The 144,179-nt window shown below is 36.5% G+C and overlaps 1 protein-coding gene and 1 long non-coding RNA gene across 2 annotated transcripts; both read left to right on the top strand.

Moving 5' to 3' along the window:
• The first annotated feature begins 37,356 nt into the window (after positions 1-37,356).
• Positions 37,357-51,048, top strand: ZWINT (ZW10 interacting kinetochore protein). Its single transcript, XM_004583575.2, has 8 exons — positions 37,357-37,465; positions 38,208-38,298; positions 38,767-38,890; positions 39,046-39,212; positions 39,370-39,426; positions 39,818-39,960; positions 40,041-40,186; positions 50,911-51,048. The coding sequence occupies exons 1-8, from the start codon at positions 37,425-37,427 to the stop codon at positions 51,003-51,005; spliced, it is 864 nt and encodes a 287-aa protein (XP_004583632.2). The 5' UTR covers positions 37,357-37,424; the 3' UTR covers positions 51,006-51,048.
• A 6,529-nt stretch (positions 51,049-57,577) lies between these two features.
• Positions 57,578-136,270, top strand: LOC131481788 (uncharacterized). Its single transcript, XR_009246564.1, has 4 exons — positions 57,578-57,694; positions 99,292-99,399; positions 107,232-107,340; positions 136,210-136,270. It is a non-coding gene; the product is annotated as an uncharacterized LOC131481788 (long non-coding RNA).
• Positions 136,271-144,179: the final 7,909 nt, after the last annotated feature.

The raw sequence follows: 144,179 nt of genomic DNA, 5'->3' as shown, positions 1-144,179 counted from the left end.
TGGTAACTGTTTTTTATACTGAAGTATTATTTCTTTCCCTGAAAAAAAAAAAGCAATTCCTTTTTTATTCTTCTTTGTACTTTAAAAAAATATGTAAAGGGAACAAATTTGATGTATTTCATATATACAATTTTAAAGGCATACTGCTTGGGCCTGGCAGGGTAACCTAGCCGCTAAAGTCCTTACCTTGCATACACCAGGATCCCATATGGGGGCTGGTTCTAATCCCAGTGGTCCCGCTTCCCAGCCAGCTCCCTGCTTGTGGTCTGGAAAAGCAGTCAAAGACGGCCCAACGCATTGGGACCCTGCACTCACATGGGAGACACAGAAGAGGCTCCAGGCTTCAGATCAGTGCAGCTCTGGCCATTGCAGCCACTTGGGGAGTGAATCAGTGGATGGAAGATCTTCCTCTCTGTCTCTCCTGTTTGTGTATCTGACATTCCAATAAAAATAAAATAAATCTTAAAATAAAAAAGCATAATGCTATTTCTCACCTTACTCTTGTTCCTTCTATTAGTATCAACCTCCCAACTCCCGCTTGGTTTTTTCATAGATATATATATATAGATAGATAGATATATAATATAATATAATATAATATAATATAATATAATATAATATAATATAATATAATATATACAGAGTTTATATATATATAAATTACCATTTAAATATTTAAATATGTTTATATATTTAAAAGGCAGATTTCCACCCATTATTTCATTCACAATTGACTACAATGGCAAGACGTAGACCCTCCCAGGAGCCAGGGAATTCTTTTGAGTCTCCAAAGTGATTATAGGCACATAAGCACTTGAACCATGTCCCATTGTTTTCATGGGCAGGTTAGCATGGAGCTGGATGAGAAGGGAGCAGCCAGGACATACATGGTGCTCATATGGGATGCCAGTGCTGGAGGCAGTGGCTTTAGCCACTATGCCACAGGGCTGGCCCCTCTTTTATTTTTTTGTAATGCCATGTTTTCAATTTATATTCAGAAACTTAACCATTCACAATGGACAAGGGTTTTAAACAGTAATTCAATCTCAGAAAGAATACTGTAATCATCTTAGAGCTATAATGGATTTCCAATAATCATTCTCACTTTTTCTTTGATGATATTCTGGGAGTGTTTCTAATAAGAGAAAAGGCTTATGATTATTTCAACCATTTATGCACACACAGTAGCATACTGAATGCATTCTTTCATTACCATCAAAGAGAGTGCAAGTTTAATGGTACTAAAACAAGAAAATAACAATTGTAGTTGAGATAAATAGGTTTTCAAATATCATTCTGATGGCTATACTCATTAACAGGGCAGCAGCCATGCCAACTGGTTCTATGTGAAGTAAAAAACTGTGGAAGAACTAAGGTTCAAAGGGAGTTTTCTATATTCTCCTGAAAGTACTTGGCGTACTTGCTTCCTTCCTCCAACCCTTCATCTTCCCTAGCCACAAAACCTGGTGAAACAGACACAAGAGCTACAAAATCTGAGAATGCCCACAAAAGTGGTATTACGAGAGAGAATGAGTTGGACCTAGCACAATAGCCTAATGGCTAAGTCCTTGCCTTGCATGTGCTGGAATCCCATACGGGCGCCGCTTCTAATCTTGGCAGCCCTACTTCCCGTCCAGCTCCCTGCTTGTGGCCTGGGAGAGCAGTTGAGAATGGCACAATGCATTGGTGCCCTGCACTCACATGGGAGACCCAGAAGAGGCTCTGGGATCCTGGCTTCAGATCGGTGCAGCTCTGGCCGTTGTGGTCAGTTGGGGAGTGAATCATCAGATGGAAGATCTTCCTCCGTCTCTCCTCCTCTCTGTATATCTGCCTTTCCAATAAAAATAAAATAAAACTTTTTTTTTAAAAAAAGAGAGAATGAGTCATATTTTGGATGAAAAAAGTCATTAATGTCTTTTTTTAGTTTTAATCTTGAAAAATTACTCAATTGTAGAAAAATTTTTTTAAATTAATTTTCTGGAACAATATAGGTGGAATGAATAATTATTGCATCCACAGAACACTGTGGAGGATAAGGAAAACTGACAAGAGTCCTCTACTTATAAGCTTAGTCTCCTTCCAAAAAAGAGTCTGTCAACATCATCAAAAGGCTTTCTTCTTCCTAAGACAGAATGCAATGGACTTTCAATCATATGGCCAGTGTGGTAACCGGTGATTTTGAAACTGATATTAAATGTGGAATTATTAGACACTGGTAGAATATTTCACCTGCTAATTCTATGTAGAGTTCTGTTCACAGAAGATGTTAGGGTATTTACTCTAATATCCTAAGATATGGCACCAAAACTCACCCATAGGGGTCTTCCTGCTATTCCAAACAACATCCCTATCTGTTACTTCCATTTCAAATACTGTATGATCTACTGGATTATATTTCCTGAGTGGAAGACAATGTGAAGTTTGAGCCAAAGATGGAAACTTTTAGCATCACCTGATAAATGAGTTGGAATAATATACCCAGTTGAGAAATACGTTGTGTTCCAAATCTATGGAAGCTCATGAGGTACATGCTTCTTTGTGGCTTATAAGAGGCCGGCTGCAGCAACACACATATCCTTCAGAAGAAATATCTTAGTATGCCTTTGTGCCTGTGGTTCCCTAAAAATTTCCCTAAAACAGAAGGTTCCTAAAGTATTATTGCATTTATTTCCTAGCCTCTTATATGCAGCCATTAAATCTGGAATTGTATCTAATGCTTGCTCACTTGTTCTAAACATCATAATATAATCAAGGGAATAGACAAGAGTGATATCTTCTGGAAAGGGATCAGCAAAAAGGATTTTTGATAGCTAAAATATGACAGAAAGTTAGAGTTGGTACATTTGTGAGTGAAATAGCAGGAGGGTTCCTGATTGTGTCAGCTGAAAACAAGGTGCTTTGAGTACTTACAATGGACAGGGATGGATGAAAAGTCACTTGCTAGATGAATAGCTACATACCAGGGCCAGAAGATGTATAAATTTACTAAAGAATCACTATTGGGTTAAGCTTACAATAAGCCACTGTCTTCCTCCAAGATGCATTGTCTTCTGTACAGGCTAAATAAATGAACTGAATGGGATGTGGTGAAATTCACAAATCTTGTATCTTTCAAGTTCTTAAGAGTAAATCCATTCCCCCTTCTTACTCTACCTCTGCCAATTCCTCCAGTATGGTATTTTTATTTACAATTTAACTGAGTGGAGGTAGTTCTAGTAACTTCCATTTAACTTTATCCACCAAAGTAACCCTCACTTCATAGATTAAGGAACCAATGCAGACATTTGAATAGCTGATAACTGTATTCCAATTATGCATTTCACAACTGGGGAAACAACTGATCACAGAATGGATTTGGGGAGTTGCTGGATCTGTTAAGAGATGAATCTGAACAAAGTATCCAGTGCTTACCTAACCTCCATAAATCATTCCTCTGGCTTTGGAACTATGGTGACAGTCTAGATCTGCTGAAATTAACATCAGCTCAGGGCCAGTATCCAGCAGTTCAACAAAGGTCTGATTGCTTCCTATTCCTCAATGTTCACTTTCCCTGTAAGATGGAGACATAGGGAGAAAGATTAATACTATAAAATGTTAGTGGTATATTTGTTTTTCCTGAGGTAAACAGCCTCTATTCAAGAGGTTATGGATTTGTGAGCTGAATTTATTTTGGTAATTTATTGAGGAACTGTGCGTCTAATTTTATGATTCAGATGCTTTTTTTTACTTGACCTCAACTTTTCTTGTTTCTCTAGATGATCTAATAATTTAATAGGCATTCCATCTATTTCACTTCTAGAAACATCATGATCAACTAGTTAACCTCGTAAGTCTGCAGGTGGCACAGTTGTCAATTGCTGTTTTGATTGTGCTGCTTATTACAGTAATCATACCCAACCTGCCCTTGGGTTGAGTGATACCACTTGTCCTCTACTGCCCCCAAGATCCAATTACTTCCACTGTGTTGAGGTCTTTCATTTCAGGGACTGCAGTGCACAGTGTAATATGTGACTTACAGAAAAGAATGGACATAGAATTTCAAGGTTGTTGGAGCTTCTCTTGTAAATTTATTTTCCACAGGAATCATGAAATATATGCTTTCTGGGCCCCTTCCAGAATGGGTAAATATGTTTTAAATGAAAAACCCACTCTAATATTCCAATTTTGCTAAGCCTTTGAATTTCAGAAATTTACATTACCCCAAGCAAGTCGGGCATTTCCAACCTGCTCTCTGTGAACTGTCTTTTGGATTCTTTTAACTGATCAACCAAATAAACTGCTATTAGAACTTTTCCTGACTCTCTGAGCTGCAATGTTATGTGGAGGATAACTGCTTGGTGAGCCTCCAGCAATAAATTCAGCCTGGTCCACATTTATGCTGCTTCCACCATTATTCCACTCTTACAGTGTCCATTCTGATGCCCAAGTTTTTATCTGTATGAATCAGAAAGCACAAGGAATTGTTTTTGGGTGTAGTTTGCTTGCTCCTGGATTATACTATGTACCTCACCTTCAGGCACTGCTGTGATCTGAGTTGGGCTCTATTGGTTAAACAGAAAGAATGACAGAGTGGACCCTAAGGAGGCTTACTATTGTTTTGCATCCCATTGGCCTGAGAAGCCATTACAATTTCCTCAGACAATCCTTTCACAAGGAAAGAGAGGCAGCTCGCATTGTAGTATTGTAATGGGGAGAAGCACACCGTAAGAGCTGTCATTTGAGCTAAATGATAATGGAGGAGATTGAGATTTAGCACTCTGAGAGTGTTCCACATAAATAACAGTATGTGCAAAGGCCCTGAGGTAGGAGTGGAATCTGGCATCTTTGGAAGAAGAGAAAGGTGCAAATACTATTTTCTTGTCTCGGTGTTTGTTGATATGGAGTTAAAGTTAAGAAACAAATCTAAATATCTTACCCCAGAAGATCAACTCAGGTGATAATTTAGCAAAGTTTTAATTTTAATATTAATTAAATATCAATTTAATTAGCAAAGACTTTTTCTCCACTGTGAACTTGTTTGCTGAATGGTTTTTGTTTAATACTTGTCTTTTTTTAGTTGAAGCCATATTATTTTATACTATTTCTGTAATGAGTATTGTAATGATCTTATTCAGTCATATTTATGGTATCATATTCTTTACTAGTTCTGTTCGTTTCTACAAAAGATATGCTTTCTGCAATAATTTCTACAATTACTTTATTTGAAAGAACAAACCAGAGACAGATATTGAATAATCTGTCTACTAATTTATTTTGTAAATACCTGAAACAACTGGCTCTAAGCTAAGCTGAAATCAATGCCCAAAACTATTCTGGGTTTCTGACATGAATGGAAAGGCGCAAGTATTTGAGCCATTACCCACTCCTACCCTGCTAATTAGCAGTAAGATGGAATTAGAAATGAAGGAAGGATGTAAACTTCTGGGTTTATGTTATAAAGGCACTGCAGTCATCATTTTTAAAATATGGAGAATACTTCTTCCTACAGATGATCTAAATACCAATATATAGTACTGTATGTGTTTATATTAGCAATTCCAACATTTTTAAAAAATAAAAATCTAGAAAGAATAAAACATTACCATTATGATTTTTGACATGGGAATTATTATGTTTTTTGTCAAGATTTGTAAATTTATATATACCCACAAGAGAAGATTTTCCCCAACCAAAGAGCAGTTCTTTCATTTCACAGCTTTGTATCTTCCTAACCTTAGATTTTGTTATCCTCCATCAGACACACAATGTAATACTCATATTCACCAATGATCTCATTCCACTTGCTATTTGAAAGACAGCCCAAATAAGCAAGTGGATATGACAGAAATATTTTACAAGACTTGAAAAAGAAATGATAGAATCAAAATATATTTTTCTTCCTTATTTTTCCTCCTTACTTCTTTCTGAACATTTGCCTTAGTTTAGTCATTGCTGACTTTCTCTGTTTTATATTATTTATAACATTTTCATTTTATATAACATTAATTGTATATATAACTTATGGTTTTCATGCTGCTTAAATTGTGTATATTACTGATTCATTAATGCACCTACAAAATTTCCTAGTATGAAGCAAATAAAGTCATTAGCTTCACTTACTGAGCTCGTAATAATGAACAGATAAACATGGAAATCATGATTGCAAAGTCATTTATACAATGCTTCTCAGCCTAAACATTTTTTGCGGCTTCCTGTGTATTTATACATAGATCTATTAGCAGATAAAATGAATTTATCTAAGTATAAAATACTGAAACAGTTTCTCTAGCCCCAGATAACTTATTGATAATATGTTAGGATGTGAAAAATGGTTATCAGTGTAGGTTTACATTTAGTGAGCACTGAGATAGAAGGAGAACTTATGAATATTGGGATTCAGGAATAAACCATGACTTAGAAATGGCTACGTATGATCAAGGGTAATGTCTGTGTAGTTATGACTTTTAGAAATGAAGACTTGTCAGCCAAGAAAATGAAAGAAAATATCATGAGAAAGTATAAGTAGGTATTGGTTTTTCAATATGCACTTTAAAAAACCCCTTTCATTTTGTTTGAAACGGAAGGAAAGAGCTGGGAGGGATGAAGGGGAGCAGGGAGGAACAGAGGGAGTGAGAACAACAGGAGAGCGAGAGCAACAGGGTGAGGGAGGGAAGGAGAGAGAGAGAAAGAGAGAGAGGTGTTCATGTGCAGGTTCTCTACCCAGATACAGGAAGTAACTGGACCTTGGCAGACCAAAGCCAGGAAACAGGAATTAATTCTGACCTTCTCACACAAACGGCATGAGCCCAGCTACTTGAGTCATATCGGCTTTCTCTCAGGTTGAAAATTATCAACCTGAAGATATATTCAGAAGTGAAGTCAGGACTCAAGCTTAGGCTCTCCAATATGGATACACATATCTGAGGTAGGATCTTCTAACTATGTAAAATTTCCACACTTAATAAACACATACACATCTACCCGCATACATACTACAAGTAAGATGTCATTTATGATCTAAAATAGAGGTATAATCAGATATTCAGAGAAGGAGATAATGTGTGCATGTAAAGTTTCTTTTTGATTCTTTTAAAAAGATGGCTACTGCAGTAGTAGTTCAGAAATTTTGAAATGCGAACTTCCAAATACAATTCATTTTTACTACTTAGGAGGCTTGGGTACTTAAAACAAGAAAATTTTTAAAGCCATTGGAACACAGAATATTGAATACTAGTGACTTGGAGGGATAGGAGGTAAGACATTTGTAAAAAAAGAAAGTAGAATTTGGGTATGGTTCACTGGTTCTGGACCATGTACTAGTAAGAGATGTTAATAGTGAAAGTGTGGTGAGAATATATGGAAACTTTTTGCATAAGCACCTTACAATTTAAGAAAGAAAGAAATAACAAATTTGTTCATTTTTGACTGATTCTCCTTGAAGATAGGAATATGATATGTTTTGCATAATTACTTCCATGTATCTGTTACAAGGGAATTTCAGTTTTTACTTTTTTAAAAAAAAGATTTATTTATTTTTACTGGAAAGACAGATATACAGAGAGTAAGACAGAGAAGAAGATCATTTGTCCAATGGTTCATTCCACAAGCGGCTGCAATGGCTGGAGCTGTGCCAATCCAAAGCCAGGGGCCTCTACCGGGTCTCCCATGAGGGTGCAGGGACCCAAGGCTTTGGGCCATCCTCAACTGCTTTTCCAGGCCACAAGCAGGCAGCTGGATGGAAACGCGGCTGCCGGGATTCGAGCCAGTGCCCATATGGGACCCTTACACGTTTAAGGTGAGGACTTAGCCACTAGGCTATCGCACTGGGCCCTCAGCTTTTACTTTTAAGAAATAGCACACAAAGTAATGTTTATTATTATTATTATTATTATTAATTACATTGCATTATGTGATACAGTTTTATAGGTACTGGGATTTCCCCCATCCCTCCCAAAACCCTCCCCCAATGGTGGATTCCTTCACCTTGTTGCATAACCACAGTTCAAGTTCAGTTGAGATTCTTTCATTGCAAGCATCTACCAAGCATAGAGTCCAGCATCTCATTCTCCAGATAAGTTCAACGGCTTGTTGGGGAGTAAAAAAAGTAATCTTTTTCAGTTTTTTTTTCCAGAGAGTCATCATCTATATCATGATGCCAAAATAGCATATTTTAACACAATCAAAGAAAGTATTTTGTAAAAATAATTACCCTTTGTACAAGTTATGAAGTTCTAGGATTGAAAAAGAAAAGAGTTGTTGGTGTACCAGTAAAGTTACAAAGTTCGTTTTATATATTATTCAGTATCATTATGGTAACAATAAATTTTCTTGTCCATGCAGTAATTTCTAAAATTTAAAGAGGGAAGAACAGGCGCTTAACTAGTCAGAACATCAAGGCAACATTTACAAATGGAATCTGCCCAGAGCAAAATAAATACTAGGATATCCTATACCAAGGCAACTGATTCCTCTTTGTGTATTTACTTCCTGCTGTAATGCTGTGGTGTGTTAAGAATCATTCTGAGTGGCATCTCAATCTGAAATCTACTGATAACTCAGAAGCTTCTCTCTTCTTTATTATCTGTGTTTCTTCTGTGTTGCCTATCGTATCATCCTGTCAACCACTCATGCATGGCACACATCAGGACATTCAATTGTCTCTTTCTGATTAGAAGACTGATACATTTTCTATCAGAGTGAGCTTGTTTGTTTCCACTTGTTAAAAAGAAAGACACTGGAAAAAGGAATCAGAGAAAAATGTGGTTACATATTTTCTCTACATAGCAAGGGCTATAAATGTAACACTCTACATTTTGTAGAACAAAATAAAAGCAAATACTTACATTTGTATTATCGGAAATTCTGTTACCATCCTCTCTAAACTGAATCTCAAGAATGCCCTTTTTAAACAGATAATAGCATATATTTTGATCTCAGGGTCTCTTGAGACAGAGAGAGAAATTAGTTGTTCAACACTGCACGTGAATGTCTCACCCAAATATAGTCTGATAAAATTAATTTTCCTTTTTCCTATAGGGTACATTGTTTAGATGGAAGATTTTTTTTAAATATTAATAGTGAATTATTGCAGCCTGGATGAACTGATCAAACATTGATTTGTTAACAAATGTCATTTTTAAAACTTCCTTTTGGTGAATACTGAAGTCTTGCCACCTTTTCTGAAGAGAGATACCTGAGTCTTCTGAGGCTCTATTAGTGAAAGATTTCCACTCACATTAGTAGCTGTAGTCCAGAATACAGAATTACAGCTTTAAGTAAATATTTCAATTCTCAGTCCTTTCCAAATTTAAGCAGTAAAAATCTGGAAAAACCTGAGATTAATAAACAATTTACAACTTTCACAAAATATACAGACAACAATATGAAAAAGAATGTAAGTTGGAGTAGCTGGAATTTTTTTAATACATGTTTTTTCATGTCCTTTTCCTAGTTCAAATCACTTATTGATGGCTGATGCATGGATCTTTAAAAAAAAAACTTTTCTTAAATTTACTGAAAAGGCAAAGTTAGAAAGGAGAGAGAAAGAGGAGAGAGAGAGAGAATTTATTCACTCACTGGTTCATTCCCCAAATGGCCATAGCAGGCAGGACTAGGCCAAGCTAAAACCAGGAGCACGATGCTTATGATGCTTTATATATGTCTCCCAGATGAGTTCAGGAGCCTAAGACTCAGTCTGGGTCCCTAAACGTACGGCAGAGATGCCACTACTTGAACTATCACCTACTGCGTCCCAGGGTGCACATTAGCAAGAATCTGTGTCAGAATCCAAGCAGCAGAGCCTTGAAACAGGCACTCTACATGGCATGAAGGCTTCCTCAGAGGAGACGCAAAAATTGCACCACATGTTCACTCAAGTCTATGAGTTTTAAACTCAAAAACATATACAAAGTTGTCCTGCCAAACTGCTTGTGGTTATGTAAATCCTCTGTAGATTTTATATCCTTTATTTGGTAATGTTGGGCCTGCTTTAAGCACATATATGTGCTACTGCAATTACTCATTCACATGCAAAGTATTTCTTAGGCATCCTCATTGTTTGCACAGATGTGTTTGAACCAGGAGGAGAACAATGAATGAGGCACTTCCAGGACTTTTGCTCAAGATAATGTGTTTTCCACATTTACTGGGTTAAATCTTCCCCTGGAGTTCCCAAGATATACCTCAATCTAAACTCATGTCAAAATGCAGTGGAATTTCATGTTTATTCTCTTTTGAGCCTGAAGTACTGTGAGATCCCTAGGGGCAGTTTCTAAATTATTTGCATCTTCATTCCCCCTACCACATGACATGTTTTAGTAAAATGAATTTGCAAGTAGCTATCTGGCATTTTGAGGATTGATACTGACAGTTCATCTGCACTAAAACTGTGAATTATAAACTATAAAAAGTTATTAGGATTTAAAATAAAACCCAGAATCCATATAAAATTTGAGAAGCTTGGAGTATAGAATATATACATTAGTATAAGAAAACCATTCTACACTCAAAATGAGATACACCAGAGAAATAATGTGAAATGTTGACACCGTCAGGAATTGGAGATGAAATAATTAAAATGTAAACCCCACTGAGAATCTACTTCCTGCATAAGCCAACTAGAGGTGTGAACATGAAACGTGCAGGGTGATGAATGCTAATGAGAAATGGTGATGTATCATCAGTCACTGAGAGAGAAATGATAATCTAGAAGGACATTAAGAATAAAAACATTCTTTTTTTAACAAAAGAGATTTATTTATTTTACTTGGAAAGTCAGTTACACAGAAAGAAAGAAATATAGAGTTAAGAGAGAGCTTCTACCTGCTGGTTTACTTCCCAAATGGCTGCAATGGCCAGAGCTGGGCCAGTCCAAAGTCAAGAGTCAGGAGCTTCTGCTATGTCTCCTGTGTGGGTGCAGGAGCCCAATGATCTGAGCCATGCTCTGATGCTTTCCCAGCCCATAATCAAGAAACTGGTTTGGGAAGTGGAGCAGCTGGGATGTGAACTGGTGCCCATATGAGATGCAAACGCCAGCAGGCAGAGGATTAGCCTGTTATGTCATTGCACCAACACAAGGCATACAAATTCTTAAATGAAACTATGGATATTTGAGTTAGGTTGAAGTATATAAAAGGAAAATTGTTCATAATTTTTTTTTAAAGTCTGCTGAAAAGATGTTACTCAAGAGGCTATAGACTAACCATATACATTAGCTGGTACTACATACTGTTCAAGTTCTGAAGTGATAGTTTTAAGTGTAAGGCTGGGGTGAGAGCAGCACTTAAGTAAACAAATATAATTGGTTCTGTACAAACAAGATGTATCAGAGCATTTTGTGGATCAAAACTATTCAGTCAGTTGGTCAGCAAGGAAGTGCAGTATTCATGTATTATACACGAGAAAGAACCTAAGGCCAGCCAGCCAGAGATGAAGACAAAGTTGAACACCCAGGGGGAAGTCAGCTTACGATATAGGAGAGTTTTAAAAAAAAATAGCAGCTATGTCAAATGGCTTGGAGAACTGACATTTCCAGTCTTTTAACTGGAACTTCACATCTGGCTTCAGGGAAAATGGAAAACCATACAATTGTCCCACTCTTTGTTGCTGGTTGGATTTTCAGTTTTATAATCACAATGGGGTGAAAAGGAACCTGTACAGGTGAGAAAACATTTTCTGGTTCCAGTAAAAAATACACTCAAGCAAATAAGAGAGGACTTGTCAGCATAATCAACAATGCACACTGATAGCATAAGAATATAAAGTACAGAACATTGGTTTATAGAAAATGATGACTAAATAGTGGTATCACTACTTAAAACTATTTAAAAACAGGCAACTCCAACCTACTATTACAATCCCTATGAAAATAATTATGCAAAAAGTAGAAAACTGAAAATACATTCAAAAGGTAAATAAACAGAAGTTTATCTATCTATACCTAGATATTTAGTTATCAAAAATAAAAATGTCCTGTGTTTTAAAAAATACTCCAAACTGTGCTACATACATGTGTGTTCTCATTTTGTAACAACTCATTTTCACAAGAACTAATCCAGTGACAAGAAACTTATTCTCAGTTCATTCCCTGGGATGTTATTAAATCCCTCCTGCAGCTGAGATTTTCATGACATAATCACCTTCCATCTTATAGTTCTCACCATCTGAATACCATTACACTGGGCAGCAAGGTTCCATTTTATGCACTAAAGCCTTAACGCATCCAATACAGAAACTGCTGTCAGACCAAGAGAAGATGATTTTGCCCATCTTCCTGTTACATCCATTTGAAAATAAGCAGGGGAAAGATTATTTTCTAGGATACAAGTGAAGCTGAGTATGGAGCCTGTAACAGAGGGTAAGGGAACACAGATGAAGGTGTAAAAATAATTAGTAACAATGTAGTGTGCAGGCATATCAAACTGAACAGAAACAGCAGTGACAAAAAGAGTGAAAAGCCAATTTGACAATAGTGATATGCACAGTGAAACTTGAGACAAAGTGATAGCTTTCTAACACCATTAATGTAGCTCCCAAGAACATTTAATGGTATGTTTAAAATACTAAAGAAATCTAGTGACAACTACTGCTTTAACATGTCTTGTTCTTTGTATTTACTTATCATTTTTGAAATACCCCTGGTTGGGAGGGGGAAACCTAGATTTTATCTGTCTAAGCATTAAAAATAATAATAATAATACATATGGTATCTTTATATACACAGTTTGGAATCATTTTGCTTTGAAAAATAATCTCTATTCTGAGAGTCGGCATTTAGGTATTTGATTGGGGGAGCTGTGTTATCACATTAAAATCTAAAGGTCAGACATCTGTGAAATTTTGTGTTAGAAGCCAAGGAACTGAAGTTGAAAACTTATTTCTGCTTCATCTTAGTATAAATTACAAATCCAACAGTGATTTCGATTGACAACGACCTTCCAATCTGCAAAGAATTTTATTCTGTTTAACATCTAAAATATCATCCTTGGCACCACATGTAGTTTTAATTTTCAGGTGCCCACTCTTGTTCTTGGTACCTGTGCCTTCTGTAATATGCGTTTGACCTTCAGATGTTAGACTTTTATATTTTGAAAAAAGAATTAAAATCTTTTTCATACTGTTTTGTGATTTTTTAAAAAAGATTTATTGATTACAAAGTCAGATGTACAGAGAGGAGAGACAGAGAGGAATATCTTCCGTCCGATGGTTCACCCCCCAAGTGAGCCACAACGGGCCGGTGCTGCGCCAATCCCAAGCCCGGAACCTGGAACCTCTTCTGGGCCTCCCATGCAGGTGCAGGGTCCCAAGGCTTTGGGCCGTCCTCTCCTGCTTTCCCAGGCCACAAGCAGGGAGCTGGATGGGAAGTGGAGCTGCCGGGATTAGAACCGGCGCCCATATGGGATCCCAGGAGTGTTCAAGGCGAGGACTTTAGCCGCTAGGCCACACCGCCAGGCCCTGATTTGTAATTTTTTTTATTTGTTCACATATTTTGTAAAAGTTTTACTTTATGAATGAACAATAAAAAATAGAATTATAACTGAATTGTCTTAGTTGATGGTAACATACAAGGAATTTTTCAGCATTCTGTATAATGAGAATTAACTGAAAATGCAAACTGCTTTTCTCTGCAGAATAGGAGTTAACAGATACAACTGTAAACATTGGCACAATATATTACCTCAGAGAAGTAGTTATCTTTTACATAGGGAGATTCCATTAGATTGCTCAGAGAACGCACTGTAATCAAAAGGGTCCATTTAAGATGGAGGCAGTAATACAGCCAGACAAAAGGGTCCATTTAAGATGGAGGCAGTAATACAGCCAGACAAAAGGGTCCATTTAAGATGGAGGCAGTAATACAGCCAGACAAAAGGGTCCATTTAAGATGGAGGCAGTAATACAGCCAGACAAAAGGGTCCATTTAAGATGGAGGCAGTAATACAGCCAGACAAAAGGGTCCATTTAAGATGGAGGCAGTAATACAGCCAGACAAAAGGGTCCATTTAAGATGGAGGCAGTAATACAGCCAGACAAAAGGGTCCATTTAAGATGGAGGCAGTAATACAGCCAGACAAAAGGGTCCATTTAAGATGGAGGCAGTAATACAGCCAGACAAAAGGGTCCATTTAAGATGGAGGCAGTAATACAGCCAGACAAAAGGGTCCATTTAAGATGGAGGCAGTAATACAGCCAGACAAAAGGGTCCATTTAAGATGGAGGCAGTAATACAGCCAGACAAAAGGGTCCATTTAAGATGGAGGCAGTAATACAGCCAGACAAAAGGGTCCATTTAAGATGGAGGCAGTAATACAGCCAGACAAAAGACAATGTGATGACAGAGCAAAAGGACAGAGAGCAAGGGCATGAGTCAAACAACACACCTGGCCTCGAAAAACTTGAAAACACAATGAAAAAAAATTTCCCATAAGACCTTCAGAAAGAATACAGAAGAGCTGACAAAGTTCAGACTTTTCATCTTCAGAACTGAGAAACACAATTTGTGTAAGCCACTGTGTTTGTGGTAATTTGCTACAATGGCAATAGGAAAGGAAGATAATATGCCCTGGAAAAATCTAGAAATTATGAGCCATCCTTTTGCAATGAGTCCAGTAACCACTTAGACTGTAGCATCTGAAAGTAATTTTTTTGCCAAAAGAAATCAATCAGGAATCTTTACAAAGATGGCTGATTGGAGTGTGAATCAGAAAAAGTGAAAGCCATTTTTGAAAAATATTATAAAATTATATGACAAGAATGATATGAAACTATTAGGGTCATGTCAAGAAGTCCCAGAGCCCAGTATGTAGAATATGTTCCTGGATACAGTTTATATGATTTGAACATCAGTAAAATAAAAACTGTAGTAGGCTGGAATTCTCCAAAGGGGCACTTAAATCTGAATAAATAGTGATTTCAAAATAAGTCCAAAACCAATCAACTAAACAAAGCAAGACAAAAACATAAAAATCTGTTATATGATGATATATAATTAATTGTGTTAAATATGAATAATAGAGGGAAAGAATTAAAAGTTTCTCAAAATAATAATTATATCAAATTAATGATTGGAAGTTATGTTCAATAAAATTACTACTTTTAAAATTATTCTATTTATTTGAAAGGTAGAAAGAGGCAGAGACACTGACAGAGAGAAATCTTCCATTCTGCAATTCATTCCCCAGATGCCTGCAACTTACAAAGCTGAGCGAAGCCTTGAGTCCAGCACTCAACTCGGGTTTCCCAAGTGCAAGGATGGAATCCATATACTCCAGGATCACCTCTGGCTCCCAGGGTGTGTACTAGCAGGAAGGTGTAATTGTTAGTGAACCCATAACTTGAATCCAATCACTGGAACATGGGATACAGGCAGCAGCATCTTAATAATTATTCAAAATGCCTTTTCCACCACTTCTTAAAAATATAACACCATTATTATCTGATTCCCAACAACACAGAGTCCTAGAAAGAACATCAATGGTTCCAGAAACCACATGTAAAGAGTCAGCCACATATTATATTTTGTTTATCACATAAGAAAACCTCAAACAAAAGTTTAAATCCTTAAATACAATTTCTATTTTTTCCCAATATATAGGAAACAGTTTATCATTATAAAGAAACCTATTAGATTGCACTTAACACACACCTTCTGGAAGATTATACAAGTTACCTGAATTGAATACCTCATCAATCTAAGATAATATAAGAATATGTTTATTATTATTCTATTAAAGGTTGAGTTATGGGTAGTGAATGAAGTTATAGTGTTTTGTAACAAAGAATAGCTACATATATAACGATATAAGATATATATTTCTGTAAAGAAAAGCTAGAAGAAAGGATTTTGCAAGTCTTCACCATAAAGAAATGAGTTATGATGAACAAAATATGACACTGAATCAAATACAAAAGAAAATGAGGCAATCAAGGCAATCAAATGATTTATAAAATATAAGATGTATGAGGCAGCAGCCAGGTTTAATATGGCATATTGTTTTATAGTAAGCATTTGTTTGCTAAGTAGAAAGAATAAGATATACAATAGTGATAGATACAAGCATTTAATGCAGTGGTTGAGATGCCAGTTGACGTTCCTGTATTTCACATCAGAATGTCAGTTTACTCTCAGGCTCAGGCCCCTAATAACTTCTGGCAACTCCAGGCCCTGGGATGCACTAGTGTTAGCTCAAGTGCTGGGGCTCCTTCCACCAATGTGGGCTGAGCTGTTGTTTGGAGCTGTAACCAGTTGCAGGCCTGGTTGTTGCAAGCATCTGGATAGTGAATATGTAGATAGGAGCTTTCCAGCTGTCTGCTTCTCAGGCAGATAAATAAGTAAATACTAGAAATACTTATAAAAAGTATACTATAGGGCCCAGCACGGTAGCCTAGTGGTCAAAGTTCTCACCATGCACATCAGCATCCCATACGGTCGCCAGTTCATGTCCCAGCAGCCCTGCTTCTCACCCAGCTCCCTGCTTGTGGCCTGGGAAAGCAGTCGAGGACAGCACAAAGCCTTGGGAGACCTACGTGGGAGACCCAGAAGAAGCTCCTGGCTCCTGGCTTTGGGTTGGCTCAGCTCTGGCCGTTGTGACCAATTGGGAAGTGAATTAGCAGACTGAAGATCCTCCCTTCTGTCTCTCCTCCTCCCTGTATATCTGACTTTCCAATAACAATAAATAAATTTACTATAGTAAGTACATAAACAAATAATGTAGATCTTTGTTATTGTATTCGAGAATTATGTTCTGTAGAAAACGCTGTGTATTGCGCTTTCATATGATGAGTAGTGCAGCTGATTTGTTTGTGACATCAACACAGGCACACCTTGAACAATGAGTTACTCCAGGATGTTACCACAGTTACAGTGCCAACAGAAAGGATTTCTCAGTTCCAAGACGGTCTCATGTGACCATCTATCTAATACTCCTTCAGTTGTCAAAAGAAATATAGTCATTATTCATGAATGACTATACTCGTTAATAAAAATTCCTTCATATAAAACATATGTCTTCATACCCTATTTTAAGCATGAATGAATTTTAATGTATTTTTTCTCAATATGTAAAAGAATAATTTGCTTTAAAATAGCATGTCAAAGGAGCAGATGTTAGTTTGGCGACCAAGACATATTTTAAGAAATGTGTTCAGTATCAGAGTGTGTAGGGCTGATACCTGGCCCTGGCTCCAGTTTCCTTTCAGTGTGAGCCTTTGGAGGCAAAACTGGTGACTCATGTGCTGGGCTTTCGCCTGCTATGAAGGAGTTCCCTGACACAGCTTTGGCCTAGTTCAGTCCTGGCTGATGCAAGTGCCTGGGGAATGAGCCTGCAGATGAGAGTTCCATCTTTATGTCTCTCTACTGGCCAAATGAATAATTTAAAACATTAAAGTGCTAAAAAATTAAATAATTGGAGTACAATTCACTTGTGTATTTTGTCAAACATTAATCTCAAAAAAAAATCATATTTTTGCTCACAACTCAATGGCTTGCTTTAGAGACTTAACAATTGCAGAATGTTTTCTTACATCTATTCTTCTGTGTAAGATAAATGTTGGTAGCACAAAATAAGGCAAACGACAAATTAATTGACCACAACTAAGAACAAGAACTACACAACTGCAATACAGGTGCATAATGCTTTCCCAGTCTTAATTTTTGCAGTGAAAACCCATCATTTCTGAAATTATATTGCAGACCTATTTATAAATGGGTAATGATTTTCTTGATAGCCTGCAAAAGCATATTATAGACAAGGGACAACTATTTTGATTTACCATCCTAGCATATGTAATTAGTAATTTAAAGTATTTGCTCCTAATTTTCTACCAATAACTAGGTAATAAACTCTAATTCAATTTAGTTATTATAAGAATTCTGTGTTTTGCTTGAGGAAGATGACTGAACCTCCCATTTGCTGTATCCTGTGCCAAGATCTAACAGAAGGACTTTGGATCCTGGCACATATTCCCTCTGTCACTTACTAAGGTAGGAAATATTGAGCAGTTTTCAACTTCTCTGATCAATAATTTGCTCTAGCAGGGTAGCTAAACTAAAAGGTTAAGTAGATCATCCAATATTGATAAATGTACAATTCATGATTTTTTATTTCAATTATTCATCTATTTAATTAGCACAGATTTATTTGATGCTTTCTATATTCAGGTCATATACTAAATGTTAAATACAAAGTACTGAGTTAAACAGATGCTTTCTTCTACTAAATTTATTTTACATACTAGGTGGAGATATATACTAAATGAATGTGAGCAAACCTAATTTATAAAAGCATGAATGAAAAAAAAGGTTGCATTAACTCACACTTCTCTAGAGAGAGGCTGTGCAGCTTTTTATTGAAAGAAAGAAGCAGATTATAAGGAGTTGGCTCATGCAGTTACACAGGCTGATAAATCCCCCAATCTGCCATCTGCAGACTATAAGTGTGAGTGCTAATGCTGTGGTTGCTGCCTGAGTGCAGGAGAGCATAATGTCTCAGTTTCTAAACAGTTAGGCAGATAGAATGAATTTTCCCTCACCCTGCTTCAAACGTTCTTTTTGAAGCCCCAGCACATCTGATGAATAAGGCCCACGCAAAGAGGTAAGGGCAATCTGTGTTATTCAGTGTACGGATTCAAATGTTAATGGTTTCCAGAAATAGTCACAACCAGGTATAATGCGTTTGTTTTTGTTTTCTTGTTTTCAAATATACGGCTACCACATGGCCCAGTAAAGTCGGCACATAAAATCAAACATTAGCTTAAGTGCTTTAAAAGCAATTGAAATTCCTGTATTGAGAGTGCGGAGATACAAAGGAAGCAGGCAAGTGAAGAACAAGAAAAGTCCTCTAGGCAGGAGGAACATCCATTTGAAGGCCTTCACACTGCACTCTAGTGTCGCTCAATACTGTTAGTGGCACTGTGTGTGCGTGTCTGAGGGCGTGAAAGAATCCTCCAGGTCTGTGTCATAAATCTTATTTCCTCTGAGCATGAGCTTCTCCTACTCAGGTTTCCTGTGAACCTTTTGTAAGATTGTACACTGAATAGGCCTGGAAGTGAAAAGAAATAGGAAATTGGTAATACATGAAGTATTGAGCAACATATTCAGGACGTCTCAAATCCAGGAATCTTCCCTCCATTCTGTAGGACCTTGCCATGGCTTTGCTGAACCAAACTTCCCAGGGTGAAGAAAAGGGACACAACAATATTTTTCATGATGTGATGGCTCATTTCTCTCTTGTTAATGTGACGGTCACTAAGTTCTTTTCTATCACAGCGGGAAGCAAGGTGTGCCTCCACCGGCTTTGCTAAGAGGCAGAGTTGTCCTTTCTTAATGAATTTAATGGTCCTGTTTGTTTCTACCAAGTATATTCCGCATTAAAGAAGTCTCTTCGACTTTTCTTAAAATCACTGAAAATGTGTGTAAGTGCTTAGAAGTTACAAAGCCAGTCTCATTTGCCATGTAACAGTTTCCCCACTGAGGAAAGATTAAAGTATTTTATGCCTAAATGAGAGATAGAAAAATGAAAAGAACCACTTAAAAAAGGTGCCTCATTCTCATGCCAAATAATCAACATTTCCATAAGTACTTGATTTCAAAGGAAGTTATATCAAAGGAACCAGAGAGAAATTTATTAAAATGATTATGGATTTCCAATAGGCCTCATCTCCAATTGCAAGTTAATGTAAGCTGATGAAATTATGACTACAGCAGCATTTTATGTTATTGAGACCGATTTTGGGATTTGAAATTCTAGTGTATCAAACCTAGGGAGATTAATTCTATGGTAATAAAGTATGGGACAAGTGCCTCTTATTCGCTACATAGCCATTTTTGCATTTAGAATTTCAGGTCTGGTGACTGAAAAATGGTTTTGGCTAATTCCCAAATAAGAGCCTACTGACACGATTACAGTGGATATTTTCATAATTGAAAAAATGTTGGGGAAAAAATATGGCATTAACGGTAACTTCTAGTACAAACACAAAATCGGATTCTTACCCATGTTTTTTTCTATGCCAAGAAGTTTTGGCCTGTTTAGGTGCTCTCTTGCGCCTTGTGCATATATTGTGTGTGTACACACAGACACTTACCTCTTAGAAGTAAGTTAAAGAATTACCTTTGTTTGGTAAGCAACCATCACAAGTAAGAGAAAAGAATTTGTGGTTGTTAATTGTACTTGAAGGACAACGGGGGATGCACTGACACACAAAATGGTGAGATCTGATAGGCATGTGGGCCTCCATAATGGGGCTGACCTCATCCAATCAGTTGAAAGCTTGATTAGAACATTAAGTGCAGTGCAGCCTCTTAGACTGCCCTCAGGCTTCCTGTGCACATTGCTTATACTGAATTTTAAACTTCCTTGCTTGGACTTCAGATTCTGGACTTCACAACCTCCTGAATTAGAAGAATCAATTTCTATGGCAATCTCTCCACACATACATACGCACATTCCACCTATGAACATTCTATTGCTTTGTAAAATACTATTATCTGATGCAATAAACATAGATAGAAAAAATCATTTTGCTTCTGTAACTGCAGTTTATTTCTAACAAAATTTTCATTCTGTTAAACATATGGAAATTAACCCATGCCAATCCAAGTGAATTCCCTTTACCTAAGGATTTGTGTGGCCAACTCAGGATTATCTCCACATCTTCCTTCTACAGATTGATTTTATTGATGATGGAAGAGAGATATTGTTGAATATCTATTATTTGCCTTTTGAATATATATTATTTAACATTTCAAATTTACCATCCAAATCACTTTGAATAAAATAGCTTCCTAAGAAACACAGCATTTAGTAAGATATCTGAGATCTTTCTTAAAACTCATTTTTCTAGTTTTGCATTTCTTAATTTTCTAGGTAGTCAAATCACAAGTTAAAAATAACATTAAAAAATGGAAACTTGAAATACCAAAATAAAACATTTCTGTTAACAAAATGGATAATTTTTACAAGTGTGGAATTGAGTATGCTCTGGTAGTGATTTTCATAATGTAGTGGCAATTACAGTAACATTTATGAATTACATATGACTACAAATTTCAATATGATATTTTTCTTCTAGAAAAAAATGTTAATAAAAAACTGAATTACAACAAAAATATTTCATAAATAATCTTGAATTTAACTTGTTTTTAAACATCTCTTATATGAATAGTTTCTTAATTTGATATCTACTGACACATTTTACTTTTTTATATTATGTTTATTTTTTATTTTTAAAATATATACTTATTTGTGTCCAGCATGGTAGGTTAAATTCTTTGCCTTGCACACACCAGGGTCCCACATGGGCTCTGGTTCTAATCCTGGCAGCTTTGCTTTCCATCCAGCTCTCTGCTTGTGGTCTGGGAAAGTAGCCAAAGAAGGCCCAAAGCCTTGGGACCCTGTACTGGCATGGGAGACCCAGAAGAAACTCTTGGCTCCTGGCTTTAGACTGGCTCAGCTCCAGCTCTTGTGGCCACTTGGCGAGTGAACCAACCATAGGATGGAAAATTTCCCTCTCTGTCTCTCCTCTTCTCTGTATATCTCATTTTTCAATAAAAATAAAGCTTTTTAAAAAATTAAAAAAATATATTTACTTATTTGAAAGTTATAGTTACCGAGAAAGAGGAATCTTCCATTCACTGTTGCACTCCCCAATAGCAACTGCTGCTGGCCTAGAAGTCAGGCGCTGCCTCTGGGTCCAAACACTTAGGCCATCTTCTGCTATTTTTCCAGGCTATTTTCAGGGGCTAGATTGAAAGATAAACATCAGGAAATTAAATGGAAGGGACTGAGACTTTGTCTCTTTTCCTCTTTAACATTTAGTGTCAGTAAATGCCTGCCTACTGGTTCATGAACACCCACTTTTCACACCTACTCTCCTATGCCAGAAGTAAATTAACTATTTTGGGGGTTTCTAATCCCACTTGATCTAATTACCCCCCAAAGACACACATCCTCATAAATTTCAAGTTAAGCCTCCATCTAGAATGTGTGTAACCCTCATGGAGGTGTCCAGCATCCAGTCTTGTTTGCATTACGGTTGAGCTTCCTGTCAGCGTGCACTCTGGGAGAGAACAGAGGTTGTCTTGGGAGCTTGGGTCCTTGCCACCCATGTGGTCAACTCAAATGGAATTCCTACCTCTTGGGTTTGACCTGACCAAGCCCTGGTTATTACACTGTTGTGGGCATTTCAAGAATGAACCAGCTAGAAGTTTTTTTTGTTTTTTTTTCTCTCTCTCCCTTTCTGTCATGCTGTTTTTCATAAACAAACAAGCGAACAAGCAAGCTTAAGAATTTAGTTATGGGGGATAACACTGTGGCATAGTGGGTTAAGCAGCTCATTGTGGTACAGTTCTAGCCCCAAAACTCTGCTTCTGGTTCAGTTACCTGTTAATGCACTGAGGACAGTAGCAGAGGATGGGCCAGGTTCTTCAGTCCCTGACGCCCATGCAGAAAGAATGGATGTCCTGGCTCCTTAGCCTGACCCAAACTGGACTGTTGCAGCCATTTACAGTGTGGACCAGCTGATAAATGATTCTCTCTCGCTCTCTCTCACTCTGCCTTTCTATAAGTAAATACATCTTTTAATAAAGAATTGCTATTCCCATTTCAGACACATGATCTACCAATAGCTAGTGACTCAGATATTGGAAGCAAGTCATCACTTAAGGTCTAGAACACCTAGTTCCATTTTCTACTTTGTTGTTTGATCAGTGTGTTACTTTTATGCACTTCATTCCATAACCAGAAATATTAATTCTATATGGGTACTTTGGGGAACAGTTATATGCTGAATGAACATGCAAGTTGGAATAATTACAAAAATTGTGTGTACATTCTGTCTTTTCCTAAAAGAATGAAAGTTGTAAATTTTATGACATCTAAGGGACATGGTCAGTAATTTACTAGTAAACTTTTCCCAAGTACACAGAATATTCCCTACATCCAAGTACAATTTCTGTTTGACAAATCTTAATAGCTACAGGCCCTCTAGAGACAAGCCCAACAGCCTAACATATAAGAAAATTATAATGAAAACATTATTAAAAATACACTTCAATAATTTTCATTTCATATTTGTGAAGATAGTAATGACATAAATTGCTTGTAGGATAAGAGCATGAAAAAAGTAGAGGTAAAATTAAGATTTAAAAGTCATTTTCTTTTTATAGAAAACAATAGGAGAGCACAAGAACAGATATCACATTAATGTCCTCCAGTGATGTTTATATTTGGAACTATTTCCCAAACTTTGTTGCATAGCACCAAGAACAGTACACTTTTTATCTGTGTTCCTTTGTGTTGATGACATTTTTTAGCAGATGTCAAGTGATCACAATGTTAATTGAAGGGCCAATTGCTGATTTTTCCAGAGCTCTGGACTGATATAATGGGAATGATTTCTTTTAAGCACTAATAATAAAACTGCTTTTGCACAGATAAAAATTAAAGGCACTAAACATGCACTTAACATTGCATCTGTAAAGTACAAGCTTTTCAGCAGACAAATTTGTGCTGTGTGATTTGAGCTCTACAGTAACTTCACTAGTTTCAGAATTTAATTTTCACTGCACTTTTCAGGATACATTCTGACATTTCTGAATAAGAATTGCCATCATTATAAAAGAAAAGAGTGAAGGATAGTAAAATTATCAGCTGTTTGCATCTAATTAAGCTGCTTTACAATCTTTAGACCTAGTCCTTTCATTTTATTCTTAAAGGTGCTTCATCCTATACTGTGAAGTGACTCATCCAAAATCATGCAACTGTGTGAAGGTGGATCCAGAATTAGGAGCCAGTCTCCTGATGATGTATCTGCTTCTGTTTTGTGCCCACTTCCCATCCCTTACAATAAAAGTCTGTTCTAGAAACAGGTGATCCTGTCTTTTTCTGTTCTCTGAATACTAATATATGCTTCCTTGGATTTTTTTCTCACTCTAATCCTGTTTTTATTGATGTGGAAGCCTATAAATGAGACATATTAAAATATAAGCTGTCCTTCTCACCCAAATACAAAACAGATCAATATAGAATCATAACATTTTATTGCTGGAAAGTGAATAGTTACAAATTACATATTGAATTTCAGTTCAAAGATATTTTCCCCCCTTGGGATTGGGGAGAGAAATACACACATCTACTGCTTGTCTACTTTATTGCTAATTTAGGTGCTATTATATGTGTTCTCTACATTTCAATATACTTTTAATGGTAAACATAGTCACTTCAATATTTAGCTTTATTACATATTTTTAAATTTAAAATTATAATCTGTGTTTTAAACTTCTATTTAAGTAAATAGCTCAGATTCAGGAACATACACAAGTGCCGTTCCTTCTTATTGAGCAATTGAGTCTAGGTATGCAGACTTATTTTTTAATAAATAAAAATAGCAATTAAATAGGCTGAAATTTTTAATGCAATGTATGTTGTATCTTAAGATACAAATAATTCCTTGCATGTGTTGTTATTTAATTTTAATGTATTCCTAAGATTCATTTTCCTGGATGGAGCAACAAGATAAAAGCATTGCAGTTATCTGTAATAGGAGATGTAATTTCAGTCTCCAACAACAAATAAGGAATGAAGACAAAATGATACAGGAGAGTGTAATGATGATCAGTTATTACATAAAGGCACATGACCTGGAGCAGGAGGATAGCACCTCTGCTTAGGTAATTATGGATGGTTCTAACACGTGGAAGCACACTGCGTTTCAAATTGACAAATGTGTGTGTAAGTCATTTTGTGTTGCTGTAACAAAATACTACAGACTTGGGTAATTTGAAGAACAGGAGAGTGTTTTCTCACAATTTTGTAGCCTACAGGTCCAAAAGCCATGTGTTGATGGTGTTGGTCTTTGGTACCACCTCTCCCCTCAGCCCAGCCTGCCTCTTTCTTGGTGTGTCCTCACCCGGCCTTTTCTGCATACGTGTATGCTTCTTATGAAAACATCTATTCTGGGCCCGGCGGCATGGCCTAACGGCTAAAGTCCTCGCCTTGAAAGCCCCGGGATCCCATATGGGCGCCGGTTCTAATCCCGGCAGCTCCACTTCCCATCCAGCTCCCTGCTTGTGGCCTGGGAAAGCAGTTGAGGACGGCCCAATGCATTGGGACACTGCACCCACGTGGGAGACCTGGAAGAGGTTCCTGGTTCCCGGCTTCGGATTGGTGCGCACTGGCCCGTTGTGGCTCACTTGGGGAGTGAATCATCGGATGGAAGATCTTCCTCTCTGTCTCTCCTTCTCTGTGTATGTCTGGCTGTAATAAAATGAATAAATCTTTAAAAAAAAAAAAAAAAAAAAAAAAAAAGAAAACATCTATTCTTCTGGATTAGGGATTCATGTTTAAACTTCATTACCATTTAAAGGCTTTAGCTTCAAAAATAGTCACCTTAGGGAATAGATATTTATTGATAAGAATTTGAAAATTGCTGAGGCCAAAAATTCAACTCCAAACATTATAGACTTACATAGATAAATGGCAGTGATTCCCTCTCAAATTTAAAATCAATCTTCTTGGATTATATGTATAATGATATAACAGTTGAATATCATACATAAATATATAACATGTGATTTAAATCCTTTCTAATTTAGTGGATTATTTTTATATATTTGCTCCCAGAATCATGCCATTATAGACAGCATAAGTACCTAATGTGAAGGAATTCAAACTCTCATTGGCTGATTGATATGCATGTAATGACATTAGTATTTTATATTAAGGACTAAACTCTAGGTTATTTGCTAATGTATCTATATTCATTGTCTTGATCCTTTTAATCTATGAATTCTATGGAGTAGATTTATTCTCAGTGATTTATATAGACACTAAATCCTTTGTCAAAACAACCACCTCTACTTCCTTATGTACTGTGCATTTTAGAGCTTTTTCAGATGCTACAATTTTGCTGAAGCACTTGTCAGATAGATCAGCAGGTGCATTCTAATTAGTAAGAGGTGAGAAGAAGGAGCCAGACCAAATCTCTTTCTGTCCTTCCAAATTCATCAGATTAATAACAACATCTTCTTTGAAGTGCAATCTATGTGGAAAGAAGGCAGCAAAGAAATTGTTAGTGTTCACAGGCAAAGGAAAATCAGATATGACTGATACTCATTCTTCCCCCCAAACATGCTGAGGTAGTAAACATAATGATTTATATACATTTGTTTATTTGCTCTAATAAAAATTGAAATTTAACTAGCAATACAAAATAGACCATAAAATTGCATGTGCGATTTTTGTTAGTGTATATGTATATATGTGTGTGTAGTGATACTATACACGTGAATTGGATCTTTTCTGCAATTGATAAATATGAAATAATGTTAGTGTTTGGAAAATAGATGTAAGCATAAGCTACATAGGTGATGGAGAGTCACAGGAAACAGGTCAAAATAAATTTTTTTCCAAGAAAGAAAACTCAGGGGTAGAGGAATGTACTTGCTAGTACAATATCTCATTTCTTTTTTTAAAAAACTTGTGTGATTACTGCATAGACATAAGTTTAAAATATCATGGAACAGTGATATCAACAAAATTTACTCTTTGGTGTCTGATACAGAAATGCAGTCAAGCAAATAGAATTCAAAGAGTGAGCATGCTGTGACACAGTGGGTTAAGACAGTTTGTATGATTCTGGCATCCCATACTGGAATGGTGGTTTGAGCCGTAACTATTGTACTCTATATCCTGCTTCTTGCTATTATGTCTGAGAAGGCAGTGGACAACAACTGAATACTTGGGTCTCTGATACCATAGTGGGAGATGAGGATGGCATTCCTGGTTCCTGATATCAATCTTGCCCAGACCTGGCTGTTTGGGCCATTTTGCAGAGTGAGATGGTGGAAGAAAGATTCTATCTCCCTTTTTTTCTGTTGCACTTGCAAATAAGAAAAAAAATGTAAATATATATATTTTAAGATCTATCCTAAGACAGTTTATAAAGAGTGAAATGATGGCCCGGCACAATGGCTTAGTGGCCAATTCCTTCTCTCATGCCTCAGGATCTCATATGGGTGGCAGTTCTAACCTGGAAGCCCTGCTTCCCATCCAGCTCCCTGCCTGTGGCCTGGGAAAGCAGTAGAGGATGGCCCAAAGCCTTGGGACCCTGTACCCAAGTAGGAAACCTAGAAGAAGCTCCTGGCTTCTGGCTTCAGACTGACTCAGCTCCAGCCATTGCAGCTTGTTGGGGAGTGAACCAGTGGATGGAAGACATTTCTCTCTGTAAATCTGACTTTCAAAAAAAGTAATTCCATAATGATGTAAATTTTTGCTGATGGTATGTTGGAGCTTTCAATTGACTGGGATGATACTCTGCTGGCTCTGTCATCAGACCAGAGAGGGTATACCTAAGAAGCCGTTGAACTTGACTGGACAATAAGATGTTGGACTCTATGTTTGGTATACGCTTGCAATGGGGGAATCTCAACTGAACTTGAGCTGTGGTTATGCAACAAGGTGGAGGAATCCACCATGGTGGGAGGGTTTGGGGAGGGGTGGGGAGAACCCAAGTATCTATGTAACTGTGTCACATAATACAATGTAATTAATGAAGTTAAATAATAAATAATTTAAAAAAAGTACATCTTAAAAAAAAAGTGAGATGGCAGAGTAGAAGAGCACTTAGGTAATATTTGTGCAATGATTGTTAGGGTTGCCAGAAGAGACCTTGCAGGATAACCTATATTAAAGCTAGAGATGAAAAATGAATATTATGCACCTAAGAGTGAAGATATTAGAAGATAACATGGTATTTGAGTCAAAAAGAAAAAGTCTGTGAAAAAGATAAGGGCAATGTAAACCATGCATTGGGGGGGGAGTGGAGTAGGAATGAGAGTAGATAGAGAAAAAGAGGAAAAAGTCAAGGTTAAAGCATAATCAGAAGTTATATACAAATTTCATGTAACATAGGAAGTAACAAGTTAGTGAGTTCATCTGCTGGTTCACTTAGTAAGCACCAAAAGTGGAGTTGGCTGTACTGGGCTGGATCGAGCAGCCAAGAATCACATAGGTGGCAAGAATCCAATTACTTGCACCATCAACACTGCTTCTCAAGGTCTGCATTAGCACACAGCTAGAGTAAAACTGCGGAGGTATGAACTGAATGTAGATACTCCACTGGGGACTCAGACATCTTTTTTTAAAAGAATTATTTATGGATTTGAAAATTAGAGTTACAGAGAGAGGGAGGCAGAAATAGATTTGGTAGAGGTCTTCCATTTACTGATTCACTCCCCAGATGGCTTGTCATGGCCAGAACTGGGACAATCATAATCCAGGAGTTTCTTCCAGGTCTCCTTCAGGGCTGAAAATCACTTTGGCCACCTTCCTCTGCTATTTCCAGGATATTAGCAGGGAGCTATTCTGAAATCTGAGCATCCAGGACACAAATGGGTTGTTACTGTGACATGTGTGGCTTTGCCTGCTTTGTTGGCTGTAAGATCTAAACATCTTAATCAGTTTCTTAACTGTAAAGATAAAATTTCTCCTTAACAATAATGTGTAAACAAAGACCTTATACACTTTCCTATAGCCTTTGACCCTTTCTGCCCTAATCAACTAAGCAAAGATTGTCAAAATAAAATAATTACAAAAAAATTTCTCCTTAACATATTTATATATTCTCTTTGGTGACAGTTTTAGCCCAAATTCCAAGATTTGTTTGGCTGACACTGTGTATACTCACTAGGGTGTTTGGGCCCAAGAGAGTAATCTGATGTTCTCTCAGTGTATACCTAGTGATTTCTTAACATTAAAAGTTTAGATGTTAATGGTGCATCAAGACAGTACATCTATTAAGTGAAATATACTTTGGAATGTGAACAGAAGTTGCAACAAAGGAACAGACTGCATTAACAGTTGGAAGGGCATTAGCTGTGACATGCTTGTCCTTAGCATACAAAGATAATAGCCACTGGATGGATTTCTTTCAATGTCTGAACCTATTTGGAAAACTGAAAGTGTGTGACCAGCTGCTCACAGGTGAAAGCTCTGTGGAGCTTTTCATTTTTGGCAGTTCAACCTCTTTGACTCAAGTCCCACATATGGCACTGCTTGGGAAAATGTACAAAATCCCCTATTGTTTTACACCAATTCAATTGACTTGCTACTGTTTCCCACTACTGCACAGCTGTGTCAAAGGGCTTGAATGCTGCCTCATGGGCTGCATCTATAAGCTTCACAGCATAACCCTTTTAAGTAGAACATCAATTACAGCTTCCACAGAAACTGTTTAAGAACCAGAGCATTCATGACTGAAAGGGATCACAAATGTTAAGCCTTGGTTTTTTATGTTATGCATAAGAAATTATGCTGATGAAATTTAAATTCTTTGCCAAAAAGGCATGTGTTGGCTGTGAACATAAGCGAGGCCAGTGTTCTTTACAATACACTGATATAATTTTATTACATGTTTTTATCGTTTGTTCCTGCTCTCCTCCTCTCCCAAGTTTCTTTCTTCTTTGTTCTCTTTTCCCCCTTCATTTGTGTTTATTTCAGTATCCAGTTGTTTTTTAATTCTTTTATTTGTAATTTTGTCTTCCATGCCTCCATAGTATGTTTTAAAATTTTTGCTATTATGTTTTAATATATTTACATATTAATAAACACAATAAAAATAATGAGCAATATATATTTAATGTATATTTTAATATATGAAGAAATTGCTAATTTCCATTGGTATATAATATGTTGCAATAATAGTCATAAAAACAGGGCCCGGCGCAGGAGCCTAGTGGCTAAAATCTTCACCTTGAACATGCTGGATCCCATATGGGCGCCAGTTCTAATCCCGGCAGCTCCACTTCCCATTCAGCTCCCTGCTTGTGGCCTGGGAAAGCAGTCGAGGACAACCCAAAGCCTTGGGACTCTGCACCCGTGTGGGAAACCTGGAAGAAGTTCCTGGATCCTGGCTTGGGATCGGCATAGCACCGGGCATTGTGGCCACGTGGGCATCACACGGAAGATCTTCCTCTCTGTCTCTCCTCCTCTCTGCATATCTTTGTGATAAAAATAAATAAATGAAATAAATAAAATAAACACAACTACAGCAATTGAGACTATGGCATTTTTATATAACAACACATAAGCTGAATGAAACACATAGGAAATCAAGAAGATTAATAGATCGATTTTAGTTACTAAAAAGATTCCAAAGTAAGTCAAAGATAAAGCATAATTTCAACAAATTATGTCTAAAGGATTAGAAAGAGGTATAAAAATGATCATCAATACTAACTTCATGCCATAGCCAAGAACCATTTGAAATGGATCATAAGCCTAAGATTAAGATATGAAATTAGTAAATTCTGGCAGAAACATGTGAGAAAAATCAGGGTTAGACATTGGTTATGAAGGTTAAAGCACCACTTGACTCAAAAGGATTGGCTTTGCTTCTAATGGAAGCTTCTTGCTAATGAAAACTGTGCATTGCAGCTGAATGATGTCATAATCAGTTGGGTCTGCACCTCCTTGTGGAGGACTCAGGTTGAGTTCCAGTTTCCTGGCTTTGATTTGCATCCCCTCCTGGCTACATTAGGCATTTGGGGACTGAAGCAGCAGATAGATCTTGGTCACTGCATCTTTTCAAATAAATAAAAATAAGATTTTAAATTTTAAAGTCAAAATTATACAGTACAATTGTGATATATAGAATTACCACTGATTTTCTTTGTAAAAAAGTTTTCTGGTTTTCTTATTTGAAAGGTAGAACAGTAGAAAAAGGAAGAGGGAGAGCAAGAAAGAGAGAGAAATATTGAACATCATGTGCTGACTTACTCCTCAAATGCTTCCAAAAGTTGATGTTGGACCATGTTGAAGCTGGGAACTTGGAGCTCTATCTGTGTCTCCCGCATGTGACATGAATTTATGTACTTTGGGGCATTTTCCGTTGCCTTCCAGGAGAATTAGCAGGAAGCTGCATTAGAATAAGAGGTGAGACTTGATCCTAGGTACTGGGATATGGGATCAGACATGCAAAGGAGGAACTGAACCCTGTTTATTACAATGCCCACTCCACAGGTACTTATTTAAGTTTTCTCTCTGTTAGGTACCATTAAGATGAAATGTTACATATACATTAAGAGAATATTTTGCAAAACATATCTGATGTTTTCTGTCTAGAACAGAAATAGAACCTACATAAATTAATAAAATCAAACTCCGTTTTTGAAAATGATTTAAATTTTTGATCAGACATTTCACAAAGATCCTATGCCCTTCGCAGTTCTGCAGATGTCCCAATTAGCTGCTACAAAACTATTAACATAGTTTAGAAAATATGTTTAACTTCAACAGACATTCAAGGAAATAAAATTAAGAAATAATAAATAGTAACTGAAGAATTTAATGAGTGGAGAACTTTTTGATATATGTTATTTGATTTAAAAATTTGATACAAATTTCTTTTGTTCCTCAGAAAAAGTCCACATCTAAATTTTTAAGAAACTGCCAATAAAATATGAAACTATCATGAAAACACTCTTTTTACAAAAGCATTATACATTGTGACAATGAAATAATGACAGCCAATAGTATAATCAGCAGGATTTTTTTAAACAACTTGCCTAGAAAAGTAAAATAATCTTATGTCAGTTTGGAACATAGGGTATTTATGCACATACAGACTCATATAGGGATCAATGTTGTGGCATAACAGGTTAAGCTGTTGCCTACAATGCTAAGAACAAATATGGACACTGATCTCAAGTCACAGTTGCTCCATTTCCAATCCAGTTTCCTGCTATTGCACCTGGAAAAAGCAGTAGAAGATGACCCAGGTCCTTTGAACCCTGCACCTATGTGGGAGACATGGGTAAAGTTCCTGGTTCTCCCTGGCCCCGTCCTGGCTGCTATGGCTATTTGGGGAGTGAACAAGTGGATCTAATGTCTTTCTCTTCCCTGGAATTCTTTCAGATAAATAAAATAAATCTCTCTTTTTATCTTATAGAACACATATAAAGGGGAACACACATAAGTACGTTTTTACTTTTATGTGTACTTTATTTAATGGAAATACAAAGTTACAAAGGATTTTTTTCACTTGTTTTCCCGATCCCGTTGAAGTAACAATTTTCAAAGAGATTAGTGAGTTCAATAAATACTATCATACAATAAATGGTTATGAACAATACGGGGGAGGTGGTAATCAACAAATCGCACCTATGTTTTTTTCTTTTCCAAGCCACTCACTCTGTCTCTGTGAAATGCTGGCTCTCCCTGAGTGAATCTTCATGGCTATTGATGTGAATAATTCAAATCAGCTTTGTGATTAGGAGTAACAGATAACTCTCCTTGCACTGAAACAAAAATATTATACAGATAAGGAGGAATTATCTCCCTAGAAAATCAGGTTGAGGCAATGAGAACAACCTAAACATGACTGAACATGCCACAGATACACTTAAAAAATTTATGAGTTTAGGATTTGAAAACAATCCCTTCAGCTTTCAGGCTTCTATAGTGGTATTTTGGCTCACTGACGTCAGAAAACAAGCACTAAGGAGCTGGAAGGTGAGACTCTGATGAGAGGAGATTCAAAAGGCTTCCATGGGCATTTGCTCCTGGTGAGACATCTCTTTCCGTGAGTGCCTGGCAATTTAATTCAGATGGCCTGTGTCCAAATTGCATGGATGGTGAGCACTGTTAGAGAAATGAGACTAAAATAGGGAATTGAGCAGCATGTAAGTCAGAATCTATCCATCTGGAACTAGCAAGCCAATGCAAGAACTGCCTTATGATCTGCAATTTTGATGCTAAACATGAAGATCCTTCTGAAATGAAATGTAATATCTTGATTTGAAAATTCCAGCAAAGCACAGCTGTAGCTAACCTCATACTAGCTCCAGAATCAAAGCTCATGGAAGAATTGTAATAATTTTCTGAGCTAAATGTTAAGGCTCTGAAATGATACTCCTGAACTGTTGTTTCAGTTAAACCCATAATTAGGGTTTTAAGTTTACTGACCAAGCTGGCACTGAAAAATGTATGATGGGAAAATGTGAAAAGTAAAGATCATACATCAGACAAGCATTAGTATAACTGGAGAGACACATCTTATTGGAAGACTAGTATAGTCTATGTTGTATGTTTTTAAACATTTACTAAATTCTGTGGCAGATTATTCCAAATTATTTCTGAATTAATCATGTTCTGACTTTATATAAATATGCATCCAAAAAGAAATGATGTAAGCAAATATAAAATGTCAGTAATATTCAACTTGTGTCAAAGATGTAGTGAAGCATTTACAAATTTTCTTTTATAATTTTTCAGAATGATTTTCATCATTGTTATCCGTACATAACAAATGATAAAATGGAATGAAAAAATATTTGAGAAGCAGAGCAGTAGGAGGGGAAGGGAGGGAGGGACAGAGAGAGAAAATATTGAGAGCGATCTTTCATCTACCGGTTCATTCCTGGACCAGGGGGAACCCAGCAGCCAAGAATGTTAAATAATTCTACATAAATTGTTAAAATGATGTGGCACTAGAATGCCCTTAGAATTTTAAGAGTCTACATAAAGGATGTTTGATATACATGTATAAAAGAGAAGGAAGCATTGATATTGTCTGAAAAATGTGAACAGAAATGTATGGGAAGACTTAATGATTTAATTACCAAAAAAGACTACATGATACAGTACAACAGTCAAAATTCAACACATGTAGAAATTGCTCAAATCTTTTACATGCCACAAAACATATTTTGCATGTTGCTATTCATTTACATTCACTAATTTACAGCCCATGAAATGGGTTTCTTTGATTGTTATGCACAAGAAAGGACAAATGATCCTCCACTAGATGTAATGCTTTATCAGTTGCAGCAAGCGGTTTTTAGAAATACCAGCTGTAACTAAGGATTTCTCTGTTTCCCTGTTCAGTTCACTGAGTTTTGATTCATTAGTTTTCATGGTTTGCATTATATAGGGATAAACTTTGTTTTAAAATTTTGTTTGTTCATTTGAATGGTGGAGTTGCAGAGAGGGAGGCAGAGAGTGGGAGAGTGGGAGAGTGGGGGGGAGAGAGAGAGAAAGAGAGAAAGAGAGACAGGGAAAGAGAGAGAGATTTTTCATCTCTGGTTCATTCCCTAAATGGGGCAATAACAGCTAGTCTTGAACCAGGCTGAATCCCGGAACCAGGAGATTCATCCAGGTCTCCCACTTGGGTGACGGGGTAATAAGCACTATCTCAGGCACACTAGTAGGGAGCTGGTGGAAGTAGAGCAGCCAGGATTTGAACCTATGCCAATATGTGTTGCTGATATCAGACACTGGCTTAATCCATTTATCACATCACAATGCCAGTCCTGGATAAACTTTTACAATTGTTAATTTTGTATGATTAATCGACCCCTTTAAGATTACAACATCATCTTCTGATGATACTCCTTTGTTTGAACTTAGATATCTATATTAGAATAGCAATTCAATCTAATTAGTGATAGTACTGCATAGATTTTCCATTGTTTTAATTTTCTCATGGAAAATTTCCCTATTTAAAAGGTATAGAGTTAGAGTAAGAAAGAAAGAGGGAACTCATGCACTTGTTCATTTTGAAATGCCTACAATGGCCATGAGGAAAAACCAGAATTTCAGAATTCCATCAAGGTCTCCCGAAGTGGGGGGCGAGGGGATAAGAACTCCACTGCTTGAGCCATCACAACCTCCTCCAAGCATCTGAATTAGCAGGGAGTTGAGATGAGAGCCACAGTTAACAATCAAAACCAAGTATACCAACATGGGTTTTGGCCATTCTAATCAGCATCTTAAATGCCTTTCCTGCACTTTTATCTTCAGTGCAGTTTTCAATATAACTGTTTGAGTCACTAGAAAATATTTATTTATTTGAAAGGTAGAGATACAGAGATGGAAAGAAAGATACAGGAGAGAGAAAGAAAGCCTTCCATCATCTGCTGGTGGTTACTCCCTGAATGTCTGCACTGGTCAAGCGTGGGTCAAGCAGAAGTCAGGAGCCAAGTGCTTCACCCTGGTCTTCCACATAGGCACAGAGGTGCAAGCACCAGGGCCATCCTCTGCTGTCTTCTAAGGCGCATTAGCAGAAATCTGGAATGGAACCATAATCAACAGTGCTCACATGGAACGCCAGTGCTGCAGGCTTAGGTCCATCCTACTATGCTACAGTGGTAGCCTCTGTGTTTTGATTTCTGCATACAATCTGATCATTCGTAATTTCTAATTGAACAATTCATTGTGATTATTCATGGTTACACATAAGTGTATTGCTATGCTATTTATTTTCTGCTCACCCCCCTTGTTTACTCCTGTTCTTTTTCTTTCTTTCAGATTTGTTCAGTATTACCTGAATTTTATCTTATCCCTATTATTGGGTTATAAGCTCTACTTCTTTAGTACCAGCTATAGAAGTTACTTACATTAGTTTTCTTTTTTCTTTTTCTTTTAATATTTACTTATTTACTTGAAAGGCAAAGTTAGGGATGAAGGGAGATACTTGATCCACTGGTTGACTCCCCAAATGGCTACAACAGCTGGGCTGGGCCAGGATAAAGCCAGTAGCCTAGAACTCTATTCAGGTCTCTCATTGGCTTTAGGGGCTCAAGAACTTGGGTCGTCTTCCCACTGTGTTTCCAAGTGTATCAGCATGGAACTGACTGGGTAGTGGATCACCTAGGATTCTAACTGATGCTTATATGATATGTTGGTATTGCAGATGACCGTATAACCCCAGTGGCACTGACCTTGTATTAGTTTTCTATTGCTATGTAACAAATTAACATCTTAACAACACAGACTTATTGCCTCATGGTTTCTAGTTTGGGATTGTGAGCAATGTCCACAGGCCAGAATTTGCTATTCTACTCAGGGTCTCAGGATGCAATCGAAATATTAACTGGTCATAATCTATTCTGGAAGCTCAATCAGGGAAACATTTGCTTCAGACTGTTAGCAGATCTTGTGGCTGTTTTACTAAGGACCCCGCCTTCTTACATGCTATCCGCAAAGGTCCAATCTCTTAAGTCCTGACTTAGAAGAACCATAATCTGCTTGAATCAGAAGCAAAACCAGGACTTGACACTGGCTGCTCCAAAATGGGTTATGGGCATCCCTAGCTGCTTCTGAACCACTGGGACAGACTTGATTATGGCTCTACTTTTTATATTATTTTGAGCCTATGGGTCATACTTGTAACATGTTCTGTGGTGTTTTTAACACTTTTTCAATTGATAAATGATTTTTTCCTTGTTTATTTTCTCTTGTTTGCAGGCTTGATGTTTCTCTGTATTTTCAATTATTAAATTATGTATTTACCGATCTGAAAGGCATAGTTAGAGGCAAATGGACAGAAAGAGATCTTCCATCTGCTGGTTCATTTCCCAAATGGTCTCAAAGGCAAGGGCTGAGACTAAAACCGGCAGTCTAGGACTTCATCAAGGTCGTACACAGAGTACTGGGGCCATCTTCTGGGGCCTTCTCAGATACATTAGCGGCGAACTGGATGAACCACAACTCCAGGCCCAAGCTCCACTGTTTTTAATTGGATGCCAAACACTGTAATTTGAACTTGAAGTTACAATAAAGTTCATCAGGAATAATAAAGTTCCAGAAACTCACTCCAATTGTCATACCTGGGTGCCAGGAGCCCAACTTGTTGAACCTGCTGCCTCCCAGAGGGTCAACCGGCCGGAGTGCAGCCTCAATCGGGCACAGGGGTATGTGGTTACAATTCCCAAACAGCATCTTCACCTTCTAACCAAATGCGTGTCCTGGACTTAATTAATAGCTATTACGAAAGCAGTATGTTCCCCACGCATAACGACGTTACCTGATTAGTAGAAACAGTCACCATTACTACGCTGTGTGATCTCCACGGATAGACAAAAACTTCTAAAAAACTCAAGAAACTACAGAACGCTAAGTACTTTTTCCCCCTATAGTCTGCATAGAGCAGCACATTTCCAGAATTTCGGCTTTGTCTTGTCAAGGCTCTACTTTTGTTCTCTCCACATAATAAAACTTAAAAGGCAGTATTCCTGAGCGGATGCCATTGACTCAGGCACACCACTGAGAAAAGAGCGCTTTTTGTGTTTTCCTTACCACAGTGCTGAATTTTTTAAAGAAACTGCTGTGAAGTCTTAAAGACCGAAACTCCGAGCTGCACGCCACCACTCTCCCTAACAGTAAGGAAATGAGAGAACGCAAGCCTCTGCACCAAAAGACGAAAGTCTCAGTTCTTACTCTGGTGTTGCTCCCGGGCTGCCGCGCAGGCGCACCGGAACCCTGACTCAACTGCGCCTGCGTCAAAGAGAGCCCGCGAGAGAAGCGTGCTGATGCGAGTTTGGAGCCAATCAGAGGACTAGAGGATTCTTTATTCCCGCCCACTGAACCAGCGGCCAATCGGCTGCCCTGGCGCGCAGTCCGCTGTGAATCCAAAGCGGTGGGCTGTGAGGAGAGTCACAGGTGCGCGACATGGAAGCGGCCGGGAGTCAGGCGGAGGGCGCCGTGCTGGAGTAGGTGCAGAGGGACCCCGCAAGGAGTGGGTGCAGCGGGCCGCCGCAGGGAGTGGGTGCAGCGGACCGCCGCAGGGAGTGGGCTGGGGAGGGCGCTGTGTCCCCGCAGCCCCCGTGGAGCTGCCGGGGTTTGGCTTCTGACGCGGCTTTGGGTGCCTGAGTTGGTCGTTCGTCCTCCCAGCGCCGTGCCCTGCCTCGGGGTGTGTTTTACCGGGTGGCAGTTCATCTCTCCCTGTGTGTCTGTTCTCTCCCTTGGCCTCCACCTCACCCCGGCGACCTGCCAGACGGGCCTTTTAGTTGCTTCCCCTCCTTTCTAAACGCTCTCCCAATGCATTATCGCATTTGCCATTCTGCCCCCTAGTAGCGTGCTCTTGCCCCTAAGCTGGAAAACCTGGAAACCCCTCTCCCGCACCCAATCCAAGGCTGCCCCGGAGGCCGCTGCGGCCTGCCTTTGCCCTTTCCCTGTAGATCTCCCTTTTCACTTTTTACTCATACTATGTGTGGTTCCATGTAGATAGTCTCTACTGAACATCTTGCCACCTTTCCCACACTCTTTATTCCCCTCGTTTCTGACTTTGCTCCTGGCATTACTGCTACTGTAGGTTTTCCATTCGTAGTCTGTTCCTGGTCCCAGGCTGTAGGCTGCTCTTGAGGCAATTTGGTCAGGAGGAGACTCAGAACTGGTAACAGTCATCTGTGCACACACGCTTTAGAGCCAGCATCTCTTCTGTTGCTTCTTCAGGGTACTTGCAGAAGTAACAGACATTCTGGAGCCTGTAGGCCTGCAAGAAGAGGCTGAACTGCCGGCCCAGATGCTGGCGGAGTTTGAGAGGGTATGTACAATGTGGGAACCAGCCTTTAAAGAGCCGGAGGTCAGGCCTGGTGCAATGGCTCAAAAGCTAAATCTTCACCTTGCCTGTGCTGGAATCCCATGTGGGCTCTGATTCCTCTCCCAGCTGTTCTGCTTTCCCATCCAGTTCCCTGTTTGTGTCCTGGGAGAGCAGTCAAGGATGACCCAAAGCCTTCTGGGAGTTCCTGGCCACGGGCTACTGGCTTTGCTTCAGCTCAGCTGTGGCAATTGTGACCACTTGGGGAGTGAACCAGCAGATGGAATGTCTTTCATTCTTTTTCTCTTCTGTAGTCTGGCTTTCCAATAAAAATAAAGAAATAAAAAAGAAAAAGAAAGCCAGGTGCTATCCTGTCAAGACCCCAGGCAGCACTGATGGACTGCTTACTGAAAGGCTTCCTTGAGCCTGTGGTGAGGGGATAGTCATTTTGCCTGCCTCTTTCCTTTGGAACAGAACTCACGGAAGAAAGACAAGCTATTGTGCAGCCAGCTTCAGGTAGCCGACTTCCTACAGAACTTCCTGGCCAAGAAGGATACAGCCCAAGGACTGGACCCCTTGGCTTCTGAAGATACTAGCCGTGAGTAAACAGTAGGTTAAAATGTGTGCCTTCCTGGGGAGGGCACGAGGATGCTGTTCAGGTCCATTTTGGGCTGATGGGAAGATTGAGGCTGCATGTTGCTGAGTGGTGGGCTGGGAGTGGTCTTTAAGCCCTTAAATCTGGTGACTTTTCAGGACAGAAGGCAGTTGAAGCCAAGGAGCAATGGAAAGAGCTGAAGGCCACCTACCAAGACCAGGTGGAAGTCATCAGAAATAGTGTGACCCAGGCTGTAACCCAGTTGGAGGAGGCCCAGAGGAAGCGAACACAGCTTCAGCAGGCCCTTGAGCAGCTCCAGGTCAAGGTACTTCTTGGCTTCTTGAATGGGATGAGGGAAGGGAAGGAAGAGAGGAAGAAGAAAAGGCTGAGTAAGCAGTGTTGAATGCACTTGTTGTCTTCCAAAATTCAACCAGAAGAATAAACATCTTTATTCCTCAACCACTTTCTTTCCTTATCCACAGAAGAGGGTGGCCATGGAGAAACTCCAAACAGCCCAAAAGCAGTGGCAGCTGCAACAGGTACGTCTGGAATATCCCTTGTCACCACCTTCTCATCATCTTGATCATATGATCTTGCTAGAAAATCTTCATTTCTCATCTGAGTTCTTTGGAGACACCACCATGGGCTTGAAGTTTAGTATCATTCAACACTGTGTGATATTAGAAGATCACCTAACACACATGTTTGTGAAATGGAGGCAGTGTTATGTCTTAATCCTATACAGTTGTTAAGATGAGTATTACTGTGAGTACATAAAATGACAAGCTATCCTTCCTTTTCTATGCTCATTTGTTTTGTCTGTAATTACCTGTGTTTTAGCTCTGAGCTGGTTTTAGGCGAGAGGGCTGGGAGGATGGGTTTAAGATTTCAGGATCTGATGAACTGTGTGTGTACCCTCATTGCTGGCAGGCGAAGCATCTGCAACATCTAGCAGAGGTTTCAAAAGAGATCAGGGAACAGAAGACTGGAACACAGCAGGAGCTTGAACAGCTGTCTCAGGAACTTGGAAACCTGAAGCAGCAGGCAGCACTGGTGCAGGACCAGCTTCAGAGGTGACTATGGGAACATGAACTGCAGACCTAGACTGGTCCATCTGAGATTCCCTCCACTCATACCTATGTTTTCTGTCCAGGCACCAGAACTTCCTTCAACTCCTGTTTACCCTGCAAGGGAAGGTACCATGCCCTGAGGCTGATACTCAGGCCAAAGCCAAGGCTGAGCTACCAGCAGAGCTGCCCGTTTACCTGAATTTCCTTGGGAACACTATGGAGAAAGAAGGTAAATGAGAGATGGGACAGGCGGTCAGCAGGTGCAGAGAGAAGCTGAGAGACTGGCCTTATCTACTGCTGAGATGTTTTTCCAAGTTTAGTAGCACAGATCTTGCTGTATACATGAGCTTACCATGGCTTCTTGGGGCATAGAAGCATGGGGAGGGATCCTAGAGTGTAGCAGAACCCAACTCAGTTGTACTGTCCCTCTCATATATGTAAGAAAGAATACAGGATCTGTCATCTCCCTTTTGTTTACATGTAACATCTGCCCATGGAATCAATTGCAAGGGGAAAGGAGATGGTTGAAGCTTAGCACTGAGCCCTATACTCTACTCAACCCAGGGATAAACCCTCTTCTTTTCTAGCAAGATGGTCTGTGAATTCCTGAATGCAGTCCGATTGGTGACCATAACTAATGTGGGGGTAAAAAGTCTTATCTAAAAAGCCCTGAAGCTCTGCCAGTTACCATTTTATTTGTTGATTTTTATGTGCTTGTGGGAGGAACTACATGACAGGAGTTTTGAAAGGGTTCTTGGCCTGTGTAATATTCTTTGCTTGTCCAGATTCACGTGGTGCAGATATGCTGAGCTTGATGGAAGGAAGGGAAGAATGTCTATGCAGTTGGTTAGATGTGGTTCAGATGGTTGTTGAATTCTTGGCTTTGTGCTAGGCCTGTTACTGTAACCATAGTAACATATTTACATGTTACATATCTGACCCTGCTTTCGGATAACCTGATGCTTCATTCCTTATTTGTGTGTGTTTGTGTATGTGTACCTTATCCAAATACTTTCTGTGACCACTACTTCATATCTTCATTTTTGAAAATATTGTCAAAGATGAACAAAGATTAGCTTATGTAAGTCACCATTGATACCTTGAGGTCATTTTCTGCTTTCTGTTTTTGAATGAAAAAGAGTTACTGCTTATGTAAACTGTTTTTTTTTTTTTCCAAAAATAACCTTGTGTATTTAGATCTTTGCATTTTCAAATAAACATTTAAGGCTAAAATTTCTTCTGACTTCCTCTATCTTCACATGCAAAAGACTGAGAAGCAATGGTCACATTTTGTAACATTTTTTATTTTTGTTGTAATCATTTCTTTGATTCATGTGTTACTGAAAAATAATTTTTACATTTCTGCTACAAATGTGTGAGAATACTGTTTCAAAAGTTTATTGTAATTTAGGCAATATCAGCAATGTAATAAAAATTTGGTGAGAAGCAACTGTAGTTTTGATATGGAAGGATAATGTATTTTATAATTGTCTTTAATGTTTTCTAAATACTTGTTGGGTTATGTTTGTGATTTTTTTCTTAATCAGCTTATATCTTGTAAAAATTTCAGTGTTTGTTGTCTGGTATTAGATTGTCAGAGATGTGTTTTGAAATCTCCAACTATGATGGCGGATTTACTGCTTTTTCTTGATTTGAAAAGATTTATTATGTAGGCTGACTTATATAGAGAGAAAGAAATCTTCCATCTGCTGGTTGCTCCACAAATGTCTACAAAGGCCAAGGCTGGACCAAGATGAATCCAGATGCCTCAACTAAACTGGGTCTGCTAGGAGGGTGGGCAGTGGCTCAAGCACTTGGGTCATCTTCTGCTGTTTCCCCAGGCACATTAGCAGGAAGCTGGATCAGAAGGATAGCGTACTGGACTTGAACAGGTGCTCATACGGGATGCCACCATCACAGCAGCTTAAATATCTGTGCCATGATGCCAATTTTTTCTGTATTTCTACTGGATTTTACATTCTTTTCAGATTTTTTTTAAGATTTATGCATTTTTATTGGAATGACAAATTTACAGAGAGAATGAGAGAGAGATCTTTGTGTGCTGGGTCACTCCCCAAGTGGCTGCAGTAGCCGGAGCTGAGCTGAGCTGAGCTGATCTGGTCTGAAACCAGGAGACAGGAGCTTCTTCTGGGTCTGCCCTGTGGGTGCAGGGTCCCAAGGCTTTGGGCCATCTTCTGTTGCTTTCCCAGGCCGCAAGCCGGGAGCTGGTGGGAAGTGGAACAGCTGGAAGAGGAACCAGCACCCTGGTGCATGCAAGGATTTTAGCTACCAGGCTATCGGGTGCTGGGCCTACAGTTACTTTTTTAAGGTACACAAAAGTTACACTTGGATCTTTCCTCTGAAGTGGATGAATTTTTATTGTTGCGGCTTTCTCCACATCTACTGTATTTAGCCTTCAAATCTATAGTTTTGTATTAATATAACATTATCATCACCCTTTTGATTATTCTTTGTCATAGCTTTCTTCTTGAATTTCAGACTTTCTTACATTTATCCCCCATGTAGTACTTAAATGGCTGCTTTTTAAGAATACATTTTTAGAATATTTGCTTGTTAGGTTTCAGGGTTAAGTCTAAGGTATACTGATCATTTTCTTGAAAGTAAATGAAGCTGAAAAGCTTCACCATTAATAGATCATCCTAGTTGTAACTAATAAGGGATTTTGTCCATTTTATTACCTCAACCTGGTTGTGCCCTCACAGAGTAGGTTTTTTAGTTATTATTTTACATAGTCAATATTATTTATTTTTACCTGATTTCCATTTTTATCTAATTTTACTTTTCTGAGCTTCATATGAAATAGCTTAGGTGTGTGAAATAAATATTTTAAAGTATCTTTATTCTATGAATGCTGGACTTTAGTTACTCTTTGTTTGAAAATAGGTATTTCCCTCCCCCCCCCTTTTTTTTTAAAGATTTGCTTATTTTATCTGAAAGGCAGTGTTACTGAAGAAAAGGTGTATGTAGGGGATTTATGATAGTTGGAGTTTGGGAGAGATGACTGCTATCTACTGTGGGAGAAGGCAATAGAGATACCCTCTGTCTGCTGGCTCGCTCTCAGTGGTCACAACAACAGGGACTGGGTCAGCCAGGTCAAGACTCCATGTAGGGCCCCACTTGTGGCAGCAGCCTGATTACAAGGACTGTCTTCCTCTGGTTTCTCAGGTGCTTTAGCAGGGAGCTGAAAGTACTTGGAGCAGAACTGGCATTTCTGTGGGATTATTCTGTTGCAGGCAGTGACTAAACCAGCATCACAACAGTTCTTTACATCAGGTAGTAAATGATTATCACAGCATAGCTGTTTTCCCATGGTTATCTGGCTTTTCCCATTGTTGCTACGAAGTCAGCCGTGAGCTTAAAATCTTAGCCATCTTGCTTTTACGCTTTTTCTGCTTATAAAATCCTCTACTTTGGGAGAGTGTAGGTTTGTTGTGTTGTGAATCATTTGTGGCTCTGGTTTATGTATTTTTTTTTGCTTGTAGTTGGTTGAATGTTGCAAATCAGAAATTACTAGTCTTTCAACAGTTAAGGAGTGTTTTCAGCCTGTGCCTTAGAAAGTGCCTCCCTCTTATATTAACTTCATTTAAGACGCACATTAAGCATTAATTAAATGTTCTTTTCCTTTGTATGTATAATTTTTGTATTTGTTACTTTTGCAAGTTGCTATTTAGATCCCCCAATGGCTGGGACTAGGCCAGGCTGAAACCAAGAGACAGGAGCTTCATCCCAGTCTCCCATGTGGGTGGTGGGGACCCAAATACTTGGACCATCTTCTGCTTTTCTCAGTACATTAGCAGGAACTGGATTGGAAGTGGCATAACCAAGACTTGAATTGGCGTCGATATGGGTTGTTGACATCACAGGCCATGGTTATTTCTGTGGGGAAACACTGGCCCTATTAAATGCATTTTAACTACACTTTTTTATTTGATGTTGTAGATTCTAGATTTGTAGGCCATTCATTTTCATATTGATTTTATTTGAAATTAAGGAAGCTTATTGTTTTTCCTTCTCATATGTATTTAGAATTATGTTTAGTTCCACAGTACTTTTAGAGTGTGTGATTAACAAGTTCATGAGAGCTTTTAACTTTTAGTTTGTTGGTGTGGAGAATCAAAGCCTTCACTCATAGGCTTGGGAAAATATTGAATTTTGCTTACTGTGATGGAAAAAATCCCTAGCAGTGTTAAAACAATTTTTTGCTTAAAAGTTTTACTGGAGGAAATACCACATAAAGGAACAAAGTTAGCATCGTGAAAGAATGTATAGGCTGAAAACCTAATAAGAGAACAAAGGAGAGTCAAAATAGAGCAATAAGAATCTTTAGGGGAAAAATGATGAAACAAAATCATTACTTACCAATAATAACCTTTAATGTGAATGGCCTAAGTTCCACAGTTAAATTATGCTACTCAGTAGACCCAACTGTGTTCTGCCTACAGGAAACACTCTTATCAAAGCAGAAACAGTCTTAACAATACAAAACAAAGGATGGGGAATGACGATCTATTCAGATGGAAATAAAAAGCAAACAAGACCAGCTATATTCATTTTTTATGATAAAAGAAGATAAACCTTAGTACAAAAACTGTGAAGAGACAAAAATCACCATGTGTTGGTTGAAATAACAACTTCAGATGTGACTTTGTTTTTTTTTTAAAGATTTATTTATTGTTATTGGAACATTGGATATAGAGAGGAGGAGAGAGGAAGATCCTCCTTCTGATGTGACCGCAGAGCTGATCCAATCTGGAGCCAGGATACAGGAGCTTCTTCTGGATCCCAAGGCTTTGGGCCATCATTGACTGCTTTCTCAGGCCACAAGCAGGGGACTGGATGGGAAGGAAGGTCTTCTGGATTAGAACTTGCGCCCATATGGGATTCTGGTGTGTGCAAGACTAGGATTTTTAACTGCTAGGCTGGGGCCATGGTTGTGTGTGTTTGTGTGTATGTGTAAACCCTGCTAGGGCATTCAGTTTTATAGAAGAAATGTTAAATGTCACAGAAGTAAAAAAATGAGTGATTATAAACAATAGATTGGGTAATTTGAAAAAAATGAATAGATATCTGGACATTTAGTTGATCAATATTGAGGCATGAAGACATAAAACCTGACTGGACCAATAAGCGAGGTTGAGACTGAGTCACTGGCAAAGGGCTGCTCAACAAGCCTTGAAATTAGATGGCTTCACTGCTGAACTCTGCCACACTTTCAAGAACACTAGCTCATCTCAAACTATTTAAAATGGAACTTTTCCAAACTTAGCTTATCGAGGAGGCCAACATAATCTGAATTCCAAAACTATACACACAACCAGAAAGAGAAATGCACACTGGTATCACTGATGAACATAGATGTCATAATTCTCAACAAAAATACTGGCAAATTGTATGTAATATATCAGATTCACTCTGACCAAGTGGGATTTATCCCTGTGACTCAAAGCTGGTTCCACACACAAATCAGTAAACATTGTATATCTTGAATAAAAGATAACTGATATAGTTGGGCCCGGCGGCGTGGTCTAGTAGCTAAAGTCCTCGCCTTGAAAGCCCCGGGATCCCATATGGGTGCCGGTTCTAATCCCGACTGCTCCACTTCCCATCCATCTCCCTGCTTGTGGCCTGGGAAAGCAGTTGAGGACGGCCCAAAGCTTTGGGACCCTGCACCCACGTGGGAGACCCGGAAGAGGTTCCTAGTTCCCGGCTTTGGATTGGCGAGCACCGGCCCATTGCGGCTCACTTGGGGAGAGAATCAATGGATGGAAGATCTTCCTCTCTGTCTCTCCTCTCTGTATATCCGGCTTTCCACTAATAATAAATCTAAAAAAAAACCCAAAAAACTGATATAGTTGTCTTTATGGATGCAAAAAAAAAAAGTTTTGACAAAATGATATCCTTTCATAATTAAAAAAGATTGTTAAAATGTTAGTTACAGAGGAGCCAGCCTCAACACAACAGAAGGTAAGAAAACAGCCAGCATTATACTGTACGAGGAAAAGCTGGAAACATGTCCACTAAGATTCAGAATCAGAAAAGGATATCCACTCTTACCACTACTATTAAAGTTGATGCTGGAAGTTTTATCCAGAACTATTAGGACAGGGAGGAAAAAAGAGATACAAACTGGAAATCAAAAGTAAATTAACCCTGTTTTTAGATGAATATACCCTGTTTTGAGGAAAACCAAAGGACTCCACCAAGACTATTACAACTGATCAGAGATTTTAACAAAGCTACAAAACATAGAAGCAGATAAAAATCATAGCGACCTTACTCACCAACAATGTTCTAACTGAAGTCAAGCCAGAGTTAAACAATAAAAACAAAGCCAGAAATATCGCAGTTCTAAATTTCATCCTACCACAAGATAATAACAATCAAGACAGTATTGTTCTGACATTCAAAAATAGACATGTAGGCCAATAGGCAAAAGTTGAAACCCCAGAAATTCACTCGCACATAAACAGTCGTTGACAAACTGAACTCATTCCCTGTATAAAGAACAGTGTCTTAATATTGGGAATGTGGATTTCCATATATGGAAGATTAAAACAAGACCCATAACTTACAACTTATACAAAATCAACTCAAGGCTAAGGGAATGATCTAAACTGAAGTCATGAAACTACCAGATAAAAATGGGAAAATGCTGAAGACATTGGCTTAGGCAAAGTGCACACAGTTGTTTAAATAGATATATGGGTCTTGGATCGAGCTAAGATGCTTGTGCACAGCCAAGGAGACAGTTGAAGTGGAGACCACTGGTAGAATGGGGAAGAAAATTTGTAACATATGCATCTGACAAATGGTTAATATCCAAAATATATGAGGAGTTCAAGAAACTAAACCATAGTGAAACAATACAGTTAAAAATATGCAGAGGATACAGACATTTTCAAAGGAAGAAATGCAAATGGCCAATAGACACAGAAGACAATAGTTAGGATCAGTAACCATCAAGGAAATGCAAATCTAGATCATACTGAAATCATTTGGTTAGGATCACTTTGGGTTTTATCCAAAACCCAAAAAACAAATGCCAACAGGATTGTGGAGAAAAGGGTACTTTAATATCATTGGTGGTATAAACGTAAATCGATATAACTGTCAGTAAGCAGTATGATATTCCTTTATTATTATTATTAGTGAGAGATAGCCTACCATATGATCCAACTATCTTATACTATGTAATCAAGAGAAATGAAGTTAGCATAAAAAATAGCTGTACTCCCATGTTTATAGCAGCTCAATTCACAATAGCAAAGATGTGGAAGCAGTGTCAATGCCCATCACCTGATGGCTGGATAAAGAAAATGTGTATATGTACATGATGAAATATTAGGCATAAAATGCATTAAATGTTAACTTTTGCAACAAAGTAGATAAACTGAGGATCTTTATAGAAAGTAAAATACCGCAAACTCAGCAAGAAAAATACTACAAGTTTGCCTTATTTATGAAAGTTAATATTTGTGTGTGTGTGCGTGTGTGTGTGTGTGATATAGAACAGTGAGACACAGAGGTCTCATCCAAGAGACAAAATACTTCACAACATTTCTGCAAGGTGGTGCTGGCCCAGGCTGAAACCAAGAGCTGAATACTCTGGTTATCCCAAACAAGAGGTGGGTCGATAATAGGGACCCAATCATTTAAGTCATTATTTGCTGCCCCCAGGTTCACATTAGTACAAAGGTAGGATCAAGCTGAACTGCATTCAGACAATTCAGTGTTGCTTATGTTTATTATAAGAACTGCCTTAATTCTTTTGCCAAATGGCCAAAACTGCCTTTTTATAAATTATATTTGGGTTTTTAGAAATTACAGCATTGGTAAGCTTATTTGTGAGTTACGGTCTATAGAGTATTTTGTATAATTTCCATTCTCCTAAAAACACCTCTTCCTAAGTAACCAGTGCTTATTATTGAGACTTGCTGTAATGATGGCAGCAAAAAAGCTAAAATTATATGGACTATTGCATATATTAAAGCCGTAAGAATAGGTCTTCTTTTTGGTGTGTTGGTATTTAATAATGAGTGGAATACTATGAGTATAATGACAAGTTGCTGGGTATTATGCCAGCCAAGATAATTGTTAACACACTTCAACAACAGTGGTCTTGGATGTTGACATTTTCCATTAAGGCTAGAAATACTTATGGTAAAATGATGAATCACTTATTTGATATATCACCAATGGCTTATGATTTTCTGAGACACTGAAATGTAGTTCAAGTAAAGTGAAATTGCCCAGTGTACTTGAGCAATGTTCTATTTACATAGGGTTTAGGCATTAACACCCTAAAGTAGGCAATGAAACTATCTATAGTATAAAATGTATGTGCTAAGAAATAATGTTTATTTCCTTTCAGTTAGCCAAACAGTTGTAATTTGTTTTCTACTAGTTGTGCATGAGTATTATAACAATTATGATAAAAATTGTTATGTTTTATGTTATCATAATAATTATTTAATTGTTCTCAGTATTCAGAAATTTCTGAAATTAAAATATAACGAGGGTTCTCTTTTATCTGCCTATGTCACCTTTGGCACTAGCAATAGACTGTCTAATATTCTTGAAAATTAGGTAAATATAGTTATATATAAAGTTCATATTATAAATATATTTAATTTAAAATATAGAAAAATTGAAAATCTAATATCTTCAATCATCACACTGTTTTCATAGAAGTGTATATATTTCGCAGGACAGCTCCAAAGAATTGTCTTCTTTGTAACAAATCCTCCAAAGGATTCTATAAAGTTTTATTTCTTAGATGCGTTAGTTCTAAGTCTTTTGATTTATAATCTTTCTAACACCTAGAGCCATTTTATATTAGCCATTTTATTGTTCCTGTTGCATTGGTCAAATACTCATTGACGTTACTCTCCCTCTGCTATGAATAAAAAGCCAAACTCCTGTTATTTCTCTTATTTTATTGTGTAATGGTGGTTTGCTGCTTTATTATTTTTGTTGAGTAGCCTGTATTTGAATAAAAAAGGAAAGACTGTACTTATATGTTTTCTTTTAACATTTATTATCATAAGCATATCTGGCATGAGGATAATCTTTTGAAGGCAATAAGAGGATCTTTGAATACAGCTTTTTCCTTCATGTATTGACCCTTTAAAAATCCATTTGAAAATAATGAAATCCTAGGAGAATCACATAGGATATAATGATGACAAACAGTTCAAGTGTTCTTTGATCACAGACCTCTTTGAATCTGTGGCAGGTTTTATAATTGAATTTCAATGAAAGGTATGTTATACCAAAAGTTGATTGGCTTTGATCATGATGGTTATAAATTGTTCCAAATAAGAGCATTATCGATAATAGTCATTTCCAGTTCTTATTCTCATAACTGAGATCAATAGTCAATCTCGGCCTTTTTGCCCATGCACTGGGAATGGCAAGCTATTTCCCCCCAATTACACTAACCAATGCAGCCATACTATTTGAGAGTGATTTTCCATTTTAAAAACTCTTCTAATTACTGAAAAATGTTGTAATCGTCATAAAATGCTTCTACAGAAATGTGTGACGGGGACTCTACATAAGAAAGTGGATCCGAAGAATGTCCTCTTATGGCGGATTGTGAAACAAATCTCTGAATGTGTATATGTTAGCAAGGAATTATTGCGACATATCTTAGATAAAATAAGCCGAGAAACAGTCCATATATAAGATAAGAATGCAAGTGTGTCAGGATAACAATTAGTAATGTGAAGGACACTATGAATGCATGAATTATGTGTCAGCCTTCAAAAAATTGGCAGATTACTTCAAGAAATTTGGAAGAGACAAGTGCAGTAGATCTGGAAACTTTAAACTTTCAGCTGTCTTTATGATACTGGTTTAACATATACTTGGTTCACTTTTCAATGGAAACATTTTGTTCATTCATGCTTGTTAAATAGATTAATATTGCTTTGTTATTAAGCGTATTTGTTTTCAGGCATGAACCCATTAAATGTTACTATCGCTGTTTACAGACTGGACAACTGAGGACCAGGTGCTTTTACTAAAGGGGGAAAATGGCTGCAGTACCTGTTACTCAAATTCAATAGCATTCTTACTAGAGTTGGTTTTATTTTTTTTTTTTGACATGTGATAACTGCCTCTCTATTTGCATTCTTTCTTTAAAGGTCACTTCAGTATTCAAAATATATTATCTCAATGACACGAAACTTTCAGTTCCTAAAATTTGATGTGTTGTGGTGATGTGGAGATGACTTTTAATGTCAGATATTGGCTTCTCACTGGCAGACTAATTCCCAGTTCCTTATATAGGTATTGAAAATTAAATATGTCAGACAAAACAGGCAGTGCACTTAGGGATCATTTTATCATAAATATTTAACAAACTCCCATTAATACTTGAGAATATTATCAGCTCACTAAATAAATTTAAATATTACAGAATTACATTGATATACTTTTTGGGAAATAGAGATCCAGAAGAGTTTAGAATACCAATGTACTAGGAAGATTTGGGTATGATACAGTAAGAACATGAAAGGAATCTTACCTTAGAGTTTATTTACAAAGAAATGCTGTTATTTAAACTTATCCATTAACACACACACACACACACACACACACATGCACACAGATGTACATACAAACTTTGTCTTGGAAACCAAACAAGTAAATATGTAATATTGTTTTATATCATGCAAATACATTGGGTAAATAGAAGTTCTTATTAGTGAAGAAACAAACCAACTTTGTGCAGCCAAATTTTATAGATCAGATACACTTATTTCTTTGCAGTTAAGCTCAGCTATGTAATAGATTACAGCCATGAGAGTATAGGCTGAAATAACACATGCCATGCCCAAACCTTGCTTGTGAAACCTCTCATATATCTACCCCCTTTTGTTTTTCTTTATTTTATTTTCTTTCATCTTTTTTTTCTGCTCTCTGCAGGTTACATGGGGAGGACACTGAACCATGAGGAAGGTAGAGCCATAAGATGGAGAGAGTTGGAGTCTCTGTCACTTGGAAGAGTACTCCGTAAGTAAGGACCACTGTTGGAATACTCCGTGTGTGAAGGGAAAAGTGCTCTGTATTGTATGAAGCCTCTGGAATACTGAGGTGACTATCTAAGATAGCTTAATCCTTCTGAATCCCACTCTGATTTCCCCAACTATTTCAAGGAATTCTCTTTAACTTGTGGTGATAATTTAATATCTGTTGTAGCTGTTTGGAATTGGGGGTAAACCAGCAGAGCGACCATGTGTTTAAATCAATAAATATTTTAGAATATTTATTTAAGAAACAAATATATTTGAAATATAAATTATAGGAATATTATGTGCCAAATTGAAAAAGCTACCACTCGTTAGTGTATTATTTCTCTAGACTAGACTCCATTGGTACTTTTTAAAAAAAAATTTTTATTTTGAATTTTGAATTATGTGTTACATTTTTGTATAGGCTGGGTTCCCCCTGCCGAACTCTCACCCTGCGTCAAATTTTTCTCATTTTGTTACAATAATGTAGTTCTTCATAAGGAATCATTATTCTGTCAGTCTCTTATTTAAGTGTACTCCGACATTGTTAATACAGACAATGTCAGACAGCCCAGCATCCCATGGGATCCATTGGTACTTTAAAAAAAAAAGGCAGTTGCTTCTACCCAACTAAACATGAATATACATCCAGGAAATAAGTTCAGCTGTAAACATGCAACAAATTTGGGGCTGTGTCCTGGGTATCTACTTCCAATCCAGATCCCTGCTAATATGCCTGGGAAAGCAGTAGAAGATGACTACTGTACCCATGTGGGAAACCTGGAAGAAGCTCCAGGCTCCTGGCTTCAGATTGGCTCAGCTCTGGGTTTTGTGGCTACTTAGGGAGGGGATCAGTGTATGGAAAATAGTTTATGGAGTTTGGTTTTTTCTTTTTTTTAAATCATGAAAGGCTTTCAAATACCTTTTTTTCTGTTAATTGAAAAAATTATGCAGTATTTTTTCTTTGTCATGTAAAGTAAGTGGGTCTCCCTGACTTTCACATGTTGAAGCACCCCATACACTAGAAACAAATTGCGTTTACTTATGCTGTGATTTGGGTGAGGTTTGAGTTTTTCCTCCAAAGCTTCTTTTTGTGTATTGTGGTCTTAATTGTGGCAATGTTAAGAGGTGGTCTGAAACCTTTGGGAGATAGGTACTTGTGTAAGGTAATTGTCTATAGGGGGCATCTCTCTTGAAAGAAATTAGTGCAGTTCTTGCAGGACTCTGGTCATTGTCCATGAGAATGGATTGCTATGAAATAAGATTGCCCTTGGACTCTATTTCCTTGAATGATTAACCCTTTCAAATGCACTCCCACTGTATCATGGGCCCTGAGTGACAATCAGATTCCCTTCTGAAAAATCATGTGGAATTAACTTGGACTTTCAGCTCCTCAAGCTGGGAGCTAAATAGATCTGTCTTCTTTAAAGTACCCTTCCTGAACTACTGTATTTTGGTAATTAAAAAAAAAGGCTAATATAGTCATTGTAAATAGTCCCCTTAATTCGCTCTTGAATTTGCTTGCGAGTATTTTGTTGAATATTTTTGTATCACTGTTCATAGGGGATATTGATCAGTTGTTGTTGCTTATTTCAATATCTCTGGCTTTTTTATCACACTAATTCTTTCCTAATGGAATCAGTTACAGATTATTCTTCTAATCAGTTGTTGGAGTTGGAGCAAGATTTTGTTAATTCCTTTAATGTTTGACCTTGTTTGTAGTGAATCCATGTTGCAAAGTTTTTCTTTTTCTTTTTTTTTAAAGATTTATTTATGTATTTATGTATTTATTTGGATGTCAGAATTATAGAGGAGTGGAGAGATCTTCCATCTGCTGGTTCACTATGAAGATGGCCATAGTGACCAGGGCTGAGTTAAACTGAAGCTAGAGCCAGGGTCTTCATTTGGGTTTCCCACGTGGTTAGCAGAGGCCTAAACAGTTGGAGCATCCTCTGCTGCTTTTCTCAGGCCATCAGCAGGTAGCTAGATTGTGAAAGTGGAGTAACCAGGACTCATCAACAGCTATGTGTCATGCTGGAGTTTCAGGCAGTAGTTTTATCTGCCATGCCACAATGCCAGCCCTGGGAAATTTTGATTAATGGTGTAACCAACTACTTACATAGCCATGCAGATTTTCTATCCCTGATTCAATCTAGGTAGGTGGTTTGAGTGTGTGCTTTATAGTGAGAAAGGGAAGTGAGGATATGGACCTTGTCATTCACCATCTTTCTGATGTTGCTCATTTTGTATTATTTTACTTTTGTGTTATTAACACAACTGTTATTTCTCTTTGTTCTGGCATTCCTCAGGTAAATTAATCCACTTGAATTCCCTTTCCTAAGCTTCGTTTGACCACATGCTACCAATGATCAAAGCAGCCAGGGTTATCCAATGATAGGAGTGTGTCTCATTTGTCTTTTCAACTGCAGCACAAGAAAATGTTATCATCTAAGAAAACATGCATTAGCAAGTTAGGATTCTGTAGGGAGTTATGTAGTCACGATGCATTCTGCTTCTCTTACTGTGCTTTCATTTCCTTTTCATCTGATAAGGAAACTCAGTGATTATCATTTCTGCTTTCACGTCATTTAAAGTACTTTATACTCACCAGATAAAAGGTTCTTTCTTTTACAAGCTAATGAATATCAAAGCAATTGCACATCTTTTAAAAAATGAATGTTATAGTTTAGGATTGGAAGATGTATTAGTGGATGTCATAGTTAGGACCAGAGTAAGAGTGAGCGGTGGATATACTTTTGATGTAGCTGAGTTAGTATCACAAAGTTAAGAAATGATTAAAGGATCTGATTTTTAAACAAAATTGTTAGCAACACTTTATGTGCTGCAGTGTGACATTTAAATACATGTGTATAATGTATACTAAGGTTTTCAATGTATTTTCTTAGCATTGACTGGAAAAATATAGTTCAGTATACCTCATAGCTATGTAGCAAAATATGCTTGAACACAATGATTACAAATCTCAAGTTGGGACCATGAAAGACTATTTTTATTAGGTGGTATTATACAGTTAGTGATGTTTTTTGTGATAATCGTGAATTACATTCAATATTAGAGGAAATGATTATTTTCTCGCCAGTTTAAGTAGGAAGTCTGATTTTCAGATGCTAAGTCTTAGCTGTTGACTCTCAGTTCAAAGAAATGGATTATCTTCATTTGCTACAACTGAGACTTTTGTCTATTTATTCCTTAACGTTCCAGAGTCTCTAAAGGAGAAAAAGCCATAGGCACAATAAACTGTAAACAGATGTGAAAAGATATGTAAATTCATAATGAGCTTCTGGTAGAAATTTAAAAGTAAGCAAAATATTCTTCTTTGAACAAGTGAATTGATGTGGTTTCTAATTTTGGAAACATGACGTCTCTAGGGATATTTTTCCTCCATAAATTTACCTCATCATCACTGCTTCTTGATCAAGGTCATCATCATTGTCTCAAACGTATTTTTAATTATGTGAAAAGAAATATTTCTCTATTTGTGCATAGAATTAGCAGCATATCAATCTGCCTTTGAACTTACTTGGAGTTATCATATGTGCATTTAACATAATCAGAGTTGCTTAAGCTTACTCTGGCTCAGTCCTGTTCCAGAAATACATGTTTGATAGTTACTCCAATGATTCATTTTACTGGTAGCATTTTGTTTTGATTTACTTAAATACATTAAATATAGCAGTGGTAGATTTATTCTTTAAGAAAATTTAGCCTTAGTGGCAATAAATATCATACTCCTTTTTTAGTACTAAAGATACTCTGGTTGTAGTAAAATTTGTAATTTGGGAGACTTATGAGACTGAATGATCCATCAGCAAACATGGCAAATAATGTCATATCATGCTGTGAAAGAATAAAATTAAGCTATAATTAAAAGGATAGAAAAAAAAGGCTATTTATGGGCCTGGCGCAATAGCGTAGCACATAAAGTCCTCACCTTGAACACACCAGGATTCTATGTGGGTGCCGGTTCTAATCCTGGCTACCCTGCTTCCCATCCAGCTCCCTGACTGTGTCTTGGGAAAGCAGTCAAGGACGGCCCAAAGCCTTGGGACCCTGCACCCATGTGGGAGACCAGGAGAAAGCTCCTGGCTTGGCTCAGTTCCAGCTGTTGCGGCCACTTGGGGAGTGCACCATCTGACGGAAGATCTTCCTCTCTGTCTCTCCTTCTCTCTCTGTATATCTGCCTTTCCAATAAAAACAAATAAATCTTAAAAAGGCTGTTTATATAGGTGGTTGGAACTAATAAAGTGATAGATGAGCGTACATAAGGACAAAATCTGAAAGCATGTCAAGTCAGTGATAGAATTGTATCTTGTAGACTCTGTGGCAGGAGAGTACTTTATGTCTTGGTGAGATAGATAGGTTGTTGTGATGAAGGCAGAGTGAGAAAGGAGGAGAGAAGCAGGTGTAATGTCTGAAAGGCAACTGGAGACTAGATCTTTGGGGATTTTGCAGTCAGTGGTGAGGAATTTGGATTTTTTTCTGAGTGAGTAAGCTGGTAAGAGCAAAGAGATGGTAGGTATACCTTTAAAGAACGTAAAGCTGCTGTGGTGGAAAAAAATAATGGTGGTTTAGACATTAGGACATTGCCATTGGAGTTTGCTGTAAGTGGTCAAATTATGGTTATATTTTTGAGAATAGGGTAGCCGCAATGTCCATATCTCAGGTTGCTGACGCGGACATAGACATTAATGTGAACGACAGTTCTGCTGGCCTTGTTTTATTTGTCTTTTTATCTGGATAGGTATCCTTTGATATATCCTTTGAGATTTGTCATGACTTGAAGTATCATATCCAAAGTAACACATTTGTCAAGCTTGCCTCACATCATTTCTTAGCAACTCCGTTGCCCTGATTGCATACAGTGGAATTTTAAGGGTATGTGATCAAGCATATTTTTTTTTCTTTGATCTTTGTGTTCGAGGTTTGCTGGGGGAAGCTACTGAGAAATGCAAATAGCCATTTACTTAGGGCCCTCTTAGGAGAAGGCCTGCTGACCTTCCAGATGGAGGTCCTCTCTCCACATGTGAACTCGCCAGCGTGGAGGCAGCTGCTCCTAGAAATACATCAGACACTCAGTGCATATTTGTCCTTGATATTGAATTGCACCAGTTTGACGAATTTTAAAATCCTGGAATTTAAGTGCTAGGAAGTAACTTGGAGATTATTTAATCAGTTAAAGAAGAAAGTAAAGATGTAAATTTTAAAGGCAGTCTTCTGCAACACAATGAGAGCACTTAATATCTTTAGCGGCACAGGTGACTTTTTTGCAAGAGTATAACTGAAGCAGGTAGATGGTTGCAGTATGGAATAAGGACTACATGTGTGCTCACCAGGGGGAACTTCCAGGCTATTTACTATGTTCTTTCATATGTCTTATTTACCTTGTAAATGATAGTCCTTGATTCAAATAACATGCAATCAGCCAGTCAGCCATTCAATGTCTTTGTTTTAATAACATAATTGGTTCAAATGAATGTCATTGATAACATTCATCAATACTAACAAGTGATGCTAACAATTATTTCTTAAACACTATTGATATTTCTGTGATTGAAACATTGTGGCAAAGACAGTGTGCTCATTTTATCTGTTACTGATTCAAATTTAAGACATTTTACTTTAAAGATAGGGAAACTGAGGCTCAGAGATACTGAGTGTGATTTGAAACCATTAGGTAAGTGACAGGGATTCTGATTCTAGCATGCTAGTTAGTTTTGTCTTCCTATCCTATTGATTGCAAACAAGTCAAGATAGAAACTATTCGTTGCAAAGTTAGATGTTCTGCTGTCATATAATTTCATAGGACTGCTAAAAGCAAAACTATGTCTTCTGTACTCATCTTCTCAAATTTTATTAAAATGGAAAAAAGTGGACCTTATTCTTTTTATTAAATTTAGTTCTCATTTTTGGTTTTAGGACAAACAGAAGTATCTACTTTCAATCTCTCTCTTTTTAAAATATGTAATTATTAATGTATTTAAGAGTCAGTTACAGAGAAAGGAAGGAAATGTAAGAAAAGGAGAGAGAGAGAGACTACGAACATGTGAAAATCATACACCCACAGGTTCACACCCCAAATGATTAGAACATAGCACTGGGGAAAGCTGAAACTGGGAGCCAGGAGCTGCTTCAAGGTTTCTTTCCTACTAGGATGGCAGGAGCCCAAGCACTTGGGCCATGTTCCACTGCTTCCCCAGGTCATTAGTAGGGAGCTGTTTTGAAAATGGAGTAGCTGGGGCATGAACTGGTATCCATAGGAGATGCCAGCCTTGCTTATAGCAGCTTTTTCTGCTGTGCTACAATGCCAGGCCCTCCCTTGGATTTTCTTTCTGAAAATATAAGCATTTCATTATTCTTGTAGAGTGAACAGTTGTTCATCAGAATAAATGATTCCACTGTGAAGACTTAGTTGTTCAGTAGAATTGATCCTTGCATTGCTTGAATCTATAAGATGTGAGGAGCATATGATGCTTTCGGTCTGATCAATCTGATTCACATGGTGTACATTGATTTTTAAGATTTTGTCCACCAGCATTTAACTGCATTTCTTTATTACTTTTAGGATGGTAAACATTCTGTGAAATTTATCCTGTTTTACTCATAATCACATTGGACAATTCAGGACCTAGTTGTCTGGGAGAAACTTTCAGTGCAAATATGCCAGATAACAAGGAAGGGTATGTAGTACATTGAGATACTTCTAGAATCCCCAAAGATAAATTTGCGTATTATGAAACTGTATTTCTAGCAATCTAGCGAGTAGCACTCCCGGTGAGGAGAATCTGTCTTACTGTCATTCAGCAGAAGCCAGGTGTGGAGGAATGTGAGTTCTCTCCAACAAGTGGTAAGCCCGATTGCAGTGCATGTTTGGAGGCCTACTCATCTGTACTTAACTGCAGACACATTTGATTTATGTCTGGTGGTGGTTTATACGCAGCCATGCTTATTGGTACAGTATGTTGCCAACTGCACAAATAGCAAGAAATATTCCAAATAGCAGTTTATATTTTTACAAAAAAATCAGACGAAAGACCACTTTCAGAAATCAGATACAGAATATGTTTACCTTCCTCAAAGTAACTGTTTTACAACACTACAATGGCTTTCTCCCAGTTTTTGTTTTTAAAAAATATTGTAAAGTGGAGGTAATTAATGTGGAATAAACTTTAAGTAGTAGTGTAGTATAGTATGGGCTTTTACATTTTTCTAATGTTCTATATATGAGTTTAACCTGAGATGCATTCTAACATACAACTATTAAGTCAAAGCACCTTTGCAGTATGTTTTTTATGTTCTTTCATCTTGTTTTTTGTTTTCTTCTCTTACACATTTTCCTATATTAGGTGCTTATGAACCGGTACTCAGTGATAGGTGTATAATCAAGCCTTATTACCTTCTTTTCTAGGACACTGATGGTTACTTTTCAGTTCATTGTTGATACAAACTGATAAATGATTGTGTCAAAAATGTTATGGATAAGGTACATCAGGGCAATGGAAAAAGAAATGCCAGTGGAGGAAGGTGAATTATAATGGGATGTATTACTGTTTATGAAATATACTTGGAGGCAGAGAATGCTGCAGTGAACATTAGAAAAATATAAGACCTGGAAGTGAGCCAAATGGAAACTATAAAATTTTTATATTTACAAAGAACTCTATGGATGAGAATAGGGTTTGAGAAGCATCTTGAAAGCAAATGTGACAAAAGCAGAGATGTAAAAGGGAGAGTGTTATTTGTATGTGGAGGCTATGTAATGGAATATTACTTGGCCATAAAAAATTACTGTTCTGACATTGCATCAGAATAGATGATACTGGCGATTATTTTGTTAAGCTAAATAAGCCAAATGCAAAAAGATGAATATCTTGTTTTCTCCTTTTAGTGGAAGTTAGAGCATAAAACTGTGTGGATGTTGTAGAATATTGTATATATTTCTAAATTGAATCATGCCACAGACATGACAAATGAACAATTCTTTTCTCATAGTAAGATCATTGTCATGAATCAATCACTATGTATTAGGAATTTCTGTTTTTTTTTTTTAAAGATTTATTTTATTTTTATTACAAAGTCAGATATACTGAGAGGAGGAGAGACAGAGAGGAAGTGGAGCTGCCGGGATTAGAACCAGCGGCCATATGGGATCAAGGCAAGGACCTTAGCCGCTAGGCCACGCTGCCAAGCCCAGGAATTTCTGTTTTAAAGAAAAATAAACATTAAAAATAATTGCTGTAGTTAGTTGACATGTGCATGAGGGATTTTTTTAGGTTCATAACTGTGCACTTAACTATTAGACTTATTTTCTTTATATACAGGTTCTTAGGGAGGTATGAATGTAAGAATTGAACTTAACATGGTTATGATTCTTTAAAGAAAATATTTGGCCTAAGAAATATCTATTTTGAGGTAAATATGACCATCCGTTTTTCTGTAGACAAAGAACTGAGAGCAGTATTGTGACTCCATGATGTTTTCTGTTAGAGTAGAAAAACCTGAAGTGTCATGTTGGAAAACACTTGCCACAAATTATTCTTGGCCTTAAATGTTGAGCTGCTGCATTTAGAAAGAAAGTTACCCTGAAGGCTGTTAGAATAATTAGAGATTCTGTACCAATAAGAAACAGTCTTTTGATGTATTATAAAGTAATCTTAGTATTGTAGCATAATTTAGTTTATCATGACCAATGTAAAAGACGTGTATGGGAATTAGTGCCTGAGATAAGAGGTACTAGACTAGAAAGATCCAGATGTGTAGGTTTTTTTTTTTTTTTAAAGATTTATTTGTTTTTTATTGGAAAGGCTGATATACAGAGAGGAGGAGAGACAGAGAGGAAGATCTTCCGTCCAATGGTTCACTACTCAAGTGACTGCAACGGCCGATGCTGTACTGATCCAAAGCCTGGAGCCAGTAGATCTTCTAGGTCTCCCACATGGGTGCAGGGTCCCAAGGCTTTGGGCTGTCCTTGGCTGCTTCCCAGGTCACAAGCAGGGAGCTGGATGGGAAGTGGAGCAGCCGGGATTAGAACCGGCGCCCAAATGGGATCCCGGGGCTTTCAAGGCGAGGACTTTAGCCGCTAGGCCATGCCGCCGGGCCCGGATAATGCAAATTTGTTCTGAACTTTCCAAGGTATCCTCATGTAAAAAATTACACATCTGGGCCCGGTGCTATAGCATAGTGGTTAAAGTCCTCACCTTGCACATGCAGGGATCCCGTATGGGCACTGGTTCTAATCCCAGCGGCCCCACTTCCCATTCAGCTCCCTGCTTGTGGCCTGGGAAAGCAGTCGAGGACGGCCCAATGCATTGGGATCCTGCACCCGCGTGGGAGACCCGGAAGAGGTTCCAGGTTCCCGGCATCAGTGCGCATCGGCCCATTGCGGCTCACTTGGGGAGTGAATCATCGGACGGAAGATCTTCCTCTCTGTCTCTCCTCCTCTCTGTATATCTGGTTGTAATAAAATGAATAAATCTTTAAAAAAAATTTGCATTATCCTTTAATAACATTGTCATGAATGTTGGGCTCACACACAGGAAGAAAAACAGTAATAAATATGAAGGAGATAGTAATGGAGAAAGAGGCACTGAGAAAGTAGGTAAAATAATCACAGAAAATTGGGTGAATTCCAATTTCACAGAAAACTAGGTGAATTCAAATGATAAAAAAACTTAATTATGTTTTTAATTGGAAAGAAAAGTACGTGTCTGTATATCTTCATCATCTAATGTTACTGTAAAGCTTAAAATCTGCTCTAAAAAATAGTCTACATTAAAAGTGTAATATTCCTGGTTCCATTTTCCCAAGCCTGTATTCGTGGCATTTTAAAATTCAGAAATCTGTACACTAATTTTGAGACCAGTTAATTATTCAATTTTATAAAGTGCACTGCATTTAAATCACATGCTTGCTTCTACTCACATACTTGGGGCATGCATATTTAGCACTCAATTACAAAGTCTTTGTGTTTTTAAACTCCACCTTCTACTCAGTAATTACTTTTGCCAAAGTGTGTTCTACTTGCGTGTGTTTAGTTATAATATTTGTGCACAGTTATGAAACAGTCACCATAATCAAGAGAATGGACATGCTCGTTGTTCACAAACATTTCTTCACATTGCCTTGCAATCTCTCCCTTCAGTTTCTTACTCCATTCCCAGCAACTATTTCTTTGCTTGCTGTCACCTGAGGTTTGTTTGCACTTCCTCGAATTTCATATTAATGAAATCAGGTATTATGTGCTCTAATATAGTCTGATTTTTTTGTTTAGCCTAATCTGCTGGAGGTTTACCATACTGTTTTACATACCTTTGTTCATTCCTTTATATTTTATTTCATGTTTATTTCATTTTTTGAAATTATTGTTACGTATTAATGGACATTTGTGCATTTCTAGCTCTTTATCATAAGTAATATTACTATAATCTTTCTTTTAGAATTCTTGTGTAGATACAGGTTTTCATTTCTCTTGAGCAAATTCCTATAGGTGTATGTGTATGAAATTGAGATGTTATTACCTTTCAGCGTGATGGACAAACTTCCTTCCACAATGTTTGTGTCATTTTGCAATATTGGAGTAATGTGAGCAAATGCTTATTGTTTCTCCTCAACATAGAAGAAAGAGGACAGTAAAGGAAGAAAGGCATACAAATTACCTGTGGCTGCAGTAACAAGCTACTACAAGCTAAATGGTGTAGAACAACCAAAAGTCATTGTCTCATGATCATGGATGCTGTAAGCACAGAGCTGAAGTGAAAGAGGAATCTTCCTTATCCACTCCAGCTCCCAGCAGCACCAGATGGCGCTGGGTTTGTCTGTCATTCCAGTCTCAACTCTTCTCTTCATTTGGCATTCTTCCTGTGCCTCCTTTTTATCTTCGAATTGTCTGTGTCAAAATGTTTCTTTTTTTTTTTTTTTTTTTTGCAACACACCAAATATTAGATCATGGCCCAGCTGATTGAACTCGTTTTAATTTGAATTTTTTAATTCATTTGCCTTTTGTTTTTATTAATATTTTCCAGTTTTAAAAATTTGATTAGTAATGCTTTTGAATTAATAATAGGTCATATGGTCCTGGCACAATGGCTCAATGACTGAGTCCTCACCTTGCAAGTGCCAGGATCCCATTTGGGCGCTGGTTTGTGTCCTAGGTGTTCTGCTTCCTATCCATCTCCCTGGTTGTGTCCTGGGAAAGCATAGGAGAATGGCCCAATGCCTTGGGACCCTGCATACACAGGGGAGACCCGACAGATGCTCCTGGCTCCTGGGTTTGAACTGTCTTACCTCTGGCCTTTGTGATCATATGGGAAGTAAATGAGCAGGTAGAAGGTGATAATCTCTTCCTCTCCTTCTCTCTGTAAATCTGAGCTGCCTTTCCAATAAAAATAAGTAAATTCTTTTTTAAAATATTAACAACCCGTATAGTTAGAGATTTTATTTTTTCCCCTCAAATTTATGGAAATAAGAACTAATCGAAAGGAACCAATAACAAAGTAATTTTTTTATGTTTTACATAAAAAGATTGTTTAACAGTAAGCTTGAAGATCAATGTCTTACAATTATTTAGTATTTTTATGAGATGCAAAATGTAAGTAATCTCATATGTGAAGGTAGATATACAGCAAATAAACTACAGAGAGCAGTCTATCAACTACTAAGGTCTATACTGTTCTTTAACTTTTATCTAAATTAAAAAATGAGATTATCAAAGTTGTGGGAAGTAACACAATTAAACGTGATGTTAACATCCATTCCCTGAAAACCTCAGGGGTACATTAGGTTGTGTTCACTGTGGAAAACAATTTGATTGTTACAGTGGATATTAAAGATTTTGCCTTCATTCACATTAAAAAAACAATTAAAATTAAAACCATTATCTAAGAATGGATTGTACTTTTTTACTTTTATTCAATGTCATCTTTTTAAAAAAGTCATAAACTGTTTTTCAGTATTACTGGCATATTCTTTGTTGCTGGTTGGAGAAATCATATAAAATAAAAATTGCAGGCACCTACCTATTTCTCAACATACACAGTCATCTGTAATATACATAAAGATATATGCATATATAATAAATCCATAATATTCTAAAAACAATTTTACAGCTAAAATTGAATTGGTGTGACAAATATCTGCAAAAACTATGAGAAATCTGGTGTCCAGATGCTTGTTTCCTGTTGTTCGAAGCGAAAGCCTCCCCTTGCCAGCTGGAGATTGCAAATGAGTTTAGTGAGCAGATGATGACAATCAGTTAACTCAGTACAGAAATTCTCATAAAAGCCAGCGATGCTCAGAACTCAGATCAGCCTCTCTCACCCACTGGGCTTCCAAACATGACTGAGGAACTGCTTTCAAAAAGTTTTATTACTGAATTCAAAGTTGATATCGCACAAACATCCAGAATTTCTCATATGGTTATCATTACAGCTACAAGATGATTTGAATTCTAGCTCTGAAAAGAAGTATGTACCCCTGACCAAATATTCCAGACTGTGCTTCTTTGGCCATAGTAATTATTTATATATAACAGGATACATTTTGTTGCGATTTTGCTTTTTATTTGTTTTGTTTTGTATGGACTCCACGTATGCATGACTGTTACTGTATACTGCGTTTGGGCTGTGTGGGTTCTGTGGAATTGTGAAAAGCTGTTTGAATATGCTTTCTTTTAAGTTCTGTGTGACAGAGGAAGTAAAACACAGAGTTAGATTCCAAATGACAAACTTAATGTCTAGTCCACTGCCATTTAGTCATTAGCTGCATTCCATTTTTCTGCCACTACTCTTGTGTATTGTGAGGGAGTATTTTATCATCTGTGAAATGAGGATATTGAACCCAGAAAGAACCTTTCTTAAATAAATAGTGAGTCAGATCTTCCTCTTGGGGGTTTCATGTTTATTGGTCAGATTATATAGAACTGGAGGTAAAACATACAGAAGTGAAAATAAAGGGTCTTACAACTTTATTTTCTGCAGTATGTTTCAAGTGTGCTAAACTGAACTCTGAAATATCTGCACTTCTGTAAACAAAATCTGAAAGTTGAAAAATAAAAAGAGTTAGAGGCACAAAAGTTATTTTAAAATGTTAAATTACTTCTGGGGAGTGTATGTGTGTAAAGATATAGATAGTTATTTTAACCTGTTTAGTCCTACTTTCCCAGGGAAGTAGTACAGAAAATGAAAAATGCTCAGGAAAGTTTTGTTCACTTGGCCTTTTAAATTGACTTTGTTGATAACGGCAGTTATGATACTAGAGTCAGTGAATACAACAGTGTTTAACCACTGGAAGACTGTATCATCTGTCATTTTAGGCACCCTTTAACTGTTCGAACTTAAACTCTATCTGAATGCATTAGCATGGTTGTGTGAAGAATCAGTCCAAAAGTTCATGGAAAGTGTGTGTTATTAAATATGCATGGATTTCAATTTTTTAAAAAAGATTTAGTTGTTTATTTGAAAGGCAAATTGAGAGAGAGAGAGAGAGAGAGAGAGAGACAGAGAGAGAAGTTTCATTTGTTTATTCACTTCCCAAATGGCCACAGCAGCTAGTTAGGACTGACCAAAGTGATGAGCCAAGGGCTTCCCCCATTTGGGTACAGACCCCCAGCACTTGGACTATTCTGTGTGTCTTTCCCAGCCACATTAGCAGGCAGGTGGATTTAAAGTGGAGCAAACAGGACCAGGATGCTAGTTCAGCAGGGAGCAGAATTTACCTACTACATCCAAACGTTGGTCCAGGGTTCTAGTTTTCTCACCAAAGTAGTATGTTTTGTAAGTGAATTTTAATATCATTTTCTTTGAATTTTTTGAAGTATGGTTTTGTCCTTTGTAGATGCTATTTGTCTATCTTTGTCTTACATTATCATGTATGTCATGCAGCCAGGAGGAAAAATTTGGAAAAAAGGATTAATTATGTCAACTGTAAAACAAAGTTGTCAGGTTCTCTGGATAGCTTTGAGGTACAAAATGATTAATCTTCCGGTTTACAAATCTGAACCAAAATATCCACAGGGTATAAAAGAATGGAGCAACATATTAGCTTTTTACAGGATGTTAAGCCACTGCATTCCATAAAACACTTCTGATGGTCTAGTAGATAATAAGATAAATCTAAATACAATTATTTAGTGAGTAGATTTCTAATTCAGTTGGGCTTTGCACAGTTTTCTTAACATTGAAACACAGCAAGACGTCAAAAAAGGTGAATCAATCTTACCTATTTTTCTACATTCTGAAGAGAATTGATCTTTATAATAAAAACACAGGCATCTAAGCCATTCCTAAAATCCCATGAGAAATGTGAAGTATATACCTTGATTTCAAGGTTTAAGCCAGTATTATAACCTTTAAGAATCATACTATTCCTCATTCATTATTATAATATTTTACTCGACTGTGTCTTTCAGAGCACTGATTATCCAAAGTGAAAACATACCCTGCATTTCTTTTGTTGGCTCTTCATGTATTTAATAAGTTGGCCATTACTGTTGTTTGGGATGACTATTTGTTTGTTTTACTTTTCACTGTAATATTATGGATCTTACTTTCAACTCTCAGGGTAAGCCTTAATCCAAAGTCTTCAAAGTTAAAACTGATATGTAAATTTACCTTTGCAGCAGATAACCTACTGGATTCATAGTTGTAAAATTGTATGTTATGCATTCAAATACTCATAGATAAGTTTTGGCTTAATTTATGTGACAAATGAGGTATTTGGTGTAGTGCTTTTATTTTAATTAGAAGGTGATTTATCTTTTCCCTGAAGTACTCGTGATGCCTTGTGGTATATCATATGAATATCAGGAAAGCACTCAGAATGACTTTTACTAAGTCCAGGGATACTGTTAGGTTATACAGTATTGATTGCCCTAAAACTTCACATTTTCAAAGCAAAATCTAAATATATATATAATCTGATTTTATGCAGGCCCCAGTCTCCCAAGGATTAACTTCACAGCTTAGCTTGTTTCTCAGAGGGTAACAGGATGAGCAATTTTGGCCTGATACATCTAGCCACTGGCTTAACCGCAAGTTCCTGCTTCCTATTTGTCAAGTTATCTGCCAAGGGATTGGACAAATACTGGGAGGAACTCAAGGGATTTAGGGTGGCCACTAGAGGATTGGATAAACACTGGGAGGAACTCAAGGGATTTAGGGTGGCCACTACTGGGAGGAACTCGAAGGATTTAGGGTGGCCATTTGAGGACTGGATAAACACTGGGAGGAGCTAGGCAGAGGATAAAAGAAAGCCTGGAGTTGCAATAAAGTTCAATCTATCAATCTATCATCGATCAGCATTCGGTGTACTGTGTGTTGCCTTGTAACCCTAGTCCCTCCGCTCCACTCGGGGTACGTGGCGACCTGGGCGTTGCCAACAATTTTATAGTCCTAAGTCATTAAGTCAGTTAACTTTTAATTCAGTTTTCTCAAGTCATTTAGTTCAGAGCTGCACAGCACTGACATATGTCTTATCCAAACTGTTTGGTAGGAATGCTAATTTAGTTGGAATTGTAAGACATGTTAATGTGGTAGACTCTGCTCCTTTTAGTCAATTGAATTGAATTAACAAGGTGAACTCACTTTGAATTAAATAGTTGAAAGTTTTATATATATATAAATAAATATGTGTCAGTATTTATAAATGGTATATATATGTGCATATATATATATATATACATATAGATAGATAGATAGATGGTCATGGTTTTAAAAGTCTTTATTTATACTGGAGTCATCCTTTTGCAAATAACTAACCAATTAAAGGTGATCCTGTTAATTGACAGTACTTATAAGAAAAAGCCATATACTTTTTTTAAAGCTATATTAACTCTTCCATTTGGCTACAGATAGTTTTAATCCTGTCTCTGTTTTATTGTCTTGGCCCTATTTGAAGCGTGCATGTGTACACATACTCATACACACATATATGATTAGACTGGATGTAACAACTAATTTGAGAAAAGATTCAGGTATCTTCAACAATGAATATAGATGTGTTCTTGTATTTGATACAGAATTTATTTATTTTGCCTGCTTGCTTACCTGAACAAATATTGACTATAGAATTTATGCAAATAATTGTGAACAACTCCAGCAGGAGGATTAGATTTCTGACTGAACATCAGAGCAGCAGAGCATGACCCACTTAGACCCAAGAATTGTGTGGAGACCTGGAAGAAGCTCCTGGGTCCTGGACACTGCGTGGCCCAGTACTGGCCATTCCATTATTTGGGACTGAACCAAAAGATGGAAGGTCTTTTTCTGTCTCCCCCTCTCTTTCTGTGTAACTCTTTCAAATAAATAATTAAATGCTAAAGCAAAAACAAAAACTTCATTTTTGTAAAAGGTATTTTCCATTGTTTATATAAAGTGAACCAATTTCACAATACAGATTTAGGAGCAAAGTGCTGGTTTCCATCCTATACTCCCTCATGCCTGTGTTCCCTATTCGTATCAATTTTCCTTCTTTCCTTTTTCTTCTTTTGTAATTTTTGCAGTGGCTTACTTTTGGTTTTCCTCACAATTATAGGCTTAACAGTCTAATAGGTAAAGATTTCACCTTATAGAAAGACATTTTTTTCCTGAAGTGTATAGACAAAGGTTGTAAACAATAATCAGCTATCAAAATGTCAGTCTCACTCTAATTATACTTTCTGTAATTAATACAGAAAGTATAATTATACAAAATATACAATATTTATCCTTCTGGAACTAAGCCACTTGCATCCATTTTGTTATAAAAGACAGGATTTCATGCTTTTGATGGTTGAGTAGTAGTATTTCCTGTTATATCTGTTCCACATTTTCTTTATCCAGTCATCTGTTAATGGACATCCATATATTAGCTGTTGTGAATTGAGCTTCAATAAACATGGTTATATGGATTTCCCTCCTCCCATTTGCTCATTTCATTTCTTTGGGAAAATTCCTTAGAGTAGGCTGGCTAGGTCTTATGGTTTAGAAGGAAGATTGTATATACAGATCACAGAGAAACACTTCCAGACAAGGGTGTGGAAATGATTGCTAGGATCTATAGACAGACTTATGGGAACTCCCATAATCTCAAGTCAACTCCCTGTTGTTGATACATACACTCCTCAAACAATCCTCCCTTATCCTATGTGACCCTCTGTCTGTAAAAGTCTGATGCTACTAATAAACTCTGGGTATTGCCCATCACTCAGTAATCCACACATGTGATTGTCAGCCTTGTGCATCAAGTCCATCACTGCCAGACAACAAACAATATAGTGAATCAATTTTCAGATAGGAGAAGAATTTACATGCTGTTCTACATAGTGGTTGTACTAGTTCACATTACCACCATAGGTAGATTCACATCCTCACAAACATTCATTATTGACTTCTGTATGATAGTTATTCTAACTCAGGTGAGGTGAAACATTGTGATTTTTATTTGCATTTCCCTGATGAATAGCTATCTTGAGCATTTTTTCATGCATCTGTTGGCCATTTGTATTTCACCCTTGCAAAATTGTCTTTGCATTTTCATTGCCCATTTCTTAACTGAATTGTTTGTTTTGTTGTTGAGGTTTTTGAGGTTTATCCCCTATCAGTTGCATCATTTGCAAATGTTTTTTTCCATTCTGTTGGTTGTCTCTTAGGTGTGTTGAAGGTGTTCTCTGCAGTGCAGAAGCTTCTTAGCATGATAATATCAGTTGTCTGTTTTTGTTTTAATTGCCCGTGCATCTGATGTCTGGTATCTGGTATCTATGTGATACAGAGATCCCTCCATGGTTTCCTCTGAATTTGAAGATATCAGGTCATAGATTTAGATTCTTGATCTGTCTTGAGATTGTTTATGTTTAAGGGGATAAAGTAGGGGTTTTGTTTTATGTTTATGTACACATAGACCCAATTTTCCTAGCACCAGTTGTTGAAGATAATGTTCTTTTTCCCTGTATGGATTTTACTGTGCTTGTCAAATTTATTGGTTTGTAGATGTTCATTTGGGATTTCCATTCCTCATGACTGTTTTAAAAAAAGATACAGAAGTCTTCTCTACCACATGAGTTCATTCAGACTATTCTATATTCACACCTGTCTTCATACCCCCAAACTTTGCTTATCTGCAACTATCTTTTTCCCTCAAGCTATCTCTAATCCCTTGAAGCCATTGATTCATTCTCATAGTGTCTTTTTTAGATTTATTATCGGTAATTGTATAATATATGTAAGATGCTACCACATCTTCCACTGTTACTTAATTTATCCCCCTCATATGAACTTCGGCATACAATAAACCCATGCTTGTAATTCCGGATAGTTTTATCTTCTTGAATTCTTAACTACACTCGCATGATCCCTTCTATTGTGTCAATTAACATATTATCAGATTGTGGGACTAAGACATGGAAATCTTTGGACATTCAGATATGGAATCTTCAGGCTACAGTGAATGTGCAATGCAGGGAAATATTAAACCTTAACAGGGGAAGTCTCATGTGCAAGTTTCTACAAAAAAGGCTGAACTGGGCTGCTAAGAGCAAGTGAATCATTGGCATGACTATAAAATGTAGAGAACAGCAGGTCTAAAAGAACTACTCATAAAAATGAACATTATGATTCAGAGTAGTCACTTTGGATGATTCTGTTTAATCCAAACAGTCACTAAATCTGGGTTTTTATGATGGCACTTACTGCTGTCAAGGAGAGTGGAAAGAGCTTAACAAAGTCCATGTAAACCATTTGCTTCCAGAGATTCCTGATGAAGAAAACAAAATAAGGTTCAGTCAAAAAGAGGAGATGGAGAAATGACTGCTAAGTAGCTCAAGACTCTAAATTTTTCCACAGTAGCTTCTGTTTTTTTTTAAAATTTAAATTTAGCAGTTTATAATATTCAAGCAAGATTTTACAGAACTTCGAGCATTCTAGGGCAACCAAAACAGTCTTATAACTCTAACAATCCATATATTAACAATTGAAGAGTAGAACAGTCTTAGGTAGGTGAGCAGAGAAATCCCCAATAATTTAGCAAATGAGGAATAACTGCACTCTGCATCCTACCTAGTAAGGTCTAGGAAAAACCAAATCGGGAGCCTGACTAGTAAGGTACAGGCTGAGCTATTAATAGGCCAGCTGATTTATTCCTGTCTGTTCAAAACTTTCTGTATTATTCTCTCTGTGTCTAGCTGAGCTAATTTTGGGGCTCCTGAGCGGCCCTGGTGGTCAGTGCAAGAGAGGATGAGGAGCCAAAGCTGGAACTAAGTAAGGACCAGCAAAAGCTCCTCTCCTGAGTCCAGAAGGAAATTTACAATTCTTTTATCACTGAGGACCTCCTGGGGATCCTGGCTGTTGTTCTGATGTCACCAGACCCTAAGAGGAGGGTTCTGGGCTGCTTCAGTCCAGTTTGGGAAATCTGATAGGAAATGACTGACCTCAGAGTTCTGGACTACAAGGGCCACAGTAGCTTCTTGCATATAATCCTTCTAACACAGAGTCAATACTTAACAAAAATCACACTCATTGTTTCTTGTCTCCTTACCAAAACTTTTTTTCCTATTTTAAATGCTTTTTAACTCTTGGGAATTGATCATCACTTTAGACTGTGTGCAGAGTGAGAAGTGGCTGGTTGCTCCTCTCTCTATCACATGTATATAACCTCTCAAATGCTATTGATTTGATTTATCTAACTCTAATAAGAGAAGGTTGGGCAGGCCATTCCTCATCAGAGTGATAAAAATAAGCGTCTCTATCCATTGGCATGTTATTTTCTGCTTCTTGCAAGGCTACATACAATAAGTATTGGAGAACTTGAAGTTTTATGTATTGTATATTCTGAGCTGCTGTATTGGTGTTCAAAGAAAGTGGAGCTTGAGACCTAACAGATATGTGATTTTGAGATTCCTTCAGGTCATTTCAATTTGAAAATTTAGTCTTACAAGATGGTCAAATATTCCACATCTACCACAGTATGAATTTAGGATTGTACTGATATTTCCTACCCTCCTCTTTTCTTATTTCATTTTTTCTTTTGAGTTTTTGCAATAGCATGCTTTCATTTTAATTCACAGTCATAGGTTTACTACTTCATTAGATAAAGATATTGACACCTGGTAAGTAGAGAAAATAACATCAAAGAACAACCAAACCAAAGCATTTACTGTGCCTTGGATGTATAAAGAAAGGCTGTACACAATAATCAAATCCCAGAATGTCACTCTTGCACCTATAAATTACAGGGTTTTTGTACTCTGTTTATGGGTTAACAGAGGTTAGGCAAGATGTATAGTATTTGCCTTTTTGGAACTGGCTCATTTTAAAAATGTAATGGTTTCCAGTTGCATGCTTTTCATTGCAAAAGACAAAATTCCATGATTTTTATGGCTGAGTAGTATTTCATAGTGTATCTGTACCACATTTTTCTTATCCAGTCATTTGCATCTGGGATGGTTTCTCATCTTACTTGTGAATTGAGTTGCTATAAACATAGAGTTACAGACAACTCTTATATGTTGATATAGATAAATTCCATGGAGTGTGATGGCTGGTTCATAAGCTAGGTCTGTCTTGCATAATTGTTGTACTAATTTACATTACCACCATCAGTGAAATAAAATACATTTTTCTGCCCATCCTCACTAGCATTTATTGCTTTTTGATTTTCTGATATTGCCATTCTGATGGCTAGTGAACCTGAGAGTTTTTTTAAAATTTGTCTGTTGGCAATTGAATTTCATCATTTGAGAGATGTTCTTTGCATCTGCCCTGTTTACAGAGTCCAAGCCTTCTTAGCAAGACTAAGGTGAAAGCAACTCCAGTTAAATCTTTATGTAGGCAGATTAGAGCACAGTAGAAAGGTAAATTAAAACAGGTAGATAAAATTTTAGGCAACAGTTTAGGATAATCATGTCAGTGAATGAAAATCAGGAAATGAGCAAAGACCAAGAGTGAATGAAACTGATAGCCACACTCTAGTCATCGTGCCCAGCAGATTGTGTGCTAGGAGTCTATAGCATTTAAGACCTATCTTAATAAGCACTAGGCAATAATTGCAATTAGAAAAAAAATTCAAAATTCTGGGTAATGTTGCAATTAAGGGATATGGTATAATAGTATTTTGTCAAAATTGATTATAAACTGTTTGTGGTGTCTTACCTGTATAGCCTGAATCTAAATTTCTGCTTACATGAAGCTCATGAATATTTGCCAAATTTGGTTTTAAGTTTCCATGACAAGGGAGTCACTGAATTAATCTTCTGATCCTTTTAGGGATATTATTTACATTTCTACATTGGATATGAGAATTTCTAGTTAATTTATTCAGATTTATTATGTCAAATATCAGATAAGTCAGATTATGTACTGGTTAGAAGTTATTTGGCAAACACCAGTTTGTCACTGCATTGTTTTATTAATGTTTTTATAAAATATTGTTAAAATATTCTTTCAGCATGAAAGGGTAGCATATAACTGATAAAAGATTAGTATATTTGTGCTATTGTAAAAGATTTTTAGTCAGCATATTTGCAGGAAATATTAAAGAAAATTTCATAGATTGACATGGCAAGCAAGTAAGACACCTCTTGCATTGCTAGCATCCTACTTCGTTATGCCAACTGCGTCCTTCAGATCCAGCTACCTGCTAATGTGCCTGGGAAGGCAGTGGAGGATACTGCTCATTAGGAAACTTAGAGTTCCTTGCCTCTGGCTTTGACCTGTTCCAAACTTGGCTGTTGTGGCCACTTGGAGAATGAACAGGCAAATTTGAGACAGAGAGACAAAGGACGATGGAAACAGAGAGGGATAGAGATCTTGTATGCTATGATTCACTCTCCAAGTAGCTGCAACCAGCAGCTTCTTCCTGGTGTCTCATGTGGGTTCATGGACCAAGCACTTGGGCTGACTTCTGCTGTTTTCCCTGGAGCATTACCCAGGAGCTGGATTGTAAGTGGAGCAGCTGGGACTTGAATGGATGCCAGCATTGCAGGTGGAAACTTAACTTGCTATGCCACCATGCTGGCCACTGACTACAGATGAGTAGAAGTATATATGTAAGTCTGTTAACATGATTTTATGCATCATAAAACAATAGGAAAACATTTTTATCACTTATAGTTGTGTTAATTGATTAGAAAATGAAAAACAAAAACATAAATAAGGCATTTACCAATAAAAAGTAATGATTGGTGATCCTTGAAGTAAGAGAAGCAAAGGGCTTTATATCTTCACATGTCATGATTATTAACTAGGAAAAGGTTCTAGGCTGTATCCCACAAAGTTGGCTGTCTCACTGAATTGGAGTAGTTTGAGTTCCAACTGGGATTAATGAAACACAGTAAGAAGATGAAGAAGCTGCACAGAGAAAATTTTTTTGATATTCAGGTAGATTTTTTTTAAAAAAAGTGTGTTTCAAGAAACCACCAATTTCTGGTGGAAAAACCTCAGAAAGCTATAGGTAATCTTGGTATCTCACAAATGATAAGAATTTGCCCATGCCATACCACTGCTAATACAAAGACCTTGTGACATATAGCAACAATTACACTGTGGGAATAATTATGTCCTTCAAAAAGATCATGGGAATGGTACTTTTTTGGAAGTAAGGTCTTCACAGAGATTAGAAAGAAACTCAGTGGATCCTTAATCCAGAAATACTTCTTATTATACAAGGAAGAGGAGAAACACAGGAGCACCAAACACTCAGAGAGCAGAATCTTATCTCAAGAGAAACAGAGAGAAGGCAGCCGTGTGATGCTTGAAGAGACTGGAATCATGCTTCTGTAAGCAAAGGAGTGGAAAGGATTAAAAGCAGCTGTCAGACTAGGAGAAAACATGATCCTTGTGACACCTAATTTGATTTCCGGTCTCCAGCATTTTAAGAAAATAGACTTCTGTTGCTTTAACTCATCTAGTTTGTGATAGCTTGTTATGACATCCTTGGACAGAACTTATACAAATTAATAGAGTCCTTGAAAGTGGTGCAAATTAACCATATATCAAAGACTGTTTGATGCTTGAACTAATCAATTTGAAAATTAGTAATTAAAATATAAAGGTTCAGACTAAGTACATCCTAGATTGTTGTCCTAGAACAGAGCAAAAAGGAAAATTCTCAAGTTGAAAATTAGAAATAACTGATGTTCTAGCCAACATTTCTAGAGCAGCAAGAAACAAGATAATATGACTCAAAGCCATGAGAAAGATCAATCAGAAATACTACTAACAGAGATAATAAATTACAAGATAAGGACATAAAATCACTTTAAAAATAGGCTTCAAGTTTTCAATAAAGTGGAGGAAACCACACACAAAGTGACAGAACAACCAAATATCATATCAACTGAATTCAGACCTCAAGAAAGAGGAAAACTCGCTACTTTGAAGAAAACAGTTGGAGTGGAATTAAAAGATGTTCATATAGTACAGAGTAAAATATCTAAGGCATTAGAAATCATCCAAAATGAAACAAAGATGGAAAATTACAAGAAAAAATGAACATTAGTGAACTTTACAATAATGCAAAATTGTCTTATTTGTGTGAATTGACATTCACAAAATGTTTAAGTAAGGACAGCTTAGCACAAAACCCAATTGATGAAATAATTACAATTTCCAATGTACAAATCCAAAATACTCAAGCATTTTATAATACAGGAAACACACAAAAAACCACAAAGATTCAGAGCATGTCATATTACCATCTGGCTGTTGGAACTGATGATAATGAAGAAAACAGAGACACAAAAGTGAGATGGCATTATTAAAACAACTTAAAGATTTTGTTTTTAGAAGGTGAACATTTTCCATGCATTTCACGTTACAGGTTTAGGAGCACCAATCTTTCTTCTACCCATATTCCCATACTCCTTCCTCATTATGTTAGCATAATCTGTAACCCTGCTGTATAATAGAATTCCTGAATTTCTGCAAAGGATATAGTGTGACACAAATAATTTTTTGAAATAACACAAAATGGAGAATTATAATATCATAATTCAATATGTATTAATAAAAGTATAATTGTTAAGAATATATAGCTTTAGTATAAAAGGTTATACAGACTATTGCAGCAAAATAAATTCTACAAAATCAGACATAACATGTAGAGTCACTTATATCTTTTGTAAGTACACATGACAAAGTATGTAACAAGTCTTGACAATAAATAGTGTTAGAATAATTATATATCATATAAAATGCATCTGAACCTTTGTCTCATAGTATGTTGAAAGCTAACTATTTAGATCACTTTCCTACGTGGCTTCTCATTTAAGGGAATGTATAGTGATACATACACACATACACACTCACAATGCAGTGTGCATCCCTACTTCCAAATCAAAGATGGACTCCCAATGAAACTGTTGGACATATATAGACAGTGAGATGCTGCACTGTCTGACATTGTCTGTACTAGCAATGTCAGAGCACACTAAATAACAGACTGATGGAATCATGACTGCTTATTAAGGACTGTATTATTGTAATGGGGAAAATCAGTTGGGAGTGGGAATTTAACGGGGGTATCCAAGACCCTAAGGATTTGTACCATAAAATTCAAAATAAAAAAACCTAGAAGGAAAATGTATGTGACTGAGAGTTAAACAAACATTCATTTAATAAGAAATACAAACTTAAATGCTGTGGTTCTGGCACAGTGGCATAGTGAGTAAATTTATCTAAAAAATGTGATGGTTTGTGTGCCAGTTACTTTACTTCTGATCTGGTTCGCTACTAATGCACCTGGGAAAGTGGCAGAAGATGGCCCCAGTACTTGGATCTCTGCCACCCACTTGGTGACCTGGATAAATCTCTTGGCTCAAGGCTTAAACCAGGACAAGCCTTGACTATTGCAGCTGTTTGGAGAGTGAATTCATGAGTCCTTCTGTCTCTGTAACACTATAATAAATATGGTTAAGTACTAATTTCACCATAGGCATTCTGGGGAAAGGGAAGAAAGAGAAGACGATAGTGCTTTCCTATTTTTATTTTTTGCAAGATACTTTGAAATTCCAGTCTAAAATGAATGTTGATTCTATACTACTTAACTAAGTTATTCTCTGTGTTCAAGGTTAGGTGATAGTTAAAAAACTGACAGATGAGGCATGGTAACATCATCCTGTAATGCAGGCATACTAAAAAGCAAAAGGTTAATGTAAGGTGTAAAGAAGAAGACAAAATAGCACAAAATGTCCATTGGATTCTTAGAATTATATAAGAGCAGTGAAGCAATAAGTGCCATGAACACTTCGCTTATGTGCTTGTATTGATTAATGGTGAGATAAATAAAGCACATGGTTTTTAATGTGCAAAGTAAAAAGCTATTAACTTTCCACAGACAACTTCATAAAGCAGTTTTCAATTGTTCTGCTTAGTTAGAACTGTAGTAAATAAATATACAATTGAATATCTTAATTACTACAACATTATGAGTACTAGCCAAGTATAAATTAGTGAGATTATTTAAGGAATGAATGGATAATATTTGACAGTTTATAAAAATATTAGTTAGAAACTAAACTGCTATGAAAATGTTTGGGAAGGGGTTGGGGGAATCCCCAGAGCCTATGAAACTGTGTCACATAATGCAATGTAATTCATAAAAAAATATATATATATATATACATATATATTATAAATAAATAAATAAAAAAAAACAAACAAAAAAAGAAAATGTTGGTAACAGCACTTCTCAAAAGTTAAGCATGTAACTGAATTAAAACAATAAAGCACTGAAGAATTGCCATTTTCTAAGTGGACAAGCTATTGGAACATTTTGATGAACAAAGTAAAATCTTCAATCATGTTTGTAACTTGAGGTGATAAAAATCAAATATCTCTTAGAAATATGCTTTGTGCATCTTGAGTCTATCCTAATTTTGTTATAAACGTCAGGAAAATACATAGTTTTTGAGGTGTGATTAAGACATTTAAATAAATACTTTGAAGTTTAAAAATTAATTTTAACTGGCATAAGCATTACAAAGAAATTAGAGGTGGAGGAACATGTTGGTGAAAGAAAGATACTTAATATACTTAACAGTAACATAATATTGTTCAGCTGTTGAATATTTTGAGATTTATCATCTTTTGTAATTATTTAAAGAGCTGATACATGGTAGTGAATCCTTGTAAGAGCTGAATTTTTTTTTTGTTGAAACAAGTTTTTGGTTTATATATTATGATGTAGTAAAAGGAGATTTATATATTTACAACAGTTAGGATTATGTTAACAACTATTATAGCTTCATAGTGCATGTTGAACTTTTGAAGGTTATTAAATATACAAAATTTACAGTGGAAATACTTTATGTAATATGCTAGATGATTTATTATATTTGAATAGATGCTCTTATGTTGGTAGGATTGCTCTTTCCAGAAAATGCAGAATAATTTTAATATCTAAGTAAATAAGAATTTGGCAAACATATCACATACTTGGTCCACAAATTGCTGTCTTGCCTTTTGACCAGAATATGCATTGGAGGGAGAGGAGACTAGCATTTGGTGCATTGGTTAAGCTGTTGATTGGGATGCCCATGACCCGCATGGTAGTGCCAAGATCTAAGTTGTTGCTCCAGTTCCAAACCAGCTATCTGCTCATGCATGTCATAGAAGGCAGCTGTTGATGACTGAAGTATCAGGTCCCTGAATCTTGGAAATCTGGATTGATTTCCCTGCTCCTGGATTCAGCCTGGTCCAACTCCTAATTGTAGGCATTTGCCTAGTGAGCCAGAAGGTTGAAGCCCTCTGTCTTTGTTCCCTGGCTTTCATAAAATTTCATGGGAAATACATATTTATTTAAGAATTTCAATTTTTTTACACCAAATTGGTTTATCTTTGGATTCCATTCTCAACTAGCCTGTTGAAGTATACACCATGTTCTACGTGGAAAAAGAAGTTCATAGACTAGTTTAATATGGAAAATTTCTTTTCGTTTTAATATATATCAGTTTTCAGAGACTACTGTTAAAAATACTGTACTTTGGGTGGCATAATAAAGCCAGAACTTCATTTTCTGTGTGTTGGAGACACTTAGTGTCTAAAATGAATGTCAAGAGAGTCATGATTTTGTGGAATCTGGAGGAGACATCTGTGCTTTGTGTTGCATGTGGTGTTCTGATAGACTGTTGGCATTTACCTACAGCTTACAGCACCTCAATTTCTGCTTTCATTGTCACTTTGTGTGTTCCTGTTGTGGACTGAGTTTCTTTTCCTCTTTTTATAAAAATGTAAATAATCCTGCTTTATGTGACTACTCTATTCCATAATGATCTCATCATAGTTTGATCTCCTATTCTGCTACATGCTGGAACATGACCCAAGTCCCTGGGAGGTCCTGTGCCCACATGGGAAACCCAGAAGAGGCTCCTGGCACCTGGCTTTGGATTTGCTCAGCTCCGGCTGTTGTTACCATTTGGGGTATGAACCGGGGGGTAGAATATATTTTCATCTGTCTCTCCTCTCTGTAATTTGCCTTTAAAATAAATCAATTTAAAAAAGAGGAATTGTCATTACCATCTGGCAGTTAATAGAAACTATATTATGGTGTCTAAGGTTGACTGTATGGAAAAAACAGACAAAACAATAACATGGATTTCAACAGGTAGTATATCATTCCTTAGCATTTAATTTTTTAGTTCATGGTAAAAATGATTTTAGAATAAGTGCATTTTCTTTTTTGAAGGCTAGTATAAAAAAGCTACAAGCCAGGAGTTTTCTCCATGTCTCCCTTGTGGGTGCAGGCGACCAAGGACGTGATCCATCCTCTGCCATTTCCTTGGCCATTAGCAAGGCTCTGTTTTGGAAGTAGAGCAACTCGGGCATGGACTAGAATCCAAGTGGGATGCCGTATCACAGGCAGAGGATTGGCTGTGACACCACTGTGAGCCTCAAGAATAACTTAGTACAATTTTTCTGTGATTCTGTATTCATAAAAATACTAAAAAATTAAGTCAGGGGTCTGCAGCTATTTTTTTATTATTTATTATTTTTAATTCGTTAATTACGTTGTATTATGTGACACAGTTTCATAGGTACTTGGGTTCTCCCCACCCCTCCCCAAACCCTCCCACCATGGTGGATTCCTCCACCTTGTTGCATAACCACAGTTCAAGTTCAGTTGAGATTCCCCCATTGCAAGCGTATACCAAACATAGAGTCCAGCATCTTACTGTCCAGTCAAGTTCAACGGCTTCTTAGGTATATCCTCTCTGGCCTGAAGACAGAGCCAGCAGAGTATCATCCCAGTCAATTGAAAGCTCCAACATACCATCAGCAAAAATTTACATCATTATGGAATTAGTTGACATAGTAATGAGTAACCAATATGTTAAAAGTAAATGCGAGTTCTAGGAACTTGCAGCTATTTTTTAAATGATATCACACAATGAAAGAAGACTCTTTTCCCCCAGAATTTAAGTTCTTTAAGATTTTACAGACTAAATTCAAAAAATGATTCTTTAAAAATAAAAATTGCCTATTTTCGTCATTAGTGAATAGAACACAGCTTGGAGTCACAAAAGCTTGTTTAAGTCTTTTTTTCCTTTTTACTATTGTATATGGCCTATTAGTTTTGTAGTCATGATAAAAGTCATGCTAGTCAGTTCCCATGATGCTTTCTGTCTCACAGATGGACAGAATGGGCATGCTATCTAAAAATGCAGATTATATTCCTTATAATTTATAACATGAAATTTTTTACAATAATCTGTACTTCACCTTTTCCACTTCAATTAATATGTACATTGTAGTGGTCTTCTTATAAAAAGAAATGACCTCATAAACATTGGGAAGGAAAATCAATACATTGCATCAGTGGGACAGAGACTTAAAATCAAAACTCTCAGTTGAAAGATAGAAGATTCTATAAATGCTTTAAAAATTTCTATTGGTATAGTACTGCCTGATACTGCTATTGATTTTCTAAAACGGAACCTTAGAAACCCTATTTGCTTGGAGTATACTTGACAAGTTTTCTTTAAGCTAAAACTTAGAATTGTTATTTGCCGCTTACTCTATTTTCAGTTCTTGAATAAACCTCTTGTGAAAGGAGGCTTGGTTGCTTCTCATCAGAATAAAAATTCGGAAACTACACTACATCAGCGGTTTCCAATATTTACTCTGCTTTTTTGACAGTTTCATGGGCCAGTGACAAGTGTTTCTGTTTCTTTCGTGTATCAACCATGTTTCCTTCTATGTAACAAGGTGGAAGGAAAGAGTAACTGGGCTAAGAAAGGGCCACTAGGATGTTTTTCTTCTTTACACTGTGAACAATCAATAAAGGAACAATCACCTTTATTATATCAGAAGTTTCTGGGGAACCAGACTGAAAATTTTTATTTACAGTATGTGTTAATGCTATGTGATGACATCTTTTGCTCCTCACAGTTTTCTGTAAAGATCTATTTAACCTTTTGATGAGGAATATAGATGCTATTTTGTGCTTCATAATTAATAACAACTGTTAATTTGACTAGCACTTATTATATTATCATTAACTTGGATAAAGGACAAAAAATCCCTGCTTTTGTTTGTTAAAACTTTTGATCAGAATATAGTTTTGACAATGCTGACTTTGGCAATTTTTATTTAATTTTTGTATAAGGTGAGTAAATTTCATGTATTTCACAAAACAGATTTAGGAGCACATGATACTTCCTGCCCTACCCACCCTCTGCCAGTGTTCCCAACTTACTATCCTTTATTTCCTTTTGTGTTTTTTTTTTTTTTTAATTTTTATGGTCACATACTTAGTGTTCAGAACTGCAAGCTTAACATTCAATTTGATCAATAATTCAACAACTAGAAATAGGAATAAAACCAGTATTTAATAGTATAGACAAAGGCTATAAACAATAATCAAATCTCAAAAGTGTCATCTTATTCACATGAATTACAAAATTTTGTACTCTGTATTAATTGTTACAGATCAAGTAAAACATGGTATTTTGTTTTTCTAGGACTGACATGTTTCACTATGTGTAGTGGTTTCCAGTTGTATCCATTTTGTTTCAAAAGACAACATTTCATTTGTTATGGCTTAATAGTATTCCACAGTGGATAAAATCAGCTACCCCAGCCTGGCTGATGCCTTTTTCTTAGAACAACTTTAATGAGAACTATACTTGAACACTTTGAGCCACTGTTATTTCCTTGCTTTTCCCTTGAGAATGAAATAATAAATGGGAAAGAAATGTGTGCTCTGCTTTTCTATGTGAGGTGCAAGAACAGGATGCCCGCCCAGGGAGAGGTGACTCTGCAGCTTGAGGCGCTTCCTTCAGTTTCTAAACTTCCTCTGGAAACCTGTCGTATGAACTTACCCAAGTTCAACAACTTAAAGAGGTTCCCTATTATCCTTTTGAGAAGCTCTGATTCTGCTTGTAAGAAGTAGCTTCCAGTAGGAAACAGTTTATTTTATAAGCTTAACAGTATCTAATCTGTGTTATGAGATGTACTTTTATTTTTTTCTCTTTATCATCTTTATTTAGATCTGACAAAGAGGATGTTTCTTGAGGAAAACAATTGAATACATTTCAGTTTCTTAATTTCTGATATGTCTTTTTGTACATGTATGTCTACATGTACATATGTGTGTTTATGTGCAACTAAGGGGAGATTTATATATGTAAACTTATCGGTTGCTCTTCTGTATTCCCAAGAAAAAACATTTTACTTGTTCTTTAACTTTCTTCACTTTTGAATTACCAAAGTTTGAAAGGATAAAGTATTCAGTTTTAGAGGATTAAGATGATAAAATTTTTAGGAAATGATAGTTTGACAATCAGTGAAGAGATAGCTGAGATGAAATATTAGTGATGACTCAAGAAATTATAATAATCACTTATAGTTCCCTTGTGCTGTGTGTGCATGCAGCTTCTCAGGAGTAAGTTTTAAAAATAATGTATATTTGGGCCCGGCGGCATGGCCTAGCGGCTAAAGTCTTCGCCTTGAATGCCCCGGGGTCCCATGTGGGCGCCGGTTCTAATCCCGGCAGCTCCACTTCCCATCCAGCTCCCTGCTTGTGGCCTGGGAAAGCGGTCGAGGACGGCCCGATGCGTTGGGACCCTGCACCCGCGTGGGAGACCCGGAGGGGGTTCCAGGTTCCCGGCATCGGATCGGCGTGCATCAGCCCGTTGTGGCTCACTTGGGGAGTGAATCATCGGACGGAGGATCTTCCTCTCTGTCTCTGCTCCTCTGTGTATATCTGGCTGTAATAAAAATGAATAAATCTTTAAAAAAATAATGTATACTTTTTTTAGGGATTGGAAATAAAAAATGTAAGATTAGTGATGAATGGGCAAATAGGTTTTATATATGGATCAATAAATGTTCAGTGATAAATTACAATAAAGTATTAACCATACTGAGGGAATCAGAAGAATATGTGAGATGAGTGTGTGAGATTGCACATAGTGGCAATCACTTGTTACATATGTAAAGAAAAATATGAATAGTAATAGTTGCCACTATTTTATTTATATAATGTACTGAGCTGTAAGACAAATATAGTTAGTTTCTGTAGAAAACAGTTGATATAATCCATACTTTAAAGGTGAGAAAACTGGGCCCGGCGCAGTGGCCTAGCAGCTAAAGTCCTCTCCTTGAAAGCCCCGGGATCCCATATGGGGCGCCGGTTCTAATCTCGGCAGCTCCACTTCCCATCCAGCTCCCTGCTTGTGGCCTGGAAAAGCAGTCGAGGATGGCCCAATGCATTGGGACCCTGCACCCGTGTGGGAGACCTGGAAGAGATTCCAGGTTCCCGGCATCGGATCGGTGTGCACCGGCCCGTTGTGGCTCACTTGGGGAGTGAATCATCGGACGGAAGATCTTCCTCTCTGTCTCTCCTCCTCTGTGTATATCTGGCTATAATAAAATGAATAAATCTTTAAAAAAAAAAAGGTGAGAAAACTGAGGCAGCAGGAGTAAAGTGATATATCTAGTATTGCACAGCCAATAGGTGCGAGGCTGAGTTCTTTTCACTTCATCACAACAGCTTTGTTGTTAGTGTTCTAAACCACAAATTATTCAGTGTGTGAAATTGTGAGAAAATGAATCATGATTATGAGTTGACAGTGGAGAATGGCAGGATCATAACTGAAGCTAAGAATGAATCAGGAATTCTAGTATTTTAAAGAACTTTCCTTGAGCTAGATGATTCAGAATCTGTACTCCATCACATATGCATGTAATATTTATAGCCAGCAAAGAAGTGGCATAAAGAAAGTCGTGTTTCCTTTACATGGTTCTGTCATTCTGATTGACTGGAAGTTCAGCTGCTAGGATCAAGTGAGACTCAATTGCTTGGGTACAAGGATTGTGGTTCATTCTCTATAGTACCTTTTTTTTTTTTTTTTGGCAAATTTAGGCTTTAAGAAGGAGGTTAATTTAGGCTTGATATATTTTAGTTTACAGTGTTTTTGTTTTTTTTTTTTTGGTAGATTTGTTTCCTAAACCTACTGTTCCTGAGTTCCTTTATCACCAAATTTAAATAGTATGTACTAAATTGAATTATGTTTTTGTCACTGTATTTATCATTTTAAACATATTATTTAGTTCTGCTTTTAATGAAAAATGAAATATCAAGTATGATTTTTCATGCTCTAGATATAGCAGAATTAGGATTCAAAGATACTGCAAATTTTTCTTGGAAAAGAAAGGAAAAATAAATGAAGGAAAGAAGGAAGGAGGAAAGCAAACAAGCAAACAATCAGCAAAGGGAATGGGAAGAAGATGAGGCAGGGAGATAGAAAATACCGTATGTTAGAATTATATCTGTGAGCTATATTGAAACTATTGAAAAGTTAAAAAGAGAATAGAAGAATTAAAGAAACATTTACAATATATTTAAAATACAAATAAAGAATGTTATTTCCCATAGCTGTAGCCAACTGCCTAGGATGCCTTGTATTTAGGCAAGTGTTAGACTGCTAGGAGAAAAGTAGCCAACAGCTGGCAGATATTCTGCACCCGGTTAATGTCAAATCTGTGTTAACTATACCAGTGTGCAGGAAAATGGCCTATTTTATTTTGTTTTTAAAGATACATGGGGAAGACTTAGAATGCTGGAGTGAGACATATTACCCTTGCCCCCAGACACACTGCAGTGCTGTGTGGTGTATGAATGGGGCTGCAAATTGCCCAGGGAAGAGGGCCACGGGACATTTTAGAGTGGGGGCTTGACAGGTGAACAGTGACATCTGGGCTCCTCCATGCACCGGGCCACTGTACTCTGAGGCAACTGAGACTGATTAGTTTAGAATGGAAAATCCTGAAGGCATGTCTGGGTCAGGCCAAGGCATCCACCCACGTGGGAGACCAGGGCTAAGTCCATTTCATACTGCCTGATGGTATATATGAAAGCTGGAAGTGGGACCATGCCTGGCTGTGCAAAGCCACAGTACCCACCTGCACGTGTACGGAAAGAGGGTGGGTCACTCAGGCTGGGCTGTTAACACCCACCAGAATGGGAGAGAACAAATCTAGAAGCAGATTCTGTAGGCGATTTTTGGGCTTGCCTATGTGGGTCTATAGCCCTTGCAGGTTTGCACAAGAGCTGGGGAGAGGTGGTGACTAGCAAGCCAGGTTGGTCCCAGGAGCTCACTGGCATGGGAGATAGAGCTAGGAAGGAGGAGGTCTGGTTGGGCCAGGCTGCAGCACCTGCCAGCAGATGCAAAGGTCCGAAATGAAGACAGATCAAGCAAGATCAAGGCGACATGCATAAGACTTGTGGCTAGAGATGGGCCTGGTAGGGCAACTTGGAGAACTCCTCTGCCAGGTTATACCTGGAGCCAGGGCTGGAGGAGGGTTAGGCCAAGCATGGATGCAGCACCCTTAGCATGTGTGTGAGCTGGGTCTGAGCACAGGCCAGGCTTTGCTAGATAGCAGCACCTGCTGGCACATGTTAGCGCCAGTGTGTAGGTCATTACAATGTTGCTAGGCTGCAATAATTGCCATTGAGAATTGTGATTGAAGGTGGGCCATGCCGGGTTGAGCTGACGCACCAGCTGACTCACCCAAGACCGAGCTTCAGCTTTGTGAGAAGGTGGGAAGTAGAAAAAGTTAGACAATGCTCCTAGCATGTTTTGCAGAAAGTGTCTGGGTCTGTAGATACACTAAAGTGGACTTGGTCAGCCAATAGACTTTGGAAAGATTTCCTCAACCCTGGTGCAACAAAGCTGACAACGTCTCCATATTATCAAAACAACCCAGGTAACACCTTAATGACTGACCGCCATGCCCCAGTGCTGAGGTAGTCTGACAGCAAGGAGCAGCCCCCTCACCTTCCTATTCTGCAGACACCGGAGAAATAAAGGGGGAAAAAACCCTGAAACATTTTATTCTTACCCACCTTCCTCTGTGCCCGGACCCTCTCAACCCTAATTGAAGTCCACATGAGCATGTATCCCTCTCAACTATGTAAACAGTATTAAAGATCAGTAAAAAAAATAAATTATTGGAAAAATGAAAAGCTGAAACACAAGGTTTTTTTGATGCCAAAACATGTAACCAATGGATAGAAAATTTTTCCTGAAGAGCATTTTCCACAGACATTGTAAAATACCTTCATATTTGCAGACATCATGAAAGTGGTGTGTCCCTAGGCAGTCTGTGCCCTCCCTTAAGCTGTATTTTTTACCTAGGATTAAAGCAAAGTTTTGTAAATCTACTGTTTTAATCGCATAGTAAATAAACACCATGATAGGCAAAATGTATTTTGATTTGTACCTTGTGTAAATGGGAAATTTCAATGTAAATATAGTGTAGATTCTCAGTGTAACTGAAGAGGAAAAAATGAAACTTTGGTCAGCACTCTGAACACATGCTGTCAGTCACTTTTTGGTACAACATGCGGTGAGCTTTGGAGAATCAGATCACCACTAAACACAGCTTCCCTTAAGTGCTTTTGTAACCTCGTGCTGACCAAGTGCTTTCATAATGTTCTTTCAAGTTCCCATGAGTTGAAAATGACCTTTATGAGTATAAACCTGCCTAGAGTAGGATAAAGAAACCAAACAAATCAAGAAAAGCACACTTCTCTACTTACCAGTTTATAATTTATTTTCTGCCACCCCCTGCCTGTTTTCCATTTTTCTTACTTCCTTTTCCTGACTTCTTGTTGATAATTTTTTAATATTTCATTTCTACTAATTTTAAATAGTATTTCTTTACAAATTGTGCTTACTCTAGGATTACATTATGTATTAATGGGGTCCCTCGTCCAGCAAGGGAAGCTCCAATACAGTTGCTTGCTCTTACGAGGATTTATTGAAGGACAAACTAATTACATAATATAACAAAACAAGAAATCCAAGTATAATACAGAAGGGCAGTAACTACAGCATATTTACAGGCTTTCTCTTTTCTTCTTCTCCTCCTCCTCCTCCCCCTCCTTCTCTTTGTTGTCTCTCAAACTTAGGTTAAAACCCTATCAACAGCCAATTCCAACAGGGCTGCTTGGCCACGCATCAAATACACCAGTCATAGCCTTGATCACGCACACACATACCAATCACAGCTCTGATCACGCGCACACCATGCAGACTGCATGAGATCTTGAACCAATCTTCTGCAACTTCCTAAAACTTGTTTACTGCCTTTGTGCCGTGAGAAGACAATAACAAGTGCCACCTTGGGGCATAGTCCCGCTCTCCACAATGTATATGCAATTTTTCAGTCTTTTTCAAATTAGTGTTGTACCACGTAAGATAAAATGTGGAAATGTATAAGTGATAAAATGGTGTTTCTTCATTCCTATATATCTTAGTTGTCATAGATACTAAACCTATTTACATTAAATTCCCTTCATATAATGCTGTACTAATCTTTACTTTCAATTTTTAAGATATTTTAACAATTTAGAAGAAAAAAATTAGGGCCCACCACACAGTAGACTAGTGGCTAAAGTCCTCACCGTGCACGTGCCAAGATCTCTTAATGAGTGCTGGTTCTAATCCCCATTGCCTCACTTCATCTAGCTAGCTACTTATGGCCTAGGAAAACTGAGGAGGATGGCCAAAAGCCTTTGGACTCTGCACCTGCATGTGAATTCCGGAAAAGGCTCCTGGCTTCGAATCACTCAGCTCCATTGTGGCCGCTTAGGGAGTGAATCAGCGAATGGAAGATCTTCCTCTCTGTCTCTCCCTCTTTGTATATCTGACTTTCCAATAACAAATTAAAAAAATATGTAAAAAAAAAAAGAAGAAAATTACTGTACTATAGTTTCTTAAACAGCAGTTTCAAATTTTTACATTTTTCTCTGGTAAAGTTTGCCTTAAAGGCTGAGGATCATCCTTTATATTCTTTTTCTGCAGCTCTACTGACAGCTTTCTCATTCTTCTCTCTTATAAGAATGGATTTGTTACATTTTTTTCCAGGAGGCATTTTTTAAAAAATTTTTTAAACAAAATATTTTTACTGCATATTTTTTTTTTTTTTTTTTTTTTTTTTTTGCTTGTGGTTCTTTCCTCTCAGTATTTTGGAGTATTCTTCAAATGTCTTCTGTCCTCCCTGGTTTCTGATAAGAAGCATGCAGCTGTTTGCATTACTGTTTGCCTGTATGTAATGTGCATTTTTCTCTGCTTGCTTTCAAGATGTTGTTCCTTATTTTTGGTATTCACTGGTTTGCATATGATATGTCACCATGTGGTTTTTCTTTGAGTTTTTGTAGTTTTTTTGAAAAATTTATTTATTTTTATTGGAAAGCCAGATATACAGAGAGGAGGAGAAACAGAGAGGAAGATCTTCCATCCAATGATTCACTCTCCAAGTGACTTCAATGGCTGGTACTGTGCCAATGATTTTTAATTTAAATCATGGCTTAGATGAGATACAGATTTGATGGAAAAATGTCAAACAATAATGCACAGATTAAGATATGATCTTGAAATATGTTAAGTTGTGGGCCATAATGCTTCTAATCAATGGTGATAATACTCAAAATACAAATATACACATTTTGTAACAAATGATCTCATCAACAAGCATTTGATATTAAGTGTGGGTCAGCAACATGAACCTTACACAGGAAACTTCCAACATAGCATGAGTTGATTGCTTCCAAAGAGCTGAAGTTACTTATTTGGTGGATTTTGATGTTTGCATCAAATGTTCAATTTCTAACACATGGTTTTCATTTCAGAGAGAAGACTTTCTTTGTAAGATAAGTTGTAAATCATTGATTTTAAACTGTATGTGTTCTCTGAAGAACTCTTTATGAATTGAGCATAGGATTCTTATGCATGATGAAGGAAGCTTGAAACATGAAGTGCAGTCAAGGGGGCTCCCCCCACCCCCTGTCTGGTGAGGAACCTAATGACTTTTTAAGAGATACTTTAAAATTGTGAAAAATTTAGTGTGGATAAAAGTGCAAAGTAGGAAAACTGGCATGTTAAATACGGCTTTTCTCAAGTAAGTATATGGATAAGGTATTTTGGAAAACTTAATTATTTTTAAGAGCTAAAATCATACTGCTTAGTTATTGCTTCATTTCCTGAAGCCCTTAACTCTTGCCTACCCTTAGATTCCCATTAGATAGAGAGACACCTCCCTGTCAGGAGAGGTTTAAGACGGTAGCTTTTACAGTTGTTAATGCTTCTATAACACTATGTTCTAGCATGAATCTGTTTAGCTCTGATCCTTTAATAATTGATCCAGGAACCCAAAAATAATTGTTACTGAACATAAAAGGAATACTCCTGAAGATTTTGAGTTCCATATTCCATTGAATGTTCAGTTTTATTTGTTTGGATTTTGTTTCGTTTCTTCTTTCTCTAGTTCCCTGGTTTTGTTTTCAGGTATCTCTGTCCATTCGTATTTTTGTTGAAATATGATTTTATACGTTGATATGCTCTCATTTACTCCAATACTGAACAAATTTTCTGATTATTTTCTGTGTAAAAATGGTTGTAGATAACATTCTATGAATTAAATCTTGCAGTTACTACCTGACTACCTGTAAGCAACTTATGTCTCTTTCTTATTGCCTTTCTAACGCACAGCAGTTTCCTGCTTTTCTACAGTTAAGACAGAGAACATGTGTTCATTAAGATTTTTTAAGATAGCTCTTTGGCCCGAAGTACATTTCTTACCATGATAATCAAATAATATCTTTATCAAAACTGACTTAAAGGATATTAGGAGATTATTCAAATTCTAAATTAAGCTTCTAAGTGAAATTCTAAAATAAAGTTCTAAAATGTTATAGAAGTTTTAAGGATACCTTTAGAAACAACAAGATTTCACTCTACATGAGTGTTCTGTTCTGGTTGACAGAAATAGGAACGACTCAGAGAATCTGTATTAGTAAAGCCAGAGCTTGCTGTTGCAACTTTAATGATTACTGACGAGATCCTTAAGATCTCTTTCTTGTGAAGACTTGCTATTTAATGATGTTCAAGATTTATGTATGAATACTATGAAAATCAAATGTGACTATGAGACTTCAGGCGATTTCTCAACAATTTATGAAATGCCTACAACCTTTAACATTAATATATATATACATTTAAATATAGTAGACTGCTTTTGTTCTGGAAACATTTTTCTTTAACAAATGCCTGCTTCAAGAAATAGACTATTAAATGATTTATTGTGATCCATGCATCACCTAACGTAATTTTGATAAATATATCCCCCATTTAGCTGCTGTCTGTTATCTGTGGTGCTCTTCTGTGCTACTTGTCCTGCGTGAGGCGTGACCCTGTGGGATGCCCCCAAAATGAATCAGGGATGGGGAAATAATGTTATAAATGGATTTGAAGACTTTTCTCTTCCACATTCTAACAGCTGCCAAGTCAGTTACCTGATTTTTAAGAATGCTAGTCATTTGACTCTCTCATGAAAGTAAGGAGGTGGGGTAAAATGTGTACTTGCAATGAATTTTAAAGTTATAGAAGTCTGTCACTTGTTTATGGAAAATAATTTCTTTTGTGGGCTAAAAATAAATTTTGGTCTTTGGATTATCATTTTATATTATATGCACAAAATATTCAGCTACATTAGAAAAATAAAGCAAAGTAATGCTTAGGATGTTGAAGCCATAAATTGCATGTTTTGTAGTTCAGTCTGTTATTACAAATATGTGAATTCTTTGAAATTCTCCAGATGCCATTTTAAAGTAAACCTATTGGTAGATAAATTTCCAGGTATTGTAGGCTCTTTTTATTAACCTGTCCATTTCACTAAATACAAGAGACCATGGTATTGTATATGATAGTATCAATTCTGCTAAGACAGTAATATGATTTGCTAATTTGCGAAGCAAATGAGATGTTAATAAAACCTCAGAACAAAAGTACTACAAATTGTTTTGAAAATTGAAAATGAAGGCTGTGCATGTGGCACAACTGGTTAGGATAACCCTTGGGAAGCCTGTGTTCCTTGTTGGAGTATCTGGGATCAGTTCTTGCCTCTGCTTTCCCTTTAGCTTCCGGGTAATGCACCTCCTGGGAGGCAGCAGATTGTTTAAGTATTTGGTCCTTACTATTCATGTGAGCACACCAGATGGAATTTTTCAGTTCTTGACTTCATACCGGACCAGCCCTGACTGTTGATTATATCTTCCTTATCTCTTTCTTTCTCTTAATCTTTCCATATAGAAACAAGCTTGAACAAGTATTTCATTAGAAGAAATACTTGGAAATTTAAGATGTTACTCATATATGTAGTTAAATCACTTAAAGGATCATAGGCCAGAGGTAAGTACAGTATTTATGTTATTACAAAGGTTTTTTTATTTATGGTATGTATTCCAGTGATATTATTTATATGTCTTCCTCCGCATTAAAGCACCAAAATATACTTTTCATTTTGATAGAGATTTGGAGTACAGTCCCTAAGTAACTAACTTTCACCAATTAGAACAAAATACCAGTTTGTTCTGGTAGTAGGATTTAATAGAATGTGTAATTTCAAAAATTTGTGCTTAGAGACAGGTTGAATTGAGTAAAAGCATTTAAAGAAGGATTTAATAAAAAAAAGCAGAAATAAGATTTAACTAGAACCAAAATATATGAAACAGATAATCCCATATGTACAATGCATAAACCACCTTCCTAGGTGGTAAGGGAGACTGTAAACTTCAATTTCTTTATATTGTAGCCTAATGATATGAACAGAAAAAAAGCTGAATGTCAGTGAGAGACCGTTACAAAATCAGGGCAGAATAATTGTTTTTGTTATTATCGAACAAAAATAAGAAAAAAGCCCACATCATTGCAAAGGAAAGCAAAATATTACATGACAGGAAAAATTACTTTTGGCGTCAACATCAGAAGACACAATGCACAGTTAGATGGCTTCATTGGCTTTCCAGCATCTTGTGTTGGTATTTCTGTGACTGCCATGACTGGCGGCTATGAGCAAGCGGAGTTGAACTCAATCTTTTATATTACTCCCAGGGTATATGTGAAGATAGCATTACAACATCAGTTCACGCTCTGCTTTATAGGAATTTCATCTTTGATAGAGTATTTTCTTATTCAAATTTATATTCCAATAGCTAAATTTGCTACTTTTATATGTCAATCTTATTTAAATTTTTGTCTAGAAAGTAATCTCCTTTAAGGAGTGTTAGTTTAAAATGTCCTTGCCCCTTCTCTCCTTAACTCCCTTCCTATTCTTCCCCTACCCCCAGAGAATTTCTGTAAAGGAAAGGAAAAGACATTGGAAATTCAGAGAGAAAGAGTTGTTTTCTCCTGAGAATTGTCCTGCAACTGGGAATTTTAAATTCTGCAGAGAATTAAGTTACCACATGTAAGAAATAAGATTGAAAAGGAAATGGAAGGTTAGCATGATAAATAACAGTAAAAACATTTTTTCTTCCCACTTGGGTTGAGGAAAACTACTTTCAATACTTGAGGAAAAAAAGTGTTAGGAACTCTCTGCTGAGACCTTATAGTGTCTTGGGACTGACTGAAATCATATTGAGAATTATTTGAAATACAATATCTTGTTCATTTTAAATTTATATGGTTATTCTCAGCATCTGTTATTCTAAAATGATGCCTTAATATGGAGCTCCTATTTAATGGTAAGTCTGTTTAAATTATATCTCAACTTCATGTGCTTGACAGCCTGCCAGTCTTGGTAGATGTTAGTGGAGCTCCGAAGAGGCCAGTTGTTAACTCTTAAATATCTCCTTTCATCTGAGCATATTTTCATCTGTCCTAGAAACCACAATCATTACATTCAAGAAAGCAGCCTGTGTAGAAATACACATGTAAAACAAACCTATCACTAAAATACAAAACAGAGTGACTCTTGGAAGATGGCAGTGCAACTATCAATATAAACACTTCTGACAATCAGACATTGCCCGGACTCAGGTTTTCACAGTTCCTCTGTTGCATCAATCCCTGAAATGTCTCTGTATTCTTTTCAAATTGTGTAGAAATATCAAGACACAAAGTACTGGGTACTAATCAAAGAAACTTTATTCTCTTTTAATGATTGTTTATTTAGATCATTGTGTTCCAATACAAGCCTATCGCTTTGGCTTTAGTAAAATTAATCTCTTGCATTCATCTGAACTCAAAGCTCTGAGCTTGCTCTGATGGATGTAAAACACACTTGGGAACTATGTAAGCTGACAAAATAATGCCATCTCTCATTTGGACAATTGATATTCAGTTGCTGATGTTTCTGCTCTATCAGCATTAAGTATCCTCACCACCCAAAAAGTGTGTTTTCATTGTGTTATTTTGAATAATATGGGCCTGTGTGGTAAAAAATCATTAAGTCAATGTAACCATTTCACATATTAAGAAGCATTTTGGAACATGTAATAACATCAGCTATTAAAATCAAGTTCTATATTTTTTTATTTATTGCATTCCTTTTGGTTAATTATCATCCATTATATCATTAATCCTTTCAATCAATTTTGCCCTTTTGTAGAATTCAAAAAAGAAAAATGGGAGTTCAATAAGCAATGCAGGTGTTCCTCATTTTAATTCTTTCTTAACTTGATGTTTTACCAAAGCAGTAACACTGCAGCCCAGTCATTGCGATCTCTTTCAAAAGTCAATGCCTTCAGTAAAATGCTGGAGGAAGGAAGAGAACATCTTTATAAAGATCTACATACTTAAATGAATCTGTTGAAAGCTAATTAAAAAAAAAAAAGTGAAGATGCAAACAAACTTAAAGCCAGTGTATTTAATGTTGTTGTAACTTCCTTAGTCTATGATACATGGCACTTAATATGAAAATTTGTCATTATTATATCTTCATTGTCAATTCTGAAATTCCAACTGGACCAACTCTAGCTGTCGTGGACATTTGAAGATTGAGCTAACAAATACAAGATTCTCAATCTCTCTCTCTCTCCCTGTCTTTCTGTCTTTGTGTGTGTGTGACACTCTGGTTTTCAAGTAATTTTAAGAAAAGTTTTTAGAAACTGCTTTGAACATCAATGTGCAAGTTTTAGTGAATATGTATTTCCTTTTCTCTGAGATAAAAATGTACATGAGAACAATAGTTGGGCTGTATGGTAACTGCTTATTTCTGCAGAAAAAAATGCTCTACTGTGGCTATAGTACTTTACATTCCCACAGGGTTTGAATTTTGTGTGTTTTTTTGTTTTGTTTTTAAAATATTTGGGGCATTTGGATTTTGTGCTTTTTAAAAAATATTTTGGGCATTTGCATAGGTGTATAATGAATTTCCACTGTGGTCTCCATTTGAATTTTTCCTGCCATTGATTTTTGTTCATACTTTTACATGTGTAGTTTATATTCCTTTTTAGCTTTATATATCTCCATACCATTCTAATGGCTTGTCTGTCTCCAATTTTAATGATGAAATGTGTTTAAACTTCCACTTTCAGATATATCTAGGTTACTCTGGTTACTGTTTGTTTAAATGTAGTCTCCATCCAAAGGTCTAGATTTTGTCTGTCTCCTCCCTGGGATTGATAGAAAGTAAATGAGGCTGCCTTGGCTGAGCAAGCGAGGAAGGATTGTAGGCTTCTCAGCTCAAGAATGATACAGTAAATCTCCTGACATTTGCCATAAATAGCCTTCCGATTCAGCACAGATGTGAGTTCTGAAAGGTAGACACTGTCTCTTTCTCAGCAATTTAGTGTCTAAATGAGTCCCCTGGAAACATTCAAAGCACTCTGTGGAATTAGGGAGAGAAGCATGGATTCTTTCGGGTCTAAATGGAAGCAGTTTCAGCTCTGCATTATATCTTGTTGGGACTGTTCTGTTTTCTAAATCAATTTATTGTTCTTTTTCTTCATACACAGTGGAAGAGTTAGAAACTCAGACCTTCAAGAAAGTCTTAGATACAGCATCCAAATAATATAATGCATATCACAAAGATGAAGGATATTGCAAGTAAAGTAATGGAGCAGTATTCATTTACTTTCTTATTTTTAGTTATTGATATTAGTGAGCAAAACCTCATTACCTTGAAATTCACTATTAATATCAGTTCTAATGAGAAAAGAGAATTTCAGTACTGACATTGTTTGATAACTCAGATGTTCTGAAATAGATTCTCAATATAAGGGAAGTCAAATTAGACTCCTACTTAGCCATGCAGAATTGCTTCATCTACTTTCTTCCAAGAGAAAAACACTGTTTCCAACAATCTCCCAACAAGCTCCCTGCTTGTGGCTTGGGAAAGCAATCGAGGGCGGCCCACAACCTTGGGACCCTGTACCCGCGTGGGAGACCTGGAAGAAGTTCCTGGCTCCTGGCTTCTGAGCGACGCAGACTGGCTGTTGCAGTCGCTTGGGGAGTGAATCATTGGACAGAAGATCTTCCTCTCTCTCTCCTCTTCTGTGTATATCTGACTTTGCAAAAAAATAAATAAATCTTTAAAAAAAACCCAGCAAATCTTGTGTAAATTGTTACTACAGATGTTAAGATGCTACTTGAACACCTACATATCTATTCCAGCTACTTGAATTTGAGTTTGATTCCAGGTTCCAATAACGTGCATCCTAGGAGAGAGCCAGTAATAACTTTCACTCATGTGGGGAAACTTAATATGACATTTCTAATCCTGGCTTTGACCTGGTTGAGCCCTGTTTTGGGTATTTTAAGTATGAGCCAGCAGGTGGGGGATCTCTATCTCTGTTTTTATCTCTGCATTTCAAATAAAAAAAAAAAAAGAAAAAGGAAAAAGAATAGCTTCTAAGAATGATAGTGTTTCTTTTTACTTTTTCACTTTTTAAAATTCACATATGGTAATTTACACATCTGTGGCGTGCAATGGGATGACTTGATACGTAACCACAGCATATAATAAACAAATTAGAGTAAATGGTATATACATCATTTCTTTGTGTTAAGTGAATCCAGAAACATTTCCACTTTGAAGGATTTACATCATACATTATTCTTAATTCTTATCATTGTAATATGCAGTTAGATTGCTAGTACTGATCCTTATACTCTTAACTAACGTGTGAAGTACTGTACTACGTGAATCTGTACCTCTTTTCAGTGAAAACTTTTCATAATCCATGTATGAATGAGATGTAGTATTTGTCTTATTTTGTTCAACATAATGTGTTCTTTTTTGACACTTTTATTCCATGTGCATTTGTTATAACAAGAGCTTGTGATTACTTTTTCCAGAAGTTTATTCACAAGTATTGAATCCTGTGTTTTTTGGTAGTTCTCTATCAGGAAGAAACGAAGTTAAGATCCCAAATATGTATTATGATATTTTAGTTTATGCATATGCAGGTTTTGTTTAGATGTTATGAACGTTATGGTGCTTAAAATATAAATCAAAAATCGTGAGAGAAAATTCACGCAAGAAGAAACTAAAGTATTCTTAAGTATAGCAATACCTGGAAATGTACCTTTATTGGAAAAGACAGAACACATATATTTTTGAAAAATATAGTCTGTCTTCAGAATAACTCATATTGTACTTGTCATGTGTTCCTAACCAATATAAGGATGACTCATGTGGCAGTGTAATGCATAATCCATACATTATGACTTGCTATTTTTTGTACCTTGCAGGCTATAGTAAAATGCCACATATTGCTGCTTTTCTGTATGTTTATCACATATTATGAGTTAATGCTCCCTATTACTTAAAAATTATTTCATTGCTCATTGTATAGACTTACTGCCTCATCTGCATTTCCAGTTCAGTCCACAAATTGTTGAGTCACTGTCTAGGCTTATACTTTCTGATATGTAGCATCAGTTCCATTTTGTCTTTATTCGTACAATTTAATCAAACAATGTGTTTGAGAAGAAGAGAGTGAGCTTGATTTTCTATCTACTGATTCACTTCCCAAATTTATGCAACTGCCATGGCTTGATCAAGTCAAAGCTGGGATCCAGAAACTCAGTCTGAGTCTCCTGCACCATTGTTAGGTTTTTGAGTACTTGAACTATCATCTATTGCTTGCTGGCCTGCATTAGAAGGACCCTGAATCAGAAGCATAAGCAGGAATTGATCCTGTGTCCTCTGATATAAAGTGAACCAAGTCCATACGTTTTACGGTACAAATGCACAGATTAGTGATACTTCCCAACCTACCCTTTCCTGTCTGCATTTCCCACCCACATCCCTCCTTCCTAACTTAATATTTTTCTTTTTAATTTTTATGATGTCACACTCTATTCACATTGTAATCACAGGTCTAACATTCCACCAGGTAAATTCAACAAACAGTAAATAGAAAAACAATTTCTCATGAGTATATGTAAACTTTGTAAGTAATGATTGTCAAAGTATCAACCTCAGTCATATAAATTATTTTTTTAATATTCTGTGCTTTCTTATCCTTTTTCTATTGGTTTGCTCCTAGTTGACTGTCACTTTTCCTCTTCACTTCTATGTCAGGTATTATCTATAATAGGCATGCCTCCTTTTTCTAGATCAGCTGGAGTGAGTATGTTTGCTGGGCAGTTGAGCAAGCTCCGGGCTTGTTGGCAGCTTTGTTTGAATTCAGTTCTCTTAACTATTTTGCATATTTGAGGGGCAATATCAAGTTTTCTGGTATGTCCCAGGAGATGAGTGCTTTAAGATGCAGAGAATGTTCCTGTGCATTACGGCTGAGATGCTCACTCTCAGAATTGTCAAAGATACTTTTCTGCTTTGTAGCCAAACTACCAGAATTTGGTCACTGAGAGGCTGACCCACCTTGTCTTTTGTAGTTTTAATATAATGGGGTTTCTTTCAGCTATAGTGTCCATCTCTTACCTTTCAAAGCCATTGTTCAGCATTCAGAAATAGTGTGTATATTGTCTTGAAGGATTCTCTAGCCCCAATGCCAGAAATTATTGCCTGAAAGTTACCAACTCCCTTGTAGTGTGCCTCTTGTGATGGAGCTTTTTGTCTGCCCACTTGCCTCACAGGAATAACTCTCTCATTCTCTGTACTACCCTCAATTCTAACCCCTCTGCTTTTCTTGGTGATGACCCATATATTTAAAAATGTAGATGCCTTTATATTCCCTTTAGTAACTGACGTTCTCGGGATTCTAATCTGTCAGGGTAGTTCAGAGTTCCTTAATCATTTGACTTCTAGGCGTAAGGTTCAGTAGAGTAAATGAATGTTTGTATGAAGAAGTTAGTGAGTGATGCCTTAAAACTCAAATAATGCTATTTGTAGTATCTCACAATTAATATAAGTAAGTTGATAATACTAAGGTTTGTGGAAGATCAATTAAATGTTGCACTTTAGTCAAAGTAGTTTCTCTGAATTATCTCACTGGATCATTATAATCAAGGTATCTTCTTATTTACAGAATAGAAAATTGAGGAGCCAATACTTTTATAGAAGTTGTACAGATAGAATTTGAACCAGTACTGTTCAGATTCAGAATCCGATGTTGTTAAATGCTAACTTGCAGTGCATCTCCTCTTACCTATACATTACTTATCCTTAAGTGACTTGCAGGGGAGTCTTATGACTAGAAATCTGCAGCAAAAATTCACACTGAATTGTCAACCATATATTTCTACATGCCAAGAGATACTGAAAAACAGTCTCATAATATCACTGACAATCAAGGTTGACAATCAGTATATCCAAAACTTATTGTGGGGCATAAGAGAAATAATAATCCAGGACAATCTTCATTCTAATTGAGCTTTGATAATATAGCACCTCAGCATAAAGAAAAGGTGGAAAAAAGAAATTGAATCATAAAACAAATAACCTACTTCTATAGATTTCTGCTTAGACATTTAAAACAATACAGAATAAAACTAATAAGCATGAGCAAAAATATTTTTGAAACATTATCTTTTGCATTGTCTGTCAATATGTTAAGGTGGCTCATAGCTATTAGCACATGTGTGGAACGGTGGCAAAGAAGATGGAAATTTTTAAGGAAAACAAATTTTTTGCTCAATGAAATGTGAAAAATTCTTATCATAGCATCTATGAAATGTGCCTGAATAGATCTGTCAGTAGTGAGTCTTCTAGAGATATATATCTTTTTTTCACAACTAGTTATGGAATGTAACTATGAAGGTTCAAGGAATAACTTGAGCAGTTGTCATTTACTGTAAACTCAGTTACTATCAGTAATTTTCTAGAAGTGAAGAGAGCTTATTTAAATAATTACAAGCATCTCTCATGGTGTCCTCTATCTCTACTGACCTATTAGTATTCACAGTCTTATCACCATCTTTTCATTCAACACTGACTGAATTTAATAGAAATGAATTGAAATAGATTTGAGGATACAGACTTAATTAATTTATCTAACTAGAATTTTAATGATTTACTGAAATTTTAATGACACCAATTCTTGATGCTCAGAAATTTGATAAAATTTCCATTTGCTTCACATTTTCTTTCTTGTGAGTATTTAAGCTTGAGGTTTAAATTGACAGCATATACTTTCACTAATTGATACACCAGGGGCTTACTGATCCAGACAATGTCGTTAATAATGTCATGTTGGCAGTTCATGACATAATCATTAGCAGCAGTGGACCTCACACTGGTGAGCTCTGACAGCGTAAGGCAGGTTGTGCCAGAGTTTCCATTCAGAATGCTGTGCTTCATGTTGAGCATGCAGACTGGATAAAATGTGAGGGGAAGATTTAAGCTGGTACCATTGGGTAATATATCAATTGATGGCATATTCTCTGCTCACACTGAAATAGCCCCAGGAATACACATGGATATAGAGAGTGTACATCATCTCAAAAGCAATTAAGATAATACGTATTTTGTTTTCCTGCTTTTTTCAAGCACTTTAAGTCAGATGAAACAGCATGTTAAAGAATCTGCAGTAGCACTTTGCCTTTACTATTTACAGCTTTGAAATGTTTGAAAGAGCATTTCAGACGAGCTAATTTTCTCTTTCTTTTTTAATTGGAAAGGCAGATTTACCGAAAGAGGGAGATACAAAGATCTTCTGTTCTCTGGTTCACTCCCCAAATAGCCGAAACAGTTGGAGCTGAGCCTATCCAAACCCCAGCACATGCAAGGTGAGTATTTTAGTCTCTAGGCTACCACACTGTGGCGTTTATTTTGTGTTCATAAGCACAGAGTTATTCAATTGGATTATTTGTAACTAGACACAGTTACAGGTTAGAGACACTGGACATTCAGCAAGATTTTTTGTTTGTTTTTGTTTCCTCCTCAGTAGCTTATAGGATTTTTTTTTATTTCATTTTATGACACAGTTTCATAGGCTCTGGGATTCCCCCAGCCCCTCCCCATACCCTCCACCCATATTGGATTCCTCTGCATGGCTGCAGTAGTACAGTTCATATCCAGTTAAATCTCATCACAAGGTCTCCCAGGGCATTGTGTTCTGCATTCTGAGAAGTAAAAATCGATGCGGAGATGGACGCTTTGAGACAGGGCAGGGACCTGTGGCATTCTGGGGTGCCCAAGTCCTGGGTCAAGAAGCAAAGGTAATCAACAGGCAAGACTTTTCAGTAGATATTCTGCTCCTGCTCTGTCAAGATGCTGGCCACTTCCTCCGGGAACTGGGTGAGGGGCTGCAGATCGATCAGCTCCTTGCTAATCCCGGCTGAACTTGAAGGGAGGGCATTGGAACTGGCTGTAGAGGTGCCCGATTGGCGTTCTTTCAGCATCGTTTGTCCAGTGGAACCTGCAAAAGTGCTGATGAGGGCTCTTCTTGCTCCTAATGATATGGTGACCACTAGGAGAGACCACTAGGAGACAGAGGTCCTCTGCAGGGTTGCACAGTACCCACACACAGGGTCTCAGATACACTGCTTCAAGTAGAGACCCACATTGATCATGCCAAGGGGTGTATCCAAGGCTGGGAGCTTTATAAAGAAATAGAGAAGAGATCCAACTGTATTTTCTGTTTCTTCTCTTCTCACTGCATTGTAGATCAGAGAACACTGGGCTTCAGGCCGATGTTGGCTCCCACCTTGCCTCATCTCTGAGGAGGAAAGGGGTTCCCTCTTCCACCAGACACTGAGTGACTGTTTCTCTTCTGCTCAGTGTAACTCCAAGCAGTCCTGCCAATGTGGCCAGAAGGCAGAGTTCTCACAGTCTCTCTTGTCCCGGTATATGCAGATTTCTGAACGTCTCTGTCATTTTACAAAACCTCTTCACCAACAAAGTGGACCATTCTTTCTTGCTTTTGAAAAAGTCTTCTACATCATCACAGTTTTCAGGAAATGGCTCAAAATGGTTTTGGCAGGTGTGGACTGTCAGTAAAATTCTTGCAAAAGTGATCACTTGAACATACCCCACCAACCTTCTGGCAAGCATCTTCAAAGCAAAAGTACTTTTCATTTAAGGTGTCATAATGATCACACGGTAGCTGTCTATTCTGATTATCATGGTTTTGGGTCAGTTCCATCAGTTGACAAGCATATGCCATATAATTTTGGGTTGGCTCCCCCTCAACACCAGGCAGTGACACACAGTTTCCACAATCATCCAAGGTTAAGTTTTCTGACAGCGAACAGAAAGTGTCTGCCATTCTTCATTGCGAGCATGTACCATGCATAGAGTCCGGCATCTTATTATCCAGATAAATTGAATAGTTTCATTGGGAGACCATCCCTGGTCTGAAAGTAGAGCTGGTAGAATATCATCCCCTCCAGTGGAAAAAAAAATTAGGTTAGATAGATGGAGACCATTAAGGAAAGCTTAGAACAGACAGCTTATAGGATTCTTTGTTTTAACTGCAATTTGGAGGAGTAGGAACAAAGGCTCAGCTGGCTAATTCTCTACTCTGTGGTGCCAGCATCCCATATGGGTGCCAGTTTGTGTCCCAGCTTCTCCACTTCCCACCTAGCTACCTGGTTATGGCTTAGGACAGCAGTGAAGGTTGGCCCAAAGCCTTGGGACACTGAAACTGTATGCGAGACTCAGAAAAAGCTCCTGACTTCAGCTCAGCTCAGCTCTTTCTCTCTGTCTCTCCTTCTCTGCAAATCTGCTTTTCAAATGGAAAATAAATCTAAACATGAAATGTAATTTGGTGTTTATATATGATATTAATTCTGGTAATTGTAACATTGTGGAGAGCAAGAGAGATCACACCAGACACAGGTGTAGGATGTTAAGAGGGGTCTATGTTAGCCATGCTTGGCGATGGCAGTTCCTGCTACCCTCCAGGAACCACCGCATGGCCAAAGTCAGGGGTTTTAAGCTGTCATTGACATGCAGCAGCCAGGGACTTGCTATCAACTCAGGTGGTACTTACTACAAATCAGTTCACTTACACCTTAGGCCAATTAGGTAAAGAAGCAATAGTTGTGGTTAGCCGTATCACATCTGCTCACTGACCTGGGGCACTGTTAGTCAGCTGCACTCCACCTCAGCATAACAAGTTACACTTCTGTCTACAATGTTGGTATCCCATATTGCTGCTGGTGCCTGTCCTGGATGCTCCACTTTGATCCTGTTGCCTGCTGCAGCACCCAGGAAAAGAAAGTGGCAGATAATCCAAGTCCTTGTGTCCTATAAACTAATTTTGGGAGTTCTGGACGAAGCTCCTGTTCTTGACCTAGCCCAGCCCCAGCCATTTAGTCATTTGGGGAGTGGACCAGCAGATGGAAGACCTCTCTTCCAGTTTCTCCCACCACCCTCTTTCTTAACTCTGCCTTTCAAATACACAAAATGAATCTTAAAAGAAAATTGTGTTTCAACTTCTCAGGTGTTCACTTATTAATATGCTAATCTGAAAAATCTCAGCCACTGTGCTCCCCATGTACATTTGATTTGTGCAAAACCAAATCTTTGTAGAAGGAACCAAGTTTTGTAGAATAAAAAAAATTATTCCAGATAAATACATTAATATGGTAATGCTAGCGGCAGCAAACCACACTTTCATCAAATGATACACTTTTGTACACAATTACTTAGATTCCTACAAAATAGATATGTTTTCCATTTCATTATTGATAAGAAGTTGCATGAAACTTCTTACTGCTACATAGGGGGATATTTAAATAGGCAAATCAGTGTTTTATTGTTTGTATTATTAAAAAGATTATGTGTGTCTTACGGCTATCATGTAATTTCTTATCCTGATTACTTCTTATTATACCTTTAGATTAACAGAAAAACTAGTCAAATATATTTCCCATATTTTCCTGCAATCCCAATTGTAGTCTTCTATGTTATCAATATTTTTTAGGGGGTTATATGTGTTAAAATTAATGAACCTACACTTGGATCTTATTATCACCCAGTGTTCTCAACTTGAATTATGATTCACTTCTGATGTTATATAGAGTATGAGTTTGGACAAATACATGATGGCATGAACCTGCTATTATAATATTATATATAATAGATTCATTGTTATATCTTCTATTCACTGCTTATTTATTCTTATCCCCTGTCTTCCACTAAGTCCCAAACACTCATATTTTTACTGTCTTACAGATTGTCATATAATTACAATCATGGTAATACGTAGTTTTCACAAATTAAGTTCTTTTTTTTCTGTTATACACATTCTTGCTTCCTCCATGTCTTTTCACAGCTTCATAGCTCATTTATTTGCAGTTCTGAAGAGTATTTCATTTGTTAATGTATCACAGTTTGTCCATTCACCTATTGAATCTTGGTTGCTTCCAGGTTTTGATAGTTGTGTATAAAGCTACTGTAAATCTTCATGTGCATGTTTTTGTCTGGATATATTTTCAATACATTTGAGAAAATATCAGTGAATCCAATTGCTGGTTCATATGGTATCTGTAAGTAATGTTCAAATTTGTAACAAACTATCGAACTGTCCTTCAAAGTGACTCTGAAATTTTCTTCTTCACTAGCAAGGAATGAGAATTTTTGTTGCTGTATTTTCTCACCAGTATTTGGTGTTACAAGTTTGGGATAGTGGCAATTCAAGTATCACAGTATTCTTTCATCTTATGTTCCCTTAATGACAAATGATGTGAAATATCTTTCTTTTTTTTTTTTTAAAGATTTATTTTATTTTTTATTACAAAGTCAGATATACTGAGAGGAGGAGAGATAGAGAGGAAGTGGAGCTGCCGGGATTAGAACCAGCGGCCATATGGGACCAAGGCGAGGACCTTAGCCACTAGGCCACACTGCCGAGCCTGATGTGAAATATCTTTCATTTGCTAATTTATCACTTGTAGATTTTCTTTTGTGGTTTAGTTTAAAATTGGGATGGACATTTTTCTTATTTAGTTTTAGGAGTTCTTTGGATATTTTTGGATAGTCTTTTTCTTGAGATGTATTTTATTTGAAAGACACAGTGTCCAAGAGAGAGAGAGGGGAAAGCCTTACATTCACCATTTTACTCTCCAGATTGCTGACCACAAAGACTAGGGCAAGGTCAGGCAGAAGCTAGGAGCCTGGAACATCAGGATCTCCCATGGGTATCAGGAGCCCAGACATTTAGATTGCCTTCTGCTACTTTCCCAGGTGCATTACCAGAATGCTGAATTGGAATAAAAGTAGTTGAAACTCAAACTGATACTGCAATATGCGGTATCAGCATTGCAGAAGGTTGCTTAATCCTACATGCAAAAATGACAGTCCCCCAAAATTAGTCCTTTATTAAATATATATTTTGCAAGTATTTTCTCCTAGCCTTTTATTTGCCCTCTCATTATTTTTACATTGCCTTTCACAAGAGAAAGAAAATTGTATTTCAAAGACAGATTTTTTCTTTATTTGTTTTTTTACAGAGAGAGAATGAAATACAGTGAGGTCTTTCAGCCAGTGGTTCACTTCACAAATGGCCACATCAGCCAAGAGCTGAGCTGATCTGCAGCTGGGAGCCAGAAGTTTCTGCCATGTCTCCAATGTGGGTTCAGGGGCCCAGGGCCTTGGACTATCCTCCACTGCTTTTCCAGGCTGTGACAAGGGGGATCAGAAGTACAGCAGAGACATAAACCGCTGCACATATGGGGTGCCAGGCTTTTCACTTGTATGCCACTCTACTGCCCAAACTTATCACAGTATTTCAGAGAAATAGAAATAAAGACAGCCACGATAGCTATAACTGGAATAGGCAAAAGTTAGAAGCCAGGAATTCATTCGATGCATGCCGTGGTGGTGGAAAGGATCTGATTGATTGGATCAATCCCCTGTTGACCCTGAGAGTCACCCAGGTAGAATTAGGAGCCAGGGCAGGGACTCAAGCACAGATACTCCTGTGTGAAGCGTGGACATCCAAAACAGCATCCAAACTGCTAGACCAGAAACCCACTCACCCATTATTTTTCTTTATCTCATTTAAACATGATATGCCTACTTGTAGTTTTTTTGACACTTACCCTGCTTGGTCTTTTCTGAGTTTCCTAAATCTGTAGTTTTATATCAGGTATTAATGAGGAAGACTTGTTGGTCATCATTAAGAATATATCTTCTGTTTCTTGTATTCCCAGGACACAGATGTTGCACCTTTTACAGTTGTGCTGTGTGCTGATCCTTGTCCTTGAATATTATGTTTTTTATTTTCTTCTTTATTTTCATTTTGTATGTTTCTGCTGAAATGTTCTTCAGATCAAATATTTTTGTCTGCTATGCACATTCCACTAACAATCTCACAAAAGGGATTATTTTGTTACAGTTTGCTTAATGTCTAACATTCCTTTTTGGCGCTTGTTCAGGATTCTCTTCCTCTGTTTGCCTTGTCCACCTTGTATGCTGTTTACTTTGTCCAATAGGAATCTTGGCATGTTAATCATAGTATTTAAAATTCCCAGTCAGTTTCAACAAACAGTTCATACCTCAGTACATTCTAGATGCTTGCCCTGTGTTTTCACATCTTTTTTATGAATTGATTGCTTTTTTTTTTTTTACCCCTGGAGAGCCAAGCAGGATGTCCTGAGTAAAAGAAACTACTTTAAATGATCTTCAGACATGTAGAAAGAACAAATCTGGTAAATCATGATTAGATTAGTCTTTTAACGAGCCTGCTGCTTTTCTTCTTCTTTTTTTTTTTCCTGCTAATCATTTATTTATTGATGTGAAAGATAAAATTGAGTAAGAGGGATCACCAATCTGCTGGTTTATTCTCCAAATGTTCTTCTTGGCAGGGACTGTGCTAGGCTATAGCCAGGAACCAGGTCTCCTAACTCTTTGATTTATCTTTTGCTCTTTTCCCAGCCATATTACAACAGGGAACTGGACCAGAAGTAGAGGAACTGGAATTTCAACCAGTACTCATATGGAATGCCGGCTCTGTAGGCAATGGCTTAATGTGCTGTGCCACATTGCCTATCCATGTCTGTGCTTCTTGACTAAACATCACAGGACTTTTTAGTTTTCCACCTTGGCCCTCGAGTGGTATATTTGCTGAGAGCTGAGTGTACCCTTCCTTCATGTGAAAGGCTAGAAAATGTTGAATTGGATATTTCCCTTCCATTACAGGGAATGGTGAAACCAGCTGGTGGTGGTTATTTCTACATGTCTGAGTCTGTTAGACTCTCAGAAAGCCCTAGCTGTGGTCAAAAATTTTCCCTAAAGATAGCGGACAAAATGCTTTGCTGTATTTCATAATAGCTCCTCTTCCCTCCCTCTGCTAGAAATATAAAAGAATTTTTCTCCACTGTTTATATGCCACCCTGGTATAACATCAGGAGGTAACACACAAAGGTTTTGGGGTCTCTGGCCGCCATAACCACCTGGGATTTTTAACTCTCAGAATTGTACACACTCAGTCTTCAGCAATCATGAATTACATTTATGTTTCTACTCCAGCTCTGGTTCAGAGGGTGGTTTCTTACTGTGGGTTTCTACCATGGAAAATTGTGATTTTTTATTTTCTGTTATAGTCGTTTTACAACATTTTGTGAGATAGGAGCTTTCCATAACCTTTTGGCTTATAAATATAGGAATATTTGTTATTTTTTACAGTTTGTTCAGTATTATTAAAGAGGAGAATCTTCCAATATGCTTATATGCCAAAGTGGAAATGAAAGATTCTGAGATGGTTTCTGTGAATTTAAATTCAGCAATACTGTCAGCTTTCTTTCATGAATTTCATTTCACTTTTGTTTTACCTCTTCAGACTATAGTTTTGGTTTATATACTGATTCTTATATTAATTTTCATGTATGATGCAATATAGGTTTAACCCTGAAGATTTTTTTTAATAATAATGAATAGGCAGTGGATAAAGAACCAGCCACTGTAAATTTTTGTGACTTCATTACTTAGTTGAATCATTTTCTTTTATAGATGCCATTTGACTGCTGAGTATAGAGTGTTTTTCCTACGTAATTGAAGTTTTTGACTATTCTTAAATCACTATTACACTTGGTTGCCACAACTGTAAAATAAATTTAAATTCAGACTGCATTAATTTCCATAACTTTGACCTAACTTTGACATGGTATAGTTAATGTTTATTTGAACCTTGTTTTTCATCTTGTTTTTCTTTTTTCTTAAGATTTATTTATTTGAAAGACAGAGTTAAAGAAATATAATCTGCTTGGTTCATTCCCACATGTCTACAGATGACACTGTGCTGGGCTGAGGTAGGCCTGTTGAATCCAGGAGCTCCGTCTGGGCAAACCTCTGCCACTTTTCTAGGTATATTAGCAGGAAACTTGTTCTGAAGTGGAGCAGCTGGGGCACAAACTGGCTCTTGTGTGAATACCAGCATCACAGGCAATGGTTCAAATCTCCAGGCCTCAGTACAAGCCCTCAAGTGGAACTCTTGAATTCCCATATAAAGATGCTGTCTCTTTTATTACTGATTAGATATGCTCACTTTTCCAGAATGCACTAATTGCATTCAGTACCAGGGCAGATGCTCAGTCCCCACCCTGTTTGCATATTCAGTAGAGGTTCCACAGAGGTGTAAAGGAGACTCTCAGTTTTGCTCTTCCCACTGCAGAGTGTACTTGAGTCTACCATGCTCATTTGCACCCTTCCACCGCAGAGCTTAGAGGAACCTTCCCCACTCTTCAGGTCTACCACTCTTCAACAGACCTTCTCAATTACAGGTATTATTTTCTGTTTGTTTTTTGCTCTGCTTTATGGGCAAATATTTGTTTCACTCATGTTGGTTATTTATGTAGGGAAACCCATGTTTACATGTAAATATGTTTACTTCCTCACTGCCAAATACATTCTACTCTTATTTACACATTACTGGTTTAGGCTGAGTGTTTCTGTCTTTACAGGAGGCAAGAACCTGGATTAAAAATTAGTACAGTCATTGCCCACATAACTTTCAGAATTTGATTTTATATTTTTACATGAATTTTAGGATCAGTTTGATAATATTGTGGAAAAAGTATGCTGCATGTATAATTATTCCTTCTAATGTAAGCTGATTATGCTGCTCCTAGTAAAAAGGTATATGGCTAATTTTCATTTGCTAATCATGCATTCTGAGACCTGAATGAATTTGCTCTGTCACCTGGCAAGTTTTGTTTCTAGATTGTAAAAATTTTTTTCTTAAGTATTTTATTTTTATTTGAAAAGCAGATTCACAGAGAGAAGGTGCGAGAGAAATTTTTTTTTTAGGATTTATTTTGTTTTTATTGGGAAGAAAGTTATACAGACAGGAGGAGAGACAGGGAGGAAGATCTTCTGACTGATGATTCACTCCCCAAGTGGCTGCAACAGCCAGAACTGAGCCGATCCAAAGCCAGAATTCCAGAGCTTCTTCAGGTTCTCCCACATGAGTGCAGGGATCCAAGGCTTTGGGCCATCCTTGACTGCTTTCCCAGGCTGCACACAGGGAGCTGGATGAGAAGCGGGACCGCTGGAACATGAGCCGATGCCTGTATGGGATCCCAGAACATGCAAGGCAAGGACTTTATCTGTTAGGCTGTTATGCTGGGCCCACAAGAAAAAGATCTTTGATCCGCTGGTTCACTGCACAAATGGCTGCAACAACCGGAGCTGAGCCAATCTGAAGCCAGGATACTAGAGAGTCCTCCAGGTCTCATGTGTAAGAGGCCCAAGCACTTGACTCAACCTTCTTAGCTTTCCAGGCTATAAACAGGAAGGTGGATATGAAGTGAATCAGCCAAGACATGAGCTAGTGCCCCTATGGAATACTGACACTGGCAGTGGAGGATTAGCCTGTTGTACGCCTTGCTGGCCTCAAAACTGTAAAAAAAGAAAAAAAAAAAAACAACAACCACACACACAAAAACAACAACAAAAAACACAATAACAATTCCCAGGTTTTGAGGCAGAGACTTAAAGAGCTAAAATGGCTTCTAAAGATTTTCAAGGCATTTAATGAAAGCCAAGTCCAAAATTTCCATATCGGGCCTGGCGGCGTGGCCTAGTGGCTAAAGTCCTCGCCTTGAATGCCCCGGGATCCCATATGGGTGCTGGTTCTAATCCCGGCAGCTCCACTTCCCATCCAGCTCCCTGCTTGTGGCCTGGGAAAGCAGTTGAGGACAGCCCAAAGCTTTGGGACGCTGCACCCGTGTGGGAGACCCGGAAGAGGTTCCAGGTTCCTGGCTTCAGATTGGCGTGCACAGGCCTGTTGCGGCTCACTTGGGGAGTGAATCATAGGACGGAAGATCTTCCTCTCTGTCTCTCCTCCTCTGTGTATATCCGGCTTTCCACTAATAATAAAATCTCTAAAAAAAACCCACAAAATTTCCATATCACATTTCTATTCCTGTTTGAATATGAGAATATATTTAGAATTCTGGAATTATCTATTGCATTGTAGTATTGCTAGAACTAACCATTGGATGAATCTATATGTTTTCACCAAAATGTTACCCGATACATATTTCATATTTTTTAATGGATGAAAGTATAAAGCACAGTTATTTTAAGTGTATTCCAGGTAAAATAATTGATTCAAGAAGAAATAAATACTTATTTCAGTGGCTAAATGTTAAATGCAATTGAAAAACCCTTTTTGTTTGCATAACTTACAGTTTAGTAGTAATAATAGACAATTACCATGGTAGATACACTTAATATCATATATGTAGAATATAATATTTGTATTCATTTAACTAGTGTATGGCATTACTTGTTAAGCACTTTTTTTAAATTTATTTATTGTATTGTTGTTGACAATCTTTACATAGTTAATTACGGTTAAAAAAAAAAGGTTCAGGGGGTAATACTATTATGTCCATATTGTTTCCATCATGTATCAGAGGTAAAGGGGGATATTGAGGGAGAAGCCCCACCCGGTTTCCCGCCCACCCCAAGTCCCGGATGTGGGGCATGCTCTGAGATATTTGCTCAAGTGGTTTTAATAGTTCTCCAGTTATGAATCGCTGCCAGTTTCGCTCGATGAGGTCGTCCACTGATTGATATAGTCCATCATAAAGTCTCCGTTTGCCCCATATTTCGCTGCCAACATATAGCTGAGATGAATGATTGACCTGTTCTCTCTTCTGTCTTTTCTTGGTTAGAGTTCTGAGTCCAGCAGTTCCATTGGGGAGATCTCCAAAAAAATCTTTGAGGTATTCCCAGACCTGATTCTTGTATGTTCTAGCAAGCACAGGGCCCGGCACAGTCCATCACCCCAATCAGCTGGTGGTTTCAATTGCTGGGTTGGTTCTGTTTTCAGTCCCGAGTTGCACTGGAACCAATGGGTGTTGCAGTCCAGTCTGGTTCTGCCCAGCACATGCTCGGCCCTTACATCAACCAGTGGGAGCTGCAGCCTAGTCAGGGCGACCCACAATAACCCCCACCAGGCCCGCCCACTACCCTGGCTTGCCAGTATGTGTAGCAGTAGACCAGTCTGTCCCCCATCCAATTTGGCTCTTGTACTTGTCAATGGGTATTAAAGCTTAGTTCTATCTAACCAACTCAACCATCCAGCCCTCACAGATGTTGTTGAGTGCCTCTCTGTCTAGCCACCCCAGGCCCCATCCTAGTTTTCATGCCCTCCCACGGGAGTAGTGACCCAAGAAGGGGGAACCCACTTTTTCCCTCCCAGGTCTCTCTCAGTCCTGGTTTATGCACTCTTTAGGTAGTTCTGTGGTTTGACTTGACAGAATTAGTCCCCAGTGCCAGCTTCTGCCAGCTGATGTTAAGCACTTTTAAAACCAGCTTTTTGGAGGTTTACACAGTGGTATAATAGGCTGTATGTAGAGGCTAATCCTCTACCTACAAGCACTGATATTCTATGTGGGCACTAATTCATGTTCCTGGTGCTCCACTTCCCATCTAGCTCCCTGCTTGTGGCTTGATGACTTAAATCCTTGTTCTCCTGCACCCATGTGGGGGACCAAGTAGAAGCTCCTGGTTGCTGGCTTCCGATTAAGTTAGCTCCAGCCATTGCGGCCATTTGGGGAGTCAACCAGGAGATCAAAGATCCCTCTTTCTGTAATTCTGCCTTAAAAAAAAAAAAGTCATGAGAAAAATGCATATTAGTCCCAAAAGTCCAAAATCTGTATCACCTTGGCATTGACCTTGGCCATTCTATTGTCATTTTTTAAATTAAAATATTTTCCACTTAAAAACGTTTTCACTGACTTAAGGTGGGGAGGACAGAGAGAGAATTTCCGTCTGATTTTCACAACACTAGAGACTAGACTGAGGTTAGGAGACTAGAATTCTGCTTAGGACTCTCATGGCTATAGAGTCCCAAATATTGGGCCATTTCTGCTAATTACCCAAGAGCTTCAGGAGGAACAAAATTGGAAGCAGAGCATACAGTACATCACAAACCAATTCCCACTAAAGTGTGCTGACTGTGCAACTCCTGAGTGAACTTGCTGTTCCAGAACACAAGCCCCAGTTGAACTTTTAAAGGCTTTGAAGTTTTCTTCAACTATTTGCCCAATAGCATCCAGTGGTTTCTCAGCAAAATTTTTTTCTTCATCAGTTCTCATATTATTGTGATATTAATACAAAGAAAACACATTGAATGTAATTCATAGATATTATTCTATTAGTCTCTTTACCTTTCATTAATTTTTAATTTTTTGAAATAGCATGCCTAACATGTGTTATATTCGCCATCGTGATGTAAAACACACACTTCTGATTTGGTTGCTTTTAAATGTTACTGCCAATAAGAATATATTCTTAATCTTTAGGAACTAGTTCATGTGATATTAGATGCTAGTGTAATTTATTAATGGTTCCCAATTCTGTTATTTGATGGACTATTACTGAGATCTAAAAGATTACCAATAGCAATTTTTATACTAATGTTACTAATTTAGAAAAATAATAGTTTATATAAAATTACTAAAACAGTACAGCTTTAATATGATTCTTACATTCAACTAGAATGTGATGGAGGTTAAGCATACTTCGAATAAGCTTGCTTATTTCACTATAATGAAGCTTAAGTATATTTGCTCACACTTTCTTCTGAAAATTATCCTTTCGTTTGACTTAGAATCCTAGGATAATATTTTCCTTAGCGTTCTTTAGTGTCTCCTTTTATCTATGATCATCTACACCAATTATGATTGTACTACATGTTAGATAGTTTGAATTCAAGCATGACAGTATTATTTGTTTTATGAAAGTTTGATTAAGTTACCTTCACTTTGCTTGAAAGGCAAAAAAAAAAGAGAGAAGCAGATCCTCCATTTCTGATTCACTTCCAAAAATGTCTACAACATCTGAAACTTGGTCAGGTGGATGCCAGGAGCTGGGAATTCCACCTCTGACTCCCACGTAGGTGGCATGGACCTGGGTGAGCATTCCTGAATGCACATTAGCAGGCAGCTTGTTTCGAAGTAGAGCTGGGATTTCTGTATAAGCCATGAAAATGTTTTTAAGTTCTCCTAGGAACAAAGGTATGTTATAAATCTTCTCAGGTAACAATTTTGCAGTAATTTTGTATTCAGGTAAAACTCTTAAGAACGACTTATTTTTTTATTTTTCTATATTTCAGGCAATGCTTTTAAAATTTTCCACTAAGTATAGAAAAATCAAATCTTCAAAATGAAAATATAAATAATATAGTATTAATCATCTGATTTAAAGATATTAGAATTAGGGGCTGGTGTCGTAGTGAATGGGTGATGCTATCCCCTTCATTGTTGAAAGTCATTGGGTTCCCATTTCAAGTCCCAGTTGCTCCACTTCTGATCCAACGCTCTGCTAATGTGCCTGAAAAAAACAGCAGGGGATAACCCAACTCTGAGATCTTTCACCCACTTGGGAAACCTTTGAGAAACTCCTGGCTCCTGAATTTGAATTGGCCCAGCTTCAATCATTGCAGGTTGATAATACACAGCAAAGTTTCTATGTTGTAATTCCAGGTTATGTTTTCTTCTTGTGATAGAAAGGTATCTGTAAGAATGAGTAATAAGAACATACATTATTTGTATGTATTCATGTAGTAATAATGTAGTAATAATTCATGTAGTAATAATTTTGGTACTACAAGTACTCCCTCTTGTAATCTAGCTTCCTGTGAGGCTGGCAAAAAAATGGCATAGGTTTGTAAGATGCCCTATCTGTTCATAGCAGTCATACTCTGTATGAATTTAATAGATGTTAGGGTGGCCTTATTAGAAGCTCTCAACTACAGAGTTAAAACTGAGATGAAATAGATCCATGCTGTTTGGGAGTAAAAGTGCAAAGCTCAAAGATCATCAGTTTATAAAAAGGATATACATTATAAGAAATGTATAAGAAAGTGGATTATAATATATATTCTAACACTGAACATAAAGCAAATTTTTATGTCAGACAAAGTCACCTTAGTAGATATATCGAGAAGCTTTAGTAACAGTTCTCCTAAGATGTACAAGCCTTTATCTCAGGAACTTGTGAATATTTTACCTTCTATGGTAAAATGAAGTTTTTCATCATTTTGAGAGTGAAATAGTACAATTAGATTTAATATTTAGATCCATTTTTTTTCTTTAATATTCATTTATTCATTAATTACATTGCATTACATGACACAATTTCATAGGTACTGGGATTCCCCCCCCCTTCACCCCAAACCCTTCCCCCATCATGAATTCCTTCACCTTGATGCATAACCACAGCTCAAGTTCCGTTGAGGTTCCCTAATTAAAAGTTTACACCATACAGAGTCCAGCATCCCACTTGTCCAGTTCAAGTTCAACGGCCTCTTAGGGAGGCCCTCTCAGGTTTGTAGGCAGAGCCAGCAGAGCGTCACCTCGATCAATTAGAAGCTCCAACATATCATCAGCAACAGTCCAGGTATGATGAGGCTGGTGCAGAGTCCACTGATTGACATAGTCCGTCTTAGGGTTTCCCCTTGTCCAGTTTTCCGCTGCAAGCATAAAGCTGAGGTGGTTGATTCATCTACTCCATTTTCCATCTTTTTTTGATTAATGCTTTGATTCCTCCATTTTGTTCAGGGGAATCCCCCTAAAAAAAAACTTTGAGGCATTCCCAGTCCAGGCTCCTACATGTACTACTAGTAAGCACAGTGCCCGCCACCGTCCATCACTCCGATCAGCTGATGGTTTTAACCCCTGGGTTGGTTCTCTTCTGAGCCCCGACCTCTATTGGAACCAATGAGTATCCATTTTTATAAAGTTAGATCCATAGGTGCGTTAGGAGAATCAAAATAGAAGAATCGTAAATATTCCTGTGGAGATCAGAGAGTTTGAGAGATCAGCTGCTGGGTTTGAAGTAAGGAGATTGGATATTTGAGTCTTAATACCTTGGCAGTTTCTAAGACAGTAAAATGATATCTCTCTTAGCAGATACAAAAAGAACATAGGCTTTTCAATGCCATGATGTAAGTCTGATGAGATTGATGTTGTAATCCTGATATTTTTAACTACTAGGGAATAAATGCAGGTTTAAAGGCACAAAATGTGTGGCAATTTATCATAGCGACAAGAGGAAATTATGTAATACAGAAAAAATAATTTCAGTGAGCATAGTCACAACTTTGTGTTGGTCATTAATTGAAATGTTATTCACCTGGTAAAGAACCTGTCTTAAGAATTTCACATAAAGAATGGCATTTTGTGTTGAACAGTTGATTTTGATAATCTGTTGGAATGGCTAAAAAACTATTGTTAAAAATAGCCTCAAGGAATTAAAAGAATGTTCAACAACCAAAATCTTGTGTACGTTGAGTGGAACTGTCCATTGGTACAGTTACCTTGGAAGAAATTTTGACAATTTTTAACTAAATCTACTCATGCGTACTATATGGTCTACCTCGGGCATCCCTTTATATTTACCCAAGCAAGATAAAAAACAAAACAGTAAGAGTTCAAGAGGAATTTGAGATTTTATCTCACATTCTAGGTACTGAGACTGTAGCGATGAGTTTGTATGTCCAGCAAGTATTTTCCATGTCACAAAGCACTTTGGAGTATAGTCTTTGTGTTTGCTCTGCCTGTACTTCCCATGACAAGTGTTGCTTGGTAATCTTTGTTGTTGCCACAGAGCTGGTGTACCAAAATTGGCGCTCCCGGGTTGTGGATGTTTGGGTGGGTGCACATATCTGCAAAGTAGCAGACCCCATTTACTCTACATAGACCTTTAAATGTTTTCCCCTGTAGTGTCTCCACCAAGCACTGTGTACAAAATTGTGAAGTTGCCATAATTGTTCTCAGCTCCCGTTTTCTGCTGCATACATTTTCACCACTTACCTTCCGAAACTACCAAGCCAGAATTTCACTGAACTGCACCGTAAGCCAAGTTGCAGAATTCCCTCCTTTATTTCCCAGTGTTGTATTCCTGGGGAAGAGACTAGTTTTCTAGCACAAAGAAGGGAGCCAGTGTCTGTTGTTGATATATAATATAAAATTAAGCATAAATTAAACGTGCCTACCTAAGGTGACTTTAGTCAGTAATACTTTGTGAATGTGCATCAGCCTTAACAAATGTACAAGGCATAAAATAACTTACTCTCTGCCTTCTACTTTTTGCCTATTTCTTACATAAATTTTGCTTTTTAGAGTGCATGGGAAGGTGTAATATGATCTACATAGAAGAAGTGATATTTTCAGCAATTGAACACACACTCATGTCCACAGAAGAAAAATTTTACCTTAGTTACATTTTACGTTTTCTTTTTATAGTGTAAGCATGGTTTCTTTTTGTGCATTGAAAATACATTATGTAAGTTAAATAAATCAAATACATTGGAGAAAAGTATGTTTACACTACTAGTGTCATAGATCTTTAAAGTTATCTATTGAAGTATGATAGAATTTGGGAAGCAATGAAATACATGGTTAAGTTTATGTAATTAAGCTTTAAATATTTTTATTCTGTAATTAAGATTTGCATAAAGCATTACTTCTTTTTATATTACTTTGCAATAACATTTTAATTTACATTATTGTCAAAGGTTTAATGCTCCAATGCTCTACTAAAGAGTTCAACAACTAATCAACCAAAAAGTTTTTTTTAAATAGCCCACCATGTATGTTGGCAGAGGCTACAAAAATAATCAAATAACAAGTTGTCATGTCAATTTTACTTCTGTACTGTGAACTTTAAGGTAATCACATATTGTTAAAAGTAATGTAGTGTATCTTAACAATTTGACAAATACATAAAGCAAAGTTTGACACAACTGCATTTGTAGCAAACTGATATACTGTGTGTTTCCTTAGTGTATTATTAAGGACATAACTAAACTTTTAATGCTTCAGTTTCTTCATATATGGTTTTTTGAATGACAGTATACAAGTCAGCATGTTGTTGCTCAGAGCATGGTAGTTGTCATCTTCTTAGCAATTGTGAAAAAATCTTGACAGTTAATGTATTGCCTTACCTCAGCCTCGCTATGGCCCTTGTAATTGCTTGACTATTTAGACTCTAACTAGAGCTTCTGTGTATTTATCCATTCATCCTGAAAAAAAGAATTTTTGAGAGGTGTAGAGAGCTGGAAGCAGTAGGTTGTCTCCGAGTCAGTGTTAAAATTCCAGTCTGAAGTAATCTTTTATCTTGGGTTTTTGTGATCTGCATGGTTGAGCTCAAAGGGACTGCCAAGACTGAAGTGTTAATGCTCCTAAAGCCTCGTGGTATTGTGATCTATGAATGCATTCTGATAACTGTAATAAATGTTATTATATAGTCAAGTGCTGATGAAGTGCAGAGGAAAAATTACGCTGTTAGGAATACCTAACAGAATTGTAAAGTGTTCATGAAAATTCACAAGAAAGACGATTCTATTGTATGTCTCCTAGCTCTGTAACAGTCTGTTGAATTTCCCATCATGAGTATTATTTGTGCATAGCTCTGTGAATGTCACATAAAGACATGAGCAATTAATATGCATAAGGTCCTTTAAAAACAAAATGAAATAGAGTCAAAGAGTCTAGATTTCATCAAGCTGAAAAATTGTGTGACATCTGTACTTTCTATGTTCTTATAAAGTTCTCACTAATACCAATGAATTTTTTGTATACACACACATACATACCTCATGTTGAGTGACAAAATTTCTAGTACATAGTTAACAAAAACCTCTCCATTCTGGAAGTGTGTAATATGACGTTGAGGGCTTATAAATAAATAGTTGTTGAGTGTTATAAAGGGACAGCTTAGGGATTTCAGGCACTTCATTTCTTTTCCTTCACACTTCTTCAAAATACCTAATAGAGAGATGACTGTCCTTTTCTGCCCTCTATCAATGGAAAGAGCTCAAGTACCTGTTGAAGATTCACAGGAGAGCCTTCAAGGAAATTAAAAGGCTGGAAAATTAAATATATTGTGTAAAGGTTAAAAGAACTTGAGTTAGAGGAAGAGAGTAAAATTGAAGCATATATGGCTTATGTAGAATATGGGACACCAGAGAAATACTACTACCATGGTATTGTTCTGCCTACTACATTAAAAATCAACATAAGAAAACAGATAGCCATAAAAGCTGAGCAGGAATTGGTTTTATGTTTATGTTATTTTATATAGTTTTGGAGTTTTTTTTTTTAATATTTAAGAAAATTTGAGTTGGTAAGGCCTTTGGTAACGTAGCTTACCTAATAGCCATATTCACTCCAGTCTCTGAAAGGTAGAGAAATGAATTGCACTAAGAAAGAAAATAATAACAGAAAGGGGGCAAAACAAAAATGAAAAAAAAAGAAATAAAACCAAAAACCTCATTCCTATATTTTAAAATGTAGATCCCCTTGTATGACAGCTCTTGTGCAAGAAACCCAAGCAGAAATCAAATGAAAAACACCTGTTTGCCATGAAGCTGGCATGTATCTCCATTTTGTCTTGACTTTAACTGTTACATAAAAACAGTACAAATTTATGGATACCATGTACTATTTTGGGGAATGGATACACTGTGTCATGTTCTAATCTGTTCCTTCATTTTCCTTGAATAAAAGCATGAATATTTGATTCTCCCGTTTCTAGGGTTTTGGGACTAAGACGCTTGCCAGAATAGCTCAAAGAAGTTATATATATACATATTTATAATACATATATGTATTGAAATTGCAATACATTATGATTAATAGAATATGGCAAAGGGGAGTTTCATTTCAGATGTTACTACTTTTTCCACGGAGAGGAAAGGAGCTTTTGGATTTCCTAACAGCATGGTAGAAGTTGACAGAATCCACGTGGAAGCTTTGGCTTGAGAGTGGACTAGGAAGGACACAGACGCTGGAGCCAGAAAGTGAGGTCTGTAGTCTTTTTTTTGGTAAGATTTATCTATTTTTATTACAAAGTCAGATATACAGAGAGGAGAGACAGAGAGGAAGATCTTCAGCCCGATGATTCACTCCCCAAGTGAATACAACGGCCGGTGCTGTGCCGATGCGAAGCCGGAATTTGAAACCTATAAAACATTCCTCTTATATTGGAACCTTAAATGATTATCTTATCATAAATATAAGCAAATATTCAAAGAAATAGCATAGTGAAAACTTGCTGACGAAAGAAATCAAATATCTGAGTGGTAGACATATTCTGTTCATATTTTAAAAAACGGAATATTTGGCAGTTGTAAAGTTCCTCACTGAAACCTTTGTCTAAACTTCAACCTGATGAGGTATTTAATATGAAAACTTAATTCCAAAATTTCAGAGAAAGCCAAACCACTTATAACTATATAAAAAAATTATACAACTCATTCTATATGATTTTGTAATTAAATCTGCAGTAATCAACCTCAGGTAGTATTAACGAAAGTATTGATCTATGTCATTGGAAGATAATATAAAATCCAGAAACATTTTTGTATAAGTATAACCAAATATTTTTGGCAAAGATGCCAATTTTATTGAATGTGAAATAACATTTATTTTTAAATTCTGATTGGCACTTTGAATTTTAAACCATTATTCAGAATGAGTGCAATAGTTAAGATAAGATAGTAAAGACATACAAATAAAACCTGGAAGCATACAAGTTTCAGGAGAAAAGCAGAATAAAATATTGTTTTGTAAGGTGAATAATTCTTAGATATGCCAAAAGCAAGATTACATAAAATTATAAAAATGTATCAAATGTAAGAATTTTTCATTTCAAAAAGAGAAAGAAAATGCAAGTAATGAACTGTGAAGAAGTATTTCTCTTGCATATTAATTCTCAAAACAATCCTAAGAAAGCAAACATCTCTATTTAATGAGAAAAAGAAATTTTTCGCATACATCTCTACTGCTTAAAAAAAATCTATGAGTTAATCTCTTTCTCTGAATCATTTTAATACAGTTTTGTAAAGTTTCTTTGCAGTTAAGAAATTATCATGTTGATAAATTTCTGCAGGTTTCGTGATAGTAGGTTATTGGCATGCTGATTCTATAGAAGATAACCACTGCATTTTTGCAGTTGCTAGGAATGGCTATGTGCAACTGGAATGTCCCTAGGGTCCATTAGGTGTATTCTTCTTTGGTAAATTCAAAGGTCACAGCCTGAAAGCATTGCCTAATCTTGATCACTCAAAAGGAATAAAGAAAAATGCAAGTAATAATCTAACTCCTTTTTGACAGAATTACTCTAAGCCCATTTGAGAGACAGTATCATCTCTGCAAATGTCAAATCCATGCCTAATGCTTCTTGACAAACCAAGAATAATAGTTATTAAACTGTAAAGAAGGTTTTTATTTGGAAACTTCACATGTCCCCTTTGAAAATTCCTTTCACTGAGCTATCCTAAACACTGTGAATCTTTAAAATTTTTACACACATATATGTATATATATGTGATATATATTACATATATATGCCATATATAGCTTTTAAGATACCACATATATATGTTTAATCTTTAAGAAACTATATATGCAAATATACATATACCAAATATATGATATATCTGATGTATCATATATATGTAATAAAGTTAATGCTTACAAAGAGCAGGTAGATAAAAATTGCATATATGTGTACATGCATATCTTGTGTAAATAATGGACTTTGAATAAAACATGAGTTAGTATTTTACATGTATTTGTTTTTTTAAATAATGTGCCTGAGATTCGTCTTACTGTGGTCAACCTTCTTGGTGAGACCTAAATTGGCTGAAATTCATATTATTGAAAAAAATGTTGAAAATTGTATTTTGTGAGAAATGTCATAATTTTAAAAATGAGCCTCATTTAACAGTACATACATAATGTTAAAAAATGCTTGATCAAAATATAGATGTGATCTTAAATGTTGAGATTTTTATTAATATCCAATATTTGGCAAACTTTAGTTGTCCATTTTTATTATTATTTATTAATTTTTTATTTGATCTAATAGTAGAAAAATAAAATACAGGTGAATATCTGACTTAGAAACATGTATTTTTAGCTCTCTCAAGGACTTGCAAATTCGTTTATTATTCAGGTACCCAGGATAAAAATTTAAAATAAAGAGGATAGTTTTATTTGAGAATATATTTAAAGGATTGCAATAAACTAGTCTTTATAGAGGAATACGGTAAATTGTGCAACTTATTTGTAACAATATTTAAAAAGGAAAATTAAGGTTTTTCCTAATTATAATAAAAATATTTTATTATTCTTTTAAAACATATTCTTTCTTTTAAAACATATTCCTTAGAGAGGTTGATGGAGATATTTATTGATGTATCCAATCATACAGCCTGTGCAAATTCTTGGCTAAATTGTCCAATTTAGATAATAATCAGATGGCCAGAATTTCCATTAGCAAAGCATTGCCACTGTGTGAATTTGCCAAGGTCATAGTGACCAACACAATGAGTAAATTACAGAAAAGTTAATAAGACCAAATTCTCCTGGATGCTCTTCCAAAACTCTAGCTTAAGTTAAAGTGCACCATTTTCCATTTCAGCCTAGCACAGATTGCAACTGCATCTCCAGCTGTTCCAAAAGTCACAGATCTTACAATATTTACTACAAATATCTTTTGCCAACAAAAATCTCAGGCCAAGTTAATTAATCTCTTCAGGTTAATAAACTTTATTTTTATCTAACTATCAGAATGCTATACTTTTGTGTCATGTATGAAAGATTAGTGAATATGTAAAAGGAAACAGGTCATCCGTTTGGTACAAAATCTGTCACCTCTTAGAAAATCAATAATATGTAGTCCCAACAGAAATTGAGTTTGGCTGGGCCTATAGATTCACTGATATTAAACTTAAAAAGAACCAAGTTAAGCTGCAACAAGTAATATCAGAAATTGTTTACTTAATTAGCATGATCAGATGTGTTAATGCTCTAGTTGAAAAAGTGTTGAAAAAGATTGAGTTGGTAATAATTTAACAAGGAATCCCACTGTCTTTTTAAATATTGTAAAGAACTATTAATTTAATAGAAACTGTATGATTTACTGTAACTAAGTACATACTAGATGAACTAATAAAAATGTTAAAATCTTTTAAAGAGTTGGCTTTGGCCCAATGTTGTTGGAAGTATAGAACAATCTTGGTTGTGTACAATATGACTCCTCATAGGAGCTTATGGCATATGGGCTATTAAGAATTATTGTTTATTTTGGCTTTGACTAGGTGTAATTTTGGTGTCTTTTCCAAGAAGTTTTTCCCCATTCTTCTGAGATCAGATGAGATCGGGTGCATTCAGGGTAGTATGGCCGTAGACATTTCCCATTCTTATATCTTGGAGAGTGTTTCCTGTGTTTTTCTTTAATAGTTTGATGGTTTCTTGGTGTAGATTTAGGTCCTTGATCTATTTAGAACTGATTGTTGTATGTGACAGGTGCTCATCTTGCTTCTTAATTCTGCAAGCTGCTATCCAGTTGTCCCAACATTATTTGTTGAAGAGACCAGGCTTTTCCCCTGGATTATTTTCAGTTTTCTTGTCAAAGATTAGTTGGCTGTGCATGTTTGTGCTCCCTTCTGGTGTTTCTATTCTGTTACATTGATCTTCTCTTGTTTCTGTACCAGTACCAAACTATTTTGATGACCACTGCTCTGTAATATGTCTTGAGGTCTGGAATTGTGATTCCTCCAGCTTGATTTTTATTCTTCAAGATAGCTTTGGTTATTCATGGTCTCTTGTGTTTCCAGATGAATTTTGTATTTTCTATTTCCAAGTTGAATGTTGTTGGGATTTTGATTGAGGTTGCATTGAATCTGTATCTTCCTTTTGGTAGTATGGACATTTTGATGATGTTGATCCTGGCAATCCATGAACATGGTAAGTTTCTCAATCTAGTACAACCACTATGGAAATCAGTATGGAGAGTGCTTAGAGAACTGCAAATAAACCTGCCATATGACCCAGCTATCCCATTACTATCCAAACAAAATGAAAAGTGCATATGAGAAAGGGATTTGTAATCCTATATTAATAGTGGCACAATCTGCAGTATCAAAGACATGGAAACAACCCAGATTCCCGTCCAAAGAGGAGTGATTAAAGAAACTGTGGAACATCTACTCCATGTAATGTTGCTCAGCCATTAAAAAGAATGAAATTATATCATTTGCAATTAGATGGTTCCACGTAGAGACCATTAGGCTCAGTGAATTAAGTCAATCATAAAAGGACAAATGCCATATGTTCTCTCTGATATAAGGCAGCCTTCATGCAAATTGTAAGACCAATAGCCCTTTCCATACTGTTTTTGCTGCATTCCATGTGTTTTGATGTTTTTGTTTTTATTCTTTTTTCTTTCAGTTTATTTTCTTTTGTGGACTGAATGGTGGCATCATTTTCCCCCAGAAGATTTTGTGTTTTTTTCATTTCTTCAGCCATAACTTGGTTATCCAGTGGTGCATTTTTCGACTCCTTGGTGCTTAAAATTTTTTTTTTTTTAAGATTTATTATTATTGGAAAGCCAGATATACAGAGAGGAGTAGAGACAGAGAGGAAGATCTTCCATCCGATGTTTCACTCCCCAAGTGAGCTGCAACGGGCCGGTGCACGCCGATCTGATGCCGGGAACCAGGAACCTCTTCCAGGTCTCCCACGTGGGTGCGGGGTCCTAAAGCTTTGGGCCATCCTCGACTGCTTTTCCAGGCCACAAGCAGGGAGCTGGATGGGAAGTGGAGCTGCCGGGATTAGAACTGGCGCCCATATGGGATCCCGGGCATTCAAGGTGAGGACTTCAGCTGCTGGGCCACGCCTCTGGGCCCCAAAATTTTTGTTTTAACTTCATACGTGTTATTGACTCTGTTTCGTGACTTCTGATTTAAGGAAATGTATAGTGATGGCATTATAGAGACTACCAAATTCAGATGTGAAGGTACAATGCAATATCCATCCCCTACTTCCAAAGCAAAGATGAACTCTCAATGAAACTCTTGGGCATATCTAGACAATGGGGTGCTGGACTGTCTGACATTGCCTGTACCAGCAATGTCAGGACACACATGTTTTGACTGCTAATGAAAGACTATACTATTGTAATAATATGGGGAAAATCAGTTGAGGGGTTGGGAATTAGGGGAGAGGTAGGGAAATCCCAAACCCTGTGGGATTGAACCATAAAATTCAAAATTAAAAAAGGAATTGCTGTTTATATTCAGTAAGAATTCCATAGTTCACAGACTTTATTTGTTAAGATCTTCTCATGATTATTTCTGAGATTTCTATGGAAGTATTTTTCACTTGTGAGAAGTGTGAATTTCAAAACCTCATACGTATTTTTAAAGTGCCCCAGAAAATAGTGAATTTTCAGCACAATACTCAGTCATTCCTCTTCAATAACTCTTTCGAATAATTTTAAATGGTTTAGATTAGAATAAAACTTTGTGATCCTCTGTCATTAAAATCCTATGCCTCTGCATATTATCAGGATACTAACAATAAACTCAAGAAGTTTACATATGGAGAGTTGTTATTTGAAATTTAACCATCAAAATATTAGAAAATCACAGTCTTTTCAAGGAAAATTGCTCTTACAAAATAAAATATTTTATTTATTACCAAGAGCAAGACTAATACATTTTTAAGGCTAAAATAAACAATAAATGCATGGTGTGAAAAATGTACATTTATGGAAAATGAGAAAATAAATGATTTAGTCTCTGCTCATATGCACAATTAGACAAAAACTTGCATATATTTTGCATTATTATGTCATTTGGCAGTACTGGTGACTGATAGAGTAAGGATGCAAATCTGAGCAGTTCTAGTTTGTTAGCTCTTCTAGCACTCAGCCTGTAGACAGAACTATAACCCCAGGTACTCCAGCCCTGCATTTCAAAAGATAAGCCTAATCTGTGCCCTATATTGCTTCCCACCCCACCCTGTGGATTCTTTTCCATGTGAATGACAGCAGGTGTAAAGAACAAGTCATTATCATAGTAGTAAAATTATGAAGAATACTTTCTCTATGATATAATTACCTATGTATTTAAATCATTTGTAGTGAACACAAGAGTGAGTAGCAGGTAATCCCAACATTTCCATCTTCTGTGTGGCATATTTGATTTAACTCTGGACTAACTTTATGAGAAAGAGAGTCTAGGCAATTGGCAGTGACTGGTGAACATGAGCCAATCATGAGGATGCTGCCCTCAGCTTCTTTAAAATCCAGGGCATATTCGTAAAACTTCTATACGTGCCCACACAATCTTTGGTCTCTAGCATTCATTCTCTGGCTTTGTGAAGGATAAAGGCTGTGGAATATATGAAGGCAATAACTAGCACCTACGTACTCTGCTTTTCTATGACTTGTTAATGTGAATATGAAAATGCCTCCAGAAGACAATAGTAAAGCAATTTTATTGAGAGAAATTGGAAACATGATGAGGTACTGGTAGATGTGGAAGCACATTTTTCTCATATACCCACTGTAGATATTGAAGGACCATGTTGCTCTTTGGTGTGGTGGGAAGTTCTGCCTGCCCCTTACTAACAAATGATGACTTAGAAGGTGGGTCTGTCACCTTAGGATGAATTTCTTGGTGTCCTACCTGTTTATTTCTTGTGTTTTGCCTACCCCCTTAAATTCTAATGAGAATGAAATCAACATTCTTGATTGGTCTTTGTTGCTGTGGGTGAGGTAGAGCCTTTATCTCTGGAGCTTTCCTGAATTCAAAGTGATATTTTCTGTGAATTTTCACACTGCTGGTTCTGTGGGCTCTTGCTGCTGCAATCATGAGGAGTGAAATCAGCAGGCACATGATGCCCAGCTTCTCTTTCTCCACATCTCTCCTCCCCTTTTCTCTCTCTCTTGTTATGAATTACTGTTGCTCTATCTTTAAGGTAGGTAAAATTACTTAAATGAACTTTTAAAAGTATAATGACAGTCATCCTTATTCGTTTTTGTTCTTGGTAGCACTTTATTATTTCATCAGCTAGTATGTGGTGTGTACACCCTCACACACACAAACATATATCATAGTTTTGTCATAAGAGGAAAGTTCTATTATTTCTTCTTTATTCATCCTAAATTTTGTCAAACATTCTTGAAATTTGTGAAGATAATTTAAGCTTCCACGTCAACGTATTAATATGTTGAATCATAAAGAATGGATTTCTGTTAAATATTATGTACCATAAAACTTACTTAATCTGGTCCATTATACTTAAAAAAGTCAAAAAGTTGAAATATTTTATAAAGTAATAGGGCAATATAAAACTAAGCATCTCAAAAAGGTGCTGTACATCATTTTCATTACAGAGTTTCAAATTGAAAAGAAATGAGATGACATTGTATACTTACTGTTGTTATAGTGTTAGGTGATAGAATACAAATTGACTAGAAATAATCAGTTTCAATTTATCCCTTCTCGATGCAGTAATGTTTATAATTCTCTTATATCCAACTCAATTGAGCTGTATTTTCCTAAACACCTTGATGTTTTGAACCATGTCACTTTGGTTTTCTTTATATGTTGTAGCGCATTTCGGTTTTTGTAATTCCTTACATAACCCAAATGACTAATAAACCTTGATGCTCACCTGGCACCTAGGATAGGGTAAAGCATTTCAGGCCAGTTGCAGATGCTTTATTCCCCTCTAAAAGTTGTTTGCCTTGTTTGGCTCATTGTAATCTAGATAACTTGTTTCTGTGACTCTGAAACCTCCTAACTATATAAAATTTATTTTATTTTTGGTTATTGAAGAAGGCTTTATTTTGCCATGTAATGTCTGATCCTACTATGTGCCATCTAAAAACATTGTTTTTTCACAGGTAGACTTAATGTAAAAACTCAGCTCTAGCTTGATCATATAAAAAAGTTGGAAACTAGAATTTAGTTCAAAGTCTGTATCTGATATTGTGTGTTGATGTAGCCATGAAATAATGGTTTTAAGAGATATTTTTGTCTTCAAGAAACTTTTTTTTTTTACCATGAATGACAACGAGGTAACCTAAGTGAACCAGAAAACAGATGTTCCATATAAATGAACATGAATCAGCCTTTAACCTAGTGATAAAGACATCCATGTCCCTGATTGGAGTTCCTGAACTTGTTTCTAACTTTGACTTGTAAGGTCTGCTTCCTGCCATCAGACCCTGGGACACAGTAGTGGTGTCTCAGTTGGATTCCTGCCTCCAGTATATGACACCTGAGTTGGGTGCTTGCCTCCTGCCTCTGCTCCTTGCTTTATCTGTTGTAGTTTAACTTTTGGTAAGAGAGCTAGAAATAGACTTTCCTGCATGCACAGACATATCTCTCTGCCTTTCTAGTAAACATAAATATTCTTCCCGGAAAAATAAATCCCTACATTCAGTATGAACATGGTTAGATATTTTATTAAACTAATCTTGTGTTATATCTCTCACACGCATTTCATTGTCCTCTCTGGGAAAATTTCAGACATTAGAATTTAATGCCTATTTGATTTGCAGTTAGAATAGAGATGCTTTGTGAATTGTAGTATTTCGAGGATGTCAGTTTTGTATATGTTTGATACAGAGGCTTACCTATACGGTGGATAAGTGGCTTGTACAAGACTCTTCACCTTTGCTTTCTAATCAGGTAAGTATGTGATAGAAGCAGATGGCACAATCCAATTATTAGCAGTTGGCACAACAGGTAAGAAATGGGAAAAATTTAAGGGCTATTGAACGCTAGGGAACAATATTCATCCTTGCACATAGGGAATTAACCATAAAGCTCTCGTTAGTTTTAATGAGTATTTGTGCCCAATCTGGAAATTCACATTGAATCAGCACAAAGTTGGATAGCACAGGTGGTTAATTGACAATGGATTTAACATTTTGATCTGAATAGATTAAAACACCACAGCGTACAAACCTATCGCTCATAAGTAAAGATTTGGGAAACACAACTGTTATTTTTATGTTTGAAAAATAAAACTTCAAGTCCACCAAACTAACCTAAGGTTTATTTATCTTGATAAATTTATCTGCAGGTGGGTACCTTTCTTTCCTTATCAGTAGTTCTTGAAAATGGTAATAATTTAATAATGTCATTATTAAATTTTATGTACTTTAACTTTTGATATTATTCCTCTGCAAATATATTCTTTATTATAAATTCACCTTTCAGTAAGAAAGATGATAGGAAAAATGAACTCAAAATGTTATAATTAGCTTTGTCAGAGAAAATTTAATTATACATTAAATCAAATGTCTGTTAATCTAACTGAAGAATTCCTATTAACATACATGCTTGCTTTAAACAATTTCAGTAGCCATGCAAACACAGATGTAGTCTATTGGATGTCATATGTTCCTGGATAGGCAACTTAACCTGTCTGAACCTCTTCCTTGTGACATGTTAGAGATCTAATAATAAACACATATTAGAGATCTAATATGTATTTTTAGAATAAAAAGGCATAGCTTAGTCTGTCTCTGTAACTGAACACTTCAAAAATTTTTTCTTGTAACTAACAAGCAAAGAAATGTCTTGAAATCAGTGTGCAGCATGGTCATTGCCCCCATATCAGGCTTCTGATTTAGTACGTCTGGATTAGGACTTGACAGGTTCATATTTAACAAGCCCTCGCAGGTGTCTCTGTTGTACACAGTGCCTAAATCAGGAAATAAGATGTTACCCTAGAAAAGAGGCTGTTTATTTTAAGAGAAATAAAATAAGGTTATCTCTCTATAGATTCTAATAAGGTCAGTATATCTCATGTTTCCTGGCTTCTGTATTGAAGGCAAAATAATAAATAAATTTAAAGTCTGTTCACATAAAACCAATCTTTTTGATCATATACCATGTGTCTTCTTTATTCAAAGAAATAGTTTACATACTGGTTTTTTAGGTAAATAAAAGAAAAAAAACTTTCATTAATATGAGGGCCTTTCTTTTTTTAGTCTTCACATTCTCATATTGACATATATGGGAAAATGTTATGTTTATTTCTCAAGTACAATGAGACAAATGGTTTGCTTCTTGAAGCATGGATAAAATAAATTATTTCTTCTGTTCTTACTCTATGATTTTAGTAAAATTGTTTTTCCTGAATCATATCTTATGTTAGAAGCTATCAAAGAAAATCTATGTAAGTTTACAACTTACCTAGTGAAAATCAGTCTAAAGCCAATAATACAGTACTCTGAAGAGACAAATGGTGGAATGGAAGAAAATATTTATGCATAAACCATATATTTGATAAGGAGTTAATTTTCAAATTATAACTGCTTTCTTCCTACTTACTAGTGGTAAGAAAATAGATAACCGAAAAATGCAAAACTTATTTCAATAGATAGGATTCAAGATGAGGCCTACAAATAGCTAAAGGTTATATAAAAAACCTTATTCAACATCATTAGTCATCATATGAATCAAAAAGATCATTTTACACCTTTTAGAATTGGTATTATCAACAAATCAAAACATAAGATGCATTGATAAAGATATAAGGAAAAGAGAAGCCTTGAATATCAAAGGCAGGAATGAAAATCAGTAGTATATGTCATCACGGGAAACAGTATGAAAGTTTCTTACGTAAGTAAAACAATTACCAGGTGATAGAGCAGTCATACTTCTGGAAATAAATATGTACATATTATGTTTAACGTATAATATGTAATGTGCAATTATATTGCATGCAGTATACAATAATATGGTAGATAATATATAATGAATAAAATAATATGTAATATAATGCTATATAGCATATAATATTTCATGTCTCCCACTGATTTTGGGTTTGGTTCGTATTTTTGAAGTTTGAGATGCATCATTAGATGACTTATTGTAAACAATTTTCAGTTTTTAATGTAATGCTGAGTGCTATATACTTTTAACATTTCCTTTGCTGTCACACAATTTTGTATGTTTAATTTGTGTGATATTATTTCAGCTTTTAAAAAAAGTATTTATTTACTTATTTATTTATTTAAAAAAACCGAGTCACATATATATAGGGAGGGAGATGCAGAGAAGATCCCCAGGTGTCTCATTGGCTAGAGCTGAATAGGTCAAAGCCAGGGGACAGAAGCCAGGAGCTTTTATGTCATCTTCCATATGGGTGGCAGCAGCCAACAATTGAAGCCATTTCCTCTGCTGTTTCCAGTCTGTCAGTATTGACATAGATTGGAAATGGAAAAGATACCTTGATATGGGAAAATGGTGACTCCTAGCAGGCTGTGAAGTGCAGTTGGTATAGCTGTGTGTCTTTCTTCACTGAGCTCTGGAGCCTTCACTGGATTCTTTGTTATTTATGTCTTTGAAAGGCAGTTATTTATTTGTTTGAAAGGTTCCTGGCTTTGTTTTGGCTTAGCTCTGGCCATTGAGGTCACTTGGGGAGTGAATCGTTGGATGGAAGATCTTCCCCTCTGTCTCTCCTCCTTTCTGTATGTCTGTCTTTGCTATAAAAATAAGTAAATCTTAAAAAAAATAGATGAACAGACATTTACATATGTATTTTCAAATGAATATGTCTTTATATTCCTTTTTCTGAGTATGCTTATGTTTAAATGACTTAGCATGTAACATTTGTTACTTTGTAATGCTACCAGAAATAGACTGTATTTCAATAGTATTCTAATAACATTTGATTGTATAACAGCAATCACTGTTTTTAAATTATGAATATTATTTTAAACTGGATGTTTTTGATCAAAGTCTTGCAAATCTATGTCTTTTAAAATGCAGTTGCTTACAAACTGAATTTTTGCATATGTTGGACCAAATGAGCATCAATTTTCATGGTTGCATTTTTCATGTCCACAGTGTAGGTACCGTAAATATCTATAAGTAAGTGTTTGTGAATATTCCTCTTGACAATGTGTGTGTTGAGATTTAATCTGTAAAGTAAATATATATGAATTCATATATACACATACATATGCTTTCTTTATATGTATATACTTTCAGTAGTTTAAAGAGCATACATTTTGTAGTTATTGGAGTCCCATTTCAAGTTTGTTAGGTTTGAAGAAACATTGTCACATTTTGTTCCATAATCTTATTTATTTCTTGATAATTGATCTGAAGAATACATACATTGGTTTATTATGTATCTAATATTTTTTATCAGTAACACATTTCATTTTGGAGGAATAAGCTCTAATGTTGTTTTGCACAGTAGAATGAATATAGTTGTTAATCATATACATTTTTAAACTAACTAAAAAATTTGTGTGTTCTCAGCAGAAATAATGTTAAATGATTAAGGTAGTGGATTTGTTAGTCGTGCTATTTGATCATTAGACAATGTATAGCTATATTGTAAAACATTTTAGTGAACCTCAGAACTATATTTTTATAATATGCTCACTTTTTTCAAAAATTGGAAAAATAACATCATTTTTTATCTTTGGCATATTTAGTAAGACATGAATAAACTATAGGGATATATATATTTTCCTAAACTGTAGATTTTAAATATTTGAATAGGAAAAAGTGACAAGTGTAGTTATTTTTTAAATTGGGTTCTCATAGGAGAGTGAAAGCAATGTAAAAGGAAAGGATGATCCAAATCAACAAATGCACAAAGGGAAAAATTGTCTATTCACAACTAAATTGAAAACTCAGTTTAAATTGTAGATTCTACCTGAGTCTTACTAATCAGTTCCTACATTACTTAAAGCCATTCCTTCTAGATGGACAAATCAGTTTCACACTTGTATTATTTCTCTGAATTTGAATTTTCTATCTGTTGAAATGCCAAGAAGCATTAAAGATTCACTTCCAGTGGCAGTTTTCTGTTATTCTCTGATAGCTTGAGTCTGACAGAATCGCTTTTGCTTTGCGCCTTAATAGGTCTGTGTGTTCTATTGGAGGTAGTTACATGACCATTTATATCTCCATCATTAGATATTGAGCTGCTTTACAGTCTGTGTTACGAAGTTTCACTCTGCCATCTAGAAGTATTACTCTCGTATGGCATATGCTGCACAAATATTTGTGAATTGAACTGGCTGTGAAATTGTCAAATTCTCATTTTTACCCTGGCCACAGCCTGACTCTGAGAAGTACACTGGTGATGATAGGTGGTAATTTTCTACAGTCTCTCAATGCTAAATTGTCACAGATGAAAAGACAGTTTAAATGAGCTTTCGTGGAGTTATTTAAAAGGTAGTTTTTAAATGTCTTTCAATGTGCAATTTTCAGTATTGCATAGAGTGTAATTAATTGGGAACATGCACAGTAAGATTCTGTTTGGATTTATCATTAAATACAAAATTTTAAAAACTATCTACTATGAAATATTTGTCCACGTTTTGTCCATAGCTTATTTCCATGTCTATGTCATATGCTTTTTTTTTTTTTACCAAAAAAAGGAGAAAGGAGTAATGCTTATTGATTATAGAAGCTAATAGAGGATGAACAATAGACAAACATTTTCCATAGGCTATTTCCTTCTATGACTACAGTGGCTAGGACTGGACCCAAGCAGATGCCGATGTAGGTGGCCAGAATCGTGTTATCTGAGCCATCAACCATCACTGCTGTCCCCGCAGAATCAGTGTTAGGAGCGGGAGTAAGGACCCTGAACCTAGAATCCAACCTTGACCCTCTTGTTTGAGATTCAGGCATCTTGTATACTAGGCTAACTGTCTGCTCCCTGTATCACAGTTGTAAATCATGATGAAGAGGGATCATGTTAAACATAGTTATATGTAACACAGAATCTGCGAAGCATGACAAAGCTTTGACGTTGCATGTTGAGACTCCTAGCCACTTTCAAAGTACAAACAGCTTTTACCTTCAAACAAGAAAGCATTCACTCTGGTGACAAATTTCTCAAGATTTTATTATAGTAAAATAAAGAGGGGATAGGAGAAAAATAATTGGAGTCAATTCATAGTAGTATGAAAGGTATTGATCCTTATGTTGAAAATGGGTGTCTCAACAAGGACAACAGCTTAGGCAGAAAAGGGTGGGTGGGAGATGATGGGAAAATCTGGTTTTAGGGTTTAAACAGCTTTAAATATTACATGACCTAAAGCAAAATAAAACTTTACCATTAAACTTAATGGTAAGTTCTAAAATATCATTAGCTATGAAATAAGATGCAAAAATCAAAGTCATTTTCGTGTCTTCCCTTCCAAATTTCCCCCAAATATTTTATGCTTTATGTTATCTTTGGGCATAGTTTTACATTGTTTCATTTTGCCATGTTTTTTCATTAAGTTTTAAAAGAATGGTCATGATTAAACTTTTCCCACCATGGTCAAAAGAAGGAAAAATTACAGAGATGTAAATACTGTGTCTAGTCATATAAACACTATAGAAAATTGACTCAGTGCATAATACAAGATATTTATGTTATTTTCTCGTATGAGGGACCATTCAGATATATTCTTTGACCCATTATGTATTATGTGAAGAGAGAAGACAATTCATAGACAATAATAGTAATTTATTTCAATTATTATAGTATACTTAAGTAATAATATGGCATGTTTAAATTTTTTCTTTGGTTCAATTCACTTGCTTTAATGTGTATAAGTGTTTAAATAGACGATTTCAGATAGTTATAGATTTGCAGATTGCAAGAATATTTAAGATACGCCCTATTGTATCACAATATACAAACAAAAGAAACTAAGAGAGATTCAGTTAATGCAAGGAAATAGTTATTCAGTTGGAAATGAGTCTTCATCAGAATGAAGATTGACTCATACCTTTTTATGAATTTAAGATTTTAATTAAATGGAAAATAACTTTTGGGAATTCAAGGGTATATTGGTACCAAGGAAAATAGGCTATTCCATTTATGATATAAAATTAATGAGATATTTGAAAGTAGTAAAAAATGATTATATTTGTAGTGAAAACATGTTTTATTGACACTCATACGTTACATAGTTGATGTTTCCTATGAAATGAGTTGCTAATGTAACTGGTTAATCAAGCAACAGCTTGCAATTGAAATTCCTACTGACAATAGAATTTTAAATTTTAAATTCATACATATTTCAGTTTGGTTATGTCAAGTAAAATCTTCAAGAACATTTGTGAATGTATTGCTAACCTAGAGAACTAAGGACTTCTGAGTGGTCATAGTTATGAGGTCATAAATCATACTGTTTTTACAAAGTTCTTATGGAAAAGAGTTACTATGGGCATAGTTATGCAAACAAAGCCCATATAATAAAGGGAAATATATTGGGCAGGTATTTTAAACTGTATTTATATCTGGAAGTGAGATGGGGAATTTAAACAACAATAAAGTTTGCCATGTCAGATTATTTTTTCTTTGTCTATTATTAGCAGTTATGTAATCTGTCAATAACTTTACTTATATAAATTTCCTTGGCTTTGATTAAAAAGAAGATATTGATTTAAAAAAAAAACCTTAATTTTATATCATGCCCATAAGGAAGTGGATTTGAATGAAATTAATGACATACATATATTTGTCATTTTCTGCATTTTGCATTTACATACAAGAAAGGTTTTTGAGGGCTAACTAAATTATATCTGCAGATAATTTTGGTTGAAAAATGAAAATTATTAGTTAACAAAATGTTACAGGATAAAGTGATATTGCTGCAGACATTATATGTATATGTGTATGTATATATACATATATATACAACATCGTTAAATACAATATAATACAGAAAAAGATTTAATAAAATAAGAATTTTTTTTATCTTCTACACTTTCTTTGATGCTTCTTCTGGTCCCCTAGAGAATAGAAACTGATGACTTTTCTGAGTGAAAGATATATTTCTCATATTTTACTTTTGTCACTGTGGGATTTATTTTTAATTAGTATATAACCAATATAAATTGAAAACTCATCATGCTGAGAATATGGGCATAAAAATTGCTTATTTCCAATGCATTTACCCTTCTCCAGGGAACAGTAATGCTTTCAAAGACTTTTGTCCTAATATAATTTTTTTCAAGATGATTTTGGACACAAAGAACTTAATCACAAAATATAACTTTTTGGAAGGCAACGTTTTAGGGACAAGCAAGCTAGAAGACGATTGAGAAAATTTGAAATACTTAAATGCAAAAAACACTTTAAAATGCTGAATTAATCTTATTTTAAATATTTAATTTCTAGATATTCTAAATTAACACAATTTTCAAGATTAACAATGTTAGAAGATAAGATATACTATGTATTATATTTAATATATTTAGATTATATACTATTACCTAAATTTAAGACATGCATGTATTTCACGACAAATTTATCTACATGTGTCAATTGCTTGTACTGTTAAAAATAAATTTGTCATTATTAATACATAATTTTAAAGAAGACAGTTTTGTCTGTTATGTGCTTTATAAATGTTGATGTCAGGGACAACTATAGTGTTCTACCTTCATAAGAGGAATTGATGATCCATTTCCACACAGAAAGCATGAGGTGGAAAATTAGGAAGGAAGACCTGAGTCAAAAATTAACTAGTGCCACTGATTGCAGACTCACTGCTTTGATTTTGTGCTCAACAGACTATTTTCCACTTACTCCATAAAGTCAGTTTGGAGCATGACATCTTAGGTAGTATAATGAGCTGTTACATAATGAAATAAAAGTTTCTAAATTTATATTAGAACTTAGTTGCTCTAATAATTATTGCTGTAATATGTTATGAAGTGTTATGAAGCTGTATATATTTCTAAAATATTTCACTTTGATTGGAAACACAAAGAAGCAGAGAGTCAGAGGAAGGAAGAGACAGAATGGTCTATTTGCTGATACACTCTCCAAATGCCCGCAACATTCCAGTGTATGCCAGGCTGAAGGCAGGAACTCAATTCATTGGCGATAGGGACTCAAATGTTTCTATCATCACCTGATGCCTCCAAGGGAACAGGAATTAGAAGCAGAGTCAAAACACAATCCTGGGCCCTCGGAGGATGTCTCTTGACTTATTTCTTCACTGCTGCAACAATTGTCTGCCTTTCAGTAAAAATTTAAAACTTTAATTTTGTGTTACGTAGTTTAAGTTTCTACTCTGTAATGCTTCATGCTTTATATATTTTATGCTTTTATAATTAAAATTTAGCCATGGATACATTTTTCCAAATACATTATTGAAAAATTCTACCTTTTAAAATAATTTATTTTTATTACATGTAAATACTATTTTAATAATGATGTTATAAGAGATATTTGAGTCACACCATTGATTTTATATTCAACAGGCTACAAAATTTTACTTATTTAAAAGTTCATGTTTTAGTATAAATGAGTAGAACACAGGAAGAATTGTTCCATTTACTGCTTCACTCCCCAAATGCTGGCAACAACCAGGGCTAGGCCAGACAGGACAGGTCCCAGGAACACCATCTGAGTCTGCTTTGTGAGTGATGGTGACCCATGTGCTGCCAGGACCACATTAGAAGGAAGCTGTGCCCAGTAGCTGAGGCAGAGCTGAAGCAGAAGTTTCCCGTGTGAAACTGGCTTTGCCCTATGTCCCATAATGCCCACCTCTAGAGGGATATTTTTCAAAAGTGGGTGATTTTCCAAATGCACAAAAATTTATATTAGGATATTTCACAGGGTCCAGTTTTGTTTTAGTGAGTTAAGCAACCACTTGTGACTGTAGTACACCATGTGGATGTCAGGTAGAGTCCCATCTCTTCCATTTCCTATGCACTTTGCTGCTAATGTGCCTGGGAATGTAGCAGAAGATGGCCCACCTGCTTGGACCCCTGCAGTCACCTGTAGACCCAGAAAAGGCTTGGGTTCCTGGCTTCAGCCTTATAAAGCCCCTGCCACTTCAGTCGTTTAGGGAGTGTGCCAGTGGATGCAGAATCTGTCTCTATTTTTTCTTTTTTCTCTGTAACTCTGCTTTTCAAGTAAAATTCTAAACTTAAACTTCTCAAGCACTTTTGAAATATATGTGCTTGAGAAGTTAGAAAATAAATTGGTTTCTTACCAGATTTCAAAACATTCTTAAATGGAATATTATTTTCCTAATATCTTCATTCAATCCCATAATACTAAAATGAGAGATGATATAACCTTTTAGACTACAGTCTACTTTAGATTCATAGTGTTGTTTATGTTCTGCATGTTGGGGTTTTTCCCAAAGGGATGTATTGAAATTCTAACCCCAAATGTGCCTGTATTTAGAAGATGCAAACTTTAAGGAATTAATGTTATATGAGATCACAGGTTAAATCCTTGATAAAAATAACATCCTTATAGGAAAAGAAAAGAAATCCCCTTTTGATTCTCTATTTGTCTCTCTCCCTGTCTCTGCCACTTATCTAGGAACAGAATGCACCTTCAGAATACACAGATAAGTGCCAGCTGCGTACAAACGAGGAGCTTGGTTTTGAACTTCACTCTCCAGAACCGTAAGGGATAATTTTTCGTTGGTTAAATTACTTGGTCTGTGCAATCTTGCTTTACAACCCAGAGCTAAAAACAGTTGCTGAGAAAATTATGAGGGGATGCTGTATTATTGCTGGCTTAAAACAAGGCACATGTTGTATTATATAGCTTTCATGGGTGAAGAGTCCAGCACTGGGTCTTCTGGTAAGAATACTAAAATCATGCCTTTTCAATTTTTGACAATTTGCATTCACTTAGATTCTCAATAGAGAAAGAGTGGGGGTTTCCAATAACATATTCTGCAGCTTTTTGACAAAGGCGCTTGAACTTTTTTTTTTCTGTCAGCCTCAGTTTGCATGAAAATACTTGAAAATATTTTTTGAGAAAGTGATATTAAAATGTTATTTTAGTGCAAAACTTAAACCCATGCAGGTTTTTTGAAGTATTCATTTTCTGTAAATGTTCATAAGATACCTAATATCCAAGAATTTCAATTATTCTGCACAAGGACAGACTTATCTTTTAATTCCATATTGTCCTGAAATTGTATCATCAATGTAATGTGATACTATGAATCTTTCTCAAGTCATGGAGTAGTAATTACTACTCCCAGTTAGTTACAAAATTTTGAATGGAAAATGCTATATGAAATGGTGTCTTTCCCTCATGACTTTGCTAATGCTCTTCCCTTGGCTGAAATATCCTCCCATACCACTCTGACTCTCTTCTATGGATTCTACCTCCTTATTTAAGTGTCTACTTTCACATTCTTTTTTAAAAATATACTTTATTTTGTTTTATGTTATAGTTCCATAGGTTCTGGGGTTGCCCATGAGCTTCCCTAAGATCTGGCCTGCCTCACATTGATTCGCCCTTTAGGTTTTCAATGAATGTCCTCCATGAACAGTCATAGGTCCATCATGTTGTTGTTGAAGTGTTTTCCAACAATATAAGGCGTGGACTTTGTGAGGGAAACCATCATCTTACTACTAGGATAGTTTCAGTTGTTTCACTGGGAGTCCATCTTTGGTCTGTATGCATAGAGATATGCAGCACTTTGACTTCATACCTGAACATATCAGTCTCCACTATATTTCCATTATATGTCCCGTAACTGACAGAATCAGTGAGCACAGTCCACATTGGGGTGGAAATAAGAAGTTTTCATCAATGTGAAGTTAACAACCATGCTAATACAATAAAAATGTGTCACAAGAGTGGTGAAAACATAAATCAAAAACCTTGTAGGAATAGATGCCAGTGTGTGACTCTTGTGGCACTGGAGAAACAATAATTAATAACTAGAACTTCATCATTCATGATATGTAACAAAACAGTGTTGAAATGGACAGTTACATCGCAAGTGTTTACAAGTAGTCCATCTCTTGTGGATGATCAGTTAATGAATCACGAGAACGTATTGGGAGAGATATAGGTAACGAGGAAGTGCAAAAAGGAAAGATTTACCACAAAAACAATTAGATTTGACTCTACAAAGCTGCATATTGGAACAAGCAAGGGCCATTCCAAAAGATGAGCAAATCTTGAGGCTGGTATGGCTAGGGGTTGTTTTGCTCATACTTTTGCATTCCTTTTCAAGAAAGATTTTAAGAGAAGTCAGAAAACCCACTAACTGGTGCCGCACTTCAAACTGAATGTAGTCCTCTCAAATAATATTTATGAAAACTATTTTTCAAGAATCTTTACATGATTGCATAACCACGACTCCCTGCTCTAGCCCATCCTGTTGGCTAACCTCTTGAGTGGAGAGACTCTACTTCATTTATTTTTTGTATCCTGTGCATTTAGCATTTATCAGCTATAACTGATTGCTTTTGTATATGAAAAATTGATATCTTTCGTCAATGTAATCTTCACACTGCTTTTGAAGAGCACTCTGCTTTTTCAGTTATTTCTTCTTCATATGTATGCTTACATAGGTCTGCTCAGGAAATGTCTTCAGTATAAGAACTCAGTTGCTTACCTCTCAATTCATATTGTGTTTTCAGCCCCAACTTGTGGTGCATTTAGTCATGGACCAATCCCCCGGATATTTTGGCAGTGCTAAAAGTATATGTTTTTGGTATTATGAAATTCTCCAAAGTGTGGGCTTCGTTTTGTTTTGTTTCTTTTTCCTTTCATCAAGAAACTGCGAGCCATAGGTATTCCAAGCATTGAGGAAGCCATAAAGTTTAAAATAATTATAATGGAACTATTCTAACTAACCATGATCTATAAACACGTTACATATTACAAAATACATTAAATTCTAGAACAGTATAGAATATATGGTTTTCCTCATGGCTTGCTGAAAGTTATTTATAAAAATTGCTGTTCCCTAAACCTAAGGAAGTGTATCATGGAAAATAAAAATAAAAAGGTTGCTCTTACACAAAAATACAAATGCAATTTTTAACACCAAGAAAAAAAGTTAGCATTTGTTGACTTGCAGTCGGGCATTTTCTGATATGTAAGGAATTATTACTAGAGTGTTCTGCTTGGCTTTGATTTCTTTGACTTGTTTTCTCCTAAAGATCTAATGAAGAAGCCCATTTTACTAACAACATGATTTACTTCCCTTAAGCAACCAAAGAATTTTGACCTCATATTTCTCTTCAAAAATAACAACACATATTTCACAATATATTGATTTTAATATCTTATTCATTATCTTTGTCAGATGATCTGATTATGCTTGGTTATTAAATAAACATCAAGGCTAAGAGAGATTATTTTGAAGTTTTCTACTCGTCTCTGTGCAATTGTCTTGTATTTGAGACTCTGCCTGTTACATTTTTGTTGACTGGATCTCTTCAGATTCATGCATCTGAGTTTTTAAATTATGAAAAGCATTAGGCTTCCTTTGTGTGTGCTTCGTGAGCTACTGTCTTTGAATACCTTTAATTGTACACACCTGTGTAACCTGTGACAAACATGGTTCCTCTTGTTTATTTTGTTTTTCTGAACAGTGCAGACTTTTCCTGTCTGACACTTTATATATTTTATCCACTTTTCCAGTTTTTTTTAAAGCAGAAGGCAAAGTATATTCTCTGTGAGTGACATTATCTTAGGCACAAGTATGGATCATTTCCCGTTGTTTCAATTTGATTATGCATGTGGCCATTCCAGTCAACTGCCAGTTACATTTTTTATGGTTCACCTCCTTTGAAACTATGAAAAGCCATTGTTTTGAAAGCATTTTACTATATCCTAGTCTAAAAATTTCATGTCCCTACCAATGACACCTAACTTAATTCAACATTTGTTAGTTTTCACTTAGTTTTAGAGTATTTTAAGTTCTTAAAGGTAAATGAATTAGTTTTTAATCACAAATTTTTATGTTAAGATAAATGCAAAGATGTATTTTTATGTGAAGATCAATGGTTGGATGTTCATTTTGTAGTGGTAAGAGCAGTTTGCCATACTTGAAATTCTGCTTTCAGGTGATAGCACTGGGACAATTGGGGTAATACAGTTGCTTTTACTAACTTGAAGTTGGACAAATTAGGAATCTGCTTAATGACATTGGCAGAAACTTTATTTTTATTACATAGAAATAAGCCTAGTCTAAGGAGGAAAGCATAATGATATTATGTAAGGAAACTTCCAAAAGGAATACAACATATTCTTTATCGTCTTAGATTTAATAAATATCAGCCTTGTTAAAGACACAAGAAGGAATGCCACCTATGTAGTTATGATTCAGACTTGGTGAAGGGTTGAAACACATTGTAATCTGAAAATGACGTAGTGTTTATGACATGTAAGCACGATGATTATCGTGATATATGGGATAAATATTGCATTTTCTTTCACCCTTGATCTCCTGTAAGTTCCAGATTGCATAAATTGATCTAATTTACTCTTAACTGTATTATGTAACATAGTAATGACTAGTATGTTAGGCATTTAGTAACTTCAAGTATGTGTTGATTCAGGAGACAGAGATGAATATAATTGAAGTCTAGGGATTTATTTTCTAGTTTTCTCCTTGTAATACTGATTTGTAGTTTGATGTCTTTCTATTCCATACCATATTACCAACTCTACAGAACTAGCTCCTTTTCCTTCTCCTTGATTGTAATCACCACGTGTGCTTTCATTCTTTTGGAGACGTGTGTTTATACCTCATGGCTGCTATTAAATCCAACTTCTGCAGTAGCTCTTGTGATTTCTTCACACAGCTTTGAATTAGACCCTCAAAAATTTCATCCTACCCAATTTAACTGAAGAGTGGTCTATTCGTTTTATGTTGTATCAAAAATTCTTTTACTTTTTTCATAACACATTAAAATGTGAAATTATCATAATTACTGATTTGCTTGCTTGCTGATGTTCATCAACTATATCAAAAGTGCAATAAAGAAACCAGCAGCTTTTTCTGTCATATCTTACAGAAATATTGTACCTCATGGAGGGGCTGGCTTTGTAATGCAGTGTCTTAAGCCTCCGCCTGTAATGCCACCATCCCATAAGGGAATCCCTCCTCTTCTGCTTCTGATTCAGTTCTTGGCTAATGCTCCTAGAAAAGCAGTATATGATCTCTTAAGTCTGTGGGTCCCTACTACTTACTTTGGGGATGAAGCAGTAGATGGAAAATCTCTTTGTCTTTCTCTGTCACTCTGCCTTTAAAATCACATTAACCTTTTCTTGTTTGGTTTTGGTAAATTTTACCTCAGGAAGTTAAGAACGCAAAGAAGGTTTTGTTCGAATTCAAGACTATTTCAGTAAGAGGAAGTAGGATCAGTAGTAAAGTCGCTCTCTAGGACAATACAGAGGAGTTTGGACTTTACGATTAGTCTATCTGTATTTTGAATTGACACTTATTGGAGTTATTCTTTCACTTTCCTGCAGGGATTGGGCGATAGGTAGTTTGTCTGCCTTCATGATTACATTTCAAAGGGACAGTTTCTAGATCCTTGAAAAAGACATGCCTAGAGTATAAAATATCCAAGAGACTTTTGAGAATATTTATAGTTCAAAGGAATGTCAAAAAATATATATTCATATTTTCTAAAGTCATTTCTTCAAGAACAGCAGGCTCTTGCTGGAAAGAAGCATAAGTGTCAAACTGAAGGAAATATTAAGACCAGGCCATCTTTCTCATCTATTGATTCCTCATTTCCTAACAGCATTGCCTAGCACAAAGCAACCGCTCAGGATTTGTTCATAAAATGAACGAAGAATCGTTGAGAACAAAGCAGAATGGTTAGGGAAATAAGCATGTTGACATCCAAAAGAAGGATGTGTCTTTCAGTTAACAGCTATGCCCAGAACAGTTCATATTGTTTTCATTAAAATTATTTGTACGAAAGGAATAGTGAAAGAAGGGAAAGGATAAGCAAAGAGAAAGAGGCCTTTCATCTGCTGGTTCACTGCACAAATGGCCTAAAGGGCAGGAGCTTGGTTTAATCCAAATCAGGAGCCCAGAAGGCCATTGCAGTCTCCTGCATGAGTGACAGAGGACCAAGCACTTGCATCATCTTCTGCTGCTTTCCCTGGCACATTTGGCAAGTAGCCTGATAAGAAGTAGAATAGCTGGACTCCAACTGGTGCTCATATGGGATGCTGCAATTACAATTAGTGGCTCAGAATTCTAGCCCCTTGTTTTATTTTCCTTCATGAAGTTACATATTAAGGAATGACCCAGTGACATGAGCTTTATGAAAATATGAAGCTGGAAAACTGAATAGTTTTAAAATGTGATCCTACGATTTAGTGATATCAAGGAGTCTAGTATTTTTAAATATGTTCACTTTGGGCCTCTGGCATGGCTGCCTAGCAGCTGAAGTCCTTGCCTTGAACGCACTGGGATCCCACATGGGTGCTGGTTCTAATCCTGGCAGCCCCGCTTCCCATCCAGCTCCCTGCTTGTGGCCTGGGAATGCAATCTAGGATGGCCCAAAGCTTTGGGATCCTGCACCCGCGTGGGAGTCCCAGAATAAGCTTCTGGCTCCTAGCTCTGGATCAGCTCAGCTCTGGCCGTTGGGGTCACTTGGGGAGTGAATCATTGGTCGGAAGATCATCCTCTCTGTCTCTCCTCCTCTCTGTATACCTGACTTTGCAATGAAAAATAACTAAATCTTTTTTTAAAATATGTTCACTTCTAGCATTTGCTTTGAATTTTGTCTACATATTCATATTTACAGGAAAGTAACTTAGTCATATGACTACTGTAACTACTAGCTAGTTTCTTTTTTCCCCTAAAAATACTTTTCCCACTAAAACTCTTAGTCAACCAGTCAGCTGTCACTTGTGTGAAAAAAGTGAAATGAATTTTATTCACACACAGTAAACTCTTGGTAGAAGAGTTCTTGGAAGCAAAGTGATAAATGGCCCTAGAAATGTAAAATCATTGATAATGTTAAACCACCTACAGAGCTTCTAGGATTTTGGAAATCATATTTGACATTGTTTCTAAAATAATTAGTCATTTGAAATGTTAAACTGGTTTATTTTCTGATTTTTGAGTGACCATTTAACCAAAGGTAAAATCAGACCCTGTAAGACATTTTCTGTAGTGTTTTCCATAAAGCAGTTTTTTTTTTTAATTAAGTGTCCTTATTTCATACAATTCATACGGTGAGATGCACAATGTCATATGTGTGTTCCCTCCCTTAGGGAACACAAGAATCTAGCAGATATCCTAAGTCTCTGAAAATAGATGGTGTACACAGTGAGATTCCAAATATAAACAGAAGTGAGAATAATGAATTATGTGTTAAATTCAAGTAGATCATATTCTTGTGAAGTGACACAATTCAGTTTCAAGCCATCAAATCCCAGCAAGCTGAATTTTGCTTGCTCTGGGTTTATTTACTTCTATAAAACAATTTAAAATATGTTAATCATAAGACTGCTATGAGACCTTATTTATTTTTCTTTTCAGTTTAATGTGAGTTTCTGAAAGCACAATCATGCTTCTGCCACAATTTTATTATTGTGACCTGAAAATAGTGTTTGTATTGATCAAAAATACTTTGCAACAATTTCAATTGATAAATATTATACCATTGTAATAAGACTATGAAGGATAGTAGAATGTAGAGACTAAATCTCAAATTGAGGTACAGAGGTATATAGTTACACCTGAGGCTGAGGAGATATTTTATATTTATTGTAAGGGCAGCAAAGAGAAGTGCATGATCCTTTTAATTCATTAGAGAAACTCTCTTCTACAAAACGCTTGATTAGGTGATGAGGCAGCAGAAAGAATATAAAACAGTTTGATTTACTGTAAGAAGCAGAGATACTGGCATAGGGATATAATACATAACTATGTTAGACATAATTAATTATTTAGTAGAATAAGAAAAGATATTTAAGGAGATTGCATTAGGGAGAATATTTGAGAGTGTGTGATACAAACTATGGTGTAGATGATATATCATCTGTTAACAGTCATAAACTGCAAGGAAAAGTCTAAGATTATTATCATTATCTACTATCTATCCATCTATCAATGTATATGTGAATATTTGTTGGAGTCTTAGAGGTGATGTTAAATAAAAGCGTTGATGAAGAGACTTGATTTTTAGAAGGTTATGATATGGCATAAAGTGATGGGAAGGTGACTGCATGTAGATATGTCACAAATGCTGGGAATGTAACCAGAAGCCAGCTTGTTTCTAAGGGTGATTAACAAACTGTGGGGTACTACAGTTGTGGTGCTCTTGGTTTGGGGAAAGGATGTTTAGCAAGGAACTGAAACTATGAATTAAGCTCTTAAAAACACAACAGAACTTGAGATAAATACTTAATAACCATAATAATATAGAAATGAGAGGCCAGTAGTAATTTGAGATGCCTGCATCGTATTGCAGTGCCTGGGTTCCAAATGAGACTTTATTTTTGATTGTACCTTTCTGCTAATGTGTCCCCTAAGTGACACATGTAATGTCTCAGGC

This window comes from Ochotona princeps, chromosome 13, assembly GCF_030435755.1.
Source record: "Ochotona princeps isolate mOchPri1 chromosome 13, mOchPri1.hap1, whole genome shotgun sequence".
NCBI classification, from domain to species: Eukaryota; Metazoa; Chordata; class Mammalia; order Lagomorpha; family Ochotonidae; genus Ochotona; species Ochotona princeps.
This window is presented reverse-complemented; position numbering and strand designations above follow the sequence as displayed.

Bases quoted from the DNA above. Each gene is read 5' to 3' on its own strand.
- ZWINT (XM_004583575.2), top strand. From the start codon at position 37,425: ATGGAAGCGGCCGGGAGTCAGGCGGAGGGCGCCGTGCTGGA. The intron at 39,213-39,369 runs GTACTTCTTGGC...CCTTATCCACAG, and splicing joins TTGAGCAGCTCCAGGTCAAG to AAGAGGGTGGCCATGGAGAA. The intron at 40,187-50,910 runs GTAAATGAGAGA...TGCTCTCTGCAG, and splicing joins GAACACTATGGAGAAAGAAG to GTTACATGGGGAGGACACTG.